We start from the raw sequence: 144,179 nt of genomic DNA, 5'->3' as shown, positions 1-144,179 counted from the left end.
GAGAAAAGAGGACCAGACACCAGCGAGGGAGGATAAGAAGGACAGACGCAACAACATTGTCATCCCCTATGTAGCCGGTGTATCAGAGAAACTGAGGAGAGTTTTCTCCAAGCATGACATCCCAGTGTATTTCAGACCCAGCAACACGCTCAGACAGAAACTGGTTCACCCGAAAGACAAAACGCCAAGACACAAACTTAACAACGTAGTATATACTGTACAGTGCAGCGAGGAATGCTCAGACCTCTACATTGGAGAGACCAAACAGCCACTTCACAAGCGCATGGCACAACACAGAAAAGCCACCTCCACAGGACAACCTCAGCAGTCCATCTGCATCTTAAGGATAAAGGACACTCTTTCGAGGATGCCAATGTTCACATTTTGGACATAGAGGACAGATGGTTTGAAAGAGGAGTGAAAGAAGCCATCTATGTCCACTGTGAGCGACGATCTTTGAACAGAGGCGGTGGTTTACGACACCAACTCTCTGCCATCTATAATCCAATTTTGAGATCCCTTCCCAGACGCCTTAACGCCCACTCACATCCTGGGCCATCTGATCTCAGGAATTCGCATGATAAGGTGGGGCCAGGTTTCACAATGAACACACCCGAAACTCTGGCTGATTTGGACCCACACCCAGTTTCACACCTTGGCTCAGGCGACTAGAGGATCATCAGGGGGTCCTTTTGTCCCACTAGGTTTATATCTGGGACTCTCCACCATTTGACCTTAGAACTGAAGAAGCTTCTCGGATGAGAGGTGAAACGTCTTCAAGCAACTTAAAGAAGTCCAGACGCTTTTCTTTGCAAGCTCCTTTGACGACTGAGGTGCTGTAAAAATGTACACTCATGTAAAAATTGTGATTCTTCACCCCTTCCTCTCATAATTTAACCCTGCACGTAATAATAATCTTCTTAAGTGTTACAAATGCCACAAATTCCCTTTATGTTCTTAAACCTTTGATCCTGGAGTTCCTCAGGGAACTGGCCCGGTACCCCTGTGGTTTCTGTTGGGGCCTTTCATATTTCACAGTGTGCAGGCATGATGGTGTATTTTAAAATATCTTAAGCACATTACGAGCGTGCCGCACACCATTCTGTCTGTATAATCACATTTGGGAACGACATGCATCATTATCAAGGGAGGAAATTAACATTCTCATCCACCGGCCACAATAGTTGGTGCCTTCCAAATTTTGCCAGAGCCTTTCACCATTTCACCAGCCAAATATGATGTCTGTAAAGCAGTCTCGTTGGGATGGGACGTTACGGGCATGTAGCTGCAGGCTGGTGGTATTTTTCTACCTTTAACAGATTAATATTTTCAGACAGTGTTGTTTCTTTCCATTTTATATTGATTGTTGTGAGCTGATCAGAGGAGTAGCAGAGAAAAGCTGAAATGTAATGATTCAGAGTCACATTTTCTGTTCTCTTTGCTGCTTGTGCCATTTAGATATAGCCTGACTATATGGATTAGAGAGCAGACATAGTGCTTATAATGGATATGCTCTATTAATCATTAGAAATCAGTTAGAGCAGGCTGCCTGTGAGCTTAGTGTTCTTCAATGGTTTGGTTAATGATGGATTATGGCAGTAATTAACTTGAGATGAGAAAGAAGTGCTTTAAAGAGCCTGCAGAGTGCATACTGTCAGTGAGTGGACTAATTATGACAAAAAACTTGTTTTCCAGATGTATCAACATCTGCGGCCTCCAACAGATCCTGCTGTCAAATGGAGTACATGACCCACATCTGCACAAAAGTGGAATCATCAAAAGGGAATATCTAGTGTATCTACAACATTACCTTAATACATGTCACATTTTAAAGCCTTTTATCCCACTCTAGTTAAAATATGTCTCTCAGCTTATCTCTCATTTAAGTTTAGTACAAATTGTTTCTTATTTTCGTAGCTTTGTGTGATTACATTTTGAAGGTTTTTTGCAAATAAGAGCTTAAAGGATGTGATGGTGGTGACTCAGGGCCTTTCTGTGGGGAGTTTCCATGTTTGCCACTGGTGATTCCAAATTGGCTGTAGATTTGAGGTGGATAAAGTTTGACCAGTGTAGGAATCTAATGTTTGAGTGGCTTTTCTAATGCTCTTTGAGCTGTCAGTAAGATCCATTCTATTCCAAGTCCCACCATTACATAGACTGTATATAAAATATGGATGTAGTCACCATGCCACCTGTTGGTTTGTAAAGTTCCATCTTAAAGCCTTGAGTTCACCTTTTTATTTGAAAGCTGTAAGAGGCAAGTGGGAGACCTGACTAAGAAACTGAGGGACACTGCAAGCTCATAGTGACTTAGAAAAAAGCTGCTTTCAGATGCTGCCACAGGTGTAGCTATGTGAGATGGAACCACATATTTGATTTGGCACCAGTTTTTATGCTGGATGACCTTCCTGACACAAACCATCTCAGGGATTGTGTCTTTTCTGAGAACCAGGGATCTTTTGCATGTTAGGTGATTGTGTCATACTATATTCTAAATAGGAACATTACGTGCAAGACTTAAAACTCATAAAAGCATCAAGAAAAGGCTTACCAGCATCATGGATCAAGTGCAAAGCATGTTTTTCCTTTGGTTTTCCATTCATTTATGAGCAGAGGACCTGTTGGAAGCGCAAAGAAATTTAACAATTTCTTTCACCTTAACTTGTTCTATCAAAAACATGACCAAAATTGCTAGAAAAAAATGAAGTCCAGAGGGCAAGAGTGCTCGGTTATATTAGAATGTCTTTTAAGTAATAATCCTACAGTCCTGCAGAAATCTGTGCTTCACAAACAAAATATTGCTTTTTTGATAATCAATCTATCAGTTTATCAAATTCTGTGTCAATGGGGGGGTCAGTAGGTCAACAGCCTATCACAGGGCTATTCTAATAATGAATCCACAGCACATTTTAAACTTGAACCTGAGATTTTATTGCAGCTGTCGAGTCCCAGTAAATGGGGTCTAGTGATGCCAGTGTCTTTTGATGTGGACCCTTGGGTACCCGCTTCAAGAAAATATGATATAATAAAAACATCATGTGAAGCAATTAACAGACATGCAAAAGCAATCATCGACTACTCTTTCAAATGAAATGCTAGTCAAACAGGTAACATAAAGACTGAACAGTCAGTTGTCAGATTACAGGGCTTCTTTGTTCTCAGGATAAAAGGGTCGAGGTTCTGGTTGCATCTAGCAGAGAGACAGGATATGATGTAAGATGCTTTGTGTGGTGATGTCAGGAAAGGTAAGGCTTTTAAACGTGTGACATGAGTAAACGTGTGACATAATTTACTAATTATAAAGCACCTGCAAACAGAAAATGAGATAAGTCATTTATAAAGACTGTACAAGCTGCTTTTAGTTTCCTGCCCTAAAGTTTCCAAAACTCTGTCAGCGTGTAGCCCACACCGCCAAAAAACTACAGGTGCTTTTTTTTTCTCAGCAGCTAAACAAACACCTCTGACGTGCAGGAGAAAGTGCAAAAAGATGCAAGCTCTGTAGCTGTGACCTTTCCCCTTGTACAGGCAAACACCTCCACACCGTACTCACAGCAGCCACCACCCTCCCACCTCCCCAGGCACAGCTGCCTGGACTTCAAAGGAGGAAGAGTGGCGCGATGGCAAAGTCGCACTGCAGCACAAAGTTTACCTTCTGTGTCTCCTTTCTCATTTCACTTTTTCCACATTAATGGAAACCGTTAATCTTAGCAAAAGGGGTATTAACTGGTTTGCAGTTTGTTCCATCTGCTGAACTTTCTCACCTTTGACCTGTACGGTTGGTACTGTTTTTGACGTTTTGCACAAATGCAATCAGGCTGCAAAATCTTTTGCTGCGCTTGTAATCTTATATCTATGAGATACAAACCAGGTTTCCCCTAAGAGGTCAGCAAATTTAAGGATGGGTGACTCGAGGTGAACATGAGAGACTGCATCACAACACATTTCTGATGTAATCATCTACCCATTCATTCATCAGTTTTCTTAACTATTTATCAGATTCAGGGTCACAAAAGGCCTGTAGCCTATCCCAGCTGTCATTTGGCAGTTTTAATCATGTTAATACTAATTACATACTTCATGGTAATGGGGATGTTCTGCATTTAGAAGGAGACAGACATGTCATTAAAAAGACAAAGACAACACAAAAGAAGCCTGCAAAGTATAAATAGAGAAAGTCTGAAAGTGCTAATCAAAAATAAAATCATAAAAGCAAAGACAAAGAATAGAAGGACAAAATAAACCACATAGTGATGAAAGAACAAAATGAAACTTGCTGGAAGTGGAAATATAAAAGTGTTACAACAAGCCAAAACTAGTTTATAAAGAAGTCTTACAAAAAAGATATAAAATCCAAGAGGACTAAAACAGGTGCCCTGGGGAACTCCTGCCTCTGTTTATGACGTGGCAAAAGCCACTCGATTCATGCTTTTCAACTCACTGCTGATATTTAAAGTTGACCTATTTTCCTTTTTCTCATTTTCTGTCAAAACTGTTCCGTTGGTGGAAGTTTATATTAAACAAGGTCAGCATTTCAAATAATGAATGAGGTCAGTGTGTAAAGCTTCAGACCAATCTAAATGGTCAGTTTCACACAGTTTGTTCTAGTCTTGGACCTGCATTATGTCACTGAGAGGAGACATCCTTATGTGTTCCTCTCAGCTCAAATCTTTTCTGTTTGTGGGGCTTCAAACCTAAAAGGAAGGAGCTGGTATATATAGTACTTGCCCAATATAAGATAATTAAGTTTGTTTTGAATTGTGACTCATGCAAAGCTACTCTAGTAGAGTACAGTAAAATCTTACAGCTGGAAATATCAACAGAGAAAACAATCAAACAGTAAATTGGTAGTTATTTCTGGAAATCTTATGAATAGTTTTAATGTTAGTGATAGCACTGTTAATAGTAGAAAAAACCCCAAAACTCTTTTATAGGTTTAGCCTATAAAGAAGCAGCATTAGCAGTGGTATTGAACCTCAGTAAGCAATGCTGTTTTACCACGCAAAATACTGCAGTCGTATATCATTGTTTCAGTGACTCTGAGCACTTTTTCTGCTGCTGCTGCTCAAGCAGGACAACAGGGAGACTTTTTGTCCTGGCTGGGATCAATCGCTCCATAGATGACGCCCACCCAGCCAGGCCTCTCTGTGGGCGGCCGGTAGCCCAGCAGCCCAGCAGGCCGGCCCAGTCCAGCCCTGCTTGGGCCCTCCTCCGGCCCCCGCAGCATGCAGGGCCAGCACAGCAGGAGAGCCACGCTTTACATCTGAAAGCTTTCAGCTGGCACTCCAGTGAACTTTAAAGTCACTGAAGGACAGTTTTTCTTTTACTGTGATCTAGTTTCTGCTGAAGGAGGGATCTCTCCCAACCAATCAGATGTGAGGGGGAGAAAGATACAAGGTCTCTGTTAAAAACTCTAATTGCATTTTAGCTTTCAGAGAAGAGAAAAAAAAGATATATTAATTAAAGGTACTGCTGCGTGTTCTTGTGTTCCTATTCTCTACTTTTGTAAATATAAGTTTATTGGTTCATAAAATAGACTATAAATAAAACAATAACCTCCTGACTACCAGCAATGCAAATTTGTCCTCTGTAGAGTACCTTTCTAAACCTGAATATCTCCCATGCACTGCATACTACAGAATTGCCTCCTTTTGGTATCTACAGAGGACATTTAGGGCTTTCCAATGATACCAAATGTGAAGGGGTGGAGCTTTGGGAACTTTAGTTTTTTCATTAAGGAACATGGCAGCCATCGCTGCAAGCACATTTTATGGGAAGAAGAAAAGTAAGTGCATAAAACTGCTTATTAAACAATTTTTAGCTATAAATGTTGTTAACATATTTTAAACAAGTCTCTTAATAACACATTAAAACATAGTATGCTTAATTCTAACTTCATTTTAGTATAGTATTGAAGTGTTAAAAAAATGTCCTCCGTAGTGGACATTTGTAGTCCATTTCCTCCATTTAGTTCTGTTTTTTTTAATGACCAGAAAAGGAGTCCTTTTTAGAAGCAGAAAGAAATTTATTGCAGTTTGATGAGGGAAACCCAGATCTTGAGTTGTCTGATGAAGAAGATCATAGGGAATAAGCCCTTGAAGAAGAAAGAAGGAGGAGCATCAGAGATGGTACTCAGACCTGAACTTGCTGTCATTAAGTGGTTGGACAACAAGCCAGTTGTCATGGCATCCTCTGCCTATGGCAATCAACCTCAGGACAGACGCACAAGATGGTCTAAGAAAAACAAAAGGTTTGTCCATGTGCCAAGTCCACTGGCAATTGCTGAGTACACTACCAATATAGGTGACGTGGACCTTGCTGCCGAATGTTGAGTTTCTACAGGATGGTCTCTCGCACTCAGAAATTGACAGTATGTGCAGTTCTCTACTTTTTGATCTGGCAATCACCAACTCATGGCTTCAGTATAGCAATGACTTGCAGTTTTGGGGGAAGAAACCATTACAGTTCCTTGAGTTCAAACTTCTTGGTGAACAGCTGAAGCAAATATTTGCCATCAAAGTTCATTTTTACATGTTTGGCCTTCCAATGTCCTCTGCAGTGGACATGTGATATCTAAAAAATGTAAACTTTTTTTTCCCAAAAAATTATTTCAGTCTTCTAATTACCTTACAAACATTGGGGGATTAAAAAAATTTTTTTGATTGGACAACATTTTTTGTCCTGGTAGTCAGGATCATGAAAGCCTTAAAGGTCAGTTACATACTTTCAGCAATGGGAAAAGCTGCAGAAGTGTGAAATATGGCTTTTTTAAAATGTAACTTCATAGCTTGGAGATTTCCAAGTAATACAGAGCAAAATTTCCAGAAAACTGGCCAAAGAAAATCTAAAAGTCCCTTCACTACCATGCTGTTAATATATACCATATGAAAGACGTCACCATTCTGTCATCACCAATTTGACCATAATCATCTTTTTAAAAGTAGATATGATGAGTGAGGGTGGAGCTGGGAAACCGAGAAACCTGACCTGATACACCTGACCTGATACAATGTTACACTTGTGCAGTTATTAAATATTGTATTTCATAAAGTTAAATATGCAATATGCAAACGCCTTTTAAGTGATGTTTGAAATTATCACCATGCTCTCTTGTTTTTGTATCTTGTCAGTTTTTACAATCTTGCACGTTGTCTCTTCACAGTCATCTCACAATACGTTGGAAAGTTTTGATGGAAACACTTGTTGCCTATGGTTGGAAAGACACATTGCTTCTGTTTTTGCATTGTTTTTTGCACTATTAAAGTTTACCAAAGTCAACAACCCTTCCATTACACACACACACGGCAGTGAATCAAAGCTGCTATTTATTTTTGTGTGTTTGCAAAAACCTGTTCTTTACTGACCTAGGATCGTCAAACAGCAGCTAAGTATCCACCGATCTGTCTGCTCAGATTAGAATCGGGTTGGGTGTTGCCAGGTTGTAAGTGTGTAGACTGGAAATTAATGGTAGCATTAGATGAACACAGAAAACTCACTAATTCTCTTTTATAATTATTGATAACAAAGTGTGAGGGTCACGTACAGAAGAATGGAAATGGTCTTAAAGTGGCAGGTATGAAATCATTTGCATCCACAGAGTCTCATCTCCTCATGACTATTAGAAATAATACAGCTTTAAAGCTCTCCAGTGTCAGCTTCACTTTTCAGACCCGGGAGATGTCCATCTTTTATACACAGACTGAAAATGCTTAAAAACAATTTCACTCATAGCTTGGGAACTCCTACATGAGATTTCTTAAGATTTCTCGCCTATGCCGGCTTTAATGTTCATTCGTTCTTGTATTTTCTGATGTTGACGCTCAAAATCTCAGAGTCGCTTGTAAAAAATTTTATTCTTCAACACAAAACTCTCTTCTTTTTAGAAATGTGGCTTTGATTCATAATGAAAAACACATTTTAGGTCTTGAAGCATAAAAAAACTGCAGCTGAAAAATTTTGTATTCAATGCACCTTGCTGACACTGAACTGATCATCTGTTAGTGGATGAAAACAGTAAGAGAATAAGTGAAGGTTAAAAATTAAACATGCAACATATAGACATTTAAATGGCCTTTCCTTGCAGTGCCATAAAAGTGTAAACTTTTATAAATGAGTCATTTATATAGAGAACCATAGAGGCGGGAAAAAAAATTAAATTCTGTTTCATATAGTTTTTATAGTTTGTTTGAAAAAATGTGCAGGAGGAAAAAGCCACAAAGCAAGTGACTGGAACATTTAACAGTTCAGTCTTTTACGCAGAACAAGCTTCTTTTCCTGGGTGACAAGCTTTACAATCTAACAACAACAAGGAGTTTTAAATGGGTAATTTAGGCGTCTGGTTACAGCTGACTCTTTGATTCAGAGTGGCTCCTAATGAGGAAGACATTACAGTGAGCTTAAATTCCTGGAGCACCAACGTCACAACCAACAAGCAGTGGGCACATTTGCATTTACATTTTAGTCATTCGCTGTTCCTCTACCGAACAGAAAGCAGATTGAATGTACTGATCCCCCACAGTCAGGACGTTCCCAGTTACATTTGCATTTTACTCACTTAGCTGGAGCTCTTTTACCTGGAGCAACTTCCAGTAAGTAACTCTGCTTTACTTCCTAGATCATTGATATGACAAGGAAACAGTGACAGGCAGAGCCCTGAAGCCGGGGACGCTGGAAGCTGAATTTCTGTGGAAAATATAAAGATGATCATAAATTGATTTATGATGCAGAACTGAGAAAGGGGCTGGATTTTACACCTACAGTGTCCCACCTCTGCAGGTTCAGGACAAAAATGGACAAAGACATAAGTATCTGATGCAGCTGGAGTAGTACATATTCAATTGAATTTTATTTAAATAGCGCAAAATCACAACAACAATTGCCTCAAGGCACTTTATATTGTAAGGTAAAAACCCTACAATAATACAGAGAAAACACCAACAATCATAGCAAGCACTTTGGCAAAAGTGGAAAGGAAAGACTCCCTTATACGAATTAAATACAGTGGGGCAAAAAAGTATTTAGTCAGCCACCGATTGTGCAAGTTCCCCCACCTAAAATGATGACAGAGGTCAGTAATTTGCACCAGAGGTACACTTCAACTGTGAGAGACAGAATGTGAAAAAAAAAATCCATGAATTCACATGGTAGGATTTGTAAAGAATTTATTCGTAAATCAGGGTGGAAAATAAGTATTTGGTCAATAACAAAAATACAACTCAATACTTTGTAACATAACCTTTGTTGGCAATAACAGAGGTCAAACGTTTACTATAGGTCTTTACCAGGTTTGCACACACAGTAGCTGGTATTTTGGCCCATTCCTCCATGCAGATCTTCTCGAGAGCAGTGATGTTTTGGGGCTGTCGCCGAGCAACACGGACTTTCAACTCCCGCCACAGATTTTCTATGGGGTTGAGGTCTGGAGACTGGCTAGGCCACTCCAGGACTTTCAAATGCTTCTTACGGAGCCACTCCTTTGTTGCCCGGGCGGTGTGTTTTGGATCATTGTCATGTTGGAAGACCCAGCCTCGTTTCATCTTCAAAGTTCTCACTGATGGAAGGAGGTTTTGGCTCAAAATCTCACGATACATGGCCCCATTCATTCTGTCCTTAACACGGATCAGTCGTCCTGTCCCCTTGGCAGAAAAACAGCCCCATAGCATGACGTTTCCACCCCCATGCTTCACAGTAGGTATGGTGTTCTTGGGATGCAACTCAGTATTCTTCTTCCTCCAAACACGACGAGTTGAGTTTATACCAAAAAGTTCTACTTTGGTTTCATCTGACCACATGACATTCTCCCAATCCTCTGCTGTATCATCCATGTGCTCTCTGGCAAACTTCAGACGGGCCTGGACATGCACTGGCTTCAGCAGCGGAACACGTCTGGCACTGCAGGATTTGATTCCCTGCCGTTGTAGTGTGTTACTGATGGTGACCTTTGTTACTTTGGTCCCAGCTCTCTGCAGGTCATTCACCAGGTCCCCCCGTGTGGTTCTGGGATCTTTGCTCACCGTTCTCATGATCATTTTGACCCCACGGGATGAGATCTCGCGTGGAGCCCCAGATCGAGGGAGATTATCAGTGGTCTTGTATGTCTTCCATTTTCTGATGATTGCTCCCACAGTTGATTTTTTCACACCAAGCTGCTTGCCTATTGTAGATTCACTCTTCCCAGTCTGGTGCAGGTCTACAATACTTTTCCTGGTGTCCTTCGAAAGCTCTTTGGTCTTGGCCATGGCGGAGTTTGGAGTCTGACTGTTTGAGGCTGTGGACAGGTGTCTTTTATACAGATGATGAGTTCAAACAGGTGCCATTCATACAGGTAACGAGTGGGGGACAGAAAAGCTTCTTACAGAAGACGTTACAGGTCTGTGAGAGCCAGAGATTTTCCTTGTTTGAGGTGACCAAATACTTATTTTCCACCCTGATTTACGAATAAATTCTTTACAAATCCTACCATGTGAATTCATGGATTTTTTTTTCACATTCTGTCTCTCACAGTTGAAGTGTACCTCTGGTGCAAATTACTGACCTCTGTCATCATTTTAGGTGGGGGAACTTGCACAATTGGTGGCTGACTAAATACTTTTTTGCCCCACTGTATAGTATATTAATTATTATAGTGTATTTATTTATACTTTATAACCATTATTTACTATATAACTATTTATATAGTTAATTATGAAGAGTTTTAATGAACTACCTGAAATAAGTGAGGTCACCTTGGGCAGAGCCCCGTTTGTTAAGCTATTGACGGCATTACTTGAGGTCTTCAGACGGACAAAAACAACCACAGAAAAACTAACAATAACGTCAAGGAAGTGAAAAATGACGGCAACACGGTATAAGAGAGAGGGATGGCACTCAACAGCTCTTGAAAAGAAATTCAGAGAATTTGGTAAAGGCAGCGGTTGTCCTGGTTCTGTCCTCAAAGAGTCAGTCGCCTTGTTGGATTGAGGGTAGAGGTTCACCAGTGGTGTGCAGTGGCAGAGATATCAACTTGTTAATGTAGTAAAGTTAACTGTCTTGGCTAGTAAAAGGAAACTGTATTCATTGTATTTTAGTATCATGTTTGTTCTCGTGTGAGGAGCAAGAGTTGTTGAATGTACTGAGCTTGAGTGATATTTTGAAATTTAGATCTATAAGTGTTGGACAAAAAGCTTTTTTTTTCAGGGCAAAGTTAGGCCTCAGTCACACAGGCTAGTCTGGTCGGTGACTAACTTGCAATTAGCATCCGCTATGGACAAATTTGAATTTCCTGACTGGTTGGTGAGTCTTTCCTGAAGTTTGCTGGGAGTCACTATGACAGTATTAATGCTAATACTTCATTCACACAGTCCTAGAGCCTGGCAGTCATAACCTGTTAGCGAAAAGTGCCCATTCTCCCAGGAGTTGGTGAGTGGTTGCTGGAGTTTGCTGGTAGTTGCTAATATCAAATAGATTGCAAAGAGGTATATGGTGCTGCATGGAAAACCTCATGATTGCAAGGCTGCTAGAAGATTAGCATAGTTGCAAGTAGTGCAAAACAAACAACTTGCTAAGCACCAGTGAAACTCTAAAGATTGCAGTGCAAACCAGAAATGTAGAACATTTTTCTTCAAAGTAAAGATGAACGTTCTGAAATTTGTTGGTGGCAGCAGTAAGGTGCAACTTTTTATGTTAAAAGGCAACATTTCATACTTGCGGTTTGTGTTGTACTATTCAAGCTTCCCTGACACACAGAGAGTAAACACAGAGTGTTTGCAAATAAGCCAGCTGCTCCCATGCAAAAATGTGACCACAGCAATCTGCTAGCAACCAAAGCCATCACAAGGAGGTTTTTGGTGCAGCTTCTTCCTCTTCAACCAGTGTCACTCAGTGATAATAAGCAACTTCCAGCCTCTAGGCCTGTGTGACTCTAGGCCTTAGCAATGTTTTTAAGTGGGGTTTTACCTCAGATTTGGACTGTTTTCATATCTTGGTGAACAGGACTTCAAAGTTACTCGCCATAAACATCATTACCTGGTTTGCTGACAAATATTTGCTTCTCAAAGGATTTTGGTCTTATCCATACCTTATAAGTAAAACACAGGATCTTCTGCACTGAAATCTGTGGCCATGTTGGTTTTTCTAGAGCCAGGAGTGCCCAGACAACAATAATAATGGATACTTTATTGATCCCCATGGGGAAATTACTTGTTTTTCTCTGCATTTGACCCATTCACTCAGTGAAGCAGTGGGCAGCCCACTAAGCAGGCGCCCGGGGAGCAGTGTGTAGGGATGGTAACTTGCTCAGGGGTACCTCAGGGTAGCCGTTAAGTGGATTCGAACCGCCGACCTTCCGATCATGGGGCGACCACTTTACCTACTGAGCTATCCCTGCCCCAACAATGTGATTTGCTAAAGTACTGGGTAATGCTAGCTAGTTTGGTTAGCAAGCTGAATGCATACTCAGTATGAGTGCATCACACAGACACAGATATGTGCTAAATTAAAGTTCAACTGAACAAACATCAAACAGAAAACTGATTAAACAGAAGTGTGAGATGGTCGAAAATTTACTCGTGTTATATTTTAGGGAGCAAGGAGCAGAGGGCTGAGTTTATTAAACTCCACCGAGACAACTGGTGACGCACATCTGAAGGTTTGACCGTCCCATTTCACAGCCTCGCACTTCCGGCCTTCTCGGTTTTTGAAGGACCTGGCCCACGTGGACCGCGAAGGCCAGGTCCTTAGAAGGATGCAGCCTAGGAGTTGGGCATAGCTTATGTGGTGTGACTCACTGTTAAAGCCAACCTCAAGTGGACTTTAGAAGAACTGTAGCTTAGAACAACATGACTAAATTGAAACTATGACTCAACCCAGTTTATATGTATTTGCATCTGCTCTCATCTGGATCAAGCAGACCTAAGGTGCAAATATACAACTTTCTAACACACTAAATGTTCAGACCTTCACCATACTTAACCATAAATCCCACCACAGTTTCCATGCACAAACGAGATTTCCAACACATTTCTGAACGGTACCATTTTTTAATGCTTTCATATTCAACATGCATGTGCATTTAAAACTCTAAAACCACGAACACTTCTGACCAGTTTAGACATTAACAGCATTTGTTTGCAGCAGTCAGCTTTCTGTGCAGCCCTTGCAGGCAGTAATCTCCATGGATGATATCTGATATTTAATTAAAGGCGGATAAATCTTTATTTCCTCTGTGTGTTCGGCCCTCTTGTCCCTGCACTGTCTTATCAGTGTGTACATTAGTTGTCAGCACGTCTCTGCATTAATGTCACCAAGACAAATCCCTGTGCATTCATTGTGCTTGGCGATTAAAGTGATGCTGGTTGTGATGTGCTGCAGGGATGTGGGCAGGGTGATGTGGGTACTTGTGCGTGAGGAGCCCTAAGTTGCAGAGGTTTTTTTCTAATTGAGTCAGGGACTTATGCTGGCAAGGTAGGCGTGCGAGTGGGGGGGAGACTAATCCCAAGCTGCTGTTGTTTTTCGTGCCTGCTGGCTCGAGATCAAAAACTTAACAGCAATAATCATGCAAAATGTGTGGCTGCACTTCAAAGCCTGCCTCAACTTTGCTCACACCCTTGTAGCTTGCATTGTTTCATCATTTCTACCAGTTTTTCTTCTCTACTCCTTCCTCTCCTGCAAGGGATTTTTCCCCCCCCATTCTTTTTGTCACATTTCAGCCTGTCAGCATGCGAGATGAAACGCCGATCTGATAGGTAGTCGTGACCTTTTTTTTCAGCAGCCCCAAATTAATACACTTAACAGATTAATCACACCTTCAGATCAGCTCAGAGCTGAGGTGTTTGTCACGCACAGACACACACCACACTGGAGGCCGCTGGTTTCCCTCTGACTGCAGTGTGTGGTCGTGGCTGAGGGAGTGTCAGCCTCTGCCTGGAGATAGCAGACATGTCAGACGTCAGCAGCGTTCTCAGGGTGAAGACGCTGTGGGCGGTGAGGGTCGCTGAGGCCTGTACGTGGCCAAAATGGGCAAATCCCCTCTACGTCAGCCCACGGCCTGTCAGCAGGGAGCTGCAGGGCTTCCCACTGAAGCTTTACAGGTGTTTATGCAGAGCATTTTTAAACCAGCAGAAAAACTCCACCACCTCAGTGACGCTTGGCCCATTTGTTTCTAAACCCAGGACTTTCATTACACAGTAAATGATGCAGGTTTGGCCTGAGAGTGACCTTTTAAATCTGCAAAAATTAAAAAGAAAGCATCATGTTCCTCTGAATGTCAGGATTTTTCCAGTTGTGATAAATCCTTAAATGTCTCAATGGTGCGTCTGTTATGATACACGTATTTGTTTTTTGCTTATTCTCTCTTTATGAATGTGCATCACACTGTAAAATTTCAAAGGTACACAGTGTGGGAACAAGATGAGAATGTGCTGTGCTTATTAAGTTCAATACGCAGATGAGATTAAATTAAAATCCCCCAGAAGAACCCCACCTACTTATAAAAAAGTTTTGACGCGCCACCGACCCAACTCAGCGCCAGTATTTCATATTATTGTAACCAAGTCATCATTTTTTTTAAAAATTAATCTAACTTTACAGCTGTGTATTCTGTAAATTATGCTAAAAACAAAGATTTTCACAAATATAGCAAAGTACATGAGCGGAGTAAGTAATGTAGCCCCAGTTTATTGAGTAAAAATGACTAATCTCTGGGATGTGATTATTCTATTCATCAGACACACTCTGATTATACGTGATGTATACATATGTGATATCTCACGAGCAGTATGTCAGACACTCGATCGCTTTAGGGCAGAAAATGGGAACAAAGCGAACCTTGTAGAGTTTGTAGTGAGAGGAGGTGGAGGAAGAAGCTGTTTCCATTTGTCATCTGAGAATTTACCACACTTACTTCACTCACTGCAATTTTTGTTTGGTTGTATTTTAGCTAAAGTCGCGTAGAACCGTTGATTAAGGCTATAGGTTTCAATATAAGTATTTTTTTCAAAAGCATCTTGTTATCAGTTAAACTCATTGTGTGCAATGCTGAGTGGACCTTGAGGTTTGATATTGATGAAGAAGCACCGACTCAAGTGACACATCAGAGGAAGTGTGACGGTCGATTGGCTTTTGTAGCGATTTAACCTTTCAGCTACAGTTCAGTCGTTCTAATCACAAGGCCATTCTGCCGCACACTGAGCCCACTTCAGAGGAGAATGAGTCACTTTCAACATGTGTCACATCGATATACACATGGGAACGTGGCACCTTGAATATTCCCTCAAAAACTTAATATTAAAGCTGCAAATTTGCATGTTGGGATTTGAACCATGCTGCGTTTGTCAGTGAGTCAGTTGGTATTTTAGTCATTTTGTCGTTGAGGGTCTGTCTACAAAAAGCAAGCATAGACCGCCTTTGCGCCTTGGTGCCATTTTTTATGCCTCTCGCCTCACTGAAGTAATGTGAAGGTCTGTTCGTCAGCAAGATCGTGCAAAAACGACCTTGCAGAACTTCATGCAACCCGAGGCAGAGGTGGAGCAATCACTGCCCTGCCGTCAGAACGCCCACGCTCTCCTTTTAGGCGAAAACAGCCGCCGTTAAAGCACTAAAGTGACCAGATCCCAGTGGTGTTTCTGGGGGATAATGTGTCCAGCCCTGTCTCAAAACAAAATGTGAAACAGTGAGCACAAATTAGTAAGTAATGTCTTTTAATAAGAAGGACATTTTGTGTCAGAAGCCCATGTGACCAAGAAAACAAAGCTTTAAAAGATGTGGCAAGTGTTGTATTTTACACTAAACTGTAATCTTTTTCTAAACTGAACCTGGTAGTTTTTAGTCATTTTTTGTGCCTAACCCTCACTTAATCCTATCGTATTTGAAAATGAAATGAAGAAGAAGATACTATTACATCAGATGTCCTTCCTGACACAACTCCAAAGGGATTTGTGTCTCCTCGGGAAATTGAACCAGGGATCTTTTGCTTGTTAGGCGACTGTGTAAACCAAATTCTGTGATGCCACCCCTCCAACTTCCAAATGTAGACTTTTTTTCCTTTTGAAAAAGAAAAGTGTGAAATTATAAATTTTTTCTACATGGACTCAAGCCAGTACAACAAAATTGGACAGATGACATGCTGCGCTCAGGGACAGTCGTGTTGAGGAAGACAAATTAGCCACAAGACCGTGGTGCTTGGGGCTCGTCTGAAATTTAGATGTCTAACTTAAAAAGATAAAAACATAATAAGTCATTTAGGTAGAGGTCATTTAAAGCCTCCATTACAGAACAGCTACGTGGTTGCTAGGGGAAAATTTGTATTCCGCAACCAGTTATGAGTTTTACTGGAGGATATCACAGTCTGTCAGGGTTCCTGGGTCGTTGACCCAGTATTTTCTGTTCATGTTTATCTTCCATATGTTCCTGTTTTATTGTGTTAGCCTTCGTCTGTGTGCATTATGTTCTAGTTCTCTTCCCATTTATCATTAGTCAGATTAAGTCCAGCTGTTTACTCACCTTCTCCTAATCACTCATCATTCACCCTGTGTATTTCAGTTCCTCAGTTTCATTAATCCCTTGTCTTGTCATTGATGTTGTTAATCCCGTGTGTTCAGTCCAGTCAGCCAGCCAGCCATCTATCTCCTGCTCCCTTTGTGTCATCAATTCCATCTATCCTGCACCGTGAGTCCGGCGTTTGGGTGCTCTTCCTCGCATCCACACACAACCCCTGACACAGTCGCTGTGAAATTGATCACTAACATCACAGTAACATACAGACTGATCAGTGACCCCTACTAGGTTGCCGTGGCTACCTGTAGTTAATAATAATGGACTGCATTTATAAAGCGCTTTTCGAGACCCTCAAAGCGCTTTACAATTCCACTATTCATTCACTCACTGGTGGAGGCGAGCTACAGTTGTAGCCACAGCTGCCCTGACAGAAGCGAGGCTGCCATCACCAGGTAGGTGAAGTGTCTTGCCCAAGGACACAACGACCAAGACAGACAGAGCTGGGGATCGAACCGGCAACCTTCCGGTTACAAGATGAGCTTCTCTACCCCCTTCACCATGGTCGCCCCCTGTAGTTTGCATGGAAGACCCAACACGTCGGCAAAAACAGTTCCTAACTAAGTGAAGCTAAGAACATTTGCCATTACCTTTTTAAACATGATGGTTTGAATGTACAACTTTTACTTTAAAAGTGAACAGACTCTCTTTACTGTGTGGTTGCACTTTTTCACAGTTTCTCTACAGCTTAGTGAGTGGTTAGCAAGTATTTGCCAACAAGTTGGCATCTTTTAAACTACGCAAACTATGTTCTGGCCTTTGCAGATGGGGCGCAAAAGAGGCGCCCCATCTGCTGGCGGAATTACAACTGCACAACTGTTGTTATTTTGGTCAGCTGTGCTCCTCTTAATTTTTGCAACCTCATGTGCAGTGGTGGTGGAGAAGATTGCAAATACAAATGGATGTGGCTGTCTTATGACATTTTGTCGGCATGTGAAGCGACCAATGTGGCGAGCATAAATGGGCCGTAAAGGTGGCTGCTGCAATCTCTTATCGACCAAAGCAACCACAATAAGGTTTTCAGTGCAGACCCATACACCACTTTGCAACCAGTTTCACCAGGCATAGCAGGCAACATCCAGGAACCACTCCCAAACTGGTCAGGGAATACAACTTTCCTTAGCAACCTATGGTTACCAGATGCTAAGACCTGACTGGTCTATAATCCTTCATGACTGAGACTTCAGTCTCACAGCAGTTTGTGAATCAGTCCCAAATTCTAATCTACTGATTAGATCTACAGATCTGCTGTTTTTGAACTCAAAACAAATTTTTTTGTCTCCCTGAACACATTTTTTCATTTTTCTTTCCGCTCTTATATGTTCTGATTAGTATCCATGTATATGAAATCAATATTTTCCATTTTTAAAGGGTGAAAAAGTCCAGATTTGAGAGTTGGTGAGGTCAGTGGTGGAGTGAATCATTTCAGGGCTCACGCCTGAGACTGAAGTGTGACTCATGCATTTTCATTCATTATTTGTATTATTTGTAATACATTTAAATATTTAATAAAAACAAGAATAAAAGCAAGCTTGGATTTGTTCTCATGTGATATTAATTTTATATTAGTATTCCCTTTTTGCCCCCATATAATTGTTAAATCAATGGTAACCATTATTCATCTTTGGTAAACATCAGTAGGGTTGCATCCATAGATATTCCTGTTTTGAGTCATGTCTAGAAAATTATATTTAAAAAAAATCACCTTACTTCTTTTATGTGGTGGTTTCCAATTAATTTAGCCCAAAGCAGTAGAGCTGGCAATTTTTTTGGTCACCTTTCACAGTTGGGCAACAAAAGACAGGTTAACCTATGATAAAATGCCTGTCCTTGAGCTCTCTGTGTGAATCAAATAAAAGACAGCCGTTGGAAAAGTACATGTCCTGTAGATCTAATCAAAATATGGGACATCTGGTCACCCTAGTGGGCACCCAGTTTAAAATCCAGAATCTAAAATCTGCTGTGTCGTGTTCTGTATGTAAACAGTTTAATTAAAAGAGCAGACATACGGACAATAAAAGAAATGTGTGGTTTTAGGTCATTCACAGACATGACGAAAGTGGTTAGTTGTGGGACTCAGTAAGTCAGTATGTGTAACAGTGGCCTCTTTTACTTCTTTGTTGTTCTTTGTGGGGTTTTTTTCCTCCATTTCTGTATTCATATTGTGTCAGTGTGTTTTGGTTATTTGGTTTCTCATGTATCTTCAATTCAGTTTTATTTACGCAGCACCAAATCACAACAACAGTTGGCTCAAGGCACTTTATATTGAAAGGCAAAGGGCCCTACAATCATATGACCCCCTATGAGCAAGCGCTGGGCTTAATCCTGCATATAAATCCAAGTTTTACCTTCAGTGGTCTTTAGCTAGAATCCATTCAGAGTACACAGTATTTATAGCAATCAACAGTTTCAATGTTATGATCATAAAGGGTTTGAATATGTATAGTGGGCTGAAAGAGTTTGAACTAAATACATTTTTGGCAGATTTCTGATATATATTAAAAGCAGACTTTAGTCTGCTTGAGTGAATATCGGACAGAATCATCTGCATTTAAAAAAATGTGCAACGATTTTGGGTGGCAATGGTAATTTTTGTATGTGGTGAATTTAAGAGGACTAAGAATGGATCCCTGAGGAACACCTTAAATAATGTCAAGGAGACTTAACCTCAAATCTTTAGAAATGCCTGAGTTCTGCCAGAAATATAGTCATGAAGCCATTTTGCCTTTTTACTGTCACAAAGCCATCTACTACATTATAATAGGGCTATGAAAAGTGAAGCTCAGTATTAATGATTTTCTCATGGGAAAACGTGCAATAGTCAACACAAAGGAAACTGTTTATTTGTGTACATGGAGACAAATTGTCTTGTTATTTCACCAACAGTTTCTCATACAGAAAAAACAACATTAGAAGCCCTGTAGGGAGCTAACAGCCTTGGAGTTGATTGTTTTTATGTCTTTTTTTTTGTTATTACTTTTTCTCTATTTGAGGTTTATGCATTGAAACCTCTTGGTTTGGGTTACAAAGTAGTGTCAGTGTCAGATAACTTTGCACATTGTATACTTTTTTCACATTGCTGCTGAAGGTTTCTTATCTATAGGCCAAAACAGTTTGCACAAACAACCTTGGGGATCGTTTTCTGGGGAAAGAGGATCTCAAAACAAGCACTTTGGCATGACTATTGTATTTTTCACTTAAAGATTTTCCAGGTTTTTGCCAAATTAATGTGCATTTCTATCATAGTCTACATATAAAAGATGGTCCTAGGCACCATCATTTCACTTACAGCTTTTGAACATTTTTAAGCATCAACATTTTCTCTGCAGCCATGCTGGGGTTTTTTTTTTTTTTTTAGCCATATCTAGATAAGATTATGGATCACTAACATAGCAAAGTGCATTCATATTCACCAGAACTCAATCACAGACTTATTGGAAGCGCTGCTAGCCTTATTTAAACACATAGTAAGTCTTATTGACTCTGATAATTGCATTAAAAATGCTCCAAAGGGCCCACAGAAATATTGAGAGGTCCAGTTTAGTGAACTGAATTAACAGTTGTGGGTTTTTTGTTCTGCAGGATGCCATTTTATTTCGCATATGTCTGACTTTACTAATCCCTGTGGTGTCAGGGAGAAATGCAAAAAAAGACCAAATGGAACATAGTGATTGAAAGTAAAAAACTGATTTGAATATTGGAGTATTTTTGGAAGAGAGATCTAAAATGGAGCCCCTGTCAGGACGAGACAAGTCCAGTCTTTCATTCTCAAACGCAAAAGAAATACTATTTGTGGTGTCCTTTTAAGCACTCTGCCGTGACACATTTTCAGAGTGTTTCTTCTTCTCTGAGGTGATTTCAACTTAAAGTAGCAGTAGATGCGAAGTGAAAGCAGCAGATTTCCATGCTGGCACATTTGCAGGCAGCTCGGCCCCTATAGCTGTTTGTGCAGTCCACACTCTGCAGCAAAGTTTCACACACATAAACACACTGCAGGAACACTGCAGTCTCTATCTGTATGTCACATAACCTCCGCCTACGCTCACTACACCCACACACATCCTTGCCCAAAACGCCCACACGAGTGTAATGTGTGCAAAGACACACATACACACTCACACACACATCGCCCCTATACACACTCCCCGCCCACACAGGCACACACGTGTTCAGTCAGACATAAGCCGCTCATACCATCCCACACTTTCTCAACAGACACAAAGTAAGACTCTGCTAACAGGGAGGCTGTGCAAACACACACACAGACACACACACATATTCCCTCCGTACACACAAGCTGTGGCCTCGTACTGCATCGTTAACTCAAAGAATATGTCCTGCTTTTGCTGAAAGACAACCTGCACAGCTGCTTCAGCAACTTTCTGGTAGGATTTAACAAAAAAAACCCCAAAAAACAATTGCACAATGTGAAGTCACATCCACGCCCGTCTAAAATGTGCCTGCCACCCAGGGAAAAAACACCAACACAACTCTGAGTGTAGACGACAATAAGAGGCACCAAACTCCAGACAAGAGAGGCATTTGTTTAGTTTTTTTCTCTCTCTCTTTATTAAATTCTTTAACTCCTGTTTTTGGCATCACAGTCATCCTGTAACCCATATTCGCTCCAAATGAAAAGGGACACTCCATGACAAGCACTACCACCGCCTGGAGACTGAATCACGCCGCTCCGTTGTTCCTCCTCTTTTCTTTCTTTCCTTTCCTCCTAAAGAGGAACTTGGATGAAAAGAGCTGCTTTTTTAGAGCGCAAAGTGTCGAGGATGTGGGTTGATGGGAAAGGGAGGAGAGGGGAAGGGAAGAGACAGAGGGGAGGGAGAAGGGGAGCAGAGCAGCGTGGGCGCTCTGACAGGGCGAGGGGCTGACAGGCCCAGGCGTGGGCGTGTCATTGAAATGTGTTTCTACTCCAGGGGGGAGAAGAAGAAGAAGAAGGAGAAGAAGACGAAGGGAAAAGAAAGTTGCAGGGAATAAGAAAAAGGAGAAGAAGAAAATGAGGGAGAGAGAGAAAAGATGGTGGAGAAATTAAACGAACAGGCGTCTCGTGAAAAGTGAAATATGTAGAGGCTCCCTGCCAAATGAGACACATCCACTGTTCGGAGGCTTGGAAGGGGAGGGGAGGACGCAAAAAAAAAGAAGTGACGCCTACTCTGCGGAGATGATTGACAGAGCGACATGAAAGCAGATTGCTGCTGTCATGTGGAAACCTTCTAACTCTTGCTCTCGGGGGTTTTTAATGTTTTTAGGACTGAATTGGAGGACGAGTCGAGTTCTTTAGTTTGTGGAAACATATCAAAACCTAATCGCATCAACTGAAAAAAAAGGGTGATGAACCTGGGATGCAAGGATTAATGCCAAAAGCAGTAGCTCTTCAAGTCAAAACATTACAGTTAATAAGATGTGGGCATATACAGTCTACTCTTAGTGCTCGCTGTGACTTGGGTGTTTAGTCCTATAAAAGAAATACTTTTACTAGTTCTTCTATATGTTATTGTTCTCTAGGGAGCTATACATTTTGACTTGTGCTAAAAATGTAGTTCCAATGTATGGGCTGGGTAAGCTGGTGGGTATGTGCTGCTTACAGTACCCGTGAGACAGAAATAAATCAGGCTGTCCCGTCAGAGTAGCAGAATAATAATAATGTCATGTACTGGCACATTTATTTATTTCCATTGTCCTCATTGAGGCTAGTGCTAGCACAAGCAACATAGCCAGGTTTTCATTGCATTAGCTGGCTTGACGAAACATGAAACCCCAGTCAGAGATAAAAAGTATCAGGACGATGGTCATCAACTTTCATTATTAGCTTCGAGCTGTTAATCCTCTGGATTCTACAGACTTGCTGACGTGTCCAAATCACATTAGCGATTTAAGATAAAGTAGCAGCTAAATGCTGCCTCGCCGAGCCCCTTTAAACTTGTGTCAAAAATTAGACTTCACACTAAATACCAGTTTTTGATCGTAACAGTGCTGTATTGTGGATTTTATTGACAGTTTAATGTATACAACACAAAAATAGATTGAAACCAACAAAGTAACCATGCTTAAGTCGTCTATGTTGTAGAAACATCTTACTGTAAGTATCACAGGAGCATTTTAGATATTTTATGCTGTGATAATGATACTGTTAAACTATGTCAAATAACACATACAAAACGCAAAAATGTTCTAAATCACATATAATTTAGATCATCTCGATAGACGTTTGGGATTTGGGTATTTGTTTTAGTTTGATATTGCAAAGCACTGTTTGCAGGCAGTGGTTGGTGCTGCTCTCCCAATGTGTAGAGTAGGATTAGGGTTAGCACATATGATGACGTAGACATCAGAGGGTTACATAAAAAGGGGTCTTAGACACACTATTTGAGGCTTCGGCCACACAAAGCTGAGACGGTAATGAGAAGACTGCCTGTAAGAAAATCTTGATTGTGAATTTATCATCATGTTTAATACACCAAGTTCCAGACTTACTAAACGGGCCAAAATAGCACGTGAGTGCAATTCCCAAACAGCACTCATGGGTTTGGTTAGTTTTACAGGTGATTTACAGAACCTCAACCCCAACTGGTCGCGGCAGATGGCTATCTCTACCTAAGCCTAGATCGGCAAGGGAGTTTATCCTTCCCACTGTCGCCAAAGAGCTTGCCCATAGGGATCGTCTGATTATTGGGGCTTCTGTGTATTATTGTAGTGTCTTTATCTTATAATATTAAGTGTCTTTTTGGTGACCGTTGTTGTGTTTTGGTGCAATATAAATAAAATTGAATTGACTTCAGAAGACAGAAAAGCGGTATTTAATAATAATGGATTGCATTTATATAGCGCTTTTCGAGACCCTCAAAGCGCTTTACAATTCAGTCGCTCTCACATTCACACACTGGTGGAGGCAGCTACAGTTGTAGCCACAGCTGCCCTGACTGAAGCGAGGCTGCCATATCGCGCCATCGGCCCCTCTGGCCATCACCACTAGGCGGTAGGTGAAGTGTCTTGTCCAAGGACACAACGACCGCGACTGTCAGGTCCAGGGCTCGAACCGGCAACCTTCCGATTACAAGACGAACTGCCAACTCTTAAACCACAATCGCACGATTTATTTAAGCACAAAAAATAAGTCGTGTTTTTTGGGTGTAATTAGTATTAAATGTTAGTAAATTATTTTGTGAGGTTAATTTAAACATTCTCCTCCCAAAAGAACTCCCAGCACGACATATGGAACAGGGTCAGTCACAAACATCTCAAGTTCGCACCGCTTACATCTTCTCATTGCACTGTTTTTGTAAATGTAAACAGCACTTTTTTTTTACACCATAACCCAGTTTGTACTTCAAGTGACAAAAAAATATTTTAACTTAAGTAAACAGATTTATTTATCAGTTTTGCTGTTCTATCTTAAGTTTTAAATTTTGGAGTAAATTTAAAAAAGGAAAAAAAAAGAAACAACAGCCAGCTGTCAGCTTAACATCTACAAATTGTTTTTACTTTTAAACTTTTACTTAAATTGAATTTACCCTCATTTAGCCTTGAACACTTTGTACTTCTTAGTGAACATTTTGACCATTAATAAACAAAAAAGGATCAGGACTTAAACATGAATTCATGTTAAAATAAGGTTAAATACCTTAAATGTAGAGATTTCTCTTAAAGCCCATGACTGGGCATTCAGATATACAGGGAGTGCAGAATTATTAGGCAAGTTGTATTTTTGAGGAATAATTTTATTATTGAACAACAACCATTTTTCTCAATGAACCCAAAAAACTCATTAATATCAAAGCTGAATGTTTTTGGAAGTAGTTTTTAGTTTGTTTTTAGTTTTAGCTATTTTAGGGGGATATCTGTGTGTGCAGGTGACTATTACTGTGCAGAATTATTAGGCAACTTAACAAAAAACAAATATATACCCATTTCAATTATTTATTTTTACCAGTGAAACCAATATAGCATCTCCACATTCACAAATATACATTTCTGACATTCAAAAACAAAACAAAAACAAATCAGCGACCAATATAGCCACCTTTCTTTGCAAGGACACTCAAAAGCCTGCCATCCATGGATTCTGTCAGTGTTTTGATCTGTTCACCATCAACATTGCGTGCAGCAGCAACCACAGCCTCCCAGACACTGTTCAGATAGGTGTACTGTTTTCCCTCCTTGTAAAGCTCACATTTGATGATGGACCACAGGTTCTCAATGGGGTTCAGATCAGGTGAACAAGGAGGCCATGTCATTAGTTTTTCTTCTTTTATACCCTTTCTTGCCAGCCACGCTGTGGAGTACTTGGACGCGTGTGATGGAGCATTGTCCTGCATGAAAATCATGTTTTTCTTGAAGGATGCAGACTTCTTCCTGTACCACTGCTTGAAGGTGTCTTCCAGAAACTGGCAGTAGGACTGGGAGTTGAGCTTGACTCCATCCTCAACCCGAAAAGGCCCCACAAGCTAATCTTTGATGATACCAGCCCAAACCAGTACTCCAACTCCACCTTGCTGGCGTCTGTGTCGGACTGGAGCTCTCTGCCCTTTACCAATCCAGCCACGGGCCCATCCATCTGGCCCATCAAGACTCACTCTCATTTCATCAGTCCATAAAACCTTAGAAAAACCAGTCTTGAGATATTTCTTGGCCCAGTCTGGACGTTTCAGCTTGTGTGTCTTGTTCAGTGGTGGGCCATGTCTCTGAGTATTGCACACCTTGTGCTTTTGGGCACTCCAGTGATGTTGCAGCTCTGAAATATGGCCAAACTGGTGGCAAGTGGCATCTTGGCAGCTGCACGCTTGACTTTTCTCAGTTCATGGGCAGTTATTTTGCGCCTTAGTTTTTCCACACGCTTCTTGCGACCCTGTTGACTATTTTGAATGAAACGCTTGATTGTTCGATGATCACGCTTCAGAAGCTTTGCAATTTTGAGACTGCTGCATCCCTCTGCAAGATATCTCACTATTTTTGACTTTTCTGAGCCTGTCAAGTCCTTCTTTTGACCCATTTTGCCAAAGGAAAGGACGTTGCCTAATAATTATGCACACCTGATATATGGTGTTGATGTCATTAGACCACACCCCTTCTCATTACAGAGATGCACATCACCTAATATGCTTAATTGGTAGTAGGCTTTCGAGCCTATACAGCTTGGAGTAAGACAACATGCATGAAGAGGATGATGTGGACAAAATACTCATTTGCCTAATAATTCTGCACTCCCTGTAGGTCAACACCTGGTGCCGTGTCATAACATGAAATAAGTTGACACAGTCAGAGAAAAAAAAAAAAGCTTTTGTCTTTCATTGTGCAGTGACTGCAAGTTCAACACCCAAAGTTTGGCGTGTTGCGTGTGTTTGATTAGCTAACGCAGTTCTTTCATTGCATTGCGCCATTGATTGAGTCAGAGCTGACATTGGTCTGAACATGACCTTTGATTTGCAGCTCATTAAGTTAAAAAAATCATGAAACAGGATGGTTTGTGCTTTATATCATGATCTGAACAACCTCTGATATCACTTTTTCAGTTCAGCAGTGACTAGATGGAAACAATTGGACTGTTTTCTGCTGCAGGATCTATCAAACCTTTGTTAGACACTAAAAACTAGATTTAAATGCTAAAAACTACTCAGTTATATTACTAATCCTAATAATTATATTAGTAACCCTAGTAATCATTACTAACCCTTTGTACATGTTAGATACTAAAAATAACTCAGATTTAATCATTAAAACAATGTGGTTAAGGCACAAAAAACCACTTGGTTAGATTTATTCACCATTAACTACTGTGTTAGGTTTAATTAGTAAAAGTTACTTGGTTATATTTAGGAATAAAATACAACTTGGTTTGGTTTAGGTAATCAAAATTGTTTGGTTACATTTAGGCATTACTGGTTACTTGGTTAGGTTTAATGACCAAAAACTTCTCTGTTAGGTATAAGTACTAGAAGCTAATCGGTTATGTTTAGTTAGTAGTTTTAGACATGAAAAACTACTTGGTTAGGTTCATTCACCAATAAACAAGCTACTTGGTGATGTTTAGTCACTAAAAACTACTTAAAACTAACACAGTTAAACTAACACAGTAGTTTCTGGTGAAATAAACCTAATAAAGTAATTATTAGTAACTAAACCTCACTGAAAGTACTAAAGGCTACTTTGTTAGATTTGGGCATAAACAAAACTACTTGGTTAGGTTTAGGTAATAAAAATAACTTGGTTTGGTTGAGGTAACAGTTTACGTAATAACAACTGCCTAGTTGGGTTTGGTAGTCTTGGGTAAAACATGCTCCTTCGCCACAGTTGCCCAACACGTTGAATAATGAGTAGTTGGGAGTCATGGTCCAGCTCCCTCATACCCTCCCAGAAGCACGACCTTCTTCTCTGTGTAAATTACCTACAGCGGCAGCTCCAGTGTTCACAGTTTCCACAAACATGTCAAAAAACTGTTTTATACTCTTCTGTGTGTGTACAGTAGCTGCAGTATCAACCTACACCCAACCATCTTTACAAATGATTCCTCCCTGCCAAAAACTGTGGAGAATGATATAAGATTGTTTTTCCAATTATTCCCAGACAGAAGCAGGCTGTGGCCTTTTATTTACTAGACAGACATGAGAGTGGAATCGATCTTCTCATCCAACTCTGAGCCAGAAAGTGAACCGGAGGATCTTCCAAAATGTCATGCTATTTTTAAGCATGCTTTTGAGTCAGTTTGGGGGGTAAAGCGGTACGGTTTTCATGCAATAAACCCTCATTAAGTGCTGAATAAGGGCAGCTGTGTAAAATGTGGTAAACTGGGAAACTGGGACTTGTGGGAACAGGCAGCCTGGGTGTCAACCTACCTCACAGTGTGGGTGGACATCCTATTTCCTGCCAGTGTTTTAATTTGCTCTTGTTTGGTGCTGGTTGTTAGATATCAAGCGCAATATGTGTGTGTAGGTGAGAGGAGGGAGAGACTGGGGGAGTGAAGTGGGTGAGGAGAGAGGTCATATCACAGAGATATGGAGCTGATATTCTCCTCTTCGCTTATTTCAGAGCTTGATTTGATCCCCGTCTGCTCGGAAGCTGATCCATGGGAACACCGTTAGAAGGTCATATCTGCATAATTACACACACACACACACACACACACACACACACACACACACACACACACACACACACACACAAACACACACACACACACACACACACACACACACACAGTGAGCAGCCAGACGTGGATCTAGAGGCTGAAGGTGGGCGGACTGGAATCCTACCTGCCTACCTGCTCCATGTGTGCGTTTGGAAAATACATCACGAGCATCAAAGTTCATCCTCGACCTTAGATGCACGCTGTGTGACAAAACAGTCCAACTCAGGCTGCTTTTATTTGCGTTTGCCTGAGCTTTAAGACACATGACATGGCCTTCTTCAACCGATAAACGCACGCAAGCTGTCTCCTGTACAAAGTTTGTTTCCATACAACAAACAAACGTGTCAGAGGCAGATTACAACAGAAACATTCAATTTTTCTTCTAACAGAGTCAATCAATACCTGCGTACAGATATCCTGTCAGACTTGCTAACTAATGTTACATTTTGTTATCAACACAGTATTCCTTCAGGATTTTATATTCCAGCTTCATCTGCAGTTTAGCTTTGATATTTGTTTTATTTTCCTTCTGAAATTAATTAGAAGGATCTGAGAAGCAAGCAGTTGCACCCACCTCCCCTTTCACTAGCTCTTTCACTCCCCCACTCTGCAAATACTAGTTTTCTCATCATTTGGGCTTTTTCAAAGCACATGAAAGGAGTTGCAGCTCTGAGTGTAAATTGTACTTCTTTGTATTTTGTTTTATTCTATTCTGCTGCATTCAGGGTGCAGTGGCGGTGGTGGTGGGAGGGCAAGGGGGCGTTGACAGAAGCTGCTCTAGTTCTTGTCCCTTGGGTGTTTCACTGGTGGCGGCTGGCCTAATTCCCCAAAATAGCTCATTGATGGGGAATCAGGAACAGTCAAAGAGATCGCGTGGAGATTTGATCCGAGCTGCTGGCGGTCCTGATGAGCGTCGAGGTCGTCGCTCTGCAATCTACCGGGAGAGCGCCATTTATGCGCTTCCTCTTACATGCAAATACACAAAGCTTCACCTAGTGTGTGAGAGCGCTATCTGCAGTTTTTTATGGAGTCGATCCTTCAAAAAGCTGCAGGAGACGCGCTTTAACTCGTTGCCTCAGTGTCAGTAATGCTTGTCATTTACGGTTGTCGGGCACTGTGACACGATGACCCCATGACCCACTTGTTGGTTGCAAAGATGATGCTTCAGGAAGTGAAACTTCTTTTGATGTTTGCACAAGAGTGTGAGATGAAAATCAGTAATAAGCAGTGGCTTTTACAGAAAAGCAAACTCAGCCAATGAACCAGCTAGCATCCACTTCACCGGAACATCCACCCTGGACTTGTGGCAAAACGTGAAAAGAACGTGTAAAGGACTCCTCGTCTAAACTGACTGATACTGGCCCCAATGTTTCTGCCCGGTCTATGAAGTTGTCTTGTTTTTTTAATTTTGTCAACACACTAATGTGAGGAGATGCTACACCCTGTTGACCAACAGAATGGAGCTTTGCAAAAAGTGTCTAAAGTTTTTGTTTTTTAGGGGTTTTTTTTAACCCAGACATTTATTTTTTCTAAACCTAATGATGCAGGAAGGTAACAGCTGATACTTAGAAGTTGGACAAAGTAAATAGGAGGTTTTTATTTTAAAGATCTGGCACCTTTAACCTATCTGATAAACTTTTGCAACTGACTACAGGCTTTTGTTTTAGTTTTTAGTTGGTTTTTTTTGTTTTGTTTTGTTTTTCTGTGAGATGAAAAAAATAATCCTTTTGAATTCCTATAACTATCCCAGGGTTTTTATTTCGAAAACCAGACACCACTGTGGTCGAATAACTTTATGTGTCTAAATAAGAGATTTTATGTTGAAAAGCTGCCAGAGACCAGGTGCTTCTGTGCTGCTGTCTGTTGTCCAGCAGTATGTGTCTGTGAGAAAGACTGACCAGTCTGTCTTATAGAAGTCTATGGGAAAACAGTCCTCACTGGCTAAGTGACCTTAGTAAACTTTCCTGATGCATTTATGGGCTTAATCACTGATTTTAAAACTTTAAGACTTAATGAATAAAATGTGAAGTTAATGTTACAAATTATGGACCCAAATTATATAGTCTCTGACTATAACAGTGAAAACTGAGCCAGGGGCTCTGCTGCTGCTCTCCACTCAGCTTGCCAAGCTTCACCCTTCATTAAGAAAAAAACGGCACGTCAATAAAAATGACAATGACAGACAGGTAGTAAATGTAAAGGCAACAGCCACAGTGACCTCTGGTCACTAAGGGAAAATGTGTATTCCTTGACTAGTTAGTGAGTGGTTGTTGGGTCGCAAATAGGGTTAAGCACTAAAAACCTCCTTGTAGTTGTTTTGGTCACTAGCAGATTGCCATAGTTGTCTATAAGAAGCATGGAAGACCCCAACTTGTCTGCAAACACTTGCTAACTACTTGCTGAATGGTGGTGAAACTTGAAAAACTGTGATGAAAACCACAAAAGGAAAACATTCTCCTTCAAAGTTAAAGTTGTACATTACCATTGACACTAGTGTATTTCAAAAGGAACAACTTTAACTTGAAGATGAATGTTTTGCATTTCTGATTATGTTGCACTTTTTTCAACTATCACTACCATTTGGCAAATAGTTGGTAAGTGTTTGCAGACAAGTCGATATCTTCAATGCAAACTATTCACAGCTGCAGGAACCTGCTAATGACCCAAGCAACTGCAAGGAGGTTTTCTAATTGCAGCACGTTAGAACTCTTTGCAACCATTTCATCCAGCTACTGCTAGCAACCTCCAGCATCCACTTGCCAACCAGCTGGGAATTATACCTTTTTACCTACTCTTTGTTTCCAGGCTCACTGACTGGTCTCCAGGCATGTACGACGAGGACTTTGACAACGTATGACGGCAACCGCTCAAAACCAATCAGGGAATACAGATTTGTTCCTAGTTAGCTTGTGGTTGCCAGGTGGTCACCAACCGGTCTCTAGGCCTGTGTGATTGGGATCTTACCAAGCTTGCTGGTGTTAGTTAATAGTTTGTCACTCCTCTGTGGTCAATTCTGCCCCCCCTAAAAAAAAGTAAAAAAAGTCAGCTTTAAGGCTTCAAAATGTCTGAAATGAATACATGTGACACCACAATGTCTACATCCAACTTTTCTCATTCTAACTAATGCATGATTTTAGATTTAATTATTCAAGCTGATAGTAGTAACAGTATTAGAGAATATAGTTTCAGTTGCAGGAATAGTAGTAATGGTACTGTGTAATAAGTACTATGCATATTGGTAATAGAGTCTGTTATGATGGTAGTACTTTACAAATAAAAAGTTTGTATTTATGGTTTTGTAATGCAATAGTAGGCGTTAAAGTAAAATAAGCATTGGAATGAGTACTACTTGTAGAAGTATGTGTTGTTTAGTACTAGCAAACTTGTAGCATCGACAACAAAAGAAGCATTGGTATCTGTTTCTGTCAGACCTAGTTGGGGTATTTGTGTTAGTAGTAGCAATATTAAAGCACTGGGTTAAGTACAAGCAATAGCAAAAGTACCAGTAGTTGTCATAGTAATTGTATTAATAGTAGTATTACTGTCACTGACACCACAGCTGCAGCAGCTTTACCCCCTCCAGTAAAAATTACCTACAGTAATGGTTGTGTTGTCAGTAATTGTTGTACAATAATAATAAAAAATTTCAGAATAATAATGCTGTGTGTGAAAGTCACTTTTGGGAAACACTTGAAATGCTAAGTCAGGTTCACATAGTCATACACACACACACACACACACATTTCAGAGGGCTTCCTGCTACCCACTTCCCTGTGTTGGAAACCATTTGCATGCCCTGTGACACCGTAGCCAAATGAAAAATTGTGAAATCTCGATTGAACATTTGCATACGGGCGTGTTTCACTGACGCACTTGCGTGGTGCACAACTTTACAGACTCGCACGTGACCAAATCTGCCTGTTTAGATATCACTCAGCGATAACGACAGCATGCTGCTGCCACAGTCATAATGTGACGCCTTTGAAAGTCAAAATCAAAGCTTGTCCGGGTTCAACTCACTGTTATTTTTATCAGATGATGGGAATGTTGTTGTTTTTTTTTTTTGTTTACTTATGCAAGGGTCTTCCTGTCACAGTCACCCCGAAGTAGGAACCGTAAGAACCACGGCTGGAATATTTCCACCAACTTTTTTCGAGGAGGAAGAAAATTTCCATTTGACACATTAGAAAAGTGGAGTTTATTCGTTCCAGAAACAAGCCGTGAGTTTTTTTTAAAGATCAGATGAAACGAGATACTGTTTTATCCCAAATGTTGTGAAAGTCCAATGTATAAGCAGTCAAAACATTAAACACGACCTATAACAGAGGTAGGATATCATCGATAGTATAACAAAAATGGTGCTTGGTAAGTTAAAATATAAATAAAATACAAATAAAGTAAAAATAAAATGCTATGAAAAAAAGCTCAATACAGTACATTAAAGTAGCTTTACAATGTAAAATATATCAAATGCAACAAGTTTGTTTTATATTTTCCCCCAAATGCTAACTTATGTAAATTTATAAATACTGCTTCCACCTGATTCCAATACAAACTATAAACTGACAGGCATGCTGTAACAAAAATATATTCATATGAGCACATTATACACTTTATTCTGGACTACATGTTCATTTGGACACAGTGTATATACTACAGTAGGCTACAATACATTATGACAGTAAAAGTAATACTTAAGAAGTGAAGATGCACTTCTCTAACATCTATTTATAGAAAAACATTAACTTTTACATTTTTTATGCCTCATTTAGAGCAGTTTACATGCTTGCACTGCAGCCTTGAGTTCTTCTAGACAGCTGTCCAGCAGACGCGCCGATGTCTAATGCACTTTGACAGGATGTTAAACAGTCTTTAACCTGCCAACTGCTGAGGAATGCTGTGGAAAATACCCAGCCAGGACTTTCCCCAAATTGCCCAAACTCATGTGTGAAAACAGGTTAAGATGACATACTGGTATTTTTTCAGTATACTCTACATGCACGTTTGCAAATGTAGAATATAGACAATGTTTACAATGTTCAAATGATATATATTTAAGTATAAAATAAATGTAATAAACATACTGTAAACATTGTAAATGTATATGCAGAAACAATGTAAAAGTCAGTGAAAGTGTCGCCTGCATAGACAATATGTAATAACTAAATGCACAGCTATAAAACATATGTACATTTTTCTGGGTAAATGTCTACACTGGACACATTGTACATATAAAACATAGATAATGCAAATGTAAATGTACACACTGCATGAAGAAAATGCATATATGAAAGCATTTTATGTAGCTAAATATAAAAAAACGACATAAAATATAGACATTTATAGGGATTTAAAAATGTTTAGTTATGCACAATTTGAAAGAAAACTCACTGTGTGATGTGTTGCCAATCGTGTGTGTGTATGTAGAAATACATGTATGGAGGAAATGTACTGTTTATACAGAAAATAATATAAAGTATTTTATAGATATTACAAGGTTACGCTGATATGCTCACCAGTTTTACAGGTGTCCATCATTAAGAGAGGTATATAAAGTGCATTTTATAGAAACATTTTAAGTTATATATAATATAAAGACATGCATTTGTTTTGTTTTGGGTTGGGGCTTTTTTAAGAGAAGCATCAGAAGACCACACTGGGTGCTACTCCTTGCAGGTAAGAACTGGAAAGAGGGGCTGCAGTTAACACAACCTCACCAGAATTGAACAGGTGTATGTAATGATGTGGACAGTGAGTCTAAACACAGCTAGTGTCTAAAGCAGCTCAAGCCATTACAGGTGTATAAGCATAAATGCAGATGCATATTGAACGGTTTATATATTGAGAGGGACACATTTACACATAAAACAATGACTATATAGAGAGATGCAGTACTGATGCCCACATTCACAGGCATGCACACTCTTAATGTGAAAAACAAAACAACATTAAAACATATAAGAAAGTTTGAAGGTGGAGCAGCTTGTAAGAATGCACGGTGATCAGGTTCAGTATTCACCGACTACTAGTTCTGACAATATTTACAGCTGAGGATCAAATAATGAGATAACATCCGCAGTAATCGTTCAGTTTGAGAGCATGAAGTGTGCAAACTGCTGTGTCTCTCTGTCTCTCTGTGGGTGTTGAACCTGCCTGTGTTTGGTATTCCGTGCAGAAAGCCTCCCACGCCCCGTGTGTCCGCCCACGCGCGGATTTGCGTCACGCAGGGAGCAGCGTGGGCGAGAAGGAGCGAGCGAGAGAGAGAGAGCGAGAGAGAGAGGCTCTGTGGCAACCGCGCGGAATATCCCACTTTCTGCGGCTGCCGCATCAAGCCGTGCGCGCTCACGACGCGTCAGACAGGAAGAGCTGGCAAAATAAAAGCGTCGTTCTGTTTGAGTTGCTTTAAGCTCTCTTTATGGCAGTTTAATGTATGTAGTGAACGTTTAATAGAGTTTTTTTATTTACTTATTTATTTCGTTTTTACTTTCATTTAATTTAATTTTTCTGCATTTTTCCATAGTTTTGCAAAACTACAGACACTGTCTGTGCTTAAAGTCAAACAGTCTGAACACTTTGTGCAGTTTCTCTGTGACTGTTAAACGTCTGAGTTATTGATGATTGAACATTCAGGCATGTCAGCACTTTTAAAAACACTCCCTGGTTCTATTTTCAGTAAAATAGTTTAAAATAGGAATCTGGTTCCCTGTTACGTCCGCCATGGAGGGTCACTGATGTGATTGACGTTTTAGTCAAGCAGAGGAACCCCTGCACTCACGTTCACTGGTCATTTGCATACATTATCTTTAATCCAGTTTAATCCCTGAGATGTCTTAATAGAAGAATAACTGCGATTTCAACAGTACGTCTCAGTTTTTCCACCAGATAAAGAAATGCTGTAAATGAACCAATCTGAAGAGAACACGTTAGTGCTTCTTCTTCTTTTTCTTTCTTTTTTAGGGCTCACAACAGCTTCTCCTGTCATCGTTTATAACTCACAGAGCCATTAATCATAAAACATCCAACATTTTTGCAGCTCTTATTTAAACGTGTTCTTTCTTTCTTTTCTTTTCCCGCCCACTTTTCCTCCATTCAGAAGTGCGCCCGCACCTTCACCCAGTACCTTGTGTTTTAATTTTTTTTTTTTTTTTGCGTAAACGCAGGCGGAAGCGCAGGATCGCACTACCACGTCTGACTTGACGGTGCGGAAGGGGGAGTGGAGAGACGCTGGGAGAGGACTCAAACACTCACTCACATACACTCACACACACACACACACACGCATTCATCATCCTCGCACATACACACACACTCACACACACTCACTCACACACACTTTGGAGGAGGAAGAAGACGCACCGAAAGACGCACGAAGGTCAGCGGCTTTTTTACTCATATTCTGCGGTTTTTTCCCCTCCTTTCTCTTAACGGCAGTCGAGAGAGAAAAGTTTCCAGAAACAGAGAGGAGAGGAGAGTGGCTCGGTCTGAGCACGCAAACACAAGCAGGCGCGCTTCTTTTTGTCTGTGTGCGCCTTGGAGATAATTCTTGTCTTATTCGTCTTTTGAATTTAGATTTTTTTTTTCCTCTCTTTTGAATTTTACGCACTTCGCTGCTGCTGCGGGACCTCTCCTTTGCGGGTTTCTTTGTGCGCAAATTGACACTCAGGAGTGGTAGTGTGAAAAGAAGAAGAAGGAGGAGGAGAAGGAGAAAAGGGAAGACGAGGAACCGGACCAGGGCGGACCAGAGGGGGGCAAAAACTCACCAGGTAGGCTCAATTAAAGACGGTGACCGTGCATGTAACCTGCTGCTGCTAATAATAATAATAATGGTGATTGGAAATGTTTTGCAAAGACACATTTTATGATTTTTATTTTTTATTTTCTTGGAAATGCTTGCAGACATTACTGCATGTGCTTTAAAGTCAGCTTAAAAATTCTATGAGGGGACGTAAAAACAGCTCTAAAGTCATTTTTACGCGCTGTAGCAAAACTATCCGCCTGTGTTATAGCACTGTAGGGATAATAATATCCACATGAGCGGGAGGTAAACACAAACCAAAGCGCTAGTCCATTAGAAACCGTTTATTTATTTTTTTAAAAACGGGATGGGAATGCCTCTAAATAAACATTTATATCCAAATTTCTAGCATCCTATGCAGGGTGGGTTGGTTTGCGGAGAGTGTCACGAGAGTGTCAACGGACTAGTTGCTACAGGAATATTTGAGGAAAGAGCGAGAGGATCTCCGATGTATTGTGCGTCATTTTGTGCCGTTTTTAGCTGCTTCATCACTGGAGCGAATGCCGGGTTTGAGTGGCTCTTTTTTCACAAAGGGTTGGAGTAACATCCCAGACAGTCTGGCAGATGAGCTGATGGTTTCCAGGCCGCTCGGGTGATGATATCAAACAGTAGTTCTGGGAATTTCCTCCTGAATCACAGTGAAATCAAAGGATTTCTCAGCTCGCTGAGGGAGGACTGCTGCTTCTGCGTGGCACTTCACCTGGAAATCCACTCATCATGAATGCGTGTACATGTGTTTTGTGTGTGTGTGCCATTGTGGCAGCGCACGCCTCGTTTCTCCAGGTGAAAAGATCCAACTGGCAAAACTCGCTTTTGTGGAGCAGGACTTCACTTAAGATTCTGCCATTCACACACACGCATTCATCATCCTCGCGCACACAGACGCACACACACACACACCTGCTGTGATGAAACTAGAGTAAGATGGCTGGGAGTGTTTGTGCAGATGGTTGAAAGAATTGACAACAAGTGGAACTGAAGCGGAGTGAATGAATTCAGTGTTTCTATTTGTAGGCACACAGCAGTGTAGAGGGACAGATAACCTTCTGCTGCTGAAAACACTTATTGAACAAGAAAACTCCTCTAATCATTTCATTGTTAGTTCATCTGGTGGTTATTCTCTTTTTTCTGAAAGGAGGCACGCTTCGTATTCATTTTACTATCTTACATCACCGAGAAAACCCCAAAGAAATCATCCTATACTGTTCAACTTTTACAGCTTTTGCTGCATTTAAGTCACAGCAGCTTAATGCCAAGGAACAGATGAGTAAAACACCTGAGTATATGATGATCTAGCAGGGTTGGGTCTTTTCACAGTCAATTTTATTTGTTTTTTGCCACTTTTTCCAACCTATCAGTCTAACAATAAAGCATCTGTGGGGCTAAGATGGTGGTAAATACCCATCTTAGGTTGGCGAGTGCCTCCTGAGCATCTGAAGGAGGATGAGTGGTTTTATCATTAATGCTAAAATAATAGGAGAGGCGTTCGTGTTCATCAGAAAATGAAACTTAATTTATATGTTAGTTATGTGGGGTGTGCAACATGCTTAACAGTGGACCTGAAAAATAATAACAATAATGAGTTTATCCTCAAATATTCCATTTCCTAAACCAACATTTAGAGAAAAAAAGCATGTGTATGTGGGGGTTAATGGGGTCAATTCTAAAGGCTCAAAATGTGGGTTCATTCTATCCCAGAAACATAATGATCATATCAGAAATACGTAGACATGCAAATAGAGGCTATTTTCAGAAGTAAGTGAGCCCATGACCTTTACTCAACAAAATGACCTCAACACATGAGAGCAGCTCAGCCTATATGCTTGTGAAGTAAATTATTTTAAATGCAAAAAAGGGGGGAACCCATGGGAACAAATGAGTGTGGCGTGTTGCAAAAATAATGCAAGCCTGGACAACGTTTATTTAGTAAAGCCCTGAAAACTCGAGACAGCCCCTAATAAATCTGATGTTGCTAGCCATTTCTGGGTAAAAACGCTCCTTCAGGAGGAATCCCTTAGGTTTCTCCCTGGGTTGGGAATCGCATCTGTAACCGGAAGGTCGCCGGTTCGATCCCTGGGCTCTCTGTCCTGGTCGTTGTGTCCCTGGGCAAGACACTTTACCCTACTTGCCTACTGGTGTTGGCCAGAGGGGCCGATGGCGCGATATGGCAGCCTGGCTTCTGTCAGTCTGCCCCAGGGCAGCTGTGGCTACAACTGTAGCTGCCTCCACCAGTGTGTGAATGTGAGAGTGAATGAATAGTGGTATTGTAAAGCGCTTTGGGTGCCTTGAAAAGCGCTATATAAATCCAATCCATTATTATTATTATTATTGTTAAAAGGGAGTTTTTCCTCCCCACTGTCGCCAAGTGCTTGCTCATAGGGAGTTGTCCGATTCTTGGAGTTTCTCTCCGTTATTGTAGGGTCTTTACAATACAATGGTGTGATTTGGCTTTAAAATTGACTTGAACTGAAATTAACAAACACTGGAACATTCAGAGTTAAATGAGCAGTGTGGCTTTTTTAACCGGGCGTACATTCGAGTTTAACGTCGTTGCATGCAAACAAACACAGAAAGCTAAATACCAGCAATGTTTTCAGGGTTAGGGTTTTTTTGTTCTACCTGGTGGGTGGCTACAGAGGTATGGTTAGGCTAATATAAGCACAGATAGATGTAGGACAAGGGTCAAATTGGTAAATTCCCAGTTCATAGCCTAGAGCATGTCTGAGATTATCCATTTGCAACTGGAGGGTCATCATTAATGAGTTGCTGCATGGTTTCAGGTTAATCAATTTGAAAAAATCTTGAACAGAACAGAGAGGCCGACATTTACTAAAAAACACATGAATAAACTGGTACATGTATCAGCAAATCACATGCGGACAGCGGGATGTTGCTACAGTGCTTCTTCTGGCCTAATGCCTGATTGGTTGGTCACAGTCACATGGTGAGAATTTGCTCCTCAGAAAACTTTGCTTTAGGCCAAGTGGGCAGTGCTACACAACTGTAACCACATTACAGTTACTAATCAAACAGTTATGGTAAGTTCCTCAGTTATCTGCATGAGAGGCAGATAGAAAAAAAGGTGTCGAGCATGCCGTTTTCCCTAGACGAACTCCCGAACCAAGCAGCCAGAGCTGTATTTTCAAAAGTACGGCACGCAGCATCGTAGCCGCCCTTTTCTGCTTGTACCTCCTTCATTCGTAGAATCACTAAAGTGCTCTTTGGGCTGGTTTTCGGCTTTGTGTTCAGGATCAGGATGTAAGCTAGTTTAGGCTAGTTAACCGATGGCACATTTCCAAATAAGACATAAAAGAAGACACAAAATCAGCAACTGGGAATGAATAACTTCAGAGACTAGTCTACGATTAAGGTTGGGTTTTGTTTTGGGTAAAGAAATTGGATGTTGTTACCTTTCAGTCAAAGAGGATTTTCTGTTTTCCAGAAAGGCAAATATTTCATAAAAGAGGTGAAGGCTCACTGAACACTATCCCTAGATGGGTGACCTGGGTGACCTGGTAGATGTTACAAGATAAAAATGGAAAGTAATGTGTAAAACCAAACTCTTTTGTTTGTTTTTTTTTTAAGTAGTGCCCATCGGACAGTCTGCCAACTTGTTTCTGGGAGCAGCGGGCAGTTTTTTCAGGGTTTCTATTCAAGATCCGGGCTAGGATTCCCAATCTATTAAGGCTTTTTAAAGAAGCTAATAATAACCTGATAGTAGGATGATTTTGAGACTGAGTTTGTGCTCACAGACTGTTCACCTGTTTGCAGCCAAATCCAGTTTTAATAGAACTCAGAATACAGGCGGAAACCAGAAAACTTCCAGAAGCAAAAATCCCTCGCCTACAGATTCACACACAGACGAGCAAAAGCTCTGAAGCGTCTGCAGGTTCAGAGTTGAATGAGCCAAATTACTCTAAAAATCTCAGGTTTTTATTGCACCTTTTCTCAGAGTACTAAATAATAACATTTCAAGAAAGAAAAAAACATCCTTATTCCAAGAATTAAATCAAATGTTGTGTGCAAGCTGCCAAATCAGGATGTTTTGAATCATAAATGAACCAAATCATTAAGATCAGTCATTTTTGCTGTTTTCATAAGATAAGAAGCTTGTGTAAGCGCTAAAACAAAAGCTCAAGAGTTCTTTGTGAACTCGAGCTTCATTTAGTTTCAGTTTTTGTCACATTTTGTTCACATTGAGCTTAAATAAACAAACCTTTTGTCATTGAAAGACTGGAAACAGTCACGTTTTCATGTGAAATTTTACTCTTGCTTTGACACAGTGATTGTTTTTTGCCGCGTCATTACTTTCTGTTAAAGCCGCCGTAGTTGTAAGGAAAGGCTAACGTAAACTCTTGAGGTGACATAAATGGAAAGCGAGCGCACTGAGAAGTTGTGCTCAGGAAACAACAAGCCTTTCTCGAGTTTCACATCACACGTTATATCCACATTTTTTAAAAGTTTTATAGTGAATGTGATGCAGACCTGTGAACTTAAATTACCTGTTATTACCGCCCGTAATCGTTCCTCCTTTTCCAACCGTCACTCCAGGAAAGACTATTTTTATTTTTTGGTTAAATGGAGAGATTTCTACAATCAGAAAGCACGTTGACCTGTTTGCAGCTGGAAGAAACAAGAAAAAAAAGGAGGCATCTTTCCTCTAGTCTAGACATGTTTACAGGTTTGCTGAGGGACACTGTTATTATTCAGTTGGTCATTTGTGTAGATGCTACAAAAGTTGTTATTCTAAACAGAATTTGTGAGTTTAAGATAAGGACGTGGAGTGGAAGTTTCAAAAGTTGTCTGATTCCGTTTTTAAAAAAATTATTATTTTTTTCCATTTATTGGGTTGTTTGCCTAAAACTCGTTTTTATAGAAGGAAACTGAGTTAGAGGAGCTCTTCTGGAGGTCACCTTGAGTGCCAGTGATCTCTGATATCTGTGTAGACTGAATAAATCCACGTATTTTAAAGAGGATGGTTTCAGTTTTCTGTCTTAGGCAGCTTTTGTCTTTCTCCCTGCTCACTCGACGCCTGCCTGCCTGGCTCCCTGGGCTGAGGCTCTCAGAGCCTATTCTGGGCGAGGCGAGCCCACCACCTACACATCCTGCAGGGGTGGAGAGAGGCATGTGGTCCTCCCAGTAACCCAGGCTCGCTGACTGCCACTCCTCTGTTAGCTGTAGGCCTCCGCAGAGCCTCACATGCACACAGGGAGAGTCGAAAAACAAGCCAGTTTCTGAGCTTCTCTCCTGTTTTCTCTGAGTTTGAGATGGCAAGTGACGAGATTCAATCATTTCTTTAAAATTAAAGGCCAAGCGAGCGTCGTCCTCAAAGGACGGCGAGTGGGCCCGCAGAAGACGTTTATTCACAGGGATTCACAGATGTTTGTAGACCCACATTTAGAGCTAAAGCAGCAATTTAAAAATGACATTTTTTGTACATTTTATTACTGTAATAACAAGTTTGAGAACAGAGTTTGCAAAGTGCTTTGGCAGGCGAGCTCAGAGGGCAAATTAGAATAGAAAAAACAACTAAAGTTAAGAAAAAGTTGTTTTTTTTAAAATAAAAACTACAAAACAAGAACTTAAAATGTCTGTAATAAATAACAATAAAAGATTAAAATAACAGTAAAATTAAAAAGACAGTAAACTGACAGTAAAATAACAACGTCACTTAAACAGCCCTGTAAAAATGTGTTATAACACTTACACAGTTGTGTGCACAATTCCTGTTTTCCCAGTTTTTAAAGCTATATCCATGTGATTTATAGCTTTCAGACGGAGAAAACAAACCACTGTTGTGTGTATATATGTGTATACACAAGAAAGCAAAGGGCATGACAGGATTGTAATTGTTGACAGGATTGTAATTGCAATAAATAATGCAATGCAACAAGTACTTTGTTGCAACGTATATATTTCTTGTACCTTCTCAGTGCAGATATTGTATGCTGGATGGGCAGGTTGTAGCAACCTACCTGTGATGTGTCTGATTTATTAGTATGCTAGACCATATCCAGGTATGATCACCAACATGTGCACCGTGTTTTCTCCACACTCATTTGATCAAGTTCAAATTTCCTCCACGCACTGGAGTTAAATCTTACACGTGTTCCAGTAAAGATTTCCATCTATCTACATGTGTTGTATGAATGCTACATACAAGAGTTATCTGCTCGTGCATTGGTCTGTAGATTCAAGTCTCCACTTTGGAGCAGGAGAAGGACTCACCGGAGGATCAGAGGCTGAAAACAGCCAACATTTCAGTGTGATGTCTCCCTGAATTTTAATTGTAAACCACACAGGGATCGAATATAGAGAAGCCAGGATTGGGTTGATGCAGTACTATCAACTAAAACCAATAATAATGTTCATTCAAGCAAAATATGGCACAGAAGCTCAAGGATATTTGGAAAAAAAAAACACTAAATGAGCTGCCCGCACCCGCATCTGCTGTTAATTATGATTTTACCTTGTTTTTTGATTGTGTTTTGGATGTTTAGTAAGTAAATTTCAGTTGTAGGTTTTAGTAGTTTTACTGGACTACTGTTGTTCATAATTATTATTTCACTTCATTTCAGCCCTTTTCTTTGGTTTTAACGTTTACTTCTTTATTTGAGACACTTGGATCGACGTAGGTTAGTTAAAGCAGGGCAAAGCGAAAGCTGTTTGTGGTTTCTGGCGGAAAAGTGGAGGCAGATTTCACCTATCCACGCACCTGTGGACTCCTGATAAACAGGAACCCTGCACATGCCAAGGATAACAAGTGCAGTCCAAATATAATTCCTGTGCATTGTTCTTAGAAATGTGTCTCCATGTCGGCTCACAGCAGCTAATTCAGATGAGCAATGGAGCCTCCAGTGAAAACAGTAAAAACTGCATATTTATTTTTACATTTCTTTTTTTCATCTTCACATTCTTCAGCTGTGAAGATTCAAGTGAAAAACTTGACTTCCGTTTTTTGTCTCCAAGGTCAAAAGTCCTCATGCTCTCTTTTCAGTTTTAGTGTCTGCTCATTGAGAGAAATTCACATGTTCCTGCTTTGTTGAGATTGACTGCTGGTGATCTTAACAAAGCACTGAGTTAGTGTCATGTGAGCGCATCATTTTTTCCCCCTTTCTGTTTTCTCCTTAAAGGGCAAATTGGTGTTTCTCACCATTTGGCACTCAGCAGGAGGATTTCAGTCAGAACGTGACTGATTTGACATTTCTACATCTGAAGCATTTCAACGACTCGATCTTAGAGAACTACCACAATCTGTTATTGTTATCTTATGGAAGATTAAGATTAAGGAAGATTGTTCCCTGGTACGGAAGTCTAAAATTGCCAAAAGTAAAAATAAATGGGGGGATTGTATTTCAGTGGTTATTTACAGTTTTCAACAACAATTGGAGAATGCTTTTAAAAAATTAAACAAACAAATAAAGCAGAAAAAACACAAATTATTGACTGTAAAATTGCAGGGTGTAGCTTTAGCTTATTATACCCACACATTTTACAGAGTATAATCTAAATGGTGGCACTTTTATAACTAAATTTCACCAGAAACAAAAAAGAAAGAAAATATTAATTTGTATTAATCCCTCTGTTTATATATTATTTTTCACTATTTGTTTTTCTATTGTTTTTTATTTATTTCTTTTTATTTATTTCTTTTTAATTTTGACAGTGTCAGTCCTCCGTACAACTGAACCAATTAGTAATAATATGTAAATAATACAGTATAAAAATCATCACAAATAACATATTTAATTGCTGATATTTATTTATTATTATTTGGATCAATGCCTCAATCGTTATTAGTTTTGCAATATTTATGTGGCACCTTCAATTTGGAGGTGGGGGGGTGGATTTGGCACTTTTGGCCCTCCACACATTCATCTTCCCACTATATTAATAGGTTATAATAACTGTTCATCCAATCGTGGTATTTTTTTTTTTCAGATCAATATCTCATGTGTGACTGTTTGTTAGCTTAGCTTAGTGCCTGAGTGACCTTTGGCCTTCTGTTTGTCGTCTCTTAGGTATGGCAGCGGTGTTGCCGAGAACCCTGGGTGAGCTGCAGCTCTACAGGATCCTGCAGCGGGCAAACTTGCTCTACTACTACGAGGCCTTCATCCAGCAGGGCGGTGACGACGTGCAGCAGCTCTGCGAGGCCGGCGAGGAGGAGTTCTTGGAGATCATGGCCCTCGTCGGCATGGCCAGCAAGCCGCTGCACGTGCGCCGCCTGCAGAAGGCACTGCGAGACTGGGTCACCAACCCCGCCATCTTTAACCAGCCCCTCACCTCGCTGCCCGTGTGCAGCATCCCCGTGTACAAACTGCCCGAGGGCTCACCCACGCTGCTCAGCGCTCAGGACCGCGCCAGTACCGCCAGCGTCAAGATGCCCAAAGCCATCGCCGCCGCCTGCTCTGACCCGGGGAAGCTGGACGTGGCAAGGGACAAAGTGTCGGCCGGATCACCACTGCAGGGCAGCAGCGAGGTGAGGTTCTGGTCGGGCCACAGCAATGATAGCGAGCACAGCCTGTCTCCGTCAGACCTCGGCTCCCCATCTTCGCCCAGAGAGGCTTTAGAAGCTCTGGACGCAGCCGCTGTCCAGTCGGTCATGGAGTGTGTGGACAGAATGGCGCCTGGCCTCCCAAAGGCGGACCTGGCTGAGGTAAAAGAGCAGCTGAAGAACAACAAGAAGCTAGGAAAGATGATCGGACACATCTTTGAAATGAGCGATGATGATCCGCGAAGGGAGGAGGAGATCCGGAAGTACAGCGCCATCTATGGACGCTTTGACTCCAAGAGGAGGGACGGCAAGCACCTGACGCTTCACGAAGTGGGTGAATGCATATTTTTCTGGTTAATGTTGTCCTGTGGGGGTCTTCCTGTGTAACCTGATTTATCTGTACATGTGTGTCCCACAGCTGACGGTGAACGAAGCGGCGGCACAGCTCTGCATGAGGGACATGGCTCTGTTGACACGCCGCGACGAGCTGTTCGGACTCGCCCGGCAGATTTCCAGGGAGGTCACCTACAAATACACCTACCGCACCAGCAAGTAAGAGCCCCTTTTCCTTACTGAAGCCGACTTCAGATTTAAGTTGTTTGGTTTTAAAGCTAAAATGAGCCGACAGTGTTTGGACTACACATGTGACCATCTGTCTAAGCCCATCATGAATCACGTGTTCACATTTCTTAGCGTTTGTGATGCTTTCATTTTTAAAAAGCTTTCCCCAGGTAAATTGTCAGCTCAGCGAATTCTCGGCATAAAAACTGGATGTCAGTGGTTGCAATGGAACTGACATGTGTGCATTATGACTTTTCTCTGCAGGTCTCGCTGTGGAGACCGAGACGAGCCGTCACCTAAAAGAATTAAAACAGAGGTATGGTCAGATTTTTTTCAATTTGCGTCTTGATTTCAACATTTGTCAAATATTTTTGGGCTTTACTGAGATGTCTCTATTTCCTTTAAACTATCAAGAGACTGTCCTAACTCTGGAGTGTTCCTCCAAGCTAAAAAAGCTTCTCAGACTCTCCATGGTGTTCATTAGTTTTCCTTGTTCGATTTTAAAATTTACTGATATCCAAAAATCACTATCTGACATGATTTTAATATTTAAAAGGTGCTTCATACTGTAATTTAAACACCCTAAAATATTACAGAAGAACCAGAAAGAACCTCAGCTATCATATAATCCAATATTAGTAGCACTTGGCGACTGTGGGGAGGAAGAACCACCCTTTAACAGGAAGAGGCAATGAGAAATTCAGGAAAGATCTATTTTTTTTTGTTGGAATAAAAGGTTTTAACTTGTTTTGTCCTAACTGATTGCAACCTGAATAGCTTCTGAACAGTTTCTGGACCCCTCAGGGGTTGTCTTCTACCAAACAGTCATTTTAAAATGAGAAAGTAATCCCTACGAAATGTTTCCTATTCATTAAATTCACCAGTTTATTTGAAAACATGATGACCGGAACTGCCTTGCTGGCTAATTTTCAGTATTTACAATGTGTGAAATGTAAAGATGTGGCCAGCTGGAGCTCCTCTGCAAGACTTTTTCAGGAACATTAAGGGCGAATCAGCATCACCATTGAATAGAGTACAAAGGACTCTCAGTGCTCCTCTCCTGACACAGTTGACTGAGAGAGTTGTCTTTGAATAGCTCCTCTCAGCGTGTAGACCTCTGATCGAAAACATGTGGCGGACGCACACTCGGCTGGGACCTCGGAGCTGCAGATAAGCCGACACCTGCTCACAAAAACTACTCTGAGCTCTTAAAGATGGGGGAATTTCTGCAGAAATCCACAGTGAGAAAAAATTCCCCCGAGTCTGTTAATAAACAAATCAAAGGAATTTGTATTGTGTAAGCTTTGATAAACCCAATAACCAAAATAAGTAGCAAGAAATAGCAGCAATACTAGTTCTTCTTTTAAATAAATAAGCTTTATTAGTGTGTTATTAATTAGTTTTTAAATTGTAACGTGAAAGAAAATAGTTGCAATTATTTATATGTTGACAAAATAAGTTCAAACTAATTAATAACAGAGTAAAACGCTTCTTAGCGACTTTATTCATTTTAATAAAATCTGCCTCCAGAAATGATATTTCTTATTTTAATTGTTTAATTGTTCTTTTCTATTAAAATGTTCTCTATATTGCCTGGAGTTTTCATTAATATTATCATTTTTAAAACCAGAACAAGCCTTGAACAGCGTCAGTGTATTTTGTGCAAATTTAACCTCTAAAAATTCTTATAAATTTGTCTTTGACCTGCTGCTCTGTTGCTCTGCTGTATACAGTTTCATGTGCTCAGTGAAGGGTGAAACATAAAACTAACCGTTAAATGTTATTTAAAAAATATCAGCCACAAATTGGATGTCAGTTCAAAAAAACACCTTCGTGCTTTGAAAATATTCCCCTAAGGTAGCTTTGCATGAATCACAGTTTAAAATAATCCATCTTTATATCATACTGAGCCTCGTTGATTTAGCTCCACCCCCTTCAAGCCAACTTTCTTTTGATTGGCTACCACTCCCAAACAGAAGATTTAAAAAGCAGGTGGGTGGAGCATATAAGGAATTCCCTCTTACTGACATCATAAAAACCCATGAGTAGAAAAAACTGTTTGTGTGTTTGGAGCAGCTTTTAAAGAGTTCGGCTCATGGGGATTACCTGCACATACACTGACCTCATTATACTTTACCTGTGTGACTGACACTTCACCAAGATGTTAGCTGTCAGTTGCAGGGTTGAGATTTGTAGTTTCATACTAAAACACCATATTTTCTTGACTACTGAGAGAAACTCAATTTCTTCTTGGCTCTGAGAACCAACCAGAACCTTCAAATGAATCTTAAAGAAACAATAAAATGGAAACCCAAAACATGTATACGTGTTTGTCTGTCACACCAACAGGAGAACTTCTTCGACATCCAGGAGGCGCTGCAGGCCATCCACATGCGACAGGAGATGCTGAGGGAGCAACTGGCGTGCGCCAAGTCGAAAGGAGAGGAAACCGTTGGACGAAATCTGCAGGTAGCCATAACAAACACTTGCCATCTCAATTCCAGAGAAGCAGCTGTTATTTTGAAGCCTAAAGAGTTTATAAAAAAGTGGCTAAATCTACTGCAGTGGTGATCATTCAAAAAGGCTGTTTCCTAAGAGCAGACGTCAGCACTTTGTATTTCTTTTCCTCATCTGGATGTCTTTTGAGGTTGATCGCCCAGAGTTGTCTTATTGGAACGACTGTCGTTCCTCACCATGTCGCCAGATGTTTGAGGCAGTCCTAGTTAGACTCTTCACTGGTTTCCACGCCGCTGCTGCTGCTGTTCATAATTAGAGCCGGAGTGTAGGAGGACAGCTTTATGATCACTCATTAGCCAGAAAACATTTCAGCGCCTGCTCCCTATGTGAACACATGTGGCCTAACGTATATGTACTCCAGCTGATCACTCAGTGTTTGTTACACCCGTCACGCTGATGTGATTTCCACAAACAGCATTCAGGAGAAGAAGAGATTTCACGGTTGTGTTCGCACGGCAGGCCTCTCTGAACTGCTGCTTGTCTCTCCGTGCATGGACGTGTCCTGCAGTAATTTAAAGTGACAGAGATGTGCCGACTGACAGCAACCACGCTGCGCTGTTGTTTGTCAGACTTCACTTCGCTGAAGCTCATTTAAGGAGGTCATTTTCCTGCTTTCAAGCTCTTTCCCCGGGTTGGTTTAACGCACCCAAGAGGCAGATGCAGGGGGCAAAAGTTCACCCTCAGTCAGGTCACTCGGATTTAGGTCAAACCTCAAAGCAGTTCAGATATATCGCACATGCCGTTTACCTTACAGGTCTGAACCCTCACACGGGTGGATGACAGGATTAAAAAAGGATCTAGAAATCTTCATCGTGCTTCATAGTCATCCTCTAGGTATTATCTATTATAAATGAAGCAAAAAAAAAACTCAGAAAGCGTTTTCTCTCTTTTCTACTTAACCTGCATGTTAAATAAGTACAATATCAGAAACTAGAAGGTAATAACTTTGAAATTAAGACACTGCATTTATCAAAAAGAATAAAATTCAGCAAAAATCGGTGGATTTTAAAGGATTTATTCATATGTATCAATTAATCTGTGTATGAAGGTAAAACTGGTTTAACCTCAGATGCTTCTTCGTGCTCTCACAGCTTGTTTAGCAATTATATGCAGAGGTGTAGCTAAAGAGGGGGAGCTGGGGTGGCCTTGGTGCCCACCTATAATTATACCAGAGCAACCATGTGTGGAAGTTACAGCGATTGTAGGTGTTGATTCTCTTTTTAAGGAAAATCTGTGTTGTCCTCCTTACAAAATATTACAAATGTCAAGTCACATAATAATATGCAATGAAAGCAAATTTGAAACAACAACAAAAAAAAAGTTTTTTAAGTTGAGAAGAATAAATGAGTTCGTTTTGCCTGTCGTTCGCGACTCCCTATGTGTGAGATGTTTTCTTAACTTCTGCCACTCAGTAAACTAAAACACTGGGTTAGCTCGCCGTTAAATCTCATGCTTCAGGCGAGCCGCTATATTGTTAGAGGGCAGCGATGTCTCCTGATGCACATTTATGAAGGCAGTAAGTTTATCCACGACTAAATAGTTTTAACTGGTTTGTTTTTTATTTCCCACGGAGCCTCCCCACCTCCACCGACTGGTTTTTGTGCCTGGAGAAAATCCTGGAAACGCCCGTGTGTGTGACCATGACCTTTTCCCCAACGGTCTGAGTGTCACTGTATTTACTTGAGTCATTATTTCTGTAGTTGGTATTAGCAATAACTGAAGGTCAAATTTATAGTGAAAAATTCCTGCCATTATGCGTTAACTCCTACTTTAATGAAGATTTAAACTTAAACTGATACTTTGATTATATTTTAAAATGTAAAAAGGCTAATTATGTTTAATTATGAAAGGTCTAAAATTTAAGAATGAGGCCCAAATCTATTGGATTTAACACTGTTTCTTTTTTGTTTTAGAGATTACTTGTAATCCTAATCCAACAGTTACAAGTAATTTGCACTTAAAATGTCCTTTATTTCTTAAAGGTGCATTGAATTCCTCTTTTGTTTATTTTATAACATTGGAACAAAGTCCACATTGTGGTTGGTACTTGATTAAAAGTTTCTTTGAAGATTTTTAAACCAAGAACTGGATTTAAATTTGTTTGTTCTCACGTTCAAGGTCGTCTTTACGTGCACCTCTGGACCGTACTAGTTTGTATTTTTACCTGTTAAAGACCAGTAAAGCTCAGAATCCACTTTTTTATCTACCTATAATGTCTCAGCAGATCCATTTATCACAGTCTTACTGAGAGTCCACAGATGAAAGTCACATCTTCATATGAAAGCTTGTATTTTCTAACATCTAGCACAGGGGTCTCCAACTTCAATCCTCGATTGCTACTGTCCTGCAGCTTTTAGATGCATCCTTGTTCCAACACACCTGAATCACATGAATAGCTTGTTACCAGGCCTTTGCCAAACTTGATGGCATGCTGAAGAGGTAATTCCACCATCTGATTCAACTGTGTTGGAGTAAGGACAGTAGTAGAACAGTAGCTCTCGAGGACTGGAGTTGGAGACCCCTGATCGAGAGACTGCAGAAGATATTTTTACCCACAGTTCATATCTGACTGCTCTTTGTTTGTGTCCACCAGATGCAATTGGAGCGTCTGCTGGCGAGGCAGATGGAGATCCTGCAGGATGCCGCTGTCCAGGAACGACTCCAGGCTCTGGACTGGAGGATCCCCCCCGCCGCCTTAAAGTACCTCAACAATGCACAGAACACCAACGGAAACGCAGCCGTTGACGCCAGCAGAGACAGCCAAGGTAGGGCGGCCGTTAACAGAGGCGTGTTTCACCCCCACTGTTAGATATGTACTATTACAAAAACATAAGGAATGAATTCAAATGTGACATGGAAATGAGGCTACATTTTAAAAAGGGATGAAGATAAAAACCACCCCGGCCCTCATGAAATCCCGCCGTCTTTGATGCTTATCAGCGGAAACCTGAACTTATCAAAACATTTCTGGTCGCAACAGGCACACCTCCTCAGTAAGAGGTCATACTTGTCAGTACAGCCGATAACAACACAATTAAAATTACACAACAAAGGAATTTAAAAAGGTGGAGTCTTTTAAAATTTTTATGATGCCTCGCTTTGGTTTGTGCAAGGAGAAAATACTTTTGACTCCAAACCAGTCAATCCAACGTTTAAGGTGTGATCATAAAGTTAAAGGACTCTGGCATTTAAATGTTTCTGTGAAGTTTACCAAACATTTCTCTTGAAGCATATTATTATCTAGTAATAAATCTCCCAGGACGTGCGAAAGACGATCCTGACTGAATAATGAGGTTAGATGCAACTCTGAAAGCAAACTGAAACTCAGGAATATTAAAAAAAAGAGCCCCAAACCGCTTCCAGTAAACCATAAATCTGTTTTTCTGTCACATATTAGCGGAAGAAAAGCTTTTTTTATGCAAAACTGCCCATGACGGCTTCAGCAAAAGCATAAATCTCCACTCTGTTGCAGTATTTTTAGCACCTTTTGCTAGTTGTTGTTGGTCTTAATCACAGTTGGAAGCAAAAGGAGTAAATCTCAGAGTAAGTAACTTTGACCTGATTGTTTTTACCCCTTGCCATTCACTGGAAATGTTCTTTTTTTTTTAAATCTATGGCTGCATCCACTAAAAGAAGATCCAGCCAAAAACAAACCTTTAATATAAAAACACCCAGAACTGATTTCCAGTAAATTAAAAACTCTATATTTGTTTGGCTTTTTCAAGTATTTTTAGTATCTTTTGTTGGTTGTGGCTGGCTCACTGGTGCCCCCTGTGTCTAATCAAGAGAAAACACCTAGTGTTTTTTTTTCCTTGCTTTTTTCCTTTGTAGCTTCCTTGGTAGTTTATATGTTTAGTGTATGATAATCTCCAATAAATGGAGACTATGCTGGGCATTTTTTCTGTCTATGAGCTAAAAAATATAATTTAATAATATACTAATAGTTTAATAACATGTTAAGTCACTCACATCTGTTTTCAGCAAAACATAAACCTCATATTTGTGTGGCGTGTTCGAGTCTTTTTAGATTCCTGCGCGATTGTTATAGTTGGCTCAATGTTGCCCCCTGTGTCCAGTTAAAAGAAAGCACCCAGCACGTCTTTCCTTGGTAATTTTTATATTTTCGTTTTGAAACATAACTGAACAAAAGTTGCCTGGCTAATTTTCAGATTTTTAAAACTGATAACAGTGTAGTGATTTAATATGTGATATTCAGGTTTTTGCTCTTATCGACTTTGCATGGATCAGCTGTTGTGTTTGTTGCAATCCAAGCACATGCTTACCCTAAGTTGCACCGGACCTCTGGTGGACAAACTGTGCAAAATCAACACTCAAAAAAATGGTTTAAGTGGGTTTCTGTCGTCTCGTCTTTTTATATTTTTAAAGTTTCTGGTCACATCACCAAATATATAATATAAATCAGTCCGTTTTTTTTGTTAAACATCTCAGGAGTTGAACCCGGCCGCTCTCAGTCATATGGCATGTGGTCATCCGCTCAACGCACTGAGCTAAACTGGCGCCCAGTCAGTTTTTTGTGATTAATGAGCAGAGATCAAAAAGCTTGAGTCTAGAAAAACATATCCCTTTTTTGGCTTGTCTAAGCATTATTAGCATCTTTTCTTGTTTTTGTTTTGTTTTAGTGACTCACTGCTGCCCGTTGTGTCCAGTCAAGAGAAAACACCCAGCTGGGGTTTTGTTTTTGAGCCAAATCTTTGCTCTTTGTTGGTCTTTAAGCTGAATAGAGGCCGACATTCTTGGAGTGCACCAAGTAATTTGCAGACATGCTTCATGTCATAAATGTCACAGGATGCGTGGATGGAAACAACACCTATAGGTGCTGATTTTCCACACCCGGCCGCCGTGGCAGCTGTCACCTTTTATTTTGTATTTTTTCTTCATCTCCATTTGCTCCCACTCCGATTTCTCAAACAGAGAGGTGGTGGTGGTGGTGGGGGGGGGGGGGGGGGGTGCATCATTATTCAGGATCTTACTTCTCCTCCGGGCCTCATCTCATTTTTATCCTTTTCCTCCCTCACCCACTCCCGACAGCTCATTATATCGCTGTTCCCACAAATCCCACAATGCACCTGTAATTATCACGCCCGCCCCCCTCCAGGCAACAATCGTTGCCTGGAGGGGGGCGTCTCTATCTCTCTCTCGCTGTTTACTTCTCTCTCTCTCTCCTCCCCCTCTTCTTCTCTGCTCTCCTTTCTTATTTTCTTCTTCTTCCCCCCTTCTGTCATTTTTCTTCTCCTGCAGGTTTCCTTTTTATTCTCTCGTTCTCTGCCCCTTTATGTTTTATTCCACTGGGATAAAACCCTGAAATTTAACAACAAACTGCTCAGTAGAAGCACCTCTTCTTTTGCATTTTTTAAAATGAAAAACAATAAGAAATGTTGAGTGTTAATGCTGGGAATTTTAAACAGCGTGGATGCTGAGATAGTTTTTAAAAAGTTGGCTTTCAATAAAACAGTTGATTTATCTGTAGAGGCTTAAGGATTAAATCATGGGGTACATGCAGCGTCCATCCTGGCTTTCAATCATTTGAGATTTGACTGCAGCTCTTTTAATTTCATCATCTTCCTACACAATAATTTAATGGCACCCAGCTCCTTAAATTTCCATAAGAGCAATAGAGACTTGTATGGCCAATAAGGCAAGTCTGTTTCACCTAATTTGAAAAGAAGAAAGAAAATAACTGCAGCTTCTGACCGTTTGAGCTAAAACATCTGGATATTTTTAGATATTTTGCAGATTTTCTGGAAGGTTAGATGAAACATGGCATCCTTGCAAAGTCAGGCTAAAAGCAACACTTGGAGCAGCTGCTGGTCTGCGAAATATACTTTTTCTAGCAGAGCTAAAATAACCAAAACTAGGAAGTCTGTATGTCATGTCATGTTATAATAGCAGACCTCATTATAAGGGTATAATTAACCTCAGTCTACTGCATATTTATTTGGTAATCAAACAGTGATGTTATATTAATCAATTAGTTAATTTTAGTAAATGACTTTGTTAGAGTCACTGCATTACACTGTTTGTACAAACTCAGCATTGTACAAATAGTGTATAAAGTACATTTGGTTGCTTAACAAAGCTTTTATTGTGAAACATTTTCGGAAACATGCATTCATTTTCTTAACAGCTTATTTAATTTGGGGTCTCATGATCAGGGGGTACAGCCGTCACAGGCCGAGAGGCGGACATCCTCAACATGCTGAAGAAATAAATGTCAGACTTACTTTTTTTTAAGAAACATGACAAAAAGAGAGAGAAATGACACATACAGAGAAGTGAGGAAGACAATCAGACAGGCAGAGATGGAGATTTATGATGATGAACATTTAATGATCCTGTCAGGTAGCTTACAGTTTACTCTAATGTACTGTGATTACATCAAACACCACTGTTTATAATGTCTCTGGATAAACTATTTAAACCTGAATATGTTAGTTGTAACAGCAAATGTATTATTTTACACACTATGTGTGACACCGCCTTAAAAATGAAAGTGAAAAGCTGCAGTGTCACTGTCCTCTAAGTTTATGCAGTGCCTTTTTTATACAGTCATCGGAGATTACACAGACAGTGTAAACACTTCATATGAAGTCCAGCTGAACAGGCTCAGACAGAAGTAAATCTTTACGACGCCTCGCTTACCTTCTTCTTATTAAAGCTCGTCTACCCTCCAAAGAAAAGAAAAGGACCTTTATATCTATTTCAGCTTAATTGAATAATTTTATCCCAAAAACAGAACTCTATCTCCTTTTTTGGAAAAAGTGCATGGAAACTTTAGAAAGCAGGAAATATATGAAAGGCCATATCTTTTAGTACAGCACATGTTGTGTGATTGAAAGCTGCACTATTAGCAAATAGCTACAAAAATGACAAAGTCATCTGGCTCTAATGTCACATTTCTTTGTATTGTGTGTAAAATTCATACCTTATACATGATAAAATATCAGCAAAACAATCCCAAGACAGGAGGCTAATGTGCATATAAACAACTAAATAACAGCTGCATTGGGCACGAGCAGTCGAATGTGGTGGAAAATACTGTCACAGCTTCCCCTCATCCACCCTTTTCTCCTCCGTCTTTGTTTCTTTTTTGTCTCTCAGGGGGAATAAAAGGCAAACATGAGGGATCAGCAGCTTAACACACACACAAACACACTCATTTTGTTGCCACTGGGAATATTGAACATGTAAAACAAAGCTGGTGTTACATCAAACATCTGGGCTGATGTTGACTTCTATCCCAGTGGATTTACTTTAGCTTAATCTCAGAGATAGTAGGTGAAATTTTCATTTTGTACTGGGCTGTTGCTTACTGAATATTTTTTATGTCACTATTGGTTGTTATTCCCTGAAATTCCTGGTGAAAATAGTGGCGAAGAGGGCAGTTATAAAAAACTGTTTAAGGTACTTTAAAGGTTCTTTAGCTCACTTTTCTTTGAGAAACTGATTGGGAAAGCTAACTGTTTTTGCCTTTATTTTTTACTTTTTCCAGATGAACGACCAATAAACTTGCGGGTGGTAAGTCAGAACATGCAGGAAGGCGACCTCCCACTGGGCAAGCAGCTAGCCAATGAACTGAAGCGCCATCACAACCACATCAACAGCAACAACAGCAACACAGATGAGACCAAAACACCAGCAATAGGTTAGTGATGGCGACTAACCTGAAATGATATTCATACAAAAAATGTAATGATTTTTCAAATGAGCAGGAAGTTAAAAGGCTGTGCCTTACTCAAAGACACTTTGGACAAGATTTAAGCTCATGGAAGGATACATACAACAAAAGTGTTTTACAGTAACCGCTCTGCAGGACTTGTTTGTTATTATGAAGCTCTTTGCTGATGACATTCTCCTTTTTCCTTCAGAAAATGGAACGTCACAGCGGGCGTCCACGAACGCAGAGAAGAAGACCATCAAGTCAGAGCCTGAAGACTCCACATAGTGCCTCCCGCCTCACCATTCGACACCCCCCCCCCCCCCCCCCACTTCATTCTACTCACACTTGACAGTATGCAGTTACTATCCATCAATAGATACTAAGCAAGCACAGACACAGTAGAGCCTTAACAACCAATGTTGCCTCATGAATAGCATTTATTTTTCTTTGATTTAGTATGTTTGTTTCTTTGTTTTCAAAGGTATCTGCCAAAGCACCTAAAGAGCATTTTGAGAAGTTCTTCAGTGCTCTCTGGTCTTTGTCTGTTGATTAGTTGTACACATTAGATGTACCTGTAATTTAAGAGTAATCTGTTGCAGACATTTGTGTCCTCTTTACCTCTGCCTTGGTGTTGGTTTTCCTGCTTTTTTTGGACAGCCAGAGTGCAGGCTGTGATGCTGGGGCTGAATCTTAACTCACGCGTAGATTCAAAGATGGGGGAAAAAGCTAATTTCTGGAAAACTTTTGCCATGGTGCTGTAAGTTTAGCTTCTTGATAACACTTTATATTTCCCAAATCTGAAAGAGAATGTTATCAGATTTGGCATTTATTTATTAAATATTTAACAACCATGTTTTTGAAAACTTTCTATAGTCTAAATGAATTGGAAAAGACATTCGTGGTCCCCAGAGGACGAATCTCAGGCCTTGTTCAGGCTGCTAGCTCAAATCTGTTCAGAATTTGGAAAATAAAAACTCATGAAATTTGATTATTCCAAACAGGGCCACACCCCATTTGGAGGTTCCTTAAAATGAGGGATTTAAGTAGACTTTCAAAAGCTAATTTTGGGCTAATCTCACCTCATTGTTGTTAACGCTTTATAAAAGTAATATTTAAAGGCGATGACATCTGTGCCAAAACTCAGGATAAATAGCTAAATATTTTATGTGTCGTGTCTGAGTATTTTATTCAGTATATGTAGGAATCGGAATTTCAGTGAGTCAGTCAGTTACCTACTTTGGTCAATATCTCTGGACTAGCATCAAATTTTGACATTCATACTCCCCAGAAGATGAATAAGGGGGCACATCTACACAGCTAGTTAATTTTTTTGACATTTGCAGTTTAGTTTTTAGAAAGTCTGACTAGCAACAAGAGAAGAAAAAAAAGAAGAAACACCACGCTTCTATTCAGCCGGCAGATCTATGTTCCTGCCCTCACCTATGTTCTGGTGAGGGCCAAAGGAGCTCAATCAATTGGGGGGAGCTCAGAGTAGCGAAAAGAGCGAATTGAGCTGGTTCATTTGACCTGGATAGCTCTTGGACTTCTAGGTAAAGTGTTTTAGGCACATCCTCCTGGAATGAAGCCCTGGGTTAGACCCAGGTCATGCTGAAGAGATTTTATCTCTTGACATTTGCAGTCTGAATAAAGTCAAAAAAAGCTCTATAACAAGGAGATAAAGTAGCACAAATTTTGAGACAAACGTTTTTGTTGTTCATGACATAAATTACACTTAGCTCCTTCCCATCACGTTCAGCTGCTTTTGTATTTAGTGCTTTTTAGCAAGATGGTGGCTTAATGTCACTGTGACCACTTTAGTTGCTAATACTAGCATTTAGCTCAAAGCAACACACATACAGGGTGTCTCTAAATCAGTGTAATACTAAACAGAAGCTAACAAGACATCCATAAACCTTCTAAAGTCTAAAAATGACCAAACATGAAAACATAACTTTTTTTTATTGTAAAATATGTTAAAGTAGCATTTTAAGATAAAAGTGATAAAGGTAGATTTTTTTTCATGACTTTAGAAGCAAAGCTTAACTTTTTAGAATAACAAGAAGTTTTTTTTTTTTTTTAAATGTATTTATTTATTTTATTTTAGCTGCGTTTAGCTTGTGTCATCTTTTGAGCCTCCGTCACTCTCCCAATCCTAACGTAGGTGTCTGCATACTGTAACTTGAAACAAAGGTGTAAGTACTGTAGGGAGACTGAGTTAAGATACAGCCCCTGTAGCAGTTCCTATTTGTTTATTGTGTTTTTCATTTTTTTATCGTTCACTTCAAATTGGGAAACTGGCGAGGTGGGATTAATCCTCCCTGCCTCGCTCCTGTCTTGTGTATATTTATGGGATGGGAGGTAATTTAAAAAGAGGATGTACAAGAGCTGTTGTGGAGTAGCACCAGGGGACCTCTGTCATCCGTCTTGGCAGAATGGCTGGGCTGGCATGCCAGAGGCCGAGCTAATTGGTTCATTTCACTTTGTAATTTAGCAAAACACTGCTGTTGAACCAAAACCACGCATCTGCAAACAGGGAGTATTTCAGGAATAAAAAGATGCCTGTGAGGTTTTTTAGAACAGATCCAACAAGCTCCCAGCAGCCCCATGGGTTAAGGAAAAATTTTCTGAAGACAGAATTAAAATCTTGCAGGTTTGCAGGTTTTGTTTTTTTATTTTAATTTCAACAGCAGCTGGGGGGGAATTCCTGTTTGCCGCTGCTGTGCGTGGAGCAGCAGCCTGGGTCTGTAAATAGTACCGTGATAACAAATAGTGCTAGCCTAATCTCTCAAACCAGGGTTTTTCCTTTGTCGAGTGTAACTCTGCTGTAGATTTTGGTGTCAATACAATGTTTATGTATGTAGAGCAAAAACATTTAAAAACAAAGAAAAAGAAATCTTTTAAGTGTCACTGAGGAAAAAAAATACAACCACGTGAACCTGTCTGGTATATAAAAAACATGCTTTACATGATGATAATGTTGTTAGCCTTAGCTCTTAACAGTGTTTAATCCACCTGTGATGGCCATCGGTGCATATTTCAAATGTGTTTTTGCTGTTTAGAGGTAGATACATAACAATTAAGTGTTCGCTGTGTTTTTACGTGTTCGCCACATTGTGTAAATATGTCTGTTTGGTCCGAGATGATGATGATGATGACGTCCAGACAGTTTTTGGTCAGACTCTTACCCTGCCCCCCTCTACAGATAGTTTTAGTCTCACTCGGCGTAACGACAGGCCAATGCAATATTTATGTAAGTAATAAGTCTTATTTGCATTTATATGGATTCATCTTTTTTGTGCTCAGTAACTGTATGTCTGTCATCAGGGTGGGAAATGTTTGTGTTGTCTCGCTTTTAGTGCACAGAGCACCATGTTTGTATTTAAAGACATCATTCTCCTTTCACAAAAACTCCATGAGGTGGTTTTGTTTTAACTAGCAAAGACTTGGGCTTGTAAAAAAAAAAATTATATATATATATACATATATATATCGCTTGGGAATTTTTTGTTTTATTTTGTTTTTTCCCAGCCCGATCGGCTCAAACACTGGCCTGGTTGGCGTGACTGTCGCATGTCTGAGCTGCCGTCTCACTGATCACCCTTCTCCTCACTGTTTATTGTAAAGTGATAGATTAGGCTTCACCTAGTTATGCACCTGTTTTTTAAACACTAATATATTTTATTTGTTATACAGCACATAAACATTAAACTTTATTTTTTTGAACTCTATTGTGTGGCGAGTTCTGTGATCAATGTCGTCCAAATCCGGTTTGAACCTGATCGTGAAAGGTATGCCTGCATCTGTGGGATGGTCCTGGGACTTCACTATTATAACTGATCGTCTGCCCATTTGCCAGAGACTTGCTGAATTCCCTTGAAAAAAAAAACTGATGTTGGCCCAAAACTTGAGCTTATTGTCAGCCATAATACTCAAAGTATATCACAATGCCTCCGTTACTTGTTGCGCCTGAAATACTGCTGACCTTTAAAATTAAATAAAATTTTTACTATTATTTTTGAAAGGTTCTTATTGTTTATTGCAATGTTTGAAAATAGTTTAAAAGGTTCTAAAATTAGTTCAAGGTAACAGCTTCCATGTGGTGCGTTGAAGCGATATCAACTGTTGTTAAAAAAGGGCAAGGCTGCAATTTCATGCAATACCACTCAGAACCACAAGGCAGTGCGATGAGTCACGGGGTCAGCACCAGAGCAACTCACTTTGGTTCTTTCATTTAAATAAAAACATAAAAGAACAAGAACAACAAAAAAAATAGTAGAGATGAATGCTGCCACTTTTATATCCTTCACCAGCCCACTTAAAAACCCCAAAATCCCATGGGCCCCACCAAATCTTCACCACCCAACAGGGAGTCCCGGCCTACACTTTTGGAATCACTGCGCTAAGATACTGTTTATCCAAAAATTAATTTAAGCTTGGGTACTATAGTGCAGTCGAGTTTGAGTTTTTAACACTTTCATTACCAAATCGTATCACTTGGTTTGATATTTTTAGTTCCAAAAGTGGATCAGAATTCAGTTCAGGGAGCACAGTGACCTGTTTGGCCGGTCCATAACAAGTAACTCATTAAGAACACATCCTTATTTATAACCGCAGACCCTCTTTAGTAAATGTGGAGTAGCTGAAAAGAAATATTAAAAGTTTAAAGGAGCACACATCTGAAACACTCAGTAGTGGCAAAATGCTGGCCCCTGGTGGTGAAAGGTTAGTAGGGTAATGATAAACAGTACCTTTAACCTGCATTCTTTCCAATGGCCAGCAGGGGGCGACTCCTCTGTAAGTCTGATTGCATAGAAGTCTATGATGAAAAAAACACTGCTTTTCTCTTAATCTGTGACCTCAGTAAATGCTTTCCTCATGAGTTTATGGTAAACATTGTCCTAATCAGAGGAAACTGAACCGCCCTCTTGCCCAAATATGGTCGCCTCTGAGTGAAACTGAAACTCCTGGTAATTAAAAAGAAGCATACTTAAAAAAATAAGCCCTCTTAAGAAACTTTGGCATGTTCACGCACACACCAAAAACAGCATTTTGAGCCATTGCTTAAGGCAGAATAAGAAGGTATGTGACTAATGAGGCAGAAAGCTCTTTGTGGTCCTCCAATAACAGGTTGTAGTCATAGTAACAAACCTAACATTTAGTGATAACAATGTTTAGTGTGATTACATATTAGCTTCCCGCTGCAGGGCGGAGCTCCGAAAGCTACTCGAGAACTCGAGCCGTGAGGAGCGCTCGTCCTCCAGGTGCCACCGAGACACCTCTAAAGAATTCTCTTGTTCTCCTCCTTCTTCTTCTTCTTGTGTTTGTTTTCTTCTTCAACTTCTTTTTATTTATTTTGGTTAATAGAGATGAATCCCTGCGCCGACCATTTGCATCAGCGTCACATCAACACATTGTGAAACCGGCCGATGACTCACTCTGACGCAGGTCCTTTTCGCATACCTCCCATCATCCTCTCCCTCTCTCCTCCCCCTCTGTCTCTCCACGCGCACGCACACAGACACACACACACGTGGACAGATTTTCTCAGGAGAATAACTCAGCTCATGAACACCCACGCCGTTTTGCTGCTCACAGTGGCAGCCCTGCTCAAACAACCACCCCTCCCCTCCCTGTCCTTCCACCTCCTCCTCCAGTGCAAGTCACTGCTCATGATGATGATGATGATGTGTTGCCGCGGCAACGGCAGGAGGTGGGCGGCTCCACGGGCGGTGGGCGGAAGCCAGCCGCTAAGCGGCGTGGGAGGGATCTGCCGAGTGCACCCATCACCCTCATTTTGAAAGGAGCAGGAATCCGACTGCTTTTGAGGTGTGGGTGTTGGTGAATTATCGCCTCTCCTCCCTGCAGCTTCGTTAGGGATGTTTGTCTCCCCTCCTTCCTCGCTTCCTTCCTTCCCTTCCTCTCTTTTCTTCCTTTGTCTTCTGGTTTTAATGCCACATGCAGAGAAAACGCAGCTTAAACTTTGAGGGCTGCTTTGAGTTGGCAAGTTTTCATGAGTCCTGGAGTTGCTTTTTTAAATTTTTATGCAATATAGCAGAGAAAGAAAGAGACACGAAGCCAGGCTTTAAAATAAGTTGTTTGTAGTTTTTAAATGACTAGATGAAGTGAAGAAAAGCAAAGCAGGACTGTCTCCAGTCTTTCTTGCTTCCCCTCCCCTTTAATGCAATTTCCCAGCCGTCAGGGTCACACTAGAGTCAATGTAAACACATCAGTATGTAACTTTTACCAAGAGTGAACGTTTGACTCGGTTTGATCATGAACATGGAAAAGATACACATGAATAAGCTGGTCTGAAAATCAGGTAAATACAGCCTCAATGTGAACAGCAACATATGACATAAGACATGTTTAGACATTATTTATCTCATAAAACAAACAAAAATGCAGAAACTGTGTGAAAAACTAAGTGCACCCCATGATTCAGCAGCTTGTAGAAGTACCTTTCACAGCAGTAACTTTACACTTGATCAGTGTGGAGGAGTTTTAGCCCGCTCTTCTTTAGGACATTGCTTCAGGTCATTGAAGTTCATGCACAGCTCTCTTAAATCCACACCACAGCATTTCAGTCAGGTTCAGGTCTGGACTCAGTGACTGCAAGGTGCCCAAATCAAACTAATCAAACTAGCAAAACATCTGCTTTATAGAGGTACTATGGGTTTTCACAGGACTGTTAGTGTATTTTGGCTCAGTTTCTGTTAAATAAATAATGACACAGTGTACTATGTCATGTGCTGTTGCTCATTTGAGGTTGTATTTATCTCATTTTAAGTCCCGCTAAGGAGTATTTTCATGATGTCCTGCGTTGGTACAATCTTGTAACTTAAAGAGAGTGTGCCTTATTTCGCACGAGTTTTTTTTAATGTTTTAAGAGAAATAAAATAGGAGACTATAAGAAGCTGTTGTAACACAAACAAGCATATTACAAGCAGATTGTACCATTAAAAGACTGAAGTTCTTTATATTCTTTGGTTTTACAGTAAGTAGGAGGTCATCAGCGAGCTTGTATGTTCAAACCTCTTAGCTTAGAACGAATCCTCTGTCAGAAATGTGCACATGGTCTGGGACATGTTGGGGCACATTTAATCCCACTGATTTTATTTTTAGAAGCTCACGATTGTGCAAGGGCTGCAAAAGTATGTGGACACCAACTATATAAGACTATGTCTTATATAGTCCAAATGAACAGCAGTAAAACAGCAGGTATTCATCTGCCGCTACTTGCTGACAAACCTCCTCAGCCACAGTCAGATCATCTACTTTAGCTCAAATCTGCATAAAAAGGTTTTTTTTTTAACGTAAAAATGTTGATTCCTGTCAAGTAAAAACCCTCTGCGTGCAATTGGTCGGAAGTCCCCTTTCCTTCTGATGACATGGAAATCAGATTTTAAGGCCAAATTCATGAATGTTTCATGTTCAAGTGCACTGGAGGCTTTATTAGTCAGCTCTAATGTGTTTGTTTTATCCTCTTTTGGCTCTCCGGGTGGGTGGAGTTTAGCAAGATAGAGTCAGATAAAAAAAAAATGTAAAAAAAAAAGTTTGAGAAAAGTAAAGCAAACAGTTTCCGGTGAGTAATCTGCGGTGTAGGTCATTATTTAGTGATGGGCGTCGAGCTCCACCCACGCAGGCCGCAAAGGAGGTCAAAACGAGCATTAAAATGCTGCCTGACTCAGGAGGAACAGGCTGATAATCTGTAATCTGGTACACTGAGCTCTGCAGATTGAATTAGACCTGAGTGTGACACTGTTTGGGAAATTTCTGATGTGTTTTTCTGTGTTTTTTCTGCAGAGTGTGCATGTGGTTCCCAGATTTCTATCAATCTGTCACTTCATGAATGGAAAGAGGCTCCTACACGCCTGTAAGATAGTCTCACATCACTTTCTAACCGGGAGATGGCGCTGTAGATGTTTTTTTTCAAGGACACACACACACACACACACACACACACACACACACACACACACACACACACACACACACACACACACACAAGGCGACAGTCTGCAGAGAAAGCCCTGAATGTGTGCAACACCAAATTGAACCACAAGGTGGCAGAGCAGCACAACGCATCAGTGACAGTCCTGCACAGGGCTGCTTTAAGCCTCTTTTTTCCTCACCACTGTGCAGAGACCTGATGCTTTAATATTTATTTAATCACTTTTATATCTCAGGTCTCTTCCAGGGTGTGTTTCCTTATTTTTGTTTATTTGTTTTTATTGTTTTAAAGTTCTACTTGTATCCCTGTAATGTTTTATAGTTGCATTTTATGATATTTTTTATAGAAGTCTAGTTTTCATTTTTATTTATTACAGGTTACAGGCATGGACAACTGGTGGAGAGTGTGACTGTAACTCAGCTGAATGAATAGGAAGCTTAAAAAAAGGGAGAAGCAGAATATTTTAACATAAACTCAGTAACGTTTGCTTCGCTCGTTTTCAGTCCGGTCCAGAATGTTTTGTTTCTGTGTTTGTTTGTTTGTTGGTTAAGCCATTTAACACTGAACCAAAAACACACACACAGTTTGACAGCTTAAAATGCTATTTTTTGCACCAATGAGGTGATTCCCAAAGAAATATTAATCTGAGAACTTGTTTTATGTCTGCATAGTGTGTAGTGTGTTCTTAAAAAATTTGAGGAAAATGGAGAAGTGGGGCACAAAAGCAGAGGTATCAGGCGTAGCATAGCCCGGACCTCAACATTATTGAAGCAGTGTGGGATCATGTTGACAGAGAACAGAACAAAAGGCAGAAACATCCAAAGAAGAGCTTTGAATGTCCTTCAAGAAGCCTGGAGAACTACTCCTACTTAAAGACATGGCAAGAAAGCTGCCTAAGAGAGTTCAGACTGTACTGAAGAATAAAGATGGTCACACCAAATATTGACTTTCAAACTCATTACTTGTACAATCTCTGATTTTGCCTTATATACTGTATTTACATGTATGTTTGCACATGCTTCAATAAATCACTTCCTATTTTCCTACCAAAGTATAAAGAAATGAGGGGTGACTCAAGATTTCTGCACAGCAGTGTGAGTTATATAGCTGTGCAAACTTGTTTATTTGAATCATCTGCACATGATTTCTGCAGGCCAAGCATGAAGACTCATGCACATGAGTCAGTCAGGAAATATTAGGCTTAAACTATTTCAATATAGTGATGTTTATGATATTACTTCACTTATATTGTGTTTATTCTTAAATTCTTGTATATGTGTTATGTGATTTCCAGCATTCGTGTGGCACAAATAATAACATTTCTACAACTAAGAGTGCAAAATGTGCATTTAACTTAAAATGAATGCAGACTACGTACTTGTGACTCATCCGATAATTAGTTTTTTTCTACTTAACTAAAACTGGATTCCATTGTATGATAAAACATATACTTTCTGTCTCCCCAAAAGTTATGTCTGTGCTACAGCAGCCACAAACAAAGCCTACATGAAAAAGAAGCCTACGTGGATAAAGAAGAGTGGGCCAGTAAAAAATAAAAATAACATGAACAAATAGGTCTAAAATGTATCATGCTTAACATAAAGCAGTTCAAATAAATAGAAAACGTGTAGTAAAACAATAAAATAGGAAATTAATTGAATAAACAATAATAAATGTAAATAAAATACAATGAAATGCTTTGTAAAAACGTGACGTAATACAATATAGTGGCCCTTTAAAGTAAAAGAGCTAAAAGGATTAACTATAATAGATTAAAAACAGCCATTAAATGTAGTAAATTCAAAAATATGATTGTTTTCGTTATTTATTGTGTTTATAAAGACAAAAATATCGAAACTGTGCCTAAAAACATACAAAAATGGGCAAATACTTATAAATAACATAAACTTATTCGCTAATTACGGGAAGTGATGGAGATAACGGGACCAAAACACGATTCACAACCGTGGGCGGGACTGTTAGGACTTCTCACCAATTAGGTGCGCCCATGGGTCAAGTCCGTCCAATCACAGCTCACGCGGTGGATAAGGTTGGTTGTATCCCGCTGGGGAGCTTTTTTCCGCTGTTGAGTCAGTGGGAGAACCGTTACACGACCGATAAAGCGGCGCTCTCACCGGGAACCGACCTCTACGATCCCTCCACGCGGTTCTATAGTAACTCCACTGCACAGTTCGTCTGTACCACAGGGCTGAAATGTTACATCTTCGGTCTACAGTAACGCTCAAGGAGTTATTCCAGACTCAGCTGAAGCGGCCGCTCACACGTAGGGTCGGCGTTAAAGCAGCACCTGCTCCCGCCGCCTGCTTCAGCACCCTGAGTCCTGATGGACGGTCACCGGGTAGAGGGCGGTTTTCTGGCTGGAGAGCCCCTCAGCACTTGGCCAGGAAGCACGCATTGAGAGGCTTTTGCTCCAATGACTCCACCGGCAAGGACTCTTCAACAGAGAAGTGAGTAACGTTAACAGTAGGACGAACTCAATAGAAAAAAAGGAGCATTTTTAATGGGGCGGTAAACAATCATGACATCAAGGTGCCTTTACCTTGAGGCTTCTCATTTAAAAAAATAAACCAGTTTTACTTACAGAAAGTACGCGGAATTTAAGAAATGCGTCTAATTTCTCGTTGTATTTAAAAATTAATCACTTTATGTATAACACTTGCACAAAAAGGGACGTTATTTGAATTTAGGTTTTTTACAACGTAGTTTGGTGCGAAGGGTCTAACGCGCATCACGCGAAGTGGCTAGCTGCTAGCTCGGATGCTCATTTAGCTCAGCCTGCTAAAGGCTGGCAAGGAGGGTTGAGTTTGCCGGGGAACTGTGCAGGTCAGGGGCTGTAGATGAGGGGGATTATGGGTGCAAGTGACCGGTGATAGTGCGCCCACCTACAGGCTCAGGCCAGTGGAGAGCTCCGGTAGGTAGCGATGGAGGTAAATCCAGCAGCCATTATCGGACAAGTTTAATATATCTAAGATGACTTAGTAGTTCCAGTATGAACCTTAAGGATGTTTTGTGGCATTAACTTGCTCTAAGCGGGTGGCGATTAGTCAGAATGTACTCAATGGAAACTGGTGGAAAGGAAGTAAATTTGAGACGTGTCCGAGAATGGAAGCACATGCAGTGGGGCAAGCCTGATATCGTGACCAGCTGCTGGAGGCTGATGCCTTCATCCATCCAGACTCAGGAAGGCATCAGCCGGCACCAGGTTACCCAGCCGGGTCAGTTTAAACGAAAAATTAAGGACAACTGAAGCTGGTTAATGTTTGAATCTCCACTCCACACCGAGCATCAGCTCCATGCATATTGAAGGTCACCCACTATTGCTTCCATAAGAGTGCAGCTACTGACCTGAATTAATACACTTATATCATTAATTATAAAGCACAGTGTATGCCACATGATGAGAGGCAAAGTAAAGCAAGTCTAAAGTATAGAGGCTTGTTTCTGCCTCTGGGGGGGGAGAAAAAAAACTATATATATATACATAAACAAACTGCTGGGTAGAGCCAAGCCACAACTTCCAGGTATTTCAGAGTAAGTAAAAAGATAGAGATACTAACCTGAAATTGTCCCTTATGGATGCCAAAAAATGTTTATTCAGTGGCTGAAACAAAGTTTTATTTTAAATGCCTCTAACTACCGACATAAATACAAAATAAGTAGAATAAATCATAAATCAGTATAAATCATAAATAACATTAATAATAACAATAAATTAATCTGTTACGTTACTAATAGCAAAAAAAATAGCACAATGAATCAAAATAAAATAAAGATAAAATAATGAAAACATAGACACAAGTTAAAATCAGTTTTTGCCATGTTAAATGTTTAACACATATATAGTTGTGGACATGTTCTAGGGTGGAACGATCGTACAGCATACATCTTTAATAACTTTAGAAAACGAGAATTTTGTGCACAAGTTTGTATTTATTTGGGATTTTCTCTAATCCACACAGGGTTAAAAGTATACATACAGGCTCAAATATATACATACACTCCCACTAAATGTTTCTTAGCATGTTGCACCTTGATTGGGTGGTAGCCATCAACAAGCTCCTGGTATAATTGTGGCTGATATTTGACCAGTCTTCTTGGCATTTCATTAACGTTGGTTGGTTTCTTGGCACAGACTTCTTGTAAGATCCGGAATCAAATGTGAAATGCTGCTCCTCACACACAAGGTCTTGAATATTTAGGCCTTGTCTTATCTTAGAGACCTCATAGTATCATATCACCACAGTAGAGCACTTTTCTCACAGACTGCAGATTTACTTGTGGTTCCTAGAGTATTTAAAAGTAAAGTTGGAGGCAGAGCCTTCTGCTTTCAGGCCCCTCTTTCTGTGGAACCAGCTTCCAGTCTGAGGAGCTCTTTCTTTTCCTTTTGTTTCCTTTCCTTTTCCTGAATGTCTCTTTCTCCGAAAGTGTGTCTTTGTCCCGTCTTCATCCCCTGACTCCCATCTGGTCATGCTGGTTCTGCTGGAGGTCCTTCCTGTTAAAAGGGAGTTTTTCCTTCCCACTGTTGCCAAAGGCAAGGGGTTATCTAGTTTTTGTGGTTTCTCTCTATTATTATAGGGTCTTTACCTTACAATATAAAAGCTTATTAAGATGACTGTTGTTGTGATTTGGCGCTATATGAAAAAAATTCAATAGATTTATTATGGATGTCAGTTTTTATTTCTGTTATGAGACCAAACAGGTGAGCGTCCCGTAATTTCTATAATGATGCTGAAATGGACAGAAAAATGTCAAAGTAAAATACAGAATTAAAAAAAAAAAGTATGTGTGCCAGTTGGAAAAAAAACAACAATCTTCCAAATATAGAAATAAAAAAAATGAATAAGTCCTAATTAGTTGTATCAAAAATAGTATAAATTAGAATTAAATAAATTAAATTCTGGATGATTTTTGAAGTGTATTATGTTTTTTTGTTTATTTACGTAACTGGTTCCTCCACAGATATACACTGTCATGAATCATCTTTCTTTAAAATCATGAAATTCAGCTATACTAAAAGTTAGCTTACTGTCCATCAAATACATAAGTAAATAAATAGAAAAAACATAAAAGAAAATACAGACTAAAAAAAAAAAATAGAAAAATCTTGGAGATAAAAAGCAGTACAGAGATGAGGTGCTGTGTTTTCATGTAGCAGCATATTAATTGAATTTTGTGTAATTTTAATTAGGGCTGCTCGATTATGGCAAAAATTATAATCACGATTATTTTCACTGAAATTGAGATCGCGATTATTTGACGATATTTATTTAACCCTTTAAGACCTACTATAGAACCAAGTCCGCCAGAGCTTATATTATTTTTTTACATGTTGTAGTGCCATTTGTTGGAGTATTTCAAGTTGCTATACAACTGTTATAGCCCATATTTTAATAATATGTATGCATTAAGTCCATAGTAACTACATTAATTGCAAAAAAGTGCAATAAACTACAAAAAAATTGAAAATCATTTTTGTTTTTTTACATATATTTCTACTTGGAGAAATTTAAGAGGTTTATCCCTCAAAACTTTAAATACAAAAAAAGTTGCAAAAAATAGTTTACAACAGGAAATTTATTTTGAGTGTCTTCATAGTTTTATTTTGGAGATACAGCAATTTTTATATACTGCAGGAAAAACAAAAAAAACAATCCTATGATGCAAATTTGCAAAGAAAACAGCATCAAAATAAACTATTTCCAGCAGTGCAATTCGAGTTCTAAGCATCCCAGAAACTATTCAGAAAAGTCAAACATGACCAGTATAGGTTTTTAAGGCCTACAAATAAAAAAAAAAAAACTACATTTCAGCGAAAATGACGTCACTTCCGGTTTCGGCCAGGAAATGGCGGACATGCACAGTTCGTGCTGACGTCTGTTTCACTGTGGGAAGTGTTACGAACAGCTGATAGGAACGGCAAAGCGTGTTTCTGGAATATTATGTTTTTGTTGCTGCAAGCGCTTTTTATGCAATTTTTGCAAAGCTATATGTGGAAGGAAACCGTGACCGAGGACAAGCTGATGGCATCAGATGTAAGTACAACTCCTCCGGTTTCATATGCAAAACAAATTATTGCGCTAGCTTACACGGTTCAGGTTCTACAGGGATTTAAAAATAGTTACACAAAACGGAGCGTGCTGCTCTGACCGGCTTTAAAGGGTTAACAATGACTTTAAAAAAATAATATAAAATAGTGTGCAACACCACTGAAGTTTTTTTTTTTTACTTCTCTTTTCAACCAACAGCAGTCACTCTCCTCTCCAAATAACTTCTGCTTAGCTTTCCGAGCTTCCCTCGGGTCCTCTTAATCAGCGGTCTCCACCCTTTTTTGCACCACGGACCGGTTTATGCCCGACAATATTTTCACGGACCGGCCTTTAAGGTGTCGCGGATAAACGAGGGAGGGGCCAATAATCGGCTCAGTCATTTTTAATGATCGTTGAAAGCCCAGATCGTAATCGTGATTAAAATTCGATTAATTGAGCAGCCCTAATTTTAATTTACATTTGCTCTCTTTTGGACCTCCGTACAAATACAGTGAATGAAAATATGAGTGTCAGAATTTTGAGTATAAATTAACTCTACCATCAGGAGAGGGGGCTGCAGGACCGCCACAGTGGAGGGTTTATAATTTCATTATTTTTAGAGGCAACTCATTAAGAAAATATATAAAGATACACATAGTTGCTGAAGATCCAGCATGATAACCAGCTGGCCGATCATTTCTTCCCCTCGGAGCAGCTCTGACACCAGCCTGTCTCCTTAGAGAGCTTCCATAATCATAAAATGCCTCATTGCCCCTGCAGGACAGAGTTGCCCCACTTGTTTCTGTTCACAGACAATTTGCTGAAGCTACCGGCGGCGTTCAGGCCGTCGCTCTGCTCAGCTGACTGGTTGTCAGCACTAGCGTGCCTCCCCTGGAGGTTAATCCAAGTCTGAGCCAAGCTTTGCTTGTTCTGTGAAGATCACTGTGTGAATTTTATCTGCAGCGTGAATCTTGGTGAGCAAGCAGGTTCATCGTCTTCCTGAAAAACTCAATGCTTTTGAGGAACTCAGTGACTTTTCTCTATTAGGCAGCTTAAAGGAGCTTTGTTTATGTGTCAGGGATCGTATATAGACAGCACATTTAGCTTCCAGGTGATTTCCATCTGCAGTTCCTGGACAGCTACACACAATATTAAATATCCTGTATAATATAAAACCTTATAAAAGAGAGTAATATAAGAAGATATGCAAAGAAAGTCTAAAAATCCTCCAGCAATACTCCCACAAAACACATTGTAAAACCTTCACATAGCCACACTCATCAGTTTATTTCCATAATAGGGATTGATTATTGGGTTAGTTTTTCAGCATTTCAGGGTTCTTGTGGGTCATTAAATAGCAGTCTCCAACATCCAGCAAACCATAAAAATGTAAAGATCTGTAGTTTAATCTGTAATATCTGTTGTTTTGTTGCTGATCAGGCAGTTTGATTAAGGACTCAGTTTGGCTTTTTACCTGCAAAGTTTTTGATTGTGACTACAGTCTGTCTCGTTTGTGACTCTGCCCCTCTGTAGGCCTAAACTACAACATCGCCAGCTTTTTCTTCAATTCTAGAATGTTTTTATTCACATTCTGAACTAAAATACTGCAGGTGGGAGTCACCAGACACCCCACATGATATGCGATATTTAACTTTTTGTGATATGCTGACTACTGCAGAAACACACACTGTGATTTATCACTGTTTTGCTCTCCAAATTATGTCCTCAAATTAACCTCAGTCAGTATCTGTTTTATACAGTAAGATAAAGTTATCTCACTTCTAAATGAAATTACTGGCAAACTGTTTCTGACAAAATGGCAATGAACTGATAAATCATGGAAAATCACATATCTGTTGCTGTCTTACATTTTAGCCCTCCGATAACCAGAATAAAACCAGTCGAGTTGCGCTCATTCACAAAGACTGGTCCAGATGAATGGCAACGGCATCTGTCGGCATTTAAAAACTAGACGGCAATTATTTGCGCTCTCTCTGAGAGTGATTGAAATAGTCCAAGTCAGACTGCAGCTGTTTGCAGAAAGGTTGCACAGGTCTCCTGTTAGAAGGCAATCACCCTCAAGAAAAACCTTAATACATCCAGGAAGCAAGCTTTTTTTTTTCTTCTTTTTTGTAGATGTAAACAGGTTGCTGTCCTATGTTTAGCTTGCAACATGAAATATTCGTGCACGCATTCACTCTGATGGATGCATCTGGGGCGACTCAGTGTCTCACCTGAGGATACTTCGACATGCAGACCACCTTCTTACACGACCACCCCACAGCTGTTTATTAAGACATAACAGTATTACATATTTATTAGTCAGGGTTTCTTCAGTCAGGTTGTTGGATTGTTTTGTTAGAGTTCAACACATAAGATGTACATCCTGGTGTTTGTTGCTTTCAAACACTGAAGTCTGAAAAGAAAAGACAGGCTCAGCCTGAGCTGCACGCTGACTCTGAGGGCTCTGAGGCTGTGCTTCAGCTAGTAAGGGCTCAGAGCAGTATGCGATGCAGAGGAGCTCATCCTGCCTAAATCATGTCTTCGCTTTTTAATTATTTATTTATTTTAAGTACCGTGAGCTGGCGTGCCGCCCAGCAGATGTCAGGGCCTCGAGCAGATGAGTCAGTCGCATAGATCGATTCGTGCAGCGCCACCTCTCTCTCAGCGCTTCCAGTCTAATGTCTGCCTCCGCCCTCTCCAACCCACCAGCAACAATTTGTCATGATGCCTGTGAGGCGGTGAAACCAGCGCCATCGATCAGATTAAATAAATGCAGCAGATACTGACGGCTCAATTCACACAGACCTCCGCCTGTCAGTGCGAACACCTCAGGCCCCGACTTCAAGGGAGTCGCACCATCTGATGGTGGGCTCAGAGGGAGACTACGATGGTGGTGTATTAGTGTTAGGGCCTGGTTGAAGAAAACAATGTAATGTGAGGGTGAAATTCAGAGGAAATATTTATATATAAAATATAAATATATTTTTTTCCTCATAATTTTGTGAGTTTCTTGCAAATTTTGGTTTGATAAATGCTCCTAATTTTTCTTGTAAAACTTAGATATAGACATGTCTTTGAATTTTTAGCCTTTTTTAGGCAGGATAGTTCAGCGAGGTGACAGGAGAGCAGGCAGAGAGCTCACCTGCTTATTCAGGTGAGCCATGGTGGTGCATAATTTTTCTGCCTTTTCCCCGCATATCTGGCAGTTTCTTTGTCATAAATTTTAATTAGATTTTTTCTCACAAATTTGCCAGTAAATTCTTGTTAATTTGCAGGGTTTTTAAAACATTTTAAAACATAATGTGGGTGAGTTGCATATGTTTAAACAGCTGCCTTAGCATTGATGAAAAAGGTTTGAAGCATTTGTGTTAGTAGTGCCAGGTAAAATACTGATCCTGTGGGGGTCTAGGCACAGAAAGGTCACGTGTGAAGGAAACGTCTCCAGATTCCTCCCTCAGTTCAGTTGGATGCCGTTTCGATGACTCTTCTGGAAGAGGCTCACTCATCTGCAGTGCAGGAGAGAGTTTTGTGGAGTGGCTGCTGCTGTTTCAGCTTCTGTTCGCGTTGACCTTTAAAAGCAAACAGAGCGAGAGGAGGGGGAGGGAGAGCGTGAGCGAGAGTACTAATGAGACCAGCAGAGGTAGATTAATGAGACCATCCAGATGTTCCAGTGTCCACCTCTAACCTGCCTGTGTTAATGATGCTCCCACAGGGGAAGTCTCTCACTCAAGAAGTGCCCTCTTACTTCACTATTATTTGGTTACAGTGTCATGTTCATTTCAAGTGTTACACGGTTAAAATCCACCAGCAGCCATTTCTGTTTCAGTTTTAGGCCAAATGTTTATTTATGTGGAAATGGCTGTTTGCTTTCGATTAGAGCTGAGACCTCTGGCTCCCAAGCCGGCTGGGCCTCATCTGTTTCAGTGGTGGGAAAAAAGTATAGTGGTAGTAGTAGTACTCAGTCATAGTAGTCATTTCAGATTATACTATTCGTTTGTATGCCTCATAGTGCATTTCAATGCTGCATGTTTTTAATGTGATTCACTGTGAAACGCTACATTTAATGTCACAGCTTCTGTTTTATTTCTTGCAGCATGATCTGAAGACGTGCTCTGTGCTGATCATATGTGTGCTTGCTGTTACTGTTTCAGTTTAATGCCACTGTTACTAATTCAGTGTTATCCCTCTTCACTCTCTCTGTCTCCCTGTTGTTGATCTTCTTGTTTTGCATTTGTAAGTATCTTTCTATTTTGTCGTTTTAGTCTCTTTTTCAAAAGTTTTTCAAAATAAAATCCAGTAGAAGTAGAGGTTTTCTACGGAAAGCCAACAACTGCTTTTACTTAGACATGACCTCACTTCCTCCCAGTGGGTGCGCTTCAGTCCCTCTCTATTCTACCTCACCCTCCATCCTTCCATCCTGTCTTCCTCCTCTTCCTCAATCACACACTCTCTGATGTGTATTCCTTCCTCACCAGCAGCCTGCATTAATGCGGTGAGAGGTGGAGCACGATGCAGCGACCCCGACATGCTAACCCAGACAGCGTGTGAACTGTTTGTAGTGTTACTGCTGCGTTCCACTGATGCTGGAAAGTCAGAGCTTCTTCCTAAGGAACTGTTAAGGAGTCCGATTTTCAAGTATGGGGCGGTATTCCTCTGAGAGGTGCAACCTAATGTATTCTATTCAAACAGACACACTTTTAAACTATATGTACTCCTCGCTGAGACTCCCTGACTTTTCACCCTGAGTGGAACTTGGCACAAAAGCTATAAATCTGACTTCAACTCGCTGCCAGTGTTTCCTCTCTTGGTTTCTGCAGCAGTGGTGCTCAGGAAAACCCCCGTTCACGTCTGTTATTTCAGTCTAAGTCACTCTGTGTTTCTCACATATTCAGGAGCTATGTATGTATGTCAGAGATGCTCCAATCCAGCCTTTTTTACTTCCCACACCCATGTAAATAATAAGCTGTACTCCTTACCCTGAGGAAAAAGACTGGGAATCATTCTTTTATATTTAAAACCACACGAGACTCGACAAAGAAACATTGGTTTTCTCCCCTTTTGAATATAGTACATCGATAAATAGAAATTATCAGGAGGAAATCCTTTTTATTTTAGTTGGAAGGACAAACTTTAGTTTCAGGAATTCAGTTCAGACTCAGTTTAATTCAGTTCCATAAGTGCAGTCATCACAAGGACGAAAGCAGCTTGAAGTAAAAAGCACTGTTGCTTAAATAAAGTCTCTGGTTTCTCCTTTACTGTGAGTGCCCCTCCTTGCACACAGAGTGGAGTAGACACTGATTGGAAGCTTTTATGCTAATGGTAATGTGACATGTTGTCTCCATCAAATGTTGCATTCGATGGAGACAAAGAGTGAGCGCAAGAAGCTGAGAGTGAAAGCTTCTGTTAATTGTCCATTTCCTCTATTAGATGTTGTAATGTTCTGATGGTTGCTGCTGCTGCATGATTCCAGAGGAAACTGCTGATGCTGAAATTATAATCTGGTACATTTCTGCTCTCATGTATCCAAACTTGGCTCCTTTTCTTTATTTCTGGTTGGCTGCTGAGAGGAGCCGCCTGCCAACTCAAGTTTGACCTTCAGACATCCTCTCCTAGCACCAAGCCACCCCCATGATGCATTGCAGGTCATCGTGAGCACCCAGAGCTTTGTACAAATCCAATTTGGTGTTGGTATGAATCATAGCAGAGAGCCTGCTGTGAACCGTTCGTCCCGTCTGCCTCCTGACACGCTACTAACCTTCCTCCCAGAGACGACTTCCTGTGGACACTCTGCTCCGAATACCAGCCAGGAAACGGTGCTAGATGCTCAGGTTTCCTTGAAGTGGACATTTTCTGCTCTGATTTCGGTCACGTGTGCGATGTTTCACACTCAGGTAGTTTTTTCTACTCGTGGCTCTCTCAGAGAGGATAACCCTTAATAAGGCCATCTGAGCACAGAATCCCACCCACCTCCTGTCCAGAACCTTATATTTGAGAGGGACAGGAAGTCAGAAGAAAGTTGTCTAAAAAGGGGAGGAGCTAAAAAAGCTTGTTTTAGACGGAGGGGGAACTGAGGGGCTGCAGTATAATTTAAAGAAGGATTATTTTGAACTATGAATCATCCAGAGCTGCTCTGGTAAAGACCAAGAATTAAAAAACATGGAGATGGACATGAGCAGAATCGGTTAACTGTGATGATTTTTACCTTTTACTAAAAGCTCTGTGACCAAAGTGCCAAAAAACTGACTTGTAGCCACAGCTAAGACCTTGTCCCTGGTTAGGCTTTTAAGACGCACCATATCAAATATAAAATCAGACAGTTATAATACACAAACTAATACAAATAGAAACATTAAAAAAATCTTTAATGATCATAGATTTGCTTTTGTTTAAACTATAATCTTCCATTTACATTAAAAATTTAGTAAGATAATGTTTCAAATCTGAGCCAATTAACTGTAAAGGACGACTAACCAAATGTTGTTGTTAATATTTAAGTATTTACAATAACTGTAGTTCCTCTGGTGTGGGACTAGTATTGGACCCCATCACTGTCTATTTGTCATTTATTTCTTTATTTGCTGCTTACTCAGCTCTGAAGGATAAAAATGGAGCTCTGGTGACGCTGCAGGTCTGACGTAGGGTTTTAGCTGCCACGTCGAGTGCTAACCCATCACTCTGGTTGCGTGTGTGGGGTTGTTTTTTTTGTTTGTTTTTTGGGTTTTCTTCCAGCCACTGAACACCGTCAGCATGCCGGAGGCCTTGGCTAGTCTCCCTGTCCCAGCTGCAACAGTTAAGGCCCAGTCATCACATCCCAGACTGTGCTTTTATCCAGCTGATTGCACCGACACTGCTACCTCACACAGTGTGAATGACGAGGCCTGTAAGGGTTGTCTGTCATGAAGTGTTGGTAGTTTTTGTTGTGCTGCAGTCTCCAAACTTAAAACTAGGACAGAAATTTAGCACTAAATTCTCTTCTTGGTTTGAAGCGTTTTTGGTTAAATTCTGTGTAAACTTGGTTAAATCGTTAAATCTTGGGTTTCGTTAGCTTGCATGCTGGGAGCTTTTCAAACACATTCCTGGCTGGTATTCAAGCAAGGTACAATTAACAATTCCTGTGGCCTCAAAGTAGCATATTAACCTCCTGGAAAAGTATGTTACTAAAAGTATGGAGGTATACTTTTCCACAGGTTTTAATGCTGAGGTAAGGCAAGCTGAGGCCGTGTTTTCCTTACTGTTATTACTCACTGCTTCTCCCTGCAGTGAAAAAGCGTTTTCTTCTCCCTCTGCTGCAGCCCCCCCCCCTCCCCCCCTCCTCCTGTATGTCCACATTTCCACCACAGCTCCTCACTGTGGAGTTATTTTTCTCACCTTTCTGTCTCTGCCTGTTTATTTTTGCTTCCTGCAGGAGAAGAAAGGCGGGCATCCTGCCCAGCCTGGAGGATCTGCTGTTCTACACCATCGCAGAGGGCCAAGAAAAAATCCCTGCACACAAATTTACCACAGTGAGTTATCACAGCAGTGATATGTCTGAGAGTTGGATATTTATGGTGTCGGAACCTTTTGTTAAATAGAAATATTACTAGAAATAAATTACACAAGAGAAAATGGCCCCAAATCGCCCACAGGAATGGAGACAGAGTAACAGAGCAGATCTCACTTATTATTAAACTTCATTAGGGGAATAATGGAGAAGATTAAGTCATTAAACATTGTGCAGATTTGGATAGATCTTAGAAGTGAAATCAGGTGTTGGCTTAGAATCACACAAACTTTTTGAAGATATCAATGTAGTCTAAATTTCTCTTGGAGTGAAAGTACAGTGGTGTAATACCATTCTGCAGTGTTGGAAACCAGTTTAAAACCAGCTTGAAACAGGAACTTCGGGGTGGTTTTATACAACAGTTCCTCCCCTGGATAAATGACCTATAAAAACTACTAACTAGATGTTGTGGTTATCGTCTTCGCTGCAGCCCATCCAGCTGCAGCAGAGGCCGCTCCTCGCTTAGCCCGGTTCTGCTGGAGGTTTCTTCCGTTTAAAATTCAGTTTTTCTTTCCCACTCATTGTTCGTAGGGAGTCATGATTGTTAGGGTTTTCTCTGTATTATTGTAAGGCCTTTACAATATGAAGCGCCCTGAGGCAGCTGTTGTTGTGATTTGGTGCTATATAAATACAACTGAATTGAATCAGTTATGAAGGTGAAAAGAAGATGGGAAATCCACACAATGTTTACAAATGGATAAATAATGCTGTGGTGACTTAACTGAAAAAAGACTTTCATAAAATGTACGACAAAAAGCATTTACAGCATAGCAGCTAAATAAATGCATGTCACACATAAATTACTGACTTGTTGGCAGTGATTCAGCCCTGTAGCTTTCTGAATTATGAGCTCCTCCTGCCAGGCTCTGGAGGAATCACAGCTCGCAGCTTTATTGATTTTGTTGTCAGGCTGTCTTAATCCTGGTGTCTCTCTCCTCTCCTCGCACAGGCTCTTAAAGCCACAGGTCTTCGTACGGGAGACCCCCGGCTGAAAGAATGTATGGAGATGCTGAAGGTGACCTTGAAGACAACCTCAGATGGAGCGCTGGACCGACACCTCTTCAAAAAGTATGCCTGTCTTTAATTTACTGAGCAACGATGGATTGATATGCTCGAAAGGAGTTTTCTGCACTCTCATTTAACAAACTGCAGCCTAATTGGCTCCGTAAAATTTAATAAAAGATCCAGATGTGCAGTTTGAGTCAAAAGCCAGATGTTGGATTTTAATGTTATGTATAAGAAGACAGAACCTTGCATTATTGAGACTATATGGATATTCTTTATATATATTTATAGATTTTGTGTATCCCGTGTTTAATACCCTGCCTGCTGTCCCACCTTTATGACCAGCATCAATGTTTCATCACAAGAATTATTAAAGCTGGTTAGAGTCCTCTGCTTGTCCCTGCAGCAGAACAGGGTCACCGCTTGCCGTTAATCATTCATCATCCCTCGCTTTGCACGTCAGCAACCTCATCTTCAGGTTTTCATCACCCAGAAAAATCTGCTCAGGGAAACTGGTAGACTTCAATAACTGGAAATCAAATTGATAATTAGGAGATTCATAGGTGAAGATTTGGAGTAGATTTGGCGCAATCTGATTGTGTTTCAGTGTTTGGAGGTTTAATTTTGACACTGGCTGCTTATTCTGAAAGGGGGAAGAAAAACAAGGTGTTTTTAGTTTCCACTTTGCATAAAAAACTTAACAATGTTCCTTGTAATCTAACTCAGAATGATGGTGCACTTGAAAAGTCCACAAGTTTACCTCCTGCCTCCTTTTCCACATGACTTTACTTTGACCCGAGGACTGAGGAACAGGAAAAACGGCAGTGCTCAGAGAATACAACTGCACTCGATCACGGCCGATATGTTCTGTGATGGTGGATGTTGCTGACTTGGGTCTGCAGGGGGCCATCACACGACCTTCAAATTCATGTTTATTTGGTAATCAGAACATTTTTAGCCACCCAAACCGGTTGTTGAAACACAGCTGGAGAGGAAAGAAAGATATGTGGAGTAAAATGACATCCCCACCTCCACCCACCCCCTTGTGTCATTGGATCACTGCTGTGTGACCCCCACCACCCTCCCGGAGGAAACGACAGTGAGACAGAACTGGGTGGCAGCTTGGTGAGAACAGGCATATGATGGCTCACCGGGGAGCAAAAAATCCTCACTGAACAGACCCCGAGCCGGCGCTCCTGGCTGGCGTCCATCACTTCCGCGCCCTGGGCTTATTTATAGAACCTCTCAGAGGGAAGCACGTGAGCGGGCGGTGGAGTGTAGCGTGTGTTTTCTCTGCAGGGATTAGACCGCTCGGATGCAGTAAGATAGCCAAGCTGTAAATCTCTCTGCTAACGGAGAGCTTCTATCTCACCGCCTTGTTACGTGGAGCTGTGTTTACTACGAGGTCTGCATCCATAATCGCTCGCATAAAACGCCCAGGACAAAATCTATAAGTGGTAAAAAAAAGCCAGACCATGCTGCTTTAGGGGTGATCTAGAGTACAGAACATGTTGGGAAAAGGAGTACCTATTTTCTTTTATTGTGTAATTTTAATTCCATGCTGCGAGGGAACAAGTGGGGATCTTTTCCTAAAACTACAGCAGCCACAGCGAAAGGTCAACAGAGTCGGCCGAGTCGAGCTGAGGATACAGCTCTCCCAGAACGCTTACTGGAAAATTTTAGCCTGGAAATAGAAGCTTTGAACCAGAAAAGCAAATATAGTCAGGCCCGTCTGTACACCAGCACCACAGTCGGTCTTTGAAATGCACACTTTCAGCTTTAACTCAAGGGATTTAATAAAAGTATTTTATTAACTCTTTTTTATAAATTAGACTTTTTCTTTCTTTACACAATTCTTTTTTTTTTTTTTTTTTACAATTTTTAGATCCTCAAAAGTACTTGGACAATTGACTGACAAGCCCGTCAGCCTTTTATAAGGTTTATAAAAAGATGCAAACCACTGGTTACACTCAAAAAAAGCAAGGCCAGATTAGACGTTTACCAGAGAATATCTGAAAGAGACTCCACAGATCTGGAAACAAATGTTTTAGAGAGATGAAACCAAAATGAGCTTGAACCAAAGAAACGGCTCCTGGTCTGAAGCATATCTGTCAAACATGGTGGAGGTAGTGTTATGGTTATGGGCATGTATGGCTCCCAGTAGAACCAGACCACTGGTGTTTATTGATGATATGCCTGCTGACAGAAGCAGCAGGATGAATTGTGACGCATACACGGCTATACTCTCTACTCAGACTCCTCAAGTTTAGGTGTTATTAAGAGGAAACGAGCTGAGCGAGGGAGCGCAGACTCACTGTATTTAGTCTTATCTAGTGTTCAAAAATCAGAACATTCCCTAATTATATCTAATGTTATATTTAGTAATGCGTGACCTTAAAAGCTTTGTGTCCATTAACTAGCTCCATACTTGTCATTAAAGTCTCAGAGGATTTGAAGCAGTCATAAAGGTCAATAAGGACATTCTGTACTCCTCAGCCTAAATATTTCTCTTTCCTGCCTCAGATGTGTCCAGAGCAACATCGTTTTGCTCACCCAGGCCTTCAGGAAGAAGTTTGTTATTCCAGACTTCCAGTCCTTCTCTGCTCACATCGACGAGCTGTACGAAAACGCCAAAAAAATGTCTGGAGGGCAGGTCAGTGAGAGCAGAGCTGAGCTGAGTAGAACTGTATCTAACCGTTCCTTATAGACCAGTTTTAACATTGTGAGTCATTTGTCTGTTTGTCGAATACTTTGTGACATTAAATAACAGCCAGGACAAGATGGTTGGGAGTGAGGAATAGGTCAGATTAAACCTCATTGTTTCTTCACCCTGTAGGTGGCAGACTATATTCCCCAGCTGGCACGCTTCAGCCCAGACCTGTGGGCCGTCGCCCTGTGCACAGTCGACGGACAGAGGTATTCTGACTACGTGTAGAAGAACCTACAGAGGATGGTTTCTTCACCAGAAGCTTTGTAGTAAATGTATTTTTCACAAGTGGCTGTCAGATATGAGAAAATGGGGATGTGGTAAAAGCCAGACTTATCATTACGTAGATTTAGAGAGATTTTCTATTTCCTCTGACTCTGAAAAACTACTAACATACACCTTAAGAGTTTGAAGGTATAAGTGTATAAGTGATACACTTGTGTCTTTCGCAGGCACACTGTCGGCGACACCAAAGTTCCCTTCTGTCTGCAGTCCTGCGTGAAGCCGCTGAAATACGCCATCGCCGTTCACGACCACGGCACCGAGTACGTACATCGCTTCATCGGCAAAGAGCCCAGCGGCCTGCGCTTCAACAAGCTCTTCCTGAACGAGGACGGTGAGGAATCGGTCACTTCACACCTTCACATGGCGCACAGGTGCATGCAGTCTCTGTAAGAGGAGCCATTCACGTGGCCTGGTTTCCATGGCGCCATGATAAATTGTTAAGGAGCGTAGTTGGATAAAACAAAGTGGGCAGTGTGTAACGGAGACAGAAAAAACTTGAAAAACAACAAGCTGTTGGCATGTGGTTCCTTAAAAAGCAGGCAGAACGGAGCAGCCGAGACACAGAGGCGCTCTTTTAGTATCAGTCCTGCAGTGCAGGGGAATCAGAGCGTGGTTTCCCACAGGTCTGAAATACACAGAGGATGTCAGGCGATATCAGTTATCTCAATATAGAGCAGGTCATTTGTTCTTCGAGCACAGTGGGCCTTATGAGCTCAAAAAAACACTTTATTTCTGGACTCTACTTGAGTAACTTTGCATCTTGCACAGTTCAGAGTAATCCTCATACAGCTGTGGTCAGAAGGTTACGTTCACCAATCGTGGGCATTAATGTCATGGAGATTTGGGGTTTTGGTTGAATCATTGTGAAGCATATGCTTTTAATCAATTTAAAAAAACCAAGAAATGAGTGAATAAGTTTGAATTTATTTTAGATTTAATGGCGTGTTTAGGTGCTCAACCGGGAGTGTTTAGGGAAGCCATATGTTGACTGTTGTTGTGTGTTTGTACTTTGCACATATCACATGTTTAAAACACTCCTTCCATTCCTTGTTCATATGTTTGTTTTTTTGTTTTTTTATGTCTGTCTCTGGTTTTATATCTGTGAGATTATTCTGGTTTTGTTTGCTTGGATAAGAGATGTTGACAAAGTTTAACTTTGAGGATTTTATTTGCAGTTGAACAAAGCTTATACATTGGAACACATGTTGCTGCAATACTCACCATGTCGAAATGTTAAAGAGCAGTAACTTGGTGAAGTGAAGTAATGTCATATGTTGAATACAAATACGGTTAGCAGTTTTTGTTCAACCTGAATAGAGTTGGGTTTTATTGTGTCTGTAGCTTCTCTGAGCGGAAACTGGTGTGAGAACGTTTCCAGGTTTCCTCTTTGTTGTTATCAAACCGAGCAGAGAAGTCGGTGGTGGCACAGATATTCCAGCTGTTTATTTTCCCTTTAAAAAAAGTGAAAAGAAGGAAACATGGCTCTTCCTGTTGCTTACGACGATTACAACTCAGAGGGGAAGTGTTGTAATTGTGCCCTATATGTTTTTTTAGTTCACTCAGTAGATTATTCACTTGTGTTTTGATCTCTGGCACAAAAAGGCTTCCCTTCTTTTTCTTTTACTGTATACTTTTTGAGAAAGTAAACAGTAAGTCACAAATTACTGTGTTCCCAAGTTGCTTTTCCAAGGGCTTGTAGAACAAAGAGGCGGAGCTTGCAGTATCTGGCTAATCAGAAACATGAGCAGGACTTCCATCAGCAGAGTGGCCAATTTTTAAAAAGAACATCAAACAATATAATACGGAATAATAAACTGTGGACTCTATCAGCTTATATACAACAGAGTAGTATGTGGCTGTGATGTGCTCAGTGAAGGTGTTCCTGTAGCATTAGCTTGCTAAAACCTGCTCTTATTAACTTCTATTTCCTGTCCTGCAGATAAACCACACAACCCCATGGTTAATGCTGGTGCTATTGTCTGCACCTCCCTCATTAAGGTAAGCTTTTATTCTACATATATTCACTGTGGAAGCAAATGTTCAATCACAACCCCGTAAATTTGATTTGAGGCCCCTGTGATTTTTGCTTCGTTTTCGTTTTATAAATCCACATATGTAGATTTACGTTTTACTCCCCTAAAGATGATTTTTCTGGATGTCTGACTGGAGCAGGGAGTAAAATAGTTGGAGAGAAATTGAATGGAATAAAATTATAATCGTGTGCAGAACGTGTTTCCGCCAGATTAGTGTATACAGGGAGATTAAGGTTATAGATAATCATGCTGAAAGGGGATTTGGTTGAAAGCGGCATCGCTCGGAGATCCTGCGCACACACACTCCACAGAGTGGGTGGAGCTGGAGAGCAGGTCAGCTCCACCACATTTAATCAGAGAACTCTTCTATTACCCGAGAGTTTCATTAAATATCCTCCTCTGACCTGCGTACAGACGCACAGGGAGCTGCGGTGAATACAAGAGCACCACCTGCTGATTGAATCAAAATTAAAAACTCCTTCCTCATTTGGCCGGTGAGGATGAGTCCAGGAGGGCTTTTTAGAGAGGAGTTTAATTACATTCAATAAGAGAGAGACGGAACGCAAAATCAAACAAGTTGGAAAATCTTCAGGCAAATCCTGGAAGTGAACATGTTGGAGTGCTTGTAGGAAACAGCATTGCATACTTTATTTTTCCCAAAAGCTGGAAAATGGTTAAAGCAGCCAAAAATGTCTGGCTTACTAAAACAAATACAGTATTGCAACAAAATGGCTGAAAAGGTGAAGAAGCATTTCCATTACACAGAAAATAGAAATAGACAGAGTGAGGCTGCTAACAGTGCAGTGGTTTATAAATTAGCAGGTCAAAACTGAGCAAATGTAATGAGGGAGATACAGGGTAAGGGCAAGTTTTATGCATGTTTATCTCCAGAAACAGTACAGCTATTCAGATCAAGGACAGGCAGCTGAGTGAGAACACATCTGAGGTCAAACTCCTCAAACTGTAATAGCTGACTTGCAGGATAACACAGCAGCCTTTGTTACCATCAGATTTTGACCCAACACTGTGAAAAAGTGTTTGTCCTGTTCCTGATTATCTATTGTTTTGTATGTTTGTCACACGTAAATGTTTTAGATCATCAAACAAATTTAAATGTTAACCACAGATGACACAATTAAACACAAAATGCAGTTTTTAAATGAAGGTGTTTGTTATTAAGGGGAAAAAGTGATTGCCCTCTAAACCTGGTGCTGAGCAACAACTCTAAATGTGCCAAAGCTCCTATTTCTGCCAGCTCTGCGAGGCCCCAGATACAATATTAAAGTAAAGGGAAGAACTGATTCAGCCACTTGTAGGCAGAAAAGTGTTTCCACTGATGGTTGTATTTTTAACATTTCAGTATGTTATGTCCCAGATCTGATACTAGAGGGAAGTAAAAAGAAAACTACATGAAAGTGAGTTTGTGATGTTGCAGAGCTCTACGTGCCGACTGCTGAGAAGAAACGCGGATACTCTTGTGTTCTCTGCAGTTTTTATCTTGGAGATGTAGAGATATGACTTACAAACTCAAAACACGGCAAACTCCTCAACTAGCTGTAAGAAGAAAATTTGCTGCCCATAACACCCAATACAAAAATCTCTAATCTATTTTACCCTGACAGCAAGAACCCTCCCAGAACTCCTCCTTATCCTAAAAGAGCAAAATCACAGCAGTTTTCAGCCTCAGACTTGATGTTAGAGAAGAGCAAAAAAATTGCACAATTAACTCAACAAAAGGAAAATAAAGCCGCTGTGCTTTCCACTATCGTACCGTCTCTTTTCATAAAGGTTTGTTTGAAAAGATTTCCATAAACTAACACTGCTTCATCATTTGTTTAAAAACAGCAGCACAACTCCAAAATGATGTTAACACATCGACTGGACTGTGAAATGTAGAAGATTTAGGGAAAGGATTATATTACATCAGGGTTAGTAATTCTTTGTCTCCATCATTATGCTTTTATATTGAAAAGGTCCTTATGAGTCACACTGTAGGCGGTTTACTCTCGAGGGAGGAAGGATTTAGGATTCATCTACAGGAATCCACAGAAAAAGAAAATCATATCTATAAAAAAATTAAACTGAGTTCTTTAAGTTTGTCATTTCGTTATGACCCAGTTATTTAATAGTTTTAAGTGTGAGAGAGGTCAGCTATTCTATTCCTGATTTCCTTATCCAAATCTCCTCCCTCCAACACTATCCGGTTGTTCAGTGATGACGCGACGAATCCTACTTCCGGGTCTAAAGTAGTCTGCGTTTAATATGGCTTTTGTGTTGTTAACATGTTTAATGTTATGTATTTTCTTCTATTTGATCTCAAAAAGCTCCTAAAACAGTCAGTGATCCCTGTTGACCTCCCTCGGCTTTTATTACGCTAATCATTTATTTAAGCTCAGTTTTTAAAACCTTAGGATGTAACTGCAGCCCAGCCCATGCAGCAGTATATGAATGACTAACCTCGTATTGTGGATGGATTATCTCAGTTGTTCTCCTGGCTGAAGTTTGGTCCTTTTACAGCATCCTGCCATGTGATTACATTTGTTCCTGACCACCGAGAACACTCACGTTAACTTTTATCGAGTGGGAAAAAAGTTAGCTTGTTTATATTATGCTAACATAGCTGTGTCGCTAGCGGTCACGTAGCACATCATTATATACCAGCTAGCCCAACTTCAGTAACCCTACAAACGTCACTGCTGTTTAGTTTTCTGTCTTCATTTATGTTGGAAGTGATAACAGAGCTGTACGTTTTAATTTGTTTCCAAAACCCCGCAGTCAGGACATGCTATATTGTATTTAGATAGAAGCTAGCGAGCTAACTCCCTGCTAACTTCTAACTCCGTTAAATGTCATAAATTCCGTTTTCATAGATGCCGGGATGTTAAACTCAATTGTTACACCTGGTAGAGCAGAACACTGATCATTTTATTAAAGATGAAAGACTTTAGACAGTTTTTCAACTCTCAGTAATGCCACAGTGATCGTTTGATATATGGACCTGCAGCGGAGTTTAGACCCAGACACGGCTAGTGACGTCAGACTGAACAACCGGATAAACAGCCCAGCTTTCCATCCTTAAAAAGAAACATTTTATGTTGGTAATGTTATGATGAATCATCTCGTGTATCTCTTTTGGTAGAAACATTGTATGAAGATGATTGTTGCAAATGAATATCCAGCTGAGTGGACATAATGTATGTCGTCAGCAGAGGAAAAAGGTGAACTTTTCCACTTCTGATAATCATTCCCACAAGATGTAAAATCAGCTTTCTTGAGTCCCAGCCAATCACTGTTTAAATCACTTTAAACGCTCTCCTTTGTGATGTACCTTTTCAAGGCCCGTTGTGTGGTTTTATGTGTTGTTGCATATTTTACAGCATTAGGATCTTTGGGAAATTATGACCACACAGCCTCAGGTCAATGACGTTGGTAATTTTTCCTTTTTAATTATTTTTTCCCTTATTTGATCTGGATTTGTGAGAAGCTTTAGCCTCCACATGGCTGTCTATGAATGTTTTAATGTTGCTTTTTATACTTTTCCGCCTGCATTTCCCCTCCCCCCCTCAAAAAAACCAAACTGTTTATACACCTGGATTATAAACAGTGCAGCTCTGGCACAAACACTGGTTTTATATCATACTCCATTCTTCTCTGGAGAGGGAGCTCTTTTTTTGTGCATATGTTTCTTTTCAAGCAATTTGTTTGTCTTTAGTAATCGGTATGAAAGAATAAGTCGTGTTAGTGGCGATGCTCGTAAATTCATGGGGATGTTTTGCTGTCTTTATTCAAAAGTGTGGTCCGTCAGTTTGAGAAACTTTTCTGGCGGCAGATTAAGAGCTCCATCATATGTTAGAGAAAAGCAGGAAGAGTCACCGTTTTAATTCTCTGAGAGTGATGTAGGGCTGCTCAATTAATCGAATTTTAATCACGATTACGATCTGGGCTTTCAACGATCATTAAAAATGACTGAGCCGATTATTAGCCCCTCCCTCATTTATCCGCGACACCTTAAAGGCCGGTCCGTGAAAATATTGTCGGGCATAAACCGGTCCGTGGCGCAAAAAAGGTTGGAGACCGCTGATTAAGAGGACCCGAGGGAAGCTCGGAAAGCTAAGCAGAAGTTATTTGGAGAGTGACTGCCGTTGGTTGAAAAGAGAGTTTAAAAAAAAAAAAAACTTCAGTGGTGTTGCACACTATTTTATATTATTTTTTAAAGTCATTGTTAACCCTTTAAAGCCGGTCAGAGCAGCATGCTCCATTTTGCGTAACTATTTTTAAATCCCTGTAGAACCTGAACCGCGTAAGCTAGCGCAATAATTTGTTTTGTATATGAAACCGGAGGAGTTGTACTTACATCTTATGCCATCAGCTTGTCCTCGGTCACGGTTTCGTTCCACATATAGCTTTGCAAAAATTGCATAAAAAGCGCTTGCAGGAACAAAAACATAATATTCCAGAAACACGCTTTGCCGTTCCTATCAGCTGTTCGTAACACTTCCCACAGTGAAATGATGCACATGCTGTTTTCTTTGCAAATTTGCATCATAGGATTGTTTTTTGTTTTTCCTGCAGTATATAAAAATTGCTGTATCTCCAAAATAAAACAATGAAGACACTCAAAATAAATTTCCTGTGGTGGGAAACTATTTTTTGCAACTTTATTGTATTTAAAGTTTTGAGGGATAAACCTCTTAAATTTCTCCAAGTAGAAATATATGTAAACAAAACAAAAGCGATTTCAATTTTTTTTGTAGTTTATTGCACTTTTTTGCAATTTATGTAATTACTATGGACTTAATGCATACATATTATTAAAATATGGGCTATAACAGTTGTATTGATGTATAGCAACTTGAAATGCTCCCACAAATGGCACTACAGCATGTAAAAAAAATAATATAAGCTCTGGTGGACTTGGTTCTATAGTAGGTCTTAACGGGTTAAATAAATATCGTCAAATAATCGTGATCTCAATTTCAGTGAAAATAATCGTGATTATCATTTTTGCCATAATCGAGCAGCCCTAGAGTGATGATTTGTCATGAGCAACAAGGACAATATAACTCCAGAGTGAGTTATGTTTTCGCAGCCATCTCCAGAGTGCCTAACTGGATTTATTTATTTCTTTTTATCACTTGTTTATTTACAGAAGCAATCATTTGTTCACGATGTCAGAGAGTTAGGGATTGGTAGGCACTAGTGGTGCAACGGATCACTGTTGATCCGTAATCCGAACCGATCCCACTCCACGGTTCGGCGCGCACGTGATCCGAAGATTCGAAAAAGAAGAAAAAAAGTATGTGTATGGTGTGCGTGGTCAGTCTGTCAAGCCATAGTTATGGCCAGCGCTAGCGGTCCAGGTGGAGAAGCAGAGGAGTTTGCGGCGTTTAAGCAGCCCTTTGCTGCCCAGTCCGTCCAGGATAAAGCTATTACAAAAGCTACTGGGGTGTTTAGCTGCAGACGTGAGGCCGTATTCCGTTGTGCAAAACAAGGGGTTTAAACTGTGATGAACGTGCTTGCATGATATCCTGTTGCGCATCCACTTCAGTGACAAGATCGTTCCAAGCATGTATGAACAGGAAAAGTCTAAAGTTATGGCTGAACTGTCCCAGGTGTCTTCTGTTGCCCTAACTACAAATGGGTGGATCTCCATGGCAACGGCAAGCTTCGTGAGCTTAATTAGTTTTTATATAATTGCGTGGAATGAGTCTTGAGTTGAATGTTTTTTAATAGGCAAAAAATACTTAAATAAGTAAATGGCGCGTTAAATTTGTCTTTTTGGGTTGTTTTTTTTTGTTTTGTTTTGTTTTGCTGATCCTAAAATTGAGCCGATCCGTAGCTTAAAACCATGATCCGATCCGAACCGTGAGATTTTGGATCCGTTGCACCACTAGTAGGCACTGGACTGAACTTATGTAGATCTATTGTTTTGCATGTGTAATTAACACGAGGGCTTTCGGTGCCTCATATAATATTATTTAACCTTATACAGTCATATTTAGAGTGATGCACTGGGGAGGACAACACTGTCTTCCTAGAAATAGGGGATCAGGACCCCCGGGTCCCACCTTTGATTTTCACCTGAGGTCACAGCAGATTCATGCATCACTTTGGGAAAGCAAAATGAAAGAGTAAAGGTGAAGCTGGAGCCCAGAAAAACTCTGCAGGCAGCAGTAATCATAAATATCTGAGGTGCAGTTTAAAAGTAGAGCAGCAGCTTTCAGGGAGACTGTTACATGATCTGAAAATGAGAATTCATGCTCAGGCTGTTGAATAAAGGCAGTAACGTTCCCCGTGCTTCAGGCTTTGTTGTTCTTGTCACATTTGGCCAAAGTTTTGGTTTTTGTCTGATTTAAATCGAAGGAGGTGAGTTCACACTGCGAACCACATGACTGAGTCTGTTATCTGAGAGATAACAGTCACTCACTCCATCTACATCTACTGCTGTATTATAGTAATAATGATGAAGTTCTGCAGTGTTTATTAAAGTTTTAAATTTGGTTCTTATTTATAGGTTTAAATACATTAGTGCTCCGTAACTTGATCTGGATCAACTGTATAAATATTTCTGGAAATGTTTATAATTTTACTGTAATAATAATAAAAAATGTAGGGAAACATGATTTAATGAAAGGACTCAAATAGAATCGAGTAGAGTTGAAACAATTTAAATGACATTAGGTGTAAAATAAGTAAGGTTTCATTCCACATCAACATCTGTATTTGTCAGTTATCGTAATTATCAATAAAATCTGTAAACAGGTAGGACAAAGAAATGTTGGCCTCAGAAAGGCTGAAGCAACTGTTGGGCTTAAAATACAGTGGCTCCTACATTTCCCACAATGCACCAGAAGTTTTCTTTGACTTTGACCTGTAAACCGGAGCCTTTAACCCTTAACCCCTTATTTTAGGGACTAAAATGACCAAGGAGTGAAATTATATTTTATAAAGCAGACGTCTTTAAAATGACTCTGCTGTTGTTTCTCATACTTCAATCCAAGTAGAAGAAAAACTTAAATGATACAAAAATACTGTGATACATAATTCATTCAAATATACCTCGACAAACCAAATCTAGATGATCTGGTGACTCTGTAATACTCTGAGATCAACACAAACTGTAATGAAGTCTTCTTTACAAACATCTGGTTTGTAGAGATTCAGTGATTGGAAATCACTGAATCTCTTTGCATTTCTTTTCACTGGAAGTGAAAAAAAAAGGCTTCAGTGTTAAAGAAACGTAATATTTCACACAATTCCCCATCGTCCACGCCACACCAACGCACCAGTTACTGTAAATGACTACAGAAAGCTGTAGAAGCAGCAGATTGATAAATATGAACTTAATTTTGTGGCTCGCAGTGTGATTGCACCTTAAAGTCTAATCACGTAACCATACAGTAAACACGCCTGTAGTAATCAGTAGCTGTGCTCTTAAGTCACTTATTTAAATGAACCTTTTATTTAATTCTCTATTCAAAAAAGCAGAAGCCCCAGAGTGGATTTAACAATTTTCGTTCACCTCCATCTCCAGCTAGTCTCCCACCCCTAATCTTAATTCATCTGACGTCATGCCTGAATGGCCTTTTTAACTGGTCACATGAGTAGTGATGTAAACCTGCACTGTTTTCCTGCCGTAGCTTAATTTCATAGAGACGTGGATCATACGTGATAGTGCTAATGTCGTCACACGGGTGACCGTTTTTCATGCTTTTATTACTGCAGTTTTTGTTTTATGAATATTTTGATTGGTTCTGTTTGTGTTACAGCAAGGGGCAAGCAACGCTGAGAAATTTGATTATGTGAGTACTATTGGGAAGATTTATTGAATATTTAAATATTGACTGAAGGAGAAGTTTCCAAACTGAAGTTATATAAAAAAAATGTCAGGGCTACATTATTCTTGGAATTATACCTTTTTCTTCAACACTTACACTTTAAAATTGTTTTTATTCTCAAAAATTTGATTCTAATTGTGAATATTTCTACTTTATTTTCAATTTTATTCTTGAAATTTTAGCTTCACACTCAAAATTTCATTGACATTTGTCAAATTTGAATTTTATTTTTATATATTGTTGTTTTATACGACATTATTCATTAAACATTTTTATTTAATTAACTTTTCTGTTGTCTTTAGTCTTGACATAGTTTTTACTTTAATCATAACGTTTTTACTTTGTAGTCTCAAAAGTTTGGTTTAAATCTTAATATTTAATATTCTTAATATTTAGACTATTTAAAATTACAATTACTATTATTTTTTGAATACTTTGAATATCCCTTTGTCTTTAAAATGTAATCTTTAAACTGTAAAGGATGATTTTATTGTGAAAGTTTTACTTTTTTAAGTATTATTTTAGTTGTATAATTTCAGTATTATATTCCAAATTGCAATATTTTGGTTAAAATTTAGATTTAAGTTTATGATTTTGTACTAAAATTATAAGTTTATTTTGGATATTTTAATTGTATTGTTGTAATTTCATGTATAACTGATGAAGTTACAACAATGATTTTCTACCCAAATTTGTATATTTGTTTTCTTAAATTGAGTAAGTGTTAATGCCAGCAATTGTGACTTATTTGTAGAAGTTTCAGTTTTATTCTTTCAATTTTAACTTTAGCGTCAGCTGCTCTGCATTGTCATTATTATTTATTTATTTTTTTATATGTATGCTCAGTGAACCTTGAGCCTTCTTCGTAGTCTTGTGTTTGTGTTGCGTGTTTACTCTGAATCTGCTCTTCTGCTCTGCAGGTCATGAACTTCATGAACAAGCTGGCAGGAAACGAGTATGTGGGCTTCAGCAATGCCACGTGAGTGCAGCAGAGTTAGAAATAAAACAGATTTTCCATGTTTAGATGAAATGAAGCACTTTAATGTCTTTGACAGATTTCTTGTTTACAAAACAGTTCTGCATCTCTGAGGTGGATCTCAGGTCTCGCAGCAACTTCCTGGTTCAGTTTGAGTTCATGTAACAGGATCTGAGTCGCATCATGAAATAAACCTCTCTCCTCTCTCTGTGTGGCTCAGTTTCCAGTCAGAGCGTGAGTCTGGAGACAGAAACTTCGCCATTGGCTACTACCTGAAGGAGAAGAAGGTGAGATTAGATGCTGCTGACAACTGAGACGGGATTTTGTTGTTTAAAAGGAAGCTTTTCTTCCTTTTGTGAACACACTATATTTGTGATTTCATTCTTAGCTTTTGTATTTTGAATTTTATTTTTGGTATTTCTGCATAAATATTAGGATTTCTGTTCCAGTAATTAATCAGTTTATCACCTGGTTTATCCTTTGATGTCTCTTGGTTTTCCTTTTTTCTGTTTGAAGAAAAGCAGCAGGTGTGTTATGAGTTCCCATTTTAAAGTGTTTTTATCTTTAACAGTGTTTTCCAGAGGGGACGGACATGACGTCCATCCTGGACTTCTACTTCCAGGTGAGTAGAGCTCATCCTGATGCAGTGGAATCACTAATGGGACAGGATTTTTGTTTGTCATTGTGATCCAATCATTCACGAATCTTTGTTTCTCAATCAGTTGTGCTCCATCGAGGTGACCTGTGAGAGTGCCAGCGTTATGGCGGCAACTCTGGCCAACGGCGGTTTCTGTCCAATCACGGGCGAGCGTGTGCTGAGCCCTGAGTCTGTGCGAAACACCCTGAGTCTGATGCACTCCTGCGGCATGTATGACTTCTCGGGACAGTTTGCTTTTCACGTCAGTATCTCCTCGTCCTGATCTCATGTTCAACCTGCTACCATCTCCCTGTTTTCCCGTTTTGCACCAGAACTTTAAAAATCTGCAATCTACAATTGCAGGGTTTCCTATAACTTAGACAATTGAAAATACAGTGCTCTACTGTAATGGTTTTTTTGGGGGGGGGTTGGGATCTGTTGGTTACTTTAAGAAAGATGTGAGCCACACTTTTAACAGGTAATCTCACATCACACATTCTCTCTTTCTGCCTCAGGTTGGTCTGCCGGCTAAATCGGGTGTGGCTGGCGGGATCCTGCTGGTCGTTCCCAACGTGATGGGCATCATGTGTTGGTCTCCTCCGCTCGACAAGCTGGGCAACAGCGTCAGAGGCATCCAGTTCTGCACGGTAACATCATCTTTAAAGTCATTTCCTGGACTATGCTTGAGTAGCTTTGCATGATTCAAAATGGTAAATGGCCTGCATTTGTGAAGCGCTTTTCTAGTCCTTAAGGACCCCAAAGCGCTTTACACTACATTCAGTCATTCACCCATTCACACACACATTCACACACACATTCACACACTGGCGATAGCAAGCTACATTGTAGCCACAGCTGCCCTGGGGCGCACTGACAGAGGCGAGGCTGCCGGACACAGACGCCACCGGGCCCTCTGACCACCACCAGTAGTTCAAAGTTCAAAATAATCCTTTATCTCCTTTATCTCACCCTAAGATACTTTTATTATTCTTTTTTAATATTTGGGTCATGTTTTCTCCTTTTAGGATTTGGTTTCCCTGTGTAACTTCCACAACTATGACAACCTGAGGCACTTTGCAAAGAAGCTGGATCCTCGCAGGGAGGGAGGAGACCAGAGGGTGAGCGCCAGCACCATCAGCCTTCATCCTTCTCCATTTTCACAACCTCGACTATTTTGACCTTTACACGCTGTAAATGTCCTTCTGCTGGAGTGCGGTGTTAAAATCCTGAATGTTTGATGCATATTTTGAGCCATTAAAGCTGCTGTTAGCTTGTGTGCTGTGATCTTCTTCACAGTGAGTAATGTCTGAGTTACATTACTGTGGGGTTCAGATTGAAAAAGACTGATCAGAAATCACCAGACATCACTACCCAGACTGCACTGCAACATAACTAACATAAGCGGAAGTTCCTTTTAACGCACCAACAGAGATCATTGATGTAATTATTTTGATTATTTTCTGCGGTTTAGAGCAGTTTGTGTTGATTTTGACTCTAAGTGTCACCATAAAAGGCAGATTACCCTCCTTGTTTGTGGAAGCTTAATCCACAGCGCCATCTGCTGGAAGATTACTGCATCAGCTGTGTTATTTTCCAGCTTTACACAACCTGATCATTGGTGTCTTTCACTGTACATTAAACCACATGAAAAACAACAAATATTAGATTTTTCAGTTCTACCATATTTCAAAAACACAGTAACACTAAGCTATGATGCATTATTATAGCATCACGGTCTCTGCTTTGTTTTCTCGTGTTTCAGGTGAAGTCTGTCATCAACCTGCTGTTTGCTGCTTACACAGGAGACGTGTCAGCTCTCAGGAGGTACGTCAGCTCTCAGGTTTAGTGTCAGTAACACTCAGGACCGTTGGACAGCACGGAGACATTCATTTGATTTTAATTTCATATATGATTTTTGGCCACCACACACAGATAACAGGCAGGTACACAAACCTCCGTGTAGACTTGAGCGCTCACCATCTGATGACAGCATCTACATCACTTGGGCCCAGGCACACCAATTGGATTATTTGACTTGTTGGTTTGGGGGAAAAAAACTGCACTAAAACTTGGCACCAATTTAAATCAGCAGGGTCCTGCTCTCATCTTTACATTCTGCTACGTTCCTATAAGTTAATATTTCTAAATTAATCTTTGCAGGCTAATAATATAAAGTCTTTCATTCCATTCATTGGGTTCCCACGATGGATGTGAATAAAACTACTTGACGGTTCCTCTTTTTCTGCTGTGATGTTCTGCAAACACTGCAGGATTTTGACACTTTGGAGGGGGATAATGTATCTTTAGTAAACTGATCATTTTCCTGAAACTAGCGAATCATGTTTACTGGATAGTTGTCTATGGCCAAGTGGAAAGTGATTGGTTGATTTCAGTCCATTTCAGTTGAGAGCTGGATGGATACAGCCTCGCTTTTATGGGACATCTGAACTGATGTTGAACAGATCGCGTTAGAAATCATTGCAATGTTTTTATTATTTAACGTCACTCGCATTAAATCGGAACTGCTTAGTGGGAGTAGCCCACACCATCTATTGTATCCACATTTATTTTTTGTTGTGTGCCTGTCTGTCTTCAGACTAGTCCTGTAAACTTCAAGCTGCTCAGTGCAGAGGAAGGCTGTGATTAGCACATGGGGACACACCATCAGTACTGATTTAGGGACCGCTTAAATTAGCTCCTTGCATTTTCATTGGCAGAGCCTGCATTTTAAATATCAGTCAGTAATAGTCATGCAGTTGTGGGAAGCCAAAATCAGGGAGTTTGCAAAAAGGGAAAGACATCTTTGCCTGTTTTGAGTCTCTTCTGAACAGCTGAGGTGCAGCATGTCCACCAAGGAAAAGGAGGTAGAGGTCTGATATGAAGATGTCAGCCACTAGATGGCTTTCCCCCCCAGTTTAGTCTGCAAACATCACTTCTAGTCTTTAGGTAATTTACCTTCAGCACCATCGCAAAGAGCTTGAAACTTAAAGAAACCCACATGATTGAACCAAGTCCAAATTAGTCTGGTTGTTTCCACATGGCTCTCACTCCTTCCTTCCTGCTTGGCTGTTCTGTCTTTGTGCAGGTTTGCGCTGTCCTCCATGGACATGGAGCAGAGGGACTACGACTCGAGGACAGCGCTGCACGTGGCCGCCGCTGAAGGTGAAATGCGTACAGTCAGGTTGTCGTCATGGCAATTACTCTGTTCGGTCAGCTGACCCGATGTTTGTGTGTTTCAGGACATGCTGAGGTGGTCCGCTTCCTGCTGGAGGCCTGCAAGGTCAACCCAGTTCCCAAAGACAGGTAACCGAGACCACACTTTACTTTAGTTATCTTTTTAATAAATACATGTAAAAAAAAAAAAAAAACCTTATCTAGATAGATGGAGATGGAGGGAATTTCTTTGAGCCAGATGTGTTAAATGAAACGAGGTGGATTTGTGTTTAAAGTTCTTCGTGTCTGGTGCAGGTGGGGGAACACGCCGATGGATGAGGCCGTGCACTTCGGCCACCATGACGTCGTCACCATCCTCCGCGATTACCACAATCAGTACACCCATCAGGAAGGCAGCACGGCCAAGAAGAACGAAGAGAACCTGGACGGGCTGCTGTGATGGAGAATGCGCTGCTCAGGCGTGTGAGGCCGGGCGCTTGCCTCCGCCGGCGAGGGGAAGAGATCAGGCGGTGCTTTAGACAAAAAACTGGAAAGATCGCAAGTAGACTCATCGCTGAAATAACTGAAAACAAACCTTTACAGTATCTGTTAGCGCAGCAGCCGCCTCCCTCCGAGTGTAAATGCTCGTCATCATGTTCTCTTTAGGTGTCGTTGGGTTTTTGTATCGCGTGTGTGTACTCTGAGTGTGGAAGTACTCTTATTTTCCGTGTTTCAGCTTTTACGTTGACGGTTCTTTTTATTCTGAACATCAGCAACAGGAAGCAGCAGCAGTATAAAACCTTTGTTATGGAATGTAACTCCTCCCCCCCAAACACTTTTTGATGTGCGTTTGTGATAATCGATGTAAGATAAACTGTACATTACTGTAGTGTTTGTGTATATTAACCGAGGACGGCGAGTCTCTGTAAATAGGTGTAAAAATGTGTAGTCGATCGGTCTCGTGTGGTGATGGGTTCAGATTTGATGACAGTGTGTGTTTCAGTCAAACTTTTGGATAGTATTTGAACCATAAAATTCTTCTTCTTATTTTTTTTCGTAAGCAGTTTTTTAATGTGGCGACAGATGAGTTAAAGGGTTTTTTGTTTTTATTGTTGTTGTTTTTCCACTAAAACTGGAATTTTCACCCTTCTTTTCTTTTATTTACTTTAGCAAGCCAGCCAAAGTTCAGTTCCTACTTCGTCTCCTGACCATTGAAAGCGTTTCTGCATATCAGACGCGACACTGCCAGGGCTCCTGCAGGGAGAGTGAATGACTGTAAACATGCAAGAAAATGTTTTTCTTACACTTTGTCTTAGTTTAAAGAAGTCACAGCAGAAAATGGATGCACTCAGCAATGGAGATATTTCAATACTTTTATTTTGAAAGTCTGTCTAGTGTATTTCAGTATGTGGCATAAACAGTGAGTTGATTGGTCCCTGTGAGTTGCTTTAAAGTAACTAAGGAGTACTGTGAAAGTTGCTACTACTACTCTTACTATTCTAGTTATTATCACAAATCCTTTAGTGGCCTTGTTTGAAAACAGAAAGCGTCACATTTTAATCAGTTTAAACATTTTAAGGTCTCGCTAATAGAGACCTAGAGACTTGTCGCTGAGTTGAAATTGGTTGCAAAGACTGTGTTGCTCTGATAGTCAGCAGGTTGCTGTGATCGCCTGTTGTTGGCATCGAAGATGCCGACCGGTCTGCAGAGGTCTGTTCTCAGTCTTCATAATTTCTCTACCACTCAGTGAGCAGTTGGCAAGTGTCAGACAAGTTGGAGTCTTCCATACAAACTGCACAAATGCAGCAGCCTGTTAGCCACTAAAGCGAGGTTTTTGCTACACTAGTCTTTGTAATCGACCTTAAAATGAATACGCATGTTTCCCTAGCAACCTGTACGTTCTCTAGGATTAAGATAACACAGAGCAACCTTACTTTTCTTTTGACTTCATAAATCATCTATATATCTTATAGATGGTTCTTAATCTTTCTCCTCATTGAACTTCTTTTTAAAACTTTATTGGTAATTCTACCAGTGTCTGACGACAGCCTCTGTAGTTTCTAGGCACAAATTGTAAAATCCCCCCAAACAACATTTAAATGCAGTGTTATTTAAATGGAGAATTAAAAGAAACTGCTTGAGTACTTTATTTTTTTCTTTCCTGCTGTAGACGTGAAAATTCCACATGTAAGTCCTCGGATCTACATCTTAATTAATCCTGCATTTTAAGCTAGTTAAAGTTGGAATTAAAAACATCCAGCATTCGTTTAACAACCAGTGAACTGCTTCCTTTGTTGATCCTCTCATTTTCTGCTGTTCAAATTTAAAGGCTTTTATTTTGGAGGAGCAGTCATACTTGAAAAGCAGATGTGTTTTTGTGTGTCTGAAGCACGCTTGACTGTTTTTACTTCTTTTTGAGCAAACAAACTGAACCAGACAGTCTGTAATGTAATCCACAACTTAGAAAATCCACAAACAGTTTTTGTTTTTTCCTCGGGTTTGGATCAGTTCATCCAGTTTACATTTCAAATTAAAAAAGGAACTTAAAGGAAGCACAAAACACCAATATTTTTGACACTAGTAGCAATAAGATGACGTGATTGTAGGATGAGGTGAACTGATCCAAATCCAAGTCCAAAGTATTCTGAATGTAACGTGTTTGGTGTCGTTCTGTTTCTTCTTCATGTGTATGTAAAGCTGCTGCAGCTCACTGAGCAAATGCAGGCGGCCCAGATATTTATTCACAGAATAAAAACATAGAAAAACCAGCTGGCTGTTTGAGTTTTATATGAATGATTTAGGAGGTTCCTTCACCGCCATGATGCTGGTTAAACCCACGACCATCTCCATCGTCACGTTTTAATATCTCTTCTCTCGTCTGAAAAGATGGCTCAGGCGATACAAGAGCTACCACACGCTTTTTTCTTTATTCCACCTAAAAAAAAAAAAGGGAAAACGTCAAGAGGATTTCCGTATTTCTTTTCCTTGATAACTCAGTGAGTAGGCTTTTTACTTCCTTTCACAGCAGGTGAAGGCTTGGTCAGATGAAAAGCAGATCAACCCTTTTGTGCTTCACTTTTCAAGCCTCTAAAAGTCACTGACAGGCCCGAGGTTGAACCCACAGCCAGTGAAAGCTCGGAATAACCGGCAAACACTGCGAATGACCGAAGACAACAAAAAGTGCTAAAACTCTGTAAATGTGTAAAGAAAAGAAAAAAGTACCTTTAATGTGATGATATAAAACTGACGTTTAACTGGCTGAAATTAAATAAGAGAGCAGTAGGTCTTAAAATATAAAACTTCACCTGTTTGTATTTGATCAAACAGATTTATTTTCCTGATATTCAAAGACTTCAACTTTTGGCATTACTCGAGTATGTACAGTAACATATTTATATAAATGTATTTACAGGCAGTATGGTAGTTGTTGGTGATATTACTCATGTCTCACCTGGTAACACTTATGACTGAGTAGTTTTAGTATTTTATGTGTGGTTTGTTTTTAAATACAATTTTCAGTGAAATACAAGAGAAAGTAAAAGTGATGTATTTTGGTTAGAGTGAAGGTTAAGATTGGATGGGCCCCATGAGATTTCTTTGGTTTTTAAGTCAGCCGCAGCACTCTTGACTTTGGGCTGGAGAATATTTAGCTTGTAGGAAACATTTTTGTGTACAACTAGACTAAACTTTGATCTTTAAATTCACAGCAACTGTCCCAGTCTAGAACCAGTTCAGAATAATGGAAGAAATAGATTTTAAAACCAGTTTGAAACATGGTGGCAGACACCTGAGGCCAGTAGTCAGGATTTCATCTTATCTAGATACAGTAACTCACTCCAGAGCAACAGGTTTGAAATTAAATGACCAGCATCGCCACTCCTGGAAGATCCCTCTGACCTCTGTGTGTCAACGCCAGGAAGGTCTAAAGTCTTTGTGTTGTGAAATTTGTTTTCTAAAACACAATTTTGCTCTGACTTTTTTCCACCTGTTGGCTGTAAACAGTTCAACAGTTATTGTTCTTTAAACATTACTAAACAAAAGTTTAAGACCAATTAAAAAATGTTTAGTCTCACTCCATTTCTTCTTGTTGCATATTGAAGCTCTACCTGGAACCTTGTTAAGATCCAACCATGCAAAATATGATTTTTTCTGCCATTTTTCGAGTCTTAAACTTTTGACTGGGACTGTATGACCCTAAAAGAGGATATCTGTTTGTACTTTGCAGGTAGACTAAGCGTATTTGAATTCTGTTTTTATTTTCTTTACTCTGAGCGCTACTGTACATAGCGCCGAAGCAGCTGAAAGACTAAAAATTGAAAACCATCCTTTTTTTTTTTTAAATGAATTTATTGAAATAATTCAGATTCTCCTGCATCTCAGTGATAGAGCTGTGAGTCTCAACTCACTTCCTGCCTTCACAAAGTCTAAACTTTATTAATGTATTAGATCTTTTCCAGCCTTACTGGCCAAAACTTTTGAAGAACATCCTTTGAATAGTATGTTACCTCACAATGCTTTTCCTCTCACACTGCAGCATCTGTGTTTTTGGTCTGCATTGTTTAAACTCTCATCTTTGTAAAATCAGTTGCTCTGTTGACAGTACATGTATCAATCGTTATACTGATGTTACTTGGCCCAGTTTAGAAGCAGCAGAAAAATATCAGTGTGAAACCTGTAACCTTAACAGTGTGTTAGTTCAGTTTAACCTCCGAAGACCCGAACTCTTTCATGGCATGCCTTTTTGATTTCTCTTTGCTCTTTGGGCTGATTGGGACCTGAAGAATGTAAAAAACAAACAATTAGCAGAATTTTTTATTTATTTTTTTAACCTGATTTTTGTTTCTGACAAAAATGAGATCCACATAAGAGGACATTTGTTTTAAATTTTGATAGAACAGTGGCAGCATAACGTCCTCGTAAGTGGATATCAGGCCCCTGTAGAGCAAAAACCCAGAATGTGATGTCCACATGTGGACGCTAGGTGCTAGGAGGTTAACTTAATTTTATACTTTTTATATAATTTTATAGCAACTGTTGTTTTAATGCTTTTTATTATAAAGGTAAAGATCAGACAGTATTACTGAAAGAACCCTAACCATCAAATGATGCGATGGTGGGGAAGAAGAACTCCCTTTAAACAGGAAGAAACCTCACAACAGGATCAGGGAGGGGGTGAGTGAAAGAGTAGGTTTTTATACCTTAAAAACAAAGCATGACTGACTCATTTTAATACAAGCATTTATTATACTGATAAAATGAATCCAAACAGTCATTTATGATGATCATTTCTCATGAAGCAAGCAGAAACGTTTTAAATGCTACAGTTTTACAGCAGAGGATACTGAGGGCTTTAAAGTTCACAGTTAATCAAAAAGAAACACTATATACAAATAAAAAGGAGAAAATTTTCTCCTGTTTCTGAAAGGTGACCGTGCTGTCAAAATCATACAGGAATCTAAGAGTCGAGTACATAACCTGATGACCTCTGGTGAAAAGTACAGTACAAGGAGAAGAATGAAGGTCAAAGGAATACGACTTCCCTTCAGTTTCCATCTCGAAAGTCTGCTGCACTCATCTGAAAAGAAATAAGTAAAATTTGATTTAATTTTTTTATTTTTAATATAATTCCAAATCACAACAACAGTTCCCTCAAGGCGCTTTATATTGTAAGGTAAAGAACCTACAATATTACAGAGAAAACAGAAAAACACAAAACGTGCTGGCAGTTACAGGGTAACAGGGTTAGCAAGGAAGAAGAGCTTCATGCTTTTATTATCAATGTTCTCATTTCAACAAAATTGAGACAATTTAGGCCAAAATACATCTGGGAAATATTCTCAGCTACATGAAGAACAATGTGTCCTGTAGCCAGTGGTCTAAATCACACAGTACAGAGCTCAACATCACAGAGGCAGACTGGATTACGTGAAAAAATACAATACTGAGACCAAGCGCAGCTACCGACTCAAATAAAAATGAAAACAGTCAAAACTCATGTCAAAAAAAGGGTCAGAAACCAGTTCAAAGTCATATCAGAAATTGGCATGTCAGAAGCCAGTCTAAAAACCAGTGGTGCAGTTTAGTTTACTGGTTAGCAGGCACGCATGCCTTATAGCTGAAAGCTTGGGTTTGGTCGACCAGCAATCCTTTGCTTCATCTTTCCTTGCACCCTCTCGCCTTCCGATCAAGTCTTGACTGCTAAACTGCCAAATAAATGTTAAAATCTTTAGAAACCCTTCCAAAATCATGCTGGACCCTAAACTTTGAAAATAAGAACGAGGAGGGCTGTCCAAATCATGGACCGTGTTGTCCTGTCAGATGGATTTTCTTTTAAAGAAGAAAAAAAAAAAAGGAAATAAACTTAATCTACCTGGGCGGCCCACACAAGTGAGGATGATGTACTAAACACTTGAGGGAGTTTAAACATTAGTATGGCAACATGCAGCAGGTGTGTCAAAGCTACACCGACTAAACTTTAACACACAGCAGCGCAACGCTGAAGCTGCATCTACCTGATGGTCAAAGTCTTCGAGATCCAGCAGATTGTTGGCCTGAAAGCAGACCTAGAAGACAGACAGAAACATTGTAGAGGGATAGACAACAGGAACAGCTGATGCAGTAAAGGGGGGCTGGAGCCTGTCCCAACACTAGAAACTGGTGTCCATAAAAGGAAGTCCCTTTTCAATGACATCATGCAGTGCCAAGAGGAAAAACAAAACAAAAACTGTTTCTCCAGGGGCAGAAGGTCATTTATACTGCCATGTTTTTAAAAAAAGAGACAAAGATTACTCAAAATTTCTCTCTTTTCATCTCTAAATGACATCAGAGTGTAAGGATTCAGCGCCAGCTGCTTTCAGACGCCATCAATAAGCTCCTTCATCATTTCTAACTGATGGCCAAGTGAGGGGAATCACTGCTGATGGGTTTTGGACAATTGTCCCCATGCAGAGCATGCAGAGCAAATTTCCATTAATTTGCATCTTTGCATAGACAGAAGACAACAGTAACATGTTTTAGGAGGTTTGATCTTCAGGTTCACCCTCCTGGTTGCACCAAACTTGATGGTCTTGCTGACAGGACCTCTCGGTTTTGTGGCGACCTCGTTCACCAAAAAGTAAGTACACACACACACACACACACACACACACACACACGAATGGAAACAATGAAAGTGAAGATGAACCAGAATCAGTCCAAATCCTCGGGCTCCTGCTTGCCCGCTGCAATCTGCATACTGCCACAAGGTGGTGCTGAAAGGGCCATCCACACAGAGAGCAGCAAGGTGGTGACAAGAGAGTCAATGACAACCAGCAACTTCAAGTGATGATGGGTAAAACTGAGGATTTGAGGACACATGACCAATAAGCATGTGATATTAACTTGTCCGCCATTTTGTCATTGTGATGATGTAGGATCGAGCAAATAAAGTTCCACTCACACACGCTTACAGACCAGTTGTGAGAGAGAAATGAATTGTGATAGTTGGTGGGAAAATAATTGCTAAAGCCTCAGTTAAACGTACTGACAATTTGGTCCCTGACAACCACCTGTTGCTAGGGAAAAATGCGTATTGCCCATCCGATTGGCAAAGACCTCCTTGTGAGCAGTTGGACTTGTCTACAGACATTGCCCAACTGCTCAAGATCGTTTGCCTTCAAAATAAAAGCTCTGGCAAAGGGTGACAAAGAGTGTCTGTGAAGGTTCTTAGTCATCCAGGTCATCATAGTCTAAAGAGCTTGGAAAGAAAAGCATCTGGACTTAAAGCCACTTCATAAACGCATGGCACAACATAGAAGAACTTCCTCCACGGGACAAGACTCAGCTGTTCATCTGCATCTAAAGGACAAAGGTCGCTCTTTTAAGGATGCCAATGTTCACATTTTGGACAGAGAGGACAGATGGTTTGAAAAAGAGAGTGAAAGACGCCATCTATGTCCACTGTGAACGACTGTCTTTGAACAGAGGCGATGGTTTACAACGCCAACTGTCTGCCATCTATACGCCAGTTTTGAGATCCAGACACCTTAACGCCCACTCACACCCTGGGCCATCTGACCTCAGTAAATCACATGATAGGGTGGGGCTGGGCTTCACAAGGCGTACACCCGACACCTTGGCTGATTGTGACCCACACCATTTTCACACCTTGGACTTTGTGATTCGATAGAGGATCAATTAGAACTGAAGAAGCTTCTTGGATAGGAGGTGAAACATCTTAACCTCCTAGGACCTGGTGTCCACATATGTGGACATCACATTTTGGGTTATTTAGACCAAAATACTCAATTTTGCTCTACAAGGGCCTGATATACACCTACGAGGACATTATACTGCTACTGTTCTGTCAAAATTTTAAACGAATATCCTCATATGTGGCTCTTATTTTTCTTAAAAACAAAAGGTAAAAAAAAAAAATCTGGTAATTCTTTGTTTTTACATTCATCGGGCCCCAATATGCCCAAATATCAAAAAGAAATTAAAAATGCATGCTTTGGAAGAGTTCGGGTCCTAGGAGGTTAAAGGAAACAAAGAAGTCCAGACGCTTTTATTTCCCAAGCACCCTAGGTTACAAAGATTGCAACTTTTACTTTGAAGGTGAACAGCCTTCATTTCTGGTTTGCGTTGTACTTTTTTGAAGTTTTACTACTGCTCGGCTAATACCAAATTTATAGTTTAAACAGTGCTGACTCACCACAGCGTCAATGTCTCTGGGGCTCACGTACTGCTCCAGAGCCTTGTAGTCGTCCGGAGACATCGGCATCATGTTGTCCTGTAGCCTGGACGGATGTCTGAACCACACGGACACAAACCATGATTACACGTTAAGTCTTTCTCTTTAGTCGTGATGCGTTTGTTTCTCTCTGCTTACACTTCTGAAACCGAAATGAGCTCCGTCTTCATGTAGCCAGTCTTGTCCGTGTCCTCAAACTCCATCGGTTCAGCAGCTGGAAGGTAAATGAAGCTTGGATGAAGGTCTGCAGAGTATCAGAGTATTTATGGGCAAAAACCAAACGTAACAGCAGCTCTTACCCTCTGATGGTTTGGGGTAGTACTTCCCAAAGGCCTTGTCTTTGGGTATGTTGGGGTAGAGGAAGCGAAGCGGGTTCTCTGGGATGTTTTCCGCTGCCATTACCTTGTAGGTGCGGATGATGTCGGGGAGCGAGACGGCGGAAAGCTCCTTCTTCGTGTACGGCTCCACGGAGTGGAAGACCGGCTTGTCTGCGTGGAAAAAGAGACCAAAGAGATTAAATCTGAGGACTAAACCTCCTTCAAACTTACTTCTTGCACAGGACATCAAGGCTATTGGTTCATGTGGTTTGATTTGAAGTCGTAGAGAAATCTCCCAAAATAAAAATGTCTCGTCAGCCACATCTTTAGAGACGTTTAATCATGAAAACCTTCAAAATTTCAAGTTTTGTGTTGTTGAAAGTGTAAATGAAGGTCAAATGAAGTGACTTTATTACCGTGGACGTCGTGTTCGATCCAGGTGAAGGTGATGGCTCCCTCTCGGCTGCTCTCGCTGAACCTGAGCAGGAAGGTGCCCGGACACTTGTCAGTCAGCAGAGCCTTCTCCCTCTCCTTACTGATGAATCCCATGATGCAGCTGCAGGAGGAGAAAACAAACAAACTCATGTTTACCGCTTAAATTCTCCCCCCACGGACTCTCGCAGCTTCACTAGAGCGCCACTCACCCATCGTTCCAGAGGGACAGCAGGTGTCTTTTGATCAGGTCCAGGATACCTTCAATCCACAACCAGAAAGGGAACGCCTTCTCGTTTGCGCTCTGCTGCTGGACGAATCACAAAGTCTGGTTCAGTGCACGATGAATAGAAGTGATTACAGGCGAATATTTGTTGGCTCAGATCACGAGGCAGCTGCTCCAGAGTCAAGGCTTTGGAGCAAGCTGCCTGAGGAGGCTGCAGCCATGGGAACGTGGCTCAAGCGTCAGTTATACTCAACATTAAAACAATCTTTAAAAGCTTTATTTGGGAGTAAACTTAGGGCCAATAGAAAAGAAGCTGATGACAAAGATACCCACTTGTTAGATGGATATAGATGAAGACACTGATATAAATACACTATGTTGCCAAAAGTATTCACTCAGCCATCCAAATCTTAAAATTCGGGTGTTCCAGTCATTTCCATGGCCACGACTGGATAAAATCCACCACCTGTGCATGCAGACTGTTTCTACAAACATTTGGGTCGCTCTGAGGAGCTCAGTGAATGAATGACTGAATGAATCCAGCATGGTATCGTGACAGGATGCCACCTGTGCAACAAGTCCAGGCATGAAATTTCCTTACTACTAAATATTCCAGTCAGCTGTGGGATGCAGACTTTCTCCAAAGTCAATCACCAAAGACTGCCAATGTAAAGCGTCAGATGCAGTGGTGTAAAGCACTCCACCACTGGACTCTAGAGCAGTGGAAACGTGTTCTCTGGAGCGAAGAATCACAGTTTTCAGTCTAGACCAGGGGTCGGCAACCTGGTGTAGACGCAGTCCTTATACTGCGGCTCCGCGTGGTTTGGGAAAATAAATGACAAGTATTTAGCTGAAGTGTATTTTTTGTGTTAGTTCTTTTTAAACTTGTAGTTCTAAATTGGAAGATTATTGTGATATTGAAATATAAAAATAAAATTATATTTTATTATTTTTCGTCGCTCAAAATAGCGTCACACTCGCGGAAGCCGGTATACCCGCCGAAACGCCGTGCATTTCCCGAGACTTTCAACCCCTGGTAGGCCAATTATGGATCTTCAGATCCACATTATGTCAGCAGCTCCACCGTGAACTATGTTAAAAACAAACACCGCTCACGCCTCACAGATGACCGCTTACAGTCCCGCGCAAAGATGAAAGTCACTTCACTGTGCGCAGAGGTTCAGCAGCAGAAGTTCCATTGTAAACATACCACGGCAGACCTGACGATATTTCCATGAACATGCTTTTCAGCATCTCTTTATTGACCACTTTTCACACACGGTTGCTGTACGTATACAGCCGGCTGTAGCTTTTCAGCTCACAGCCCGACACACACCAACACAACAGCATAGAGAGCACAGACGTTAAGGCGGCGAGGCGTGATTGCGGGTGCCGCTCAGGTGCGTCCGCCTCCTCACATGCAGCGGCACTGCAGACCACGCCCCGCCACACACATTTACCAGGTAAAATAAATATAAGTAAATAAATAAATATTTATGCAAATATTTATTTTTCATTTTTTAGTAAATAGCCTGCATTTATATAGCGCTTTACTAGTCCCTAAGGACCCCAAAGTGCTTTACACTACATTCAGTCATCCACACATTCACACACTGGTGATGGCAGCTACATTGTAGCCACAGCGCACTGACAGAGGCGAGGCTGCCGGACACTGGCGCCCTCTGACCACCACCAGTAGGCAACGGGTGAAGTGTCTTGCCCAAGGACACCACGACCGAGATTGTCGGAGTCGGGGCTCGAACCGGCAACTCTTGAGCCACAATCGCCCCGTTGCATAGTAGCGTAGTGCTTTTTTCCAATTATTTTTTAAAATTCAGGTCAAGGCTCTGCTACGCTCCAAAAGCCCAAAGGCGATATAAGGGTGGCACACAACAGTTTTTCTTTGCTACATGGATCGTTTTCCTTTGGTTATATTTCTTTAAGAGTTCAAAATGTGTTCATTACATAAATAAAATGTAATTTTCTCTGTAGCACTTCATGGATTTCATAAGCAACACACCTTAGTTGTTCACACAAAGCATAAAGGTAAAAAACAATACATACAGTGTTATCTTCATTTTAGATGTCAAAAAGTATTTGTGGCTCGCAGTGTTTTCCTTTGCGTGGAAACCGGGTCCAAATGGCTCTTTGGGTGTTAAAGGTTGCTGACCCCTGGTCTAGACGGTACTTGTCTGACTGCATTGTGCAAAGTGTAAAGTTTGTTGGAGCGGTTATTATGATGTGGGTTGTTTTTCAGGAGTTGGGCTCAGGCCCTTAGTTCCAGTGAAAGGAACATAGAGGGTTCAGCATATCAAGACATGTTGGACAATATCATGTTCTCAGCTTTGAACAGTTTGCGGATGGTCCCTTCCTGGTACAACATGACTGTTCACCAGTGCACAGAGTAAAGTCAATGAAGACATCGATGAGTGAGCTTGGTGTGGAAGAACTTGACTGGCCTGCACAGAGTCCTGTCCTCAAATCAACAGTTTGACCTCACAAATGTGCTTCTGGAAGAATGGTAAAAAATTCCTCAAAACACTCCTAAACCTATGGAAAGCCTTCCCAGAAGAGCTGAAGCTGTTATAGCTGCAAAGGGCCAACATCATATCAAACCTTATGGATTAAGAATGGGACGTCACTCAAGTTGATGTGTGTGTGTGAAGGCAGGCGAGTGAGTACTTTTGGCAGTACAGTGTATCAAACAGTCTTTACGGACTTTGTTTTTATTTGTAACTATTTACATCAACACCTGCATAATTGCATTTTTTTTTAAAGTTTTAACCTTTGTGATTGTTACGTTGCCCTCTGAGTCTCCTGGTTTTGAATATAAATGAAATCATTATCAGCTGGATAAATGAGGCTTATCAGACTATGGCTCACCTTGCAGAACTTGGTCCAGGGGATGAGTCCCTCCGGGTTCCTCTGAGCTTTGGTTCCTTCACAGAAAAACAACCAGGTACAAACATCTGCAGGTTATTCATGTGTGCTGCAGGTAGAAGTTTATTAGCACAGCAGTGACAGTCGGCCATTTGTTGACTTTGAGCCATTCGTTTTGGTCTGCAGCTTTCTGAGCCTCAGATCGTCTTATATTTCATCAGTAGTAAAGAAACGACAGATTGAGGGTTAAGATCTTTAGTTATAGTTAAGGTTTAAGCCTGTTATGAATAAAACAGAGACTTTAAAAGATATTTAGTGGCCTTGAATTTTCTTAAAACATTACCACATGTTATTTTTGTGCGTCTCACCGAGCAGTTTATCAGCGAGCATGTTGAGCTGCTCCTGGTTCAGGCCTCGCTTGGTGACGGAGGAGAACTGCCAGCTGAGCACCTCGGAGAGCTGAGACCACTTCGCCGCAGGAGGGGAGAGGAAGAACTTCAGGTTCTGGAAAATATGACAGTTGGAGATTGGTAAGAGACAAAAGCGAGGGTACGTGGAGGTGCTAGGAGCGGACTGAAATCAAAGCGTGTTCTCACTTTGGGCTCCGTGGTCAGCATGTTGTACCAGAGGATGGAGGCCCAGCCGCTGGGTAGCTGGCAGACGTTGGAGATGACGACCACGGGCAGAGAAATGGCCTAGAAATAAATAAAACGACAGGAGGAAGCAGCAGGGTTTAATCTCCTCTATCAACTCCAGTTTAATTCTGAGCATGAACAAAGGGCGGGTCTCACCTCAAGTTTGATGTCGAGTCCGGACTGGTTGAGCTGCAGCTCCGACTCAAAGCTGAGCGAGTGGAGCTCCTCGGTGACGATCAGAGGACCCTGAACACCCAGAGACACACTCAGCTTACCCAAAACACACAACACCCTTCCCCAAGCCTCTGCAGGAAGCATGCAACGTTCCTGTAACTAAACTTCACTCCACATCACCAATCTACACGTAAAACCACATCAAATGTAGTTTACAATCTTTCTCCAACAAAACAAACTATGTGTCCATATCTGTCCTTACGTCACATTTACAGAGGTTACATATAAAGTAGAACAAGGTTCCTCATATAGCTATGTAAGCTGTAATGCGGGACAATGAATTCTTTTCTTTTTCTAGTGTGCATTACATATAAAATGATTTTTTAGGCCACTGTTAGTTCTATAAAATCCCTTCAGTTTTTTCTAAAGAACTTTTATTTTGAAGCTTTCGCACTAACATGCCGTGGGAAGCTGAAACGGTGATTTTCATGTGACATTCGGCCTGGACAGAATTACTAATTTAATGGTTATATTCCACCACACAAGAGAATAAGCGCAGAGAAGGAGGGCGCGCTCCTACAGCTAAAGAAGAGGAAGAAAAAACATCCAGGTAGACGAGTCTGTTGCATATTGAAGGCCTCTATGATGACTGTAAAACAGCCAGTATGTGACCTGCAGTCTCAAACACACAGAGCAGGTTTGTGTATTATATGGAATAAAGTTTTAAAGGCTCTTACGTCATTTGTTCTGTTTCCAGGTCCTTTCTGTTCTTTGAGTTGCTGTATGGAGATTAAGTTGGAAAGGCATCACTATTAGGGTGTCTAAGAAATCTCCCTAAATAATAAAAACAATATATAACCAGTGGAAGGGAATACTGTGGGTTTAATACTAAGACACTGATTTTACCAAATGTCTGAACTCTGCTGCCAGACTGCCGTTGGACTCCTCCATGTTCATGACTTTGGTGTTTGTCCCCAAAATGTTAAACCTCCTGAACCTGATTCAAAGATGATCAATGGAAAGCTATTAATCAGCTGCGTTACTGAATAACACGTTATATATTTCAATGTGTATGAATACATTTCAGACGTACCCTTTCTTCTCTGTAACATCCCTGAGGAGAAAAAAAAAAAGTGTTACATATTTGGAAACATGCAGCATGATGATTCAAAGCGGCAAAAGCAAAGGTGAGAATTTGCTTACTTATCAAACAGGGCCTTGACTTTGAGCTGGTAGTTAAACTCTTGCAGTTTCACCAGAAACCTGAACCGAAAGGAAACGAGACTGAAACAGGAAGCTGACGCTCACCAACAGATAAACATCACCTGACGCAATTTCTGCGTTTTCATTTCATTTGGGTACAAAACAAAGAAGGAAAAATTCTTATTTTATTTATTTTGTGGGATGAAGAACTCTCTCTTAACAGGAAGAACCCTCCAGCAGAGCCAGGCTCAGGGATGTATAGATAGTATGGATACCAATGTTGGTATCAGTATTGGATCAATACCAAGCATGACAGGACCAAGAGTGGTAATAAACTGGTTCTGTTTTATTTATTTTTTTAGAAATTATATAAATGAGAAATTATATGAATTATTATATAACTTATATAAATGTAAAAATGATTTAGTGGTCAGGGCAGAAAGACACGTAAACACTTCACATTTAACTTCTTACCGAAGTTTCACCGTAAACTGGACGCCTGTTTTCAACACCAGTGGTCTCTGTGGGTGGGTGGGCATGCAAGGCTGCCTCTCTACAACTAGAGAGCTTCACACAGATCAGAATCCAGGTTAACAGCCAATAATAACAACACTCAGCAATAATAATGATAATAATAATAATGATAACAATAAAGAGTGAAGGGTTTCATACTTGGACAGCAGGTTTTTGAGGAGCTCCAGAGCTCGGCCTTCCAAGTAAGCCTTCTTCAATGTGATGGGGTCGTTCTCATAAGTGAACTTCTGCTCCAGCTCCTGCAGCTTCTTCAGGTGCTGACGGACCTGCTGCAGACTCTCCGCTACTGCCGTGAACCTGCAGGAGGGCGAGGACAGAAGATCAGATAACACACCAGATGAAGCACCCAGTCGACCGAAGAACTGTTCATGAACTGGACCCTGGATTACTTTTGGTTCTCCATTTACTTTCAGTCATTTATCTCCTCCATTTAGGATTTTTCCATATCGTTTAGTGACCACTTTCATCTGTTTATCTACCATGTTACGTCTTTTATCAAACTATTTTAACATCTTATTAAACCCCTTTAACCTTTCTTCTCAAACAGGTTCACATCCTCGCAGGTGTTTAATCAAAATGAACTGATGAAAAAAAACTGATGGAAAAATTACGATGAGGAAGGTGAGGGAAATATTAAATATAGGTGGAAGAATGAAAAAGACACTAAGATTGATGGCTAAGCAGAAGAGGAAGTGAAGAAAGAGGCGATTAAAGAGGAAGAGATGGGATGGAGAGGGCGGCTCACCAGTTCTGCAGCTGGTCCACGCAGGCGTTGGGCGGGCCACCGATGCAGGCGATCTTCTGACGCTGCTTCCAGTCGGGCAGCTCCTCGGAGATCAACTCTGCCAGCAGGGCCTGAGTGACGTTCAGCAGCTCGTTCAGCCCGAGCACAGCGTCCTAAAAAAATCAAAACAAAAAAACCCACACCCAAGAGTCCATCGCATCAGTCACATCAAATGTCCTGTTATGGCGTTTAAAACTCCTCAGAAAGAAAAAGTTTATAAGATCAAAATGACTTTATTGTTACAGCCCAGTGACCTCAAAGGGATTATATGTTAGTCGTGTTTCTCGTCACCTGACGCTTGGCTTTCAGCTCAAAGCACATCCTCCCGACTGTCATCTTCTCCTTCTCCAGGTCCTTCACCGTCATGCCGTTCATTTCATTCTCTGTGGAGGAAGAAGGAAAAAAAATGCACACAATTAAAACTTGGAAGCAACATAGATTGAATTTTAAATGAACTTTTAAGAGCATTTAATATATGTCAGTTTGGAAAAGGCCTTTCACTCTGTAATTTTACCAACACGAGCTACTTTGTTCCAATTTTTTAAGATCAGATCACCGCATTTGGCAACAAGTGCGCTTTAGCTCAAAACCTCAAAACTCCGTCAGCTCTCTGAAATTATTTCTCTGCCTCCATAACTCAAATTGCCCCTTGACATGTTGATCTTCACTGTATTACCAAAAGTACTTCCTCAGCCATCCAAATCACTGCAATCACATTTTGGGGTTTGGCTCTACAGCTGAGCCTGGACGATTTCCTCACCTCTGTTCTTCAGTGTGTTGACTTTGAAGTCATACTCGTCCTGCAGGTCTTCTACGTTCTTAATGTTCTGATCCACCACCTGATAGTCAAAGAGCCCGTTAGAGATTTTCCAGCAGAGCCGGGCCAACCTCGAGCTGGGACCTACACGCTGCGTAATAGTTTTACCTGGACTATGTGCTTCATCTCTTTCACTTTGTTGTCCAGCTTCTGTTTCTCCACCACCATGGCCGACACTGCCCCATCAGTCTCATCCTACCGAAACAGAGGTCACACATTTTAACGTCTCTGAAACAGAAACAGGTTTAGACTCTTCGGTACCTTGAAAAGTGAAACTGAATTCAGGTATTAATTTAGACATAGATGTTAAAGTTCTGCTAAACAACGAAATCAGATCAAGATTACACCCACTCCAAGTGTCTCAATCTTAAGACAAAATCCGCTCTCCTTAGCTAACATTAAGCATCATTATCACAGAGTATATCGTAGTTTTGATAGCAAAACTGCATCAATCTTAATGTATGTGGTGTAGATGAACAGAAACCCGTGCTGCTACCCTCATGTTTAATCAGATTTCTAGATAAGGCATTTAAAAGTAAAAACAAAGAAGAGGGAAGAAAACAGAATCGCAAAACATGCTAAATAAAGAAGGAACACTTGCTGTAGTTTTAAGGTGTTCAGACTTTTCAGGTATTTGACAAGTGTTCTGACTTGTAGACGTTTCACTTGGGTCATAGTTTTGTCCACTGATCTGTCTGCAGAGGAGCAAATTTTAGCCAGTTTCTCATCAGGGCCAAAAACATCACTCTGGGATCAATGAGGATATCACAGGCAAGTATTTCCTTTTCCAGGCATGTCCCACCGGGAGAGGCCCCAGGGCAGACCCAGGACACAGCTGGCATGCCTTGGTGTTCCTCCAGATAAGTGGAGGAGGTTGGTGGGGATGGCTTGGGAGAGGGAGGCCTGGGCATCTCTGCTTGGGCTGCTGCCCCCGTGACCTGGCTCCGGATAAGCGGAAGAAGATAGATGGATGGACAGATGGTATTTCCTTTTAAATTAAAAGTAATTTATCCCACAAGCGTTGCAGTTTTATACATGAAAAAAAAAAATAGGTATAAGGGGTGTAATGAAGTAGATCCTTTCCAATTCTTTCTATCTTTTAGATCTAGTAGAAGGTTGCTTTAATCTTCTGATTACGGCTTGTGGCTGTGAAATAGAAATTTCTGTGTTTGAGTGGAAAGATAACATGCAGATGAAAAATTACTGGGAAAAAAAACAAAAAAAGGATGATTTATTTTTTTACTCTGTGAGAGTAAGAGAATATAAACAGCATGAAGGTGAAATGGTTTTTACAGCTTTATTTAATGCACTAAAGTTATAGTACATAAGAAAAAAGCTGATTCTGAGGTTGTTTCTGTTGGTTTTTCATTTTGAAGAATGAGAACTCAGTCCCTGTGTGCATATTGGGCTTTGATTCATAGAGCATGCAGACGTGTACGCACCATGCATCAGCATGATTTTGGAGCATTCAAGCAGCCATTAAGTTGGAAAAGTAATACAATTCTTATCATTTGTTCAGCTATTTTTGTCTTGAAAGCATCTTTTCTCTTGCTTTAAGTTGCATCTGGTAGGATTTACGATGGTCTACCTGCACCAGAAGCTGGCTGTAATCCACCTATAAGCTGTTTGAATCCTGAACACTCGTCTATAATTTAAACCCCAGATGTGTGAGCCTAAAAGTAAATGTGTATTTAAAGCCAGAGTCTGATTAACGGAAGGATTTAGATCTGTCGGGTGTTATTCTGCTGTCATAGTTATGTTCTAACAACGAAACCGAGCTGCAGCTTTTACCTCTGTGCTCTTTGCAATCTCCAGTATCTTCAGCTCCTCCTTCAGGTTTCTGGAGATGATCATGGCCATGTGGACGGGATCTTCCTGGAAGCGATCCTGGAGAGAGAACCGCTCGTACTTTTAGTTACATAAAGGAATTTAACCTGCCTCACACAGAAGTATTTCGAATCCAGGGTCGGACCTGCAAGTTCCTCTTGATCTTGCGAATGTTGTGCTGCAGCAGGAAGTTGTTCTCCAGAGCGAAGCGGCTGTGTTGGTCGTCCAGCTGAGCGAGAAGGTCGTGGAAACGAACCGTGGCCAGAGAGTCCTGCATGGCCACCGTGTCCCTGAGGAGACCACAGTAAGTCTTTGAGTAGCATGAACAGAAGACGCTCAGTTTGGGGTTAACCTTGAAAGGGTTACAAATTGGTTTTCAGCTAATGCTGTGCTTCAACAAAACCTTTATCCAAATATTGAGAAGTCCATGATTATCAGTCTCATTAGCTCAAACACTTTTGCTTTGGTCTGATAAAAATCTAGCAATGGAACAGTTAATGAACAGATGCTGAAATGATGATGAAGGACAGGTATTTCTGCACTTTTACAACCAGGATTTTATGGGCTGTGAGGACTTTTTCCCCCACATGTAATTAAATTTTTGCAGCTGAACCAAAACTCTCAATATGCGCAAAGATATCCCTGCATTGTGGATACAATGTCATGAAGCTTTCCATATCCTTGGTGACCCTGTTGTTTTCCAGTGCAGGACCATAGATCCAGATCCACGTCCACAAGTGTGAGCTCGCTTCTGTTTGGTCTACGATGTCGATACAAATGCACCTACAGTTTTCTTTTCCATCAGGACATCCAGTTTAACCTTTGCTTTGATTTACTTTGCAACCTTTGATTTTCTTGTTTTAGTGTTAGTTATTCCTCTTTTTATTGTATGGAGGGGATATGCCAGATAAAAAAAATTCAGGTAAATCAGTACAGGTATTACAATAAAAACAACTTTTTAATGGTTCAAACGAGTCGATGAGAAACGTTTGCCAAAAAAAAAAAAAAAAAAAGACGCTGCCCTTTATTCGGACTTCTTACCAGTCGATGCTTTCGATCCACTTGCTCAGGTACTGACGGATGTCCATGGGGAACGAGTCATCGTACAGCTGATCCACCTGCTCCAGGTACTTGCTGTCCAGCATCTGAAGCTGGCCCCACTGCGCCATCTTCTGGTGAATGAAAGCAGCTCTGTCAGGACATTTTTTGCACGATGTGGCACAGTCTACGCAAAAGACGGGAGAGTCTAAAAGCTGCATTCTTACTAATGACCAGCAGTGAGATAGCCTCTTCCCTATGGGCTCAAAATGTGGTCATAAATATTTTGTACTTGTAAAAAAGATTTGTGTGTGGACTTAGCCAAAAAAAACCTGCAAGTTACAACTACGAATTTTGACCCTATTTTTCTTCCTTTCATCTGATTGGTGAATGTCATGTCAATCACAAATGTAACAATCCAATCAGAATTTGTGATTGACATGACGTTGACCAATCAGCTTAAAGGAAGAAAAATAGGGTCAAAATTCATACTTGTAACTTGCAGGGGTTTTTTTGGGCTAAGTCCACACACAAATCTTTTTTACACACACAAATCTTTTTTACGCATGCACAAATTTTTTTTTTTTTACACATACAAATCTTTTTTACAAGTACAAAATATTTATGACCACATTTTGAGCCCATACTTCCCCTGCTCAGCGATGCCAATAAAATAAACTCTCTTGGTGCGTTTTTTCACTAAAATCTGTATTTTCACATCTTGCTAATTAAACATGAACTTAATTTTATTGCTTTTTATCTGTGTTAGTGTCAGAAATAAGAGGTAATCAGTGCCACTCAGTTTCAAAACAACAGGTAGGTGATGGCCAAATTGCTCAGCTTCATCATTTTCCTAAAAAGCACAAAAGGTGGCTACATATATACAGGCTTTTCTACCGAGCATCAGGCAAGATTATTCACCATTTTAGTTTCACAGATAAGAAATGTTAAAGCATTTTTTCTGTCATACATATCCTGTTTCGTGGTGGATGTTCATGCACCAGAGCCTCAAATAATGAGGACAGTGTATGTGCGAGTAATCGCTCTAGCCTCAGACTGCTCTAAATACTCAGTTTCAAAAATTCCTTTTCCTACTCTTTGATCTTTATGATGTCATGGAGGGCACATATTTCTAACATGTGCAACAAAAGTCTTGATAGTGAGGGGCAGCCAATCAGAGCTGCTTAAAGTCAGCTTAAAAGTGAAGGAGCTAAAACAGCTTAGACAGAGAATGAACTGGAGACCAAGTATGAGATAAATAAAAATGGTAAATGGCCTGTATTTGTATAGCGCTTTTCTAGTCCCTAAGAACCCCAAAGCACTTTACACAACCTGTCATCCACCCATTCACACACACATTCACACGCTGGTGATGGCAAGCTACATTGTAGCCACCCTGGGGCGCACTGACAGAGGTGAGGCTGCCGGACACTGGCGCCACCGGGCCCTCTGACCACCACCAGTAGGTAACGGGTGAAGTGTCTTGCCCAAGGACACAACGACCGAGACTGCCCAAGCTGGGGCTCAAACCGGCAACCTTCCGATTACAAGGCGAACTCCCAACTCTTGAGCCACGATCGCCGCCATATAATATTATTATTATTATTATTATTCTAATCTGGGAATCATGCAAAGCTACTCTAGCAGAGTCCAGGAGTGAAAATATGGAGCTGGAAATAAGCAGAAAAAGTCTGATTTTATATACTTTTTCACTGGTGTGTCATCAAAGACTGAAGAAAACCCTAGCTGGGTTATTAAACGCCCACAAAAGCAAATCATGTTTGTAAATTTATCGACATGTATGTCACATTTCTGTCTGCAGTCTTCCGCTGTAGACACACAACAGTTAATAAAAACATACAGAATCTATTATCATGAGGCTGTGAGATAAAAGTGGCAGAAATCTGAGACTTTTTAAAAAACCCTTTAAAGGGACTTTACGCTTTTTGAGAATTCGCTAGACGTGGATACTTAGTTAAAGTTTATATACAGTGTAGAAGTGTATAATAATCCTGAATAAATAAAGGAAACATTTTTTAGTCATTTGTTCTGAGCTTGGTTTTCTAAGAACTCATCTTAAATCCATAAATATATGAGGATAATTCAACAATTTGAAGATCTAATTGAAAATATTTTTTTATTTCTGACTCTCCTTGCATCACTGTGGACAGAAGACAAAGGTCAGGAAGCTCCAAAACATTTTTCTCACTACAGAAAACCAGCTGCTTGTTTACAGTGTGAGAAATTGTGAAATGATAAGTGCTGACTCGAGGATTGTCGCGGGCTGCCACCCGCCTCCTTCCTGGCTCAGTTGTGCTCTGACTTAAGATCAGAAAGTAAAAACAAAGAAAGATGTGTGTGATGATGTAAAGGAACATCCAACACTGATTTCTGTTAAAAGTAGCTGGATTTCATAGACACTGAAGCTCAAACTGTAATTAGCTGCACAGATTAATTCCCATATTGTAAAACAGGATTGTTTGACAGCTAAAGAAGAGACAAATTAACATTTTGTTGTTTTGTTTTTTTTAAATCAAACGCAATCTTATCTGTATTTATCTTGTTCCAAGTGGCTAAACCTGAATGTAGGAGGCGTCTAAGGTCAGCTTAGGTTTCAATTTCCCCACAAATGCGACTCTGCCTCCAGCATCAGTTAAAAAATATATCATTAAGAGTATTTAAACGTATGTGTATCTATATATATATGACCTAATTCCACATTCATGAGACGATCATAGCCAATAAATCCATTTCACAGCTTTAATTTTTAATCTTTCTGGCTCCCCAAGTCACTTAAGGCAGCCCTGTGGTCCTTTCCAGCTCTCCTCAGCCAAACTCTAATCGGTAATGTGTCTTTTTTAAGATTCAAGCAGAGCCCCTTATTTTAACGTCTAACAATACAAGACTCAATAGATTATCTATATGTTGGTGCCTCACCTGAGAGATCGGCATATACAATAATTTATCTGGTGTTACACATCGACTAAGATCCCGACTTTTACACGGGGTTGACAGGTAATTATTTACGTTTCGGACCCCTAATGGTTGGAGGTATGGACGTAAGCGTGTAAAAAGTTAAGATTTGATTTAAATAACGGCTACGGACAGATACACAAATATTAACACATACACAGAGGAACGCTTATATCCCGTAAACTGCCATCAAGTGTTTGCAGGAGTCGTTTTTTTTAAGCATTACCGATTAGCAAGTTTAAGTGCTCTCCTAGCACGGCTTGCTGTGTAAAAGGGTCACAGATGCGATTAATATAAAACAACGTCACCTTTTGAACATGTAAGTCATGTAACTTACCTTTAATGTAAAGGTAACGTGAACAAGCTTCCACGGGAAGTAAGTTGTGTTTCCGAAAACGCTTGAGTCCCTAACAGCTCTCCTACCTTTTTTCTACTCCAGTGGCGCAGCTTACTTTACGGAACAGCCAATCACCGCACACCATTTACGACAAGCCCCCGCCCTTTTCCACGAGACAGCCAATCACAAAGAGGGAAAAACGGCTGTTGTTGACAGCTACCAAGCATGCCTGAAAAAAAAATACACAGGAGTTTTTTTGTTTAAAGCTGCCCCTGTAAGCATAACATCAAGAGTCAAGATGTATTTTGTCATTGTACAAAGTCAAAGAGAACGACACTGTACATAAAATGTATTTTTAATTGAGTTTAAAGCAACATGACGCAGGCTTTTCGGAGGGAGAAAGTCAGTACAGAGAAGAGCCAAGAGTGACCACGTGTTTTCAGAGAAAGCGAAAGCTGCAAGGACGCCTACAACTCTGAAACTGAAACTTAACTTAAAAATTATGTTTGATCGTTGACATGTGAAAAAAATTCTGGAATAAGAAAGTAATAACTGAAAATAAAAGACGTATTTAAAAAACATAACAAAAAAACTAAACTTAAAAAAAAAATCTTATTGTAGTCTAAATATCAAAAGTTATACTCTTGTACCGACAACAAAAAGGTGCTAATCACCAGTTTTAAAACGTAAATATTTCACTAATATTTATTCTTTGTAGTTCTTATATTTTACAAAGTTGAAAACTTCAATGGAGAACAAAAGTCTTGCCCCAGCCCACATTTCTTCCAAGAAGTCAGAATTTCCTGTAATTTTCTAAGTGGTTTTGAGCAGTATTTCCCCAGGCTTTCCAAGGACCTCTCAAAGTTTTTCTTTGGGCATTAGCTACATTTCCACTTCACTTAAGTCTTTCAGAGGAAAAAAGGAAGTGGTAGATGCATCTGGACCTTCAGCTGATCCATCTAATGTTCACTGAAGCCTCATCAGAAATGGTCTCAGTGGAAGGTGGCTGTCAGGAAGCCATTCTTAAACAGGAAGGGGAACAGGAAGAAAAGGCCTGAACTGAAAGGAAGTGGAAACCAGTCTGATGGAGTGATGAATCCAGATCTGAATGTTTATGGTTCTAATCATCATTAATATGCAGACCGGTAGGCAGAAAAGAGGTACAGTGAGTGTTTACAGTCATCTGTAAAACATGGTGGAGGCTCCGACATTGTTTGGGCTGCATTTCAGTCAACGATATTGAAGATCTTTGTCAAAACTGATGAATTATCAACATAGAAAAGTACCATCACATTTTGATCCAGCATGCAATACCATCTGGAAATCATCTGATTGGAAACAGTTTAATTTTTCTTCATGACAATGATCCAAAACACACTGCCAATGCAGTAGAAACATACCTGGATAGACAAAAAACACAGAGTGGAACACTATCGGTCATGGATTGGCCTCCCCGGAGCCCGGACCTCAACATTATTGAAGCAGTGTGGGATCAGTGCTTTCAACACCATCCAACCCGCACTACTGAGAGGGAAGCTGGAGGGAGCCAGAGTAGGCAGACAGCTGACTGCATGGACCATCGACTACCTTACCAACAGACCACAGTATGTGAGGCTCCACGACTGTGTGTCCGAGGTGGTAATCTGCAGCACGGGGGCACCACAGGGCACGGTTCTCTCACCTTTCCTGTTCAGCCTTTACACTTCAGACTTCTGTTATAATTCGGACGATTGCCATCTACAGAAGTTCTCAGATGATACAACCATCATTGGATGCATATCAGACGGGAATGATCAGGAATACAGGGGGGTCATCAGTGACTTTGTTGGCTGGTGTGAGACCAACGTACTCCAAATCAACGCTGGCAAGACAAAGGAGATGATCATAGACTTCAGGAGGAAGTCAACCCCTACAACACCGGTGAACATCCAAGGGAAAGATATTGAGATAGTGGACTCTTATAAGTACCTGGGTGTTCACCTCAACAATAAACTGGACTGGACTACAAATACAGACGTCCTGTATAAGAAGGGCCAGAGTTGACTCCACCTGCTGAGGAGACTGAGGTCCTTCAGAGTCTGCAGGACTCTGTTAAGGACATTCTATGACACTGTGGTAGCATCTGCCTTTTTCTATGCAGTGGCCTGCTGGGGGAGTGGATGCACGGACAGGAACAGGAGCAGGATTGACAAACTGGTCTAGCTCCATGCTGGGATGTCCCCTGGAGTCTGTGGAGGTGGTTGGCGAGAGGAGGATGTTAGTAAAGCTGACATCCATCATGAACAACCCACATCACCCACTGCATGAGTATGTGAGTGGGCTGAGCAGCTCCTTTAGTCAGAGACTGAAACACCCTCACTGCAGGAAGGAGCGCTTTCGCAGATCATTCATCCCAACAGCAGTTGGACTCTATAACTCCTCAATCACGATGTCATAAGTCACTGGACACTGTGAACATCCACGGTCACCACTTCATGCATAATAGACCTTCCATGTGTATGGACATGTGCAGGTATATATGTCTGTATATGTATACATATGTATATTTAGTGTGTACATGTGTGTGTGTACATGTCTATAAATCCAATTGTTCAGTCTGACGTCACTAGCCGTGTCTGGGCCTAAACTCCGCTGCAGGTCCATATATCAAACGATCACTATGGCATTACTGAGAGTTGAAAAACTGTCTAAAGTCTTTCATCTTTAATAAAATGATCAGCGTTCTGCTCTACCAGGTGTAACAATTGAGTTTAACATCCAGGCATCCATGAAAACGGAATTTATGACATTTAACGGAGTTAGAAGTTAGCAGGGAGTTAGCTCGCTAGCTTCTATCTAAATACAATATAGCATGTCCTGACTGCGGGGTTTTGGAAACAAATTAAAACGTACAGCTCTGCTATCACTTCCAACATAAATGAAGACAGAAAACTAAACAGCAGTGACGTTTGTAGGGTTACTGAAGTTGGGCTAGCTGGTATATAATGATGTGCTACGTGACCGCTAGCGACACAGCTATGTTAGCATAATATAAACAAGCTAACTTTTTTTCCACTCGATAAAAGTTAACGTGAGTGTTCTCGGTGGTCAGGAACAAATGTAATCGCATGGCAGGATGCTGTAAAAGGACCAAACTTCAGCCAGGAGAACAACTGAGATAATCCATCCATAATACGAGGTTAGTCATTCATATACTGCTGCATGGCCTGGGCTGTAGTTACATCCTAAGGTTTTAAAAACTGAGCTTAAATAAATGATTAGTGGTAATAAAAGCCGAGGGAGGTCAACAGGGATCACTGACTGTTTTAGGAGCTTTTTGAGATCAAATAGAAGAAAATACATAACATTAAACATGTTAACAACACAAAAGCCATATTAAACGCAGACTACTTTAGACCCGGAAGTAGGATTCGTCGCGTCATCACTGAACAACCGGATAGGAATAGTAGTGGTACAATAGTTATGTTAAGCTATATAGTTTATGTCTTCCATATTTCCAACTATATCCATAATCACATACTGTGTATGCTACCATTGTATATAGTGTATTATCTTACTTTTTTTCATTGATTGTACTTATTTGTATTTTTGTATTTCCTTCTGATATCTGTACCTGAGCTGAGGTGACGCAAAAATTTCCCCGTTGTGGGATCAATAAAGTCTTATCTTATCTTATTGTATCTTATCATGTTGACAGAGAACAGAACAGAAGGCAGAAACATTCAAAGAAGAGCTTTGAATGTCCTTCAAGAAGCCTGAAGAACTATTCCTGAAGAAATGACAGATTTCGATAAATCAATCACCTGTTTCTCATTATCCTGCTAGGAACCTTCTAAAATAGGGGTGTGGAACTCCAGACCTCAAGGGCCAGGTCCTTAGACATGTCCTTGATCCAACACAGCTGATTTAAATGGCTAAATTACCTCCTCAATATGTCTTGAAGTTCTCTGGAGGCCCGGTAATGAACTAATCATTTGATTCAGGTGTGTTGACCCAGGGTGATATCTAAAACCTGCAGGCTGGCCCACCGGACCTTGAGGCCTGGAGCTCCCCACCCTGTTCTAGAGGCTATCATGAAGTTGCTGAAAGCAGTGCATCATCCACCAACCAGTTTGACCAGTAGACAAACTGCAAAGGGTCCAACTGGTGGCCTGTAATGTCCTTCACATGGGCTAACACTAGGTGTTCAAGGGATTTCATGACCACAGACGTCAAGGCGACAGGCATACATGCCAACCCTCCTGATTTGAATCCCGAATTTCAGTACCCCTCCCGAAAATCTCCTTCTCCCAAATTTCTCCTGATTTTCCACCTGGACAACAAAAATGAAAAACCATATCCCAGAATTCATTCCAGCCATTTCCAGTTTCCAACAATGGTGGCAGCTACTTAGGTTTAATATTACTCTTATTACTCTTTCTGGGTTGCAAACTAAACTTTTAGCATATTTTCAGGTGAGAATGTAGGTGTGTAAACTTCAAATATCTGAGCCGGCAAGAACAGCGAACTCCCGGTACATCATTTTCAAACCCCCGCGGTCTTTCGCCACTCAGGTTAAACATGATATATGAGTCACTTAGATAACCTAAAAATGTTATTGTTTTTTTACTTCTTTTTTTTTTTAGTGTTTTATTTGTTCCTGAGTAAATTGGTTTGGCTGAGATTAAAGTTATTAGATACGATTAGATTAAATAAAACTTTATTAATCCCTTGGGAGGGTTCCTCCGGGGGTTTTCACACAGCTGAATAAACATCAAACAGAAAACTGATTAAACAGAAGTGTGAGATGGTCGAGAATTTACACCAGTGTCTGGTTATATTTAGATAGCAAGGAGCAGATGGCAGAGTTTCACTCCACTGAGAGAGCTCGTGATGTAATTCTGAAGGCTAGACCGTCACAGTCGCTCACTTCCGGCCTACCCGGCTTTCGGAGGACCCGGCCCACTTATAGCACGAAGGCCGGGTCCTCAGGTGGATGCAGCCTCTGAATTTGGACAGCCCTGGCTCGGGGACAGTAATAATGGTGACATTTAACTTACTTTAAATACATAATTTTAAATAAATAAACACTGTAAAATTCAAGTTTTTTTGTTTTGTATATGTGTATACCCCCCCTTTATTAAATGTCTCCCTAATTCTGAGGTCTCAAGGTTGGCAAGTATGGCGTCAGGTCTATAATCATTCAATCCTGGAATGGTGGGTTTCTTGGGGATGATGGTGGAGTGTTTGAAGCAGGAGGGAACTTCACACAGCTCCAGGGATCTTTTGAGGATGTGGGTAAAGCTGGGAGTTCCTGTTTTTTTAAGAGTTGGAAGTTTTCATGCATTTACTACAGAAGCATTTCTTTGGGAAAAAATGAAACTTAATGTTGAAATAGCCCTTTGTTTTCTTATAATAAGATATCTCGGCAAATAAATGTGTAATTAAATTTCTTTATATTGATAGAAAAGGGTGTTTCAGAGATATGGCACACTTAAGATTAAAGTAGGCTGTATGTGGCCAACAATGTAAAATGAGTTTAACATTGCTGGTCTAATAGTGACATGTCTGTTAATTTCCACATCTTACTTCCTCTTCTTCAGTAACCTTCTGCTTAAGAAAAAAAAATCCTGATTTCATAATTTCTCAAACTGCTACTTGTGTTCTGTTTCTGATCTGATCTGTCAAAGGGGAACTCACAAACAGCTTCAAGGTCTGAAAATCAGCAGATGCAGTGAACACTGAACATCAAACTGCTGCTCTCTGGAGGTGATGGTCCACTTCTTCATCTCTATGGTAGGTTGTAGCCGGGTTGGCTTAGTTCAGCTCAACTCAGTTTTTAGGGTTTTCCATTAGGTGTTAGCGCCTCGTACTGGGTACTTCTTTAGTACTTAAATACTTTTTTAGGAGTTCCAAGCGAGCCTAGTCAAGCCAAAAACATGATGTCAACAGACTGCAATACACTGATTGGCCAGGAAGTGACATCACTGGAAGAGTCATGAGAGCAACTCCCATTTTTGAAACCAGCCAATGAGCCAACACACAAACCAATATTTTGGCCATTAACCATTGATTTAGGAGAAGGTATGCCATCACCTCAGTGTCCTCTTTTGTTGTGTTGCGTTTACGTCGCACACAACTGACATCACGGGACTTTCGGGTCATGTTGCTATAACCCAGCCACACTGAGGTGGTAAACTATTGTAATTTTTCTCTTTTGTCCTGTCTTCATTCTCACTCTCATCAAGTGCTTGCTCATAGAGCTAAATCTAATTGTTGGTGATTATTCTCTATACAATATAATCTTTACAATATAATTTAAAAGCACCTTGAGACAACTGCTGTTCGGATTTAGTGCTATATAAATAAAATTCAATTGAATTGAATAAATGGAAAACACAACTGAGTTGAGTCGACTTGAGTGGAAAAGAGCTAGTGGAAAAAAGGCAATTGTTCCAGATAAGTGATCAACATGTAGAGCACCATCACCTGAAGAAAAACTGTTCCTTTACCTGGCTGCATTTAACAGAACATCACCTCATGGGAACACTATCGATACCAGCGCTGTTATTGTAATCAGATTGATACTAGCGGGATAGGACCAATACTTTGTTAATATGCTATGAGTTCAGTATGTAGCCCACTAAACTGTTTTAAACACATACAATAATTATTACTTGATATACACAAAATAATAATAATCCTCAAACATGCAGATTTCTAGCCTATAAGACAAACAACAATAACTGACCCAGAGTGGCTTAGAGACAGGCACATTTACAAACCACGTCTCCACACTGCTTTCCCTTTATAGGTTAAAACTATCGGTATTGGTATCTTAAAACCTGTATTCACTTGGTATCCGATTGATACCAAAAGTTTGCAGTATCGCACACCACCAACTGGTGGATGATGGGCTATGGGAATGTGAAACCATCACAAACCATGTCACAGCAGATAAATCAGAGGTTCAATGAAAACCACCTCCCCGGTAGCAGCATTTAGAATAAATAAAAATGAAAACTAATAAATAGCTAACTATAAATGTAAAAATACCAACTATACAACTGTACAAATATACAAGGCTTATTTAGATGTGCAAAATTGCTCTGTAGTGTTGCACATGTCTTGGGCAAGTGCATTTGTGCGTGTGTGTACGTGTTTAGACAACTTTGTGAGGACAGAAAATTGGCATGCTACTATACTTCTGGGGACCAACAGACACTTATGGCAGTGTTTCCTAACCACTGTGATGCATAGGTGTGCTGTGGAAGATTATCTGGTTTCACCCGATTAGTACTCCAAGCAAACGTGAGTAACGGGAAGAACAATTAAATTCTCTTCCACTGGAGGGCAGTACAACATCTTGCTCCAATTAAATGGGTTGCCAAATGCCAGTAAAACAGAAGACGAAGAAGAAATTACATATAGCCATGCAACAACTGCGTAATAGCAATAGATAAATATTTGAAAAGAAAAAGTAGTCAGTCTCCAGATCCTGGAGAAAATTCCGACCCAGATGAATGCCCTAGCATGAGTAGCGGTCACAAGAAAGCCAAAATGGTATACAGCACATTCCAAATTAGTATGTAAATAATATTTAAGTGTCATAAAGATTAAATATGTTGTTTTTCAATTAAACTCATGGATGGCATTGTGTCTCAGGGCTCTTTGGATCACTGAAATCAATCTCGGACACCTGTAATAATTAGTTTGCCAGTCCACATTATAATAATACATTTTACATTTTATTTAAAAGCAACTTTCAGAACACCCAAGGACACTGTATAGCAAATAAAACAGGCATAAAAACATTAAAATTATCCACAATAATAAGAGTAGCAGATAGAAAGTTTAAGATCATGGATAAGTTATACGGAGTAGGCAATTTTAAACAGGTGGGTTTTGAGTTTGGACTTAAAAAGAGGGAATGAAGTGATGTTTCTGAGGTCAGGGGCTAAGGAGTTCCAAAGTCGAGGGGCAGAGCAACTAAAAGCCCTGCCCCCCATAGAAACAAGAGGAGAGGAAGGAACAAGAGAAAGGGAAGAGGATGATCTGAGGTACCGGGAGGGGATGGTGATCTGAACCAAGTCAGAAAAGTATGGTGGGGAGAGAGAATGAATAGCCTTAAATGTATGGAGGAGTATTTTAAAATGAATGTGAGATTTGACCGGGAGCCAATGAAGCTGCTTCAGAATAGGGGTGATGTGGTGGGCAGAGGGAGTCTTAGTGTTAATACCGGTGGCTGAGTTCTGGACATGATGAAGCTTATTGACGGATTTTTGTGTAAGGCCAAATAAGAGTTAATTACAGTAGTCGAGGCTATGAACGAGAATGGCATGAGGAGTGAGGAAGGGGTGGAGGCAATTGATGTTACGGAGATGGAAATACGCTGAGTGAGTGACATTATTAATGTGTGAATTTGAAGGATAGTGTACAGTCAAGAATGACACCCAAACATTTCACAGAGGGAGAGATAGAAACCGGCAGTTTATTGATAGTAACAGAAAACCAGGTAGTTCTGGATAGTGATGATTTAGAGCCAACCAGAAGAAGTTCTGATTTGTTGCTGTTGAGTTTAAGAAAGTTGGAGGAAAACCATTGTTACGGCCCTGGCCGTCTAGAGTTTGTTTCTGTCTTGTCTTTAAGAATCTACAGGTCCTTCCTGATTGCAGAGCTGGCGGCAGCTGATTGGTCCCCTCATCATGTGGCTGTTTTTAAAAGATCCCTCACCAGCAGTTGTTGGCGGCAGCGACTGACAGCAGTAGCAGACCTGAACCTGGCTTCCAAACCTTGTGTTATTCGTGTGTCATTCCTGAGATTTACTGAGCTTTGTATATAATGTGTAAATTAGTCTTCACTTGTAAATAGTACATTGTAAATAGACACTGAAACAGAAGGGCTGAGCTGCCTTATTATTTTCTTGTACTGTTTTCTCCTGTTTATTTCAGTTAGGGAGTTAGGTGTAGCATGTCTTTTGTTTGGTTTTTGTTTCAAAGATTGGCTTCTGGGTATAGTTTGGGGGCCAGGACAGGGTCACTTCCTTTCTAACCCTTATGTTATGTTCCTGTACCCCTAGACTGGGGCGTAACACCATGAATTAAGTTTGGCTAAACAGAGGGTAAGAGAGGGAGGAGTCGGGTTTGGTGGACAGGTAAAGCTGGGTGTCGTCGGCATAGCAGTGCACTGAATATTATATTTACGGAAAATGTGTCCTAGTGGAAAGAGGTAAATGATGAAAAGGAGGGACCCAAGAACAGATCCCTGGGGCACCCCAGAAGACAAAGGCTGAGAAGTGAAGGATGTTAGTTGAATGAACTGAGTGTGGTCAGACAGGTATGATTTGAACCAAGCTAGTGGAGTATGAGAGAGGCCGATAGAGGTTATTATTGGTTAGGTGTAAGTGAACTTCTGAAGCAACTATTTTTTTCAAGAATTTTTGAGAGAAATGGTATATTGGAGATAGGATGAAAGTTATTAAGGTTATTGAGATCTAGACCTCTTTGTTTTTCAGAATTGGGGTAATTGCAGCAACTTTGAAGGAAGTAGGAACAGTTTAAGTGGTGAATGAAGAGTGGATAATTTCAGATATGAGAGGAAGAAGAGAGGGTAGACAGGCAGATGAGATCAGCGATATCAGTGACAGAGGGAAGTTGGAAGGCAGAGAGGCAATGTAATGGAGGTGGGATTACAGAGGAGGGGCTACAATGAACCATCGGGAACCAGGTCTTGGTGTATCTTATGAATTTTTTCAGTGAAGAATAGCATTAGAGAGTCGCAGAAGTTAGACGAGTGGAGATGAGCAGGTAGAAAATCTGGTGGTAGCTGTCAGATAAATATATCGGATTAAGAGAGCAACTGCTAAAAGGGTCATTACAAAGCGGCAAACAGATATTTGAAGCTGCTGATGCCTCTGTGGCCCGCAAACGTCAAGGTATAGAATCCTCCAGAGACTTGCAGTCATGCATAAACCTTCTGTTCAGCCACCCTTAACCAATGCTCACAAGCAGACAAGCTGACAGTAGGCCCAGAACTACAGTCTTGTTAACTGATGAGTGGCGTGCAACCCTGGATGGTCCATATGGATGGAGTGGTAGATGGTTGGTGGATGACCACCATGTCCCAACAAGGCTGTGAGGTCAGCAAGAAGGTGGTGATGTTTTCGGCCGGAATCACGGGGAGAGAGCTGGTCGGCCCCTTTAAGGTCCCTGAAGGTGTGAAAATGACCTCTGCAAACTATGTGGCCACTTTCTTCCATGGTACAAAAATAAGAACTGTGCTTTCCACAACAAAATCATCTTCGTGCATGACAATGCACCATCTCAGGCTGAAGAAATACCTCTGCATCATTGGCTGCTATCAGCATAAAATTATAGAAACTCATGGTGTGGCCACCATCCTCCCCTGACCTAAATCCTATTAAGAATCTTTGGAGCATCCTCGAGCAAAAGATCTATGAGAGTGGGAGGTATCCACATCCAAAAAGCAGCTCTGTGAGGCTATTGTGACATCCTGCAGATATTCAAGCAGAAACTCTCCAAAAACTCACAAGTTCCATGGATGCAAGAATTGTGAAACTGCTATCAAATAAGGGCTCCTATGTTAATATGTTTTTCATTGAAATAGCTTTTGATTTCAGTAAATATGATCACCTAATGCTGCAAATTCAACAAATGACCATTTTCAGTTCATTACAACCTATAATATATTTTGGAACTCTGTGTGTAATAATTTGGAACAGTGCATTTTAAGTTTTTTATTTTTGAAAAATAAATTTTTTTTGAAAATAAAATACTGTTTTCATTGGCAGGGTTGTTCAGTAACATTCGAATATCATCAACTATAATGGTTGATGACTTGAAAATTATGCTGACTGTCACTTGCATCAACTGTTTAGGACAATCAGAGGAAAATATCATTTGCATAATAATTTGGAATGCAGTGTACTGGGGTCAAACTGAGCCAATTCCACTATGCCTCGAGTGCAGGGAAAATTATCAATATGCTTTATGTGACACTTTTGTTTGGTGGTGTGCCGTGTGACTTTTCTAATGTGAAATATGTGCCGTGGCTCCAAAAGGTTGAGAAACACTGACTAACGGGGACAAAATGCCCCCATGAATTTGAAGGCATTTTGAGGGTCAAAATGTTTTGGTGTCGAGGGTTAGGGTTAGGCCTTCATTTTTGATGGTTAGGGTAAGTAGCTAGGGAAAGCATTATGATTGAACTAAGATATAAACTTTGTTAAGCAGGATAACTGAAATTTGTGAAATGAAAGACAACGCCTCTCTCTTTACCTGTTGCCTTACTGACGCAAGAAAAAAAAGAAATGCAGCCAAACCAGCCCGTGCCCATAAACCTCAGAGCATCTGTTGGACACTCACAGAAAGTACAGTTGGTGTCTGCCCTTCACATCAAGTAAGTACACTCATTTATCTTCTTTAGTTATGAGTTTGATATTTAAGGGAAAGTACTGGAAGTTTTGCAGAGCTAGAGATCCAAGCTAAACTTGTCTTGCAGAAGGAGCAAGAGACTTAGTTTTAATTAGACTAACATTCAGCACCTGCTGGAAGTAGTTTTGAACACAGCAGTGAGCTAAATGCAGCCGTTTGTCATAATTCATCCTCAGGTTTATACTTTTTCTTTGACTGCTAAACTTAAAATAAATACAACATGAACGATCATATGATTGAAACAACAAAATCTCTCTTTGGTTACTACAAAGATCGACACTGTTCAGAAATAACATGCTGCAAAACCCATAATTACACAGCTATTCAGCCAAACTGGTTTAACTGAGAAGTGAACGGGCCCCCGCCCTGCTTTCTTTCATTCAGCACCATAATAAGTGGGTCATCCGTCACAAACCCTGACACTGACAAGCATGTTCAGCAGCAATACAGGTAAGACACGCAGCTTATCTCCCATTTCCTGATCCTGTGCAGTTGGGCACAAATTAAAAGCCTCACCTTTCCAGGTGAATGCAGTAAACGTTTAAAAAGATCAAATCTGCTGGCTTGTTTTGTGCAAAAAAACAAACTATGTTGACATAGTTGAATTTTTAATTTTTAAAACTTATTTTCTGATGTTCGCACAGACAACCACCCCTCAGGATACAACCTGGGCCCACAGGCGGGCGACCAGGGGTCTCACGGGGGCCAGAAGCCTAAAGGAGACCATGGAAAAGAGGGGCGCCACGGTGGAGATGGTCGCCATGGAGGGGATGATCGCCATGGAGATGATCACCATAGAGATGAGCCCCGTGGAGGTGACTACCGTAAAGATGACAACCGTGGAGGTGATCGCCACGGCAATGATCATGATGGCAGTCAGAGGAGACGCAGCCCCGATCGCCAGAGGGACCGTGAACATGACAGCGACCACAGCTCTCGTCGGCATCGCCGCGGGAGCGGCAGTGGCAGTAGCAGTGATGGCGAGGGTGATCATGGAAAACATGGGCACAAACAAAGGCATCGTCATGGGAGCGGAAGCCCTGGCCGTGGTCATGGTCACGGTCGTGGTCGTGGTCGCGGGCGTGGGCATGGCCATGGGCCTCCAAAATAATGCAGTGAATCCAGGTGAGACACAAGTACAACAGGAACCTGAACCAGTGATTTGTGGATGAATTAGTCGTACTACTGCTGAATGACATACAGTAAATTATCATAATTCCTCTTGCTGAAAATGATCTTTGTAAAGTCGTTTTATTTGACAGATAATTACATAAAAAGCCACCAACAGTCAAAACCTGGTCCACCTACAATCGCCTCAACATCTGTCTTTTAAAGCAGCTTTGCTCCTAATTTTAAACCTCAGCAAAATCCAAATGTATGAGCTAAATTATTATGAAGCGTGAAACTATCCGTAGACACTGTAAACATGTTTATTTCTGCTGTAAAGTTGGACATTTTAACATGGGAGTGTATGGGGATTGACTCATGTTTGAAGCCAGCCTCAAGTAGCCATTAGAGGAACTGAAGCTTTGGTGCTTTAGCATTGGATTAAATTTTTAAGTCCAAGTGTTTCCTGCTTGTTTATTTCATTCAGTTTAGGGTGCACAGGGCAAAATACCTTCTAGAAGCAATTCTGAAATTTATTTTAAAGGATTATCTAAACTAACGTTAATTTAACCAAGTCTTAAAACCTTTTTTCTCCCCAAAAGTTACACTTCTACCACAATCTTCCCCCAACATATTTCCATTCAGGATTCCTTTCGATGCCACGTCCCTTTTATGATTGTCTGGCGCTGCTCAGTATGAAGATAATGTCATATTTCTGTGAGCCAATCAGCATTTAGCACCATTTGGCCCTGAGGCGAGGCCAACTGGTGGGTTGTTTAACTGTCAATAAAACCTGGGCTAACACTTTTTTTGGGAGCTAAACCTTCAACAAATAACTGCAAAACATGCTCTTAAAACTTTGATCTTAAGCTTCATGACACAGGATGAAAAGGATGATCTGAAGCTTTAGTGTGAAAAAAACCTTAACGAGAGATGTTGGCACTTTTTAAAAATGATGTCTCCTTCCATTGAAAAAGTCTGACAAAGAAAGCTCGCTCACATGCTCACCAGCTAGTTAATTCATTTTAATGGGAAATAGAGATGTTTGAGAAGCTTCTGGTGAATCCTGTTAAAACTTGTCGTCTTGCTCAAATCACTTAATCTCTGCTGTCTTTTTTTGTGTCTCTCAGGCAGCAGAGCCAGCCACCAGCAGAGGCCCCTCCTTTTGAAGAGCGTTAAGTGAAAGCACGTTGCTCTGTCCTGACACTGAGCTCACTGCTACAGTAGTTTCAGCATTTTATTTTTTCACTGAAGACGTTTTGTTTTTTCTTAATCCTGCAGCCTTTGAAATCCAGCCAAACAAGCTGAGTGGACGGCTCCATAGTTTAGGCAATAGTTTAGGCGATCTTCACATTTGGGTGAAATAAAAATGATCAAACTGAAATGGCTCTCATGTTTGCTTGTTTAATGGCTTCTCAACGTTTTTTTTAAAGTGCAACATTCTAGCCAGGATCTTTGCAACTTTCTTATAATAGTAAAGTTTACTGAACAACTTTGTACAAAAAGAGAAAAACAAGAGAGAGCCGTGCTCAGTATTTTCATGAATCCATGGTGGATCTTTTCAGGTTTACAGACATGTATGTTGCTTCTCTAACTGTGCAGCCAGACAGCAGTTCATGCTTCTTTGGAATATACTTATATCTACGATAAAATTAACCTGGATTACTTCATATATGCCAAAGGTCTGCAAAAGTTTGCAAATTCAAGTCAAAACAGTAAATTAGTCAAAAAGAATTATGTTTAAAAACATAGATTACCTTAATAGCTTAATAAAATGCAATATTATAAAACCAAAACTAAAAAAAAACACAAAAAACTAAAAGAAAAAAAATATAAAAATGAAATAAAACTAACAAGCAAAATATTAATTTACACTGAGAGAAAATAAAAAAAAATCAATACAATAATAATAATGATGATGATGATGATGATAATAATAATAATAATAATAATAATAATAATATATTAAAATAAAGTTAGAAATAAAATAATTTAGTATAATAAATTAATACATTTACATTAAGTAAAAAATAGAATAAAAAGGATGCTCTATAGACTACAATAAAATCAAGTCATAAATAGAATAATAATAACTACTACAATTTTTAAAAAGTTTCTGGATTTTTTTTTATTGAATAAAATGTACAATTGTCAATCAATGAGCTCTAGTGACCTAAATCTAAAACAAAATAAAATAAAATTTAAATAAAATAAAATAAAAAACTAAAAAGCTTAAAAAGCCACATGGAAGAAAATGACAAGACCCAGTTGATACTCTGGGGTAAGTAAAGAACAACAAAGAAAAACCTGTGAAGCAAACTCAAAAAATTAAAAAAAGCATCTTTTCATGAAAGTGTTCAAGAGTTCATATTTCCCTGGATGAGGTCTCTCAGGCACAAACGATCAGGTCTGTCACTCCACCTCTGGGTGCTGCAGGGTCAGTTAAGGTTGCCATGTGGATTTGGTTTGGCCCCGCCCACCAAACTGACGCAGGTGAGGTGGCAGAGCGTGACAAAGTAAACAGAGATAATCACGTGTGGAAATGAGAGTGTAACTATTTGTACTCTTATTTGTACAACTCAAACATTAAACTAAACACATTACATATTACTAAACATAACAAATTTCCCACGTGTGGGACTAATAAAGGTTGTCTTATCTTATCTTAAATACTGTCCTACTCCGTCCTACTGTCCTACTTCCGGCGCTGCTCCGAGCTGGCAGCCAGTATCAGCAGCTCCGACCTGACCGAGTCCTTTTTTTTCTTTAATATATAAAGAGGTTTTTGTGTGTACACAAAATAAATATGGTTGTCAGCCACTGCCCTTGTCTCTTGTTGTGTTGCAGGTCAGATGGGGTAAAGAGAGACAACATACAGGCAGATATTGCTGGTGTCATTTGGGATTTTATTGCTCAAAATCACAAATTACAGGAACAAAGGGCTTGTGTTGATAAATCAAAGAAAAGAATACAGATAAATGCTGACAAACATTTTCCATATTGACTTACAATCCCCCCCCCCCCCCCCGCCCCCCCCCGAACTAAAAATCTTTAAAACCTAAACCAAAATACAAAAAACAACAAAACCTCAATTCATATTGAGGCTAACAAAAACGTAACTAATGAGTGGATGCAGTCTGTGTATCTCCTGGAGGCTGCCTCAGAAACTGAGTTAATCCCTACAGACTCCTGTCTTAAAACATATAAAACAAATATATATATATTTACAACAAAGCAAAAAAAATAGGCTAGTTTTGATCTTTAAAGACAATTCCATCCAACTTTATAATTGTTCTTTTGGTAACTCATGTCCCTAGATACTGTTGTGTCTGTATAAAAATTTTCTAAAGGCAGTGATTAAAGATTACAGTTAGGGGCATAGCCTCTTTGACTCACGGTCAGCTGTTCGGTCGGAAAACGTTGCTAATTGAAGTCATTATCTGAACCTCCACAATCGTGCTTGTGCTTCTGGAAATATTTAGATCATTTTTAAGTGTATTTATTTGTTTATGTATGTATGTATGTATGTATGTATGTATGTCAAATAATATAGGATTTGGAATCATATGCGTCTGCCCAGTGCAACCATACAGTTTATAGAAGGGCATTGCTAACCAAGCTAACTATCCTTAGCTAATAACTTGGCACTCTACTTTCATCCAAATATGGTTATGTCTGGATCCGAAGAACAACCATGTCTGCAGCCAAAAAGCAGGACTGAAACCTTTGAAATGAGGAATCTGGGTGCCGGTTTTTGCTCAGTGTGTTGAGCGGGCGACCACATGCCATACGGCTGAGAGTGGCCGGCCCAGGTTCTGAGTCCGACCTGTGGCCCTTTGCCGCATGTCTGCCCCCTTCTCTCTCTGCCCCTGCTTTCCTGTCCTTTCTTCACTGAGTCTATCAAATAAAGCTCAAAAAGGCCAATAAAAAAACAATTTTTTTTAAAGTGGAATCCAAAACCAGTGAATTGTAGGCTATCTTATATATACAGTCTAATCTACATGTGCAATGGTGGGGCACATAGGTGCAAAAATGGCCAAAGCATTAGTACATTTTTTTAAACACTTTTAATCTACGCAAATGCTGGCTCTTTCTTGAAGCTCACATAAGTACAACGATGATCCGTGAGTCCCAAGCCTAAATGCTGGGAACACAGGTTTTTTGAATGAACACTGGAAACTGTGGAGGTGAATCAGATTGTCATTCGAGACACTATAAAAGGACAGAGTACCAGCAGGCCAGTCCACATACACTGCAACTTTGAAAGATTCAGTCTTTGGGGGTGCTGGCAAAGGTTTTCCTTTATTATTGTGCCAGGCAAAGCAACCTTGCTTGGTGTACTCCAAACTCCAAGATTGATCATTTCCCCCCAACCAACAGTATGGACCATTTCCTCTTCTTTCAATTTCTCTGTAAGTCACTGCTATCCCAAATGTTCCTTGACAGTGAACCTCCCAGTAACAGTTACTAGTTATGCCATTTTTACACATTAGCTGGTACCAGCAGTCAAATCTTTCTGGATGGTTAGGATATGGCTCTTCCTCTCTGACCACGGTCACCTGTCTGTAGTTGTTTGATAGCTTTAACTTTTTGTGAGCTGAGTTTTGTTCCAGTGTGAGTTCACAAGCATCTGATGAGAAGAAATGACACAATGCAATAAATAGCTGACAACAGCTTTTTGACATTTTTGCATAAAAATAACCTAAAACACTGGCAGATTAAAGAGTATTGAAGTAGTAGTACAGTATTAAAGTAGAAAGAGAGAAGCCTAACAAAAAAATTAAATGAAACTAATTTAAAAAAAAAAAAACATCCATTATATATCAATGAGAGAAAAAGTATGTGAACCCCAGGGATCAGAACAGTTTCTAACCATTCATGTTGTGGGTTGCCATATCTGAGCAGCTTCTATGGGTGTGCATGTAGCCTACTTTTGTCTATGAGGTATGTCTTTGACAGGTTTAGACTCTGACAGAGTACAAATAGATTCAATTAGAGATCACATAGTCTGTCTGTGGTTAATATTTGGATTGACTGAAGTCTGAAATCTATGTATATAATCTATACATCATCTTAATAATTCTATCAACACTACTATGCTTCCATGTTATGACACTAAATTAAAAATATTCTTACACTTTTTCACACCAGGTTTCAACCTCCAGGGTCCACAGTGCTCCGCTCTGGAGGAAGATATACATAAAGTCATCAGGATATCCTTTGGAGCATACTCTTTCAACTTTTCTTTAATAAAAAAGCTGAATAGCATACCAAAGCAAACAGCAAAATTATTATGAGACTGGTAAACGTGTTAAACATGGTAAACTCCTCTAAAGTTAAAATGCTGCATAATATACTTTCCTGTTTATGTCTTAGTTTTTTGTTTGTTTCTTTGTTTTGCCACCAAGGTAACTTGTTTTACAGGTATACATTTACCAAATAGATTATTTGGAGCAGTTTGTCAACAGCTGGATAGCAAGATAGCAAAGCAATTCTACTGTAACTCTCCTATCTGATTTTGCCTTTAGCAAGCTTGGTACCTGAGTATTCGTTTTAAATCCTCAGAGAGATGCTTTAGTCCTTCCTCTCCTGGATGATTATAGCTCAGGTCAAGCTCTCTCAGATGGGTGGGGTTGTTGTTTAGAGCTGAAGCCAGAGCAGCACAGCCAATCTCTGAGACCACACAGCCAGATAAACTACAAAGCCAAGCAACAACCCATATATCTTAGATATTTTTATTAGAACTGACATGAATTTGCTGAGATCATTAATCATAGATTGAAAAGAAAATTTATTTTCAACAACAAAATATACAAGCAAAATACTAAATCAAATAACACTTTAATCTTCAAGTTTTCCTTAGACTGAGAAATCCTGACCTGAGAGTTTCCAATTTGCAATCCGGATTCTGCAGTCCTTCAGAAAGCAGCTTCACGCCTATATCCTGCAGGTCATTGTTACTCAGATCCAACTCTCTCAGATTAGATGACGGAGAGCTAAGAATTGAGGTTAGGGCTTCACAGCTTTTATGTGACAGATTACAGCCACTCAACCTAAGGGAAACAACAAATAACACAAGGAAATGTTATGCTTTAGCCTTTCCCCAATTTAATATATATCATAACTTCTTTGAGACTGCTATAGACCTACAATGATTTCTTTGAAGCTTTGACCACTGGTAGTAGCCTCAGAAGAACATCCTCCGAAGCCGAGTACTTCTTCAGGTCAAACACATCTATCTCTTTTCCTGATGAAAGTAAGATGAAGGCCAGGGCTGACCACTGATCAGGAGAAAGTTGATCTGGAGAAAATTTTGTGGAACTGACATACTGTTGGATCTCTTCTGCTATAGACCCATCCATCAGTTCATTCAAACAGTGAAAAAAATTAATGCTTCTGTCTGAAAACTGATTCTCTCTGATCTTCTCCTTTAGGTACTGCACAGTTTTCTCATTAGATTTTAAGATGCGCCCTGTCTTTGTCAACAGATCTTTCAGGAGGTTCTGATTGTTCGGCAGTGAAAGGCCAAGAAGAAACCGGAGGACCATGTCCAGGTGTCCATTTGGACTGTGTAAAGCTTTTTCCACAGCACTCTGGTAGAAGTTTACTTCAAAATGATTTTTTTTAATACCCTTTTTGGTTTGTTGTTCTTCCAGCAGATTGACTCCAGAGCTGATGAATGTCTCATGTATATAAAGAGCAGCCAGAAACTCTTGGACACTCAGATGGACAAAGCAGAACACCCTGTCTTGATATAGCCCTTTCTCCTCTCTAAACACCTGTGTGAACACTCCTGAATACATTGAGGCTTCTCTGATTTCAATGCCACACTCTGTCAGATCTGAATCATAGAAGATCAAGTTACCTTTCTGCAGCTGTTGAAAAGCTAGTTTTCCCAGGGATTTAATCATCTCCATGCTTTCTGGATTCCAGTGCGGATCTGTCTCAGCACCCTTGTCATATTTGACCTTCTTCACTTTGGACTGAACAACCAGGAAATGGATGTATAACTCAGTTAAGGTTTTGGGAAGCTCTTCTCCCACTTTGGTTTTCAGAACTGTTGCAATGATCCAGCAGAAGACTGGGATGTAGCACATGTTGTGGAGGCTTCGTGAAGTCTTGATATGGGAGATGATCCTGTTAGCCTGCTCCTCATCTAGTATTCTCTTCCTGAAGTACTCGTCTTTCTGTGGGTCAGTGAACCCTCTGACCTCTGTCACCATGTCAACACACTCAGGAGGGATCTGACTGGCTGCTGCAGGTCTTGTGGTTATCCAGAGGCGAGCAGAAGATAGTAGATTACCTCTGATGAGGTTTGTCAGCAGCACATCTACTGAGGTGGTCTCTGTAACGTCACTCAAAATGTCAGTATTGTGGAAGTCCAGAGGAATTCGACACTCATCCAGACCATCAAGGATGAACACAACCTGGAAGTCTTCAAAGTTGTAGATTCCTGCTTCTTTGATTTCAGTAAAGAAGTGATGAACAAATTCCACCAAGCTGAACTTTTTCTCTTTCACCACATTTAGCTCTCTGAAAGTGAATGGAAACATGAACTGGATGTCTTGGTTGGCTTTATTTTCAGCCCAGTCTAGAGTGAACTTCTGTGTTAATACTGTTTTCCCAATTCCAGCAACACCTTTTGTCAGGACTGTTCTAACTGGTTTGTTGCTTCCAGGTGAGCTTTTAAAGATATCTTCTTGTCTGATTCTTATTTCTGGTCTGTGTGGTTTTCGGGAAGCTGCTTCAATTTGTCTGACTTCATGTTCAAAAGTCACCTCTGGAGCTCCCCCCTCTGTGATGTAGAGCTCTGTGTAGATCTGATTGAGAAGGGTTGAATGTCCAGCTTTAGCAATTCCCTCAAACACACACTGAAACCTGTTCTTCAGCTTTGATTTGAGTTTGTATTGGCACCTGGGAGCAAAGCATTCTAGATGGGAAATAAGAATTGAAATTGGTGAGTGGATCTTTTTTGTTGACCTGTATCTCTCACTAGTTTAACAAAACACTGGCTATTTCTACATTTACAATAATTTAAAAATGCAAATATGCACAAATGTTCCTGCTTTCTTTTGGGATATTTTCATCACATACAGCGTTTAAATCCTCTTACTGTTCTGCAGAAGGTCAGCCAACGTATTCAGCTGCATTCGCTTTAGGATGTTCACTGTGATCTTCAGAACTGCCTCTCTGTTGGTCCTGCTCTGCTCTTCATTCTCAATGTCTTTATCTTCCCTGTAATCATCTTGGCCCATCAAAATATTCTTGAATGACTTTAGTTCATTCTTCACAAGTGTGTTGATTTCCTTTTCAATTTGCTGGAACATAGTGCAGCAGTATTTCATAACAGAAGGTACAATGGATCCAATAAAAAGTCACAATGGGACATTTTTTTCCTGAATTGCTTTTGTGCTGTTATGACCCATACAAGCTGTTTGCATGCTGGTCACTATGGATTTTTTTTTGCTGCCAGTCAAGAGAAAGACTCCACTGACGCTTTTAAAGGGAGAAATGATGTTTAGACATTTGGATTTACTCATAATTACTATTTATTTTGTTTTGTTTTATTTTGTGCCTCAATCTAAATGAGTTGCTTTGTTGGTAAGGCAATGGGTTAGAGAATGAGTTAGGTCTAAATCTAATACAAGAGTTTTGTTTAATTTAGAAAAATAATGTATGTATAGGTCTAGAACTTTTGCAAGTACCAAGGCTACAATCATAATTATTGTGGCAGGTTTTTTGAGGAATTTTGGATCACTTTTGCTTAAAACGTTTCTTCAATGTGTTGAAGTTTGAGGACATTTGTTTATGCAAAGCTCTCTTAAGGTCCCATCACACATTTCAGTGGGTTATGGTCTTGACTTTGACTGGACAATTGCATCATAGACAAAACATATTCACTTTAGTTTGGTCTGATCAAAGGACATTGTTCTGGAAATGTTGTGGTTTGTTCAGATGTAACTTCGCAAACCTAAGCAGTGGTGCTCCGTTCTTTTGAGAGAGAAAAGGCTATCCCCTGGAAACCTTTCCAAACATGCCAAGTCTTTTTCTATGTGTTTTGTCTATGTGCTGTCATGAAATTGGTATTTAACAAACTAACTGAGAGCGGCAGACTCTGAGATGGAGCGCTTGTGTTTGTGTGTGTGTGTGTGTGTGTGTGTGTGTGTGTTTACAGTTTCTCTGAGTATTTTACAGTCTGTCCTTGGAATGGTAAATGCACTGCATCTTAAAAACCGCTTTTCTACTCACACTTAAAGCATTTTACATTCATATTCCAATGGTTAAATCGGAGAGTAACTTAGCGGTTAGTATCTTACTCAGAGATGTTTGGCATGCAGACTGGAGCAGCCAGTAGATGACTTGCTCTATCTCCTGAGCTACAGGCATCCCAATATAGAGGAATTTACATTCATTTACATTTGAATGTACATTATTGGACAGATTGTTGTATTGTGTTAACACACACCTAAATGCTCCACACCAAATAAATGCCCAAACCTCTGCTTTTATAGAGGTGATCACATGTTTTGAGGATTAGTTAATCAAATGCATTTGATTAACTTTGATTAGTAACAGCTGGATGCTACTTATCCTTTTAATTCCTATGTTCCTATGTTTTTCACAGAACTGCTTAGGATTTTAGGTTAATCTTTGCTAAATAAATAATGATATGATGTGTATATTTAAGTAATTGTAAAACCAGATAATGTTTTAATTATGTCCTTATATGTAAATCCTTTGAGTTGAAAGGCTGATTAGGGAGCTTATAACTTATTCAGCACATGTTTTGATACACATATTGATGTTTATCTGTGGGCTTGCTTCATTACACAAAGTATGCAGTCATAATCACAGATAATCTTAATCTCATGAATTTAAGCTTAGCACTTTACTATGTCATAGATATATCCCTGTAATAATACAACACTGTTTTATATGTCAGAAAAAAATCAAGCAATTGCTGTTCATACAGACCTCAAATATGGAGTTCAGGTTTTGTTGATTCATTTGGCTTGACTGAGCAGGGTTGACGCGCTTTAAAACATCTGGAAAACTGGGCAGAAAGAATTATGTTCTGTACCAAATAGATAAAATTTTATTTCCCACCTCCCCTTTTTGCCACGCTTTTGTCATGGGCTTCATAAATTCTTCAGATTTCTCACTTTGTTTTTGAAACGTAATAAAACTTTCTTTTTAAAATGTGTCCTTCCTTGAGGTCATTTTTGTCTTACATAATTCTCTTAGATTGGATATAATCTAAACTAAGGAAGGACCAGACTAAAATCATATTTGGCATGGTTGAATCTTAACAAGGTTCCAAGTAGAGCTTCAACATGCAACAAAAAGCAATGGGAGTGAGGCAAAACATTTTCTGAGCATGCAATTTATTGAAAACAACGCTTAAACTGAAACAGGCCATGTAAAATGGCCTGTTTCAGTTTCACAAAATTTTGTAATTTTTCAAGTGGTCTTGAACTTTTGATCGGGACTGTACATATATACACAGACGTGCGTGTGTGTGTGTGCGTGTGTGTGTGTGCGTGTGTGTGTGCGCTTGCATACCCTTAACCATGCAGTTTCAACGTTTTCTGTTGACTTACACAATAATTTTGTAAAGCCAATATTAAGTCTAATTCTAGATGCTAGACATGCACTGTAAATGTTGAAAACTTTGTTAAAGTTTTTTTTAAAAAAAAAAATTGGATCTATAGCAAATTGTTTTGCTAAATGTTAAACATACAATAAAATACTCCCCTCATATGAGGAATATAGTACTATGAAAATGTCTTGAACCAGATCTTGTTTATATTTTGGTGTGACCGCCTTTATTCTTCAACACAGTGTATTCAACTTTCTCAACATTTCTTTAAGTCGTCTTCAGGAATAGTTCTCCAGGCTTCTTGAAGGACATTCAAAGCTCTTCTTTGGATGTTTCTGCCTTTTGTTCTGTTCTCTGTCAACATGATCCCACACTGCTTCAATAATGTTGAGGTCTGAACTCTGGGGAGGCCGATCCATGACTGATAGTGCTCCACTGTGTGTTTTTCTATCCACATATGATTTTACTGCATTGGTAGTGTGTTTTGCATCCTTGTCATGCAGAAAGAGGAAGCTATTACCAATCAGATGCTTTCCAGATGGTATTGCATGGTGGAACAAAATCTGATGGTACTTTTCTGTGTTGATAATTCATCAGTTTTGACAAGATCTCCAACAGCATTGACTTAAATGCAGCACAAACCATGACAGAGCCTCCACCGTGTTCTACAGGTAGCTGTAGAAAATCACTGCTGCACCTCTCTCCTGACCTTCTCCAAACACACTGATGAATGTAAATGTAAATGTAAAATGTCAGTGGATTTATCACTCCATCAGAACTGTTGTCACTGATTTTCAGTCCAGTTCTTGTGTAGTTTTCATACCTCAGCCTCTTCCCCTGTTTCCCTTCCTTAAGAGCGGCTTCTTGATAGCCACCCTTCCACTGAAACCCTTTTTGATAAGGCTTCAATGAACAGTAGATGGATCAGCTGAAGGTATATAAGCATCTCTCAGGGCCTGTGTCAGGTCTTTGCTAGATTTTTTTCCTGGTTCTTAAGGTCTTGACTTTCAGATACTGTTCATCTATTGTAGATATTCTTTTAGGCCTTTTGTTCCCCTCTTGTCCAGTTTCCTCACATTTGTACGAACACAGTGCACACCATGCTGAGATATGCCAAGCTATCAGTTAACAGCTATTTGGGAATGACATTCTTGGTCCAAAAATACTGTTTTGTGTCTGTCAAACCGTGTTTTCATTGACATTTTCTATTGATTCAATATAAGATATGTGAACAAATGATGTCATTTTGTGACAGGCTGCTCGTAACAAAGTACCTTAAAGATAAATTTAAAACAGCTTCTTTGGTAAGTTGTCTGTTTTGTGCAGTCACAACAGTGGTTCATCCCTTGAGTTAAGAGCCTTTTTTAATGAATGAAAAAAGTGAATGAATGAAAAGTAAGTAATGAAAAGTAATGAATGATTCATGATTCATGTCCTCAACATTCATCTGAAAATGAAAATGGTCAGGTCCAGTGCAAGGACTAGAATGAAAATGACTGAAAAAAAGCATTTTTTTCTGGAACCTGCTTCATGCTAATAACAATTCATGACACTGTTGAACATAAATGTATTTAGTGTATAATGTGCTTAGGAGTTGTCCTGACCATTTCCCACCTAAAGAATTAGTGGGTAAGCATATTTAAAATAATCTTAGAATAATCTTACTTTGGTCCAGTGGAAGAATGATCTGTTTTGAAGTTAATAAGGCCTTGTTTAGATCCATCACTCTTCAGGGACACACTGCTGGGCTCAGAAAAATCTGGCCTCTTGCTGTTGATCCTAGACAAACAGTAATATAAGTAATATACACATACACCATAAATGTCTGTTATCATGCACTTCAGGTAGATGATGATATGATAAGTTAAATCAAGTTAAAAGAGGTCAGAAAATGATAATAATTATAAAGAAAACTTTCCCTGGATGTAAAATTAATTTATTGTTTGAATTTAATAAGTGGTTTAGTATATTGTTAACCATGTAAACTCCAAAGACACGACATCTCACTCCAAGCGCTTCATTCTTTACGCCATGTTTCACACAATGACAACAACTCACCGCGGGCAACCGTACTCTCGCTATATAACAGAAAATAACAACTTAACAATCTCCCTCTTTCTTTAAAAAAACAAAAACAAACTAAAAACACTCCTTTTAAACACTTTAAACATATATATGAAAACAAAAAAAACTTGTCAACATTTTTGAACATTCAGGAAACATTTCACTGTGCTTTGCTTTACTTCAAGCATACTATCACTGCACAAAATAAACAATAGTGCATTTTAACGCAAAGAGAACTTTGTAAACAAAGGACCACAGCATCCAGAGTCCTTCATCTAGTGCTTTTAGGAGGGTTAAAGGTGAAACTCCCTTTTTTGTCAGACGGTTGTTGGAATCTGACCAAGAAAACTGTCTGATTTTCTTGGCTTGTATGAGCTCTTTAATGCTGCTCATTTCTAGCCTCAGTCTCTTCTCTGTAACCTGCTTAGTGGACTTGAATGCATCAAACAAGGAATGATTGTCAGTCACACAGATCAATGGAAGAGCATTCAGGCCAGTGTTACCAGTTGTAAGCCAGGAAGACTGCACTGTCTATCCATCTGACATGGCAAGAGTTTCTCCTGCCAGTGTACTTCTGACCACATGCCTGATTTTTTTAGACTGCCAAAAGAGAGGACAAAACTCCTCCTTTACCCATAAGGACGATTAATGCCCCTCCTTGAGTACCGCCATCAGGAAGGTTGCCAAATGAAGCGTCACTGAAAACAACCAATGCCAAATCCTCACTGTTACCCAAGTGCTGAAACTTAAGAGTCACTTTCTCTGCCTTAAGTTTACAGATAACTTTGTTCACGTCATGAATGGACTGCACAGTTGCATCTTTGATATTAGATCCCAGGCTGCATGTGTCAAACATAACATCTGGTCTCGTTTGTTTGGCAACCCACAAAATCTGTCCTATTTTTGACCTGAGTTGCTCACGTTCTGTTTCACTTAAGGAAGCCTCCCTCTGTACAGCCCGTGCTACTTGTAACTGAACCGGTTGTAGATTGTCAGTGTAAAGTTGTTGATGCACCTCTATTACATCATTAACTGTACAAATGCCCATACCAACATAAGAAAAGCTGTCATGTTCTTCACGCCCCACAAGGAAGGTAGATTTCAGTACAGGAATGACATGAGTTGCAAAGTGACTTGAACCAGCCCAAAGGAAATCATCAACGTGACATGCAAGCACTCCTGCAATCTCA

At 40.3% G+C, this 144,179-nt stretch overlaps 5 protein-coding genes and 1 long non-coding RNA gene across 11 annotated transcripts; 4 read left to right on the top strand and 2 right to left on the bottom strand.

Annotated features, from left to right (window-relative positions):
- Positions 1 to 34,857: 34,857 nt before the first annotated feature.
- On the top strand, positions 34,858 to 58,431 carry LOC146681036 (NGFI-A-binding protein 1-like). The gene is made up of 9 exons (XM_085448545.1): positions 34,858 to 35,030; positions 35,322 to 35,421; positions 43,475 to 44,277; positions 44,366 to 44,499; positions 44,773 to 44,824; positions 46,858 to 46,977; positions 49,619 to 49,790; positions 54,536 to 54,688; positions 54,912 to 58,431. The coding sequence occupies exons 3-9, from the start codon at positions 43,477 to 43,479 to the stop codon at positions 54,986 to 54,988; spliced, it is 1,509 nt and encodes a 502-aa protein (XP_085304671.1). The 5' UTR covers positions 34,858 to 35,030; positions 35,322 to 35,421; positions 43,475 to 43,476; the 3' UTR covers positions 54,989 to 58,431.
- Positions 58,432 to 64,713: 6,282 nt separating this feature from the next.
- LOC146681035 (glutaminase kidney isoform, mitochondrial-like) lies at positions 64,714 to 97,646 on the top strand. Of its 2 annotated transcripts, none has more exons than XM_085448075.1 (18): positions 64,714 to 65,122; positions 76,116 to 76,206; positions 77,194 to 77,312; positions 79,773 to 79,902; positions 80,086 to 80,165; positions 80,409 to 80,572; positions 82,181 to 82,239; positions 90,044 to 90,076; positions 91,033 to 91,091; positions 91,309 to 91,375; positions 91,660 to 91,710; positions 91,811 to 91,987; positions 92,241 to 92,372; positions 92,751 to 92,843; positions 93,488 to 93,549; positions 94,811 to 94,887; positions 94,965 to 95,028; positions 95,194 to 97,646. In XM_085448075.1, the coding sequence occupies exons 1-18, from the start codon at positions 64,869 to 64,871 to the stop codon at positions 95,336 to 95,338; spliced, it is 1,857 nt and encodes a 618-aa protein (XP_085304201.1). In that variant the 5' UTR covers positions 64,714 to 64,868; the 3' UTR covers positions 95,339 to 97,646. The 2 variants fall into 2 exon arrangements, with proteins under 2 accessions (XP_085304201.1, XP_085304200.1); XM_085448074.1 differs by having other exon boundaries at positions 76,110 to 76,206.
- LOC146681034 (signal transducer and activator of transcription 1-alpha/beta-like) lies at positions 96,725 to 117,906 on the bottom strand. Of its 5 annotated transcripts, none has more exons than XM_085448068.1 (25): positions 117,787 to 117,906; positions 114,480 to 114,610; positions 113,584 to 113,728; positions 113,403 to 113,498; positions 111,720 to 111,806; positions 111,555 to 111,633; positions 111,086 to 111,177; positions 110,756 to 110,907; positions 110,149 to 110,307; positions 109,951 to 110,043; positions 109,477 to 109,536; positions 109,367 to 109,387; positions 109,180 to 109,270; positions 109,011 to 109,052; positions 108,256 to 108,345; positions 108,061 to 108,159; positions 107,833 to 107,968; positions 107,468 to 107,523; positions 104,571 to 104,668; positions 104,343 to 104,482; positions 103,909 to 104,097; positions 103,748 to 103,823; positions 103,571 to 103,667; positions 101,391 to 101,441; positions 96,725 to 100,453 (listed from the first exon to the last, which is right to left on the bottom strand). In XM_085448068.1, the coding sequence occupies exons 2-25, from the start codon at positions 114,605 to 114,607 to the stop codon at positions 100,421 to 100,423; spliced, it is 2,310 nt and encodes a 769-aa protein (XP_085304194.1). In that variant the 5' UTR covers positions 114,608 to 114,610; positions 117,787 to 117,906; the 3' UTR covers positions 96,725 to 100,420. The 5 variants fall into 5 exon arrangements, with proteins under 5 accessions (XP_085304194.1, XP_085304196.1, XP_085304195.1 ...); XM_085448070.1 differs by having other exon boundaries at positions 104,571 to 104,665; XM_085448069.1 differs by having other exon boundaries at positions 114,480 to 114,607.
- A 2,259-nt stretch (positions 117,907 to 120,165) lies between these two features.
- LOC146681033 (uncharacterized) lies at positions 120,166 to 126,664 on the top strand. Its single transcript, XR_014918196.1, has 3 exons — positions 120,166 to 120,298; positions 123,456 to 123,561; positions 126,415 to 126,664. It is a non-coding gene; the product is annotated as an uncharacterized LOC146681033 (long non-coding RNA).
- A 2,434-nt stretch (positions 126,665 to 129,098) lies between these two features.
- On the top strand, positions 129,099 to 132,059 carry LOC146681032 (uncharacterized). The gene is made up of 4 exons (XM_085449391.1): positions 129,099 to 129,183; positions 129,603 to 129,668; positions 129,863 to 130,343; positions 131,456 to 132,059. The coding sequence occupies exons 3-4, from the start codon at positions 129,944 to 129,946 to the stop codon at positions 131,506 to 131,508; spliced, it is 453 nt and encodes a 150-aa protein (XP_085305517.1). The 5' UTR covers positions 129,099 to 129,183; positions 129,603 to 129,668; positions 129,863 to 129,943; the 3' UTR covers positions 131,509 to 132,059.
- A 1,303-nt stretch (positions 132,060 to 133,362) lies between these two features.
- LOC146681031 (protein NLRC3-like) lies at positions 133,363 to 138,643 on the bottom strand. The gene is made up of 6 exons (XM_085449201.1): positions 138,439 to 138,643; positions 136,476 to 138,255; positions 136,205 to 136,378; positions 135,866 to 136,021; positions 135,462 to 135,508; positions 133,363 to 134,955 (listed from the first exon to the last, which is right to left on the bottom strand). Exons 1-6 carry the CDS (start codon positions 138,578 to 138,580, stop codon positions 134,393 to 134,395), a joined length of 2,862 nt encoding a protein of 953 aa, XP_085305327.1. The 5' UTR covers positions 138,581 to 138,643; the 3' UTR covers positions 133,363 to 134,392.
- Positions 138,644 to 144,179: the final 5,536 nt, after the last annotated feature.

This window comes from Copadichromis virginalis, linkage group LG23 (assembly GCF_057382275.1).
Source record: "Copadichromis virginalis isolate Kocher_CV1m ecotype Utaka linkage group LG23, C_Virginalis_male_GT1.1, whole genome shotgun sequence".
Classification (NCBI taxonomy): domain Eukaryota; kingdom Metazoa; phylum Chordata; class Actinopteri; order Cichliformes; family Cichlidae; genus Copadichromis; species Copadichromis virginalis.
Note: the sequence above shows the minus strand (reverse complement) of the source record. Positions and strands in the feature narration are given on the sequence as shown.

Coding starts and splice junctions, on each gene's coding strand:
- LOC146681036 (XM_085448545.1), top strand. CDS start 43,477: ATGGCAGCGGTGTTGCCGAGAACCCTGGGTGAGCTGCAGCTCTACAGG. Junction 44,500..44,772: donor TACACCTACCGCACCAGCAA/GTAAGAGCCCCT, acceptor TTTTCTCTGCAG/GTCTCGCTGTGGAGACCGAG. Junction 46,978..49,618: donor CCGTTGGACGAAATCTGCAG/GTAGCCATAACA, acceptor TGTGTCCACCAG/ATGCAATTGGAGCGTCTGCT.
- LOC146681031 (XM_085449201.1), bottom strand. CDS start 138,580: ATGGGCCAAGATGATTACAGGGAAGATAAAGACATTGAGAATGAAGAG. Junction 136,379..136,475: donor AAAGCTTCAAAGAAATCATT/GTAGGTCTATAG, acceptor TGTTTCCCTTAG/GTTGAGTGGCTGTAATCTGT. Junction 135,509..135,865: donor GATTTAAAACGAATACTCAG/GTACCAAGCTTG, acceptor ATCTTCCTCCAG/AGCGGAGCACTGTGGACCCT.
- LOC146681032 (XM_085449391.1), top strand. CDS start 129,944: ATGGAAAAGAGGGGCGCCACGGTGGAGATGGTCGCCATGGAGGGGATG. Junction 130,344..131,455: donor AAATAATGCAGTGAATCCAG/GTGAGACACAAG, acceptor TGTGTCTCTCAG/GCAGCAGAGCCAGCCACCAG.
- LOC146681035 (XM_085448074.1), top strand. CDS start 64,869: ATGTTACATCTTCGGTCTACAGTAACGCTCAAGGAGTTATTCCAGACT. Junction 80,166..80,408: donor TGCACAGTCGACGGACAGAG/GTATTCTGACTA, acceptor TGTCTTTCGCAG/GCACACTGTCGGCGACACCA. Junction 91,376..91,659: donor ACTACCTGAAGGAGAAGAAG/GTGAGATTAGAT, acceptor TATCTTTAACAG/TGTTTTCCAGAGGGGACGGA.
- LOC146681034 (XM_085448068.1), bottom strand. CDS start 114,607: ATGGCGCAGTGGGGCCAGCTTCAGATGCTGGACAGCAAGTACCTGGAG. Junction 110,044..110,148: donor CTCAAAAACCTGCTGTCCAA/GTATGAAACCCT, acceptor ATCTGTGTGAAG/CTCTCTAGTTGTAGAGAGGC. Junction 108,160..108,255: donor GACTCGACATCAAACTTGAG/GTGAGACCCGCC, acceptor ATTTATTTCTAG/GCCATTTCTCTGCCCGTGGT.